This window comes from Borostomias antarcticus, assembly GCF_949987555.1.
Source record: "Borostomias antarcticus genome assembly, chromosome: 8".
Lineage (NCBI taxonomy): Eukaryota > Metazoa > Chordata > Actinopteri > Stomiiformes > Stomiidae > Borostomias > Borostomias antarcticus.
The window spans coordinates 18,357,997-18,479,892 of NC_140241.1; the positions used below are offsets into that span (position 1 = coordinate 18,357,997).

General features: G+C 46.4%; 3 protein-coding genes and 1 pseudogene across 9 annotated transcripts; 3 read left to right on the forward strand and 1 right to left on the reverse strand.

Annotated features, from left to right (window-relative positions):
- Positions 1-36,362: 36,362 nt before the first annotated feature.
- LOC311312531 (autism susceptibility gene 2 protein-like) lies at positions 36,363-88,264 on the forward strand (the record flags this gene model as incomplete). Its single annotated transcript, XM_084442492.1, has 16 exons — positions 36,363-36,656; positions 52,359-52,532; positions 55,279-55,305; positions 57,489-57,518; positions 58,523-58,571; positions 81,799-82,204; positions 83,545-83,801; positions 83,950-84,179; positions 85,182-85,277; positions 85,398-85,454; positions 85,575-85,604; positions 85,691-85,762; positions 86,036-86,162; positions 86,328-86,399; positions 86,586-86,889; positions 87,032-88,264. 16 exons carry the CDS (start codon positions 36,363-36,365, stop codon positions 88,011-88,013), a joined length of 3,207 nt encoding a protein of 1,068 aa, XP_084298618.1. The 3' UTR covers positions 88,014-88,264.
- A 442-nt stretch (positions 88,265-88,706) lies between these two features.
- Positions 88,707-94,258, forward strand: LOC311312740 (BTB/POZ domain-containing adapter for CUL3-mediated RhoA degradation protein 3-like). The gene is made up of 7 exons (XM_084442731.1): positions 88,707-88,734; positions 89,363-89,576; positions 89,724-89,893; positions 92,369-92,455; positions 92,555-92,607; positions 92,745-92,940; positions 93,021-94,258. Exons 1-7 carry the CDS (start codon positions 88,732-88,734, stop codon positions 93,237-93,239), a joined length of 942 nt encoding a protein of 313 aa, XP_084298857.1. The 5' UTR covers positions 88,707-88,731; the 3' UTR covers positions 93,240-94,258.
- Positions 94,259-94,362: 104 nt separating this feature from the next.
- On the reverse strand, positions 94,363-106,692 carry LOC311312413 (unconventional myosin-Ih-like). Of its 6 annotated transcripts, XM_084442356.1 has the most exons (31): positions 106,553-106,692; positions 104,555-104,670; positions 104,238-104,436; positions 104,016-104,096; positions 103,671-103,850; positions 102,260-102,358; positions 101,993-102,106; positions 101,335-101,406; positions 100,837-100,956; positions 100,687-100,754; positions 100,488-100,593; positions 100,237-100,317; positions 99,686-99,777; positions 99,401-99,495; positions 98,904-98,950; positions 98,485-98,565; positions 98,010-98,115; positions 97,738-97,855; positions 97,480-97,593; positions 97,328-97,404; positions 97,119-97,187; positions 96,868-96,952; positions 96,500-96,662; positions 96,245-96,328; positions 96,047-96,140; positions 95,875-95,930; positions 95,539-95,674; positions 95,330-95,400; positions 95,100-95,197; positions 94,904-95,003; positions 94,363-94,820 (listed from the first exon to the last, which is right to left on the reverse strand). In XM_084442356.1, the coding sequence occupies exons 1-31, from the start codon at positions 106,676-106,678 to the stop codon at positions 94,761-94,763; spliced, it is 3,108 nt and encodes a 1,035-aa protein (XP_084298482.1). In that variant the 5' UTR covers positions 106,679-106,692; the 3' UTR covers positions 94,363-94,760. The 6 variants fall into 6 exon arrangements, 1 of the variants encoding a protein (XP_084298482.1); XR_014630570.1 differs by lacking the exons at positions 94,363-94,820; positions 94,904-95,003; positions 95,100-95,197 and having other exon boundaries at positions 95,539-95,669; XR_014630571.1 differs by lacking the exons at positions 94,363-94,820; positions 94,904-95,003; positions 95,100-95,197; positions 95,330-95,400 and having other exon boundaries at positions 95,594-95,669; positions 96,047-96,099.
- Positions 106,693-118,415: 11,723 nt separating this feature from the next.
- Positions 118,416-121,440, forward strand: LOC311312533 (forkhead box protein N4-like; annotated as a pseudogene). Its single transcript has 8 exons — positions 118,416-118,429; positions 118,546-118,709; positions 119,457-119,539; positions 119,768-119,889; positions 120,141-120,237; positions 120,352-120,556; positions 120,674-121,096; positions 121,226-121,440. The product of its transcript is annotated as a forkhead box protein N4-like (transcript).
- Positions 121,441-121,896: the final 456 nt, after the last annotated feature.

The following is a 121,896-nucleotide window of genomic DNA, read 5'->3' on the forward strand; positions in this document are numbered from 1 at the left end:
TCGGGTCAGCTTCATCTTAAGACCTTTGTGATCAAAAGTTATCAAAAAAATTGAGTTTTCACCAAACACCCTTGCCGTGGCGCCCTGCCAAAGTTTGACATTTCGCCATAAAACACGAAGTCCTCATAACTCCTCCATACATTATCCAATTTGTCCGATATATCTCACGCTTCATGACGGTTCTGTCCTGAACACATCTATGTGTCAGTATTGCGTCATACTTATAGCGCCACCTATTGGTGAAACAGGAAGTCCTCATAACTCCTCCATACATTATCCAATTTGTCCGATATATCTCACGCTTCATGACGGTTCTGTCCTGAACACATCTATGTGTCAGTATTGCGTCATACTTATAGCGCCACCTATTGGTGAAACAGGAAGTCCTCATAACTCCTCCATACATTATCCAATTTGTCCGATATATCTCACGCTTCATGACGGTTCTGTCCTGAACACATCTATGTGTCAGTATTGCGTCATACTTATAGCGCCACCTATTGGTGAAACAGGAAGTACTCATAACTCCTCCATACATTATCCAATTTGTCCGATATATCTCACGCTTCATGACGGTTCTGTCCTGAACACATCTATGTGTCAGTATTGCGTCATACTTATAGCGCCACCTATTGGTGAAACAGGAAGTCCTCATAACTCCTCCATACATTATCCAATTTGTCCGATATATCTCACGCTTCATGACGGTTCTGTCCTGAACACATCTATGTGTCAGTATTGCGTCATACTTATAGCGCCACCTATTGGTGAAACAGGAAGTCCTCATAACTCCTCCATACATTATCCAATTTGTCCGATATATCTCACGCTTCATGACGGTTCTGTCCTGAACACATCTATGTGTCAGTATTGCGTCATACTTATAGCGCCACCTATTGGTGAAACAGGAAGTCCTCATAACTCCTCCATACATTATCCAATTTGTCCGATATATCTCACGCTTCATGACGGTTCTGTCCTGAACACATCTATGTGTCAGTATTGCGTCATACTTATAGCGCCACCTATTGGTGAAACAGGAAGTCCTCATAACTCCTCCATACATTATCCAATTTGTCCGATATATCTCACGCTTCATGACGGTTCTGTCCTGAACACATCTATGTGTCAGTATTGCGTCATACTTATAGCGCCACCTATTGGTGAAACAGGAAGTCCTCATAACTCCTCCATACATTATCCAATTTGTCCGATATATCTCACGCTTCATGACGGTTCTGTCCTGAACACATCTATGTGTCAGTATTGCGTCATACTTATAGCGCCACCTATTGGTGAAACAGGAAGTCCTCATAACTCCTCCATACATTATCCAATTTGTCCGATATATCTCACGCTTCATGACGGTTCTGTCCTGAACACATCTATGTGTCAGTATTGCGTCATACTTATAGCGCCACCTATTGGTGAAACAGGAAGTACTCATAACTCCTCCATACATTATCCAATTTGTCCGATATATCTCACGCTTCATGACGGTTCTGTCCTGAACACATCTATGTGTCAGTATTGCATCATACTTATAGCGCCACCTATTGGTGAAACAGGAAGTCCTCATAACTCCTCCATACATTATCCGATTCGTCCGATATATCTCACGCTTCATGACGGTTCTGTCCTGAACACATCTATGTGTCAGTATTGCGTCATACTTATAGCGCCACCTATTGGTTAAACAGGAAGTCCTCATAACTCCTCCATACATTATCCAATTTGTCCGATATATCTCACGCTTCATGACGGTTCTGTCCTGAACACATCTATGTGTCAGTATTGCATCATACTTATAGCGCCACCTATTGGTGAAACAGGAAGTCCTCATAACTCCTCCATACATTATCCAATTTGTCTGATATATCTCACGCTTCATGACGGTTCTGTCCTGAACACATCTATGTGTCAGTATTGCGTCATACTTATAGCGCCACCTATTGGTGAAACAGGAAGTCCTCAGAACTACTGCATACATCATCCGATTTGCACCAAATTGCTGACGCTTCATGAAGGTCACCTTCTGAACGCATCTATGCGTCGGTATTGAGTCACACTTACAGCGCCACCTACTGGTGAAACAGGAAGTACTCATAACTCCTACATACGTTATCCGATTTACTCCAAATTGCTCATGCTTGATGAAGGTCGCATCTTGAACACTTCTGTAAGTCAGTATTGCGTCATACCTACAGCGCCACCTACTGGTGAAACAGGAAGTCCTCATAACTCCTCCATACATTATCCGATTTACTCAAGATGTCTCACGCTTCATCAAGGTACCGTCCTGAACACATCTATGCTTCGGTATTGTCACGCTTAGAGCGCCACCTACTGGTGACAGGAAGTTTCTCTCAGCACAGGACACCGAAATAGCACACCCTTTAACGGCGCCGCACCCCGACACGCGTGGGGTGCGAGGGCCCGCTCACTGCTGCTCGCAGCCCTAGTTAGGGCCCGAGCACTGGCGGTGCGAGGCCCTATTGTATTTCGAAGGATTATTATTATTATTATTATTATTATTCTTCCGAAACAAATGCCTTTTTGGCGGCCTAAACATCGATGAAAACGGATGAAACTTTGCAGATACGTCAGTCCCGGTGAAAAATTTGATAATTCATGGGTGCTGGAAATAGGCGTGGCAAAACGGCTCAAGAGCGCCCCCTGGAAAATTTAAAATTGCGAGCCCCACCTTTCAGTTTGATGTAGGCGAACGAAATTCGGAGGGCATATGTATTTCATCGAGCCACACTTAAATGCCTCTTGGAGCTATACCCAACATGCAACAGGAAGTCCGCCATTTTGCTCTTAATGTGCCATTGTGTCCTTGTTTTGACCATTTCCATGCCTCGTACTTCGACGAACTCCTCCTACAGATTTCATCCGATCAACTTCATATCGGGTCAGCTTCATCTTAAGACCTTTGTGATCAAAAGTTATCAAAAAAATTGAGTTTTCACCAAACACCCTTGCCGTGGCGCCCCGCCAAAGTTTGACATTTCGCCATAAAACACGATGTCCTCATAACTCCTCCATACATTATCGGATTTGTCCGATATATCTCACGCTTCATGACAGTTCTGTCCTGAACACATCTATGTGTCAGTATTGCGTCATACTTATAGCGCCACCTATTGGTGAAACAGTACGTCCTCATAACTCCTCCATACATTATCCAATTTGTCCGATATATCTCACGCTTCATGACGGTTCTGTCCTGAACACATCTATGTGTCAGTATTGTGTCATACTTATAGCGCCACCTATTGGTGAAACAGTACGTCCTCATAACTCCTCCATACATTATCCAATTTGTCCGATATATCTCACGCTTCATGACGGTTCTGTCCTGAACACATCTATGTGTCAGTATTGCGTCATACTTATAGCGCCACCTATTGGTGAAACAGTACGTCCTCATAACTCCTCCATACATTATCCAATTTGTCCGATATATCTCACGCTTCATGACGGTTCTGTCCTGAACACATCTATGTGTCAGTATTGCGTCATACTTATAGCGCCACCTATTGGTGAAACAGTACGTCCTCATAACTCCTCCATACATTATCCAATTTGTCCGATATATCTCACGCTTCATGACGGTTCTGTCCTGAACACATCTATGTGTCAGTATTGTGTCATACTTATAGCGCCACCTATTGGTGAAACAGTACGTCCTCATAACTCCTCCATACATTATCCAATTTGTCCGATATATCTCACGCTTCATGACGGTTCTGTCCTGAACACATCTATGCGTCAGTATTGCGTCATACTTATAGCGCCACCTATTGGTGAAACAGTACGTCCTCATAACTCCTCCATACATTATCCGATTTGTCCGATATGTCTCACGCTTCATGACGGTTCTGTCCTGAACACATCTATATGTCAGTATTGCGTCATACTTATAGCGCCACCTATTGGTGAAACAGTACGTCCTCATAACTCCTCCATACATTATCCAATTTGTCCGATATATCTCACGATTCATGACAGTTCTGTCCTGAACACATCTATGTGTCAGTATTGCGTCATACTTATAGCGCCACCTATTGGTGAAACAAGAAGTCCTCATAACTCCTCCATACATTATCCAATTTGTCCGATATAGCTCACGCTTCATGACGGTTCTGTCCTGAACACATCTATGTGTCAGTATTGCGTCATACGTATAGCGCCACCTATTGGTGAAACAGGAAGTCCTCATAACTCCTGCATACATCATCCGATTTGCACGAAATTGCTGACGCTTCATGAAGGTGGCCTTCTGAACCCATCTATGTGTCGGTATTGAGTCACACTTACAGCGCCACCTACTGGTGAAACAGGAAGTCCTCATAACTCCTACATACGTTATCCGATTTACTCAACATTTCTCACGCTTCATCAAGGTACCGTCCTGAACACATCTATGCGTCGGTATTGAGTCACGCTTAGAGCGCCACCTACTGGTGACAGGAAGTTTCTATCAGTACTGGACACCGAAATAGCACACCCTTTAACGGCGCCACACCCCGACCCGCGTGGGGTGCGAGGGCCCGCTCACTGCTGCTCGCAGCACTAGTTAGGGCCCGAGCACTGGCGGTGCGAGGCCCTATTGAAACTCGAAGGATTATTATTATTCTTCTCCTTCTCCTTTACTCCAAACAAATGCCTTTTAGGCGGCCTGAACATCGATGAAAACGGATGAAACTTTGCAGATACGTCAGTCCCGGTGAAAAATTTGATAATTCATGGGTGACGGAACTGGGCGTGGCAAAACGGCTCAAGAGCGCCCCCTGGAAAATCTAAAATGGCGAGCCCCACCTTTCAGTTTGATTTAGGCGAACGAAATTCGGAGGGCATACGTAGTTCATCGAGACGCACTAAAATGTCTCTTGGAGCTATACCCAACATGCAACAGGAAGGCCGCCATTTTGCTTTTAATGTGCCATTTTGTCCTTGTTTTGACCATTTCCATGCCTCGTACTTCGACGAACTCCTCCTACAGATTTCATCCGATCAACTTCATATCGGGTCAGCTTCATCTTAAGACCTTTGTGATCAAAAGTTATCAAAAAAATTGAGTTTTCACCAAACACCCTTGCCGTGGCGCCCCGCCAAAGTTTGACATTTCGCCATAAAACACGAAGTCCTCATAACTCCTCCATACATTATCCAATTTGTCCGATATATCTCACGCTTCATGACGGTTCTGTCCTGAACACATCTATGTGTCAGTATTGCATCATACTTATAGCGCCACCTATTGGTGAAACAGGAAGTCCTCATAACTCCTCCATACATTATCCAATTCGTCCGATATATCTCACGCTTCATGACGGTTCTGTCCTGAACACATCTATGTGTCAGTATTGCGTCATACTTATAGCGCCACCTATTGGTAAAACAGGAAGTCCTCATAACTCCTCCATACATTATCCGATTTGTCCGATATATCTCACGCTTCATGACGGTTCTGTCCTGAACACATCTTTGTGTCAGTATTGCGTCATACTTATAGCGCCACCTATTGGTGAAGGAGGAAGTCCTCATAACTCCTCCATACATCATACGATTTGCACCAAATTGCTGACGCTTCATGAAGGTCACCTTCTGAACACATCTATGCGTCGGTATTGAGTTACACTTACAGCGCCACCTACTGGTGAAACAGGAAGTACTCATAACTCCTACATACATTATCTGATTTACTCCAAATTGCTCATGCTTGATGAAGGTCGCATCTTGAACACATCTGTAGGTCAGTATTGCGTCATACCTACAGCGCCACCTACTGCTTACAGGAAGTCCTCATAACTCCTACATACTTTGTCCGATTTACACAACATTTCTCACGCTTCATCAAGGTACTGTCCTGAACACATCTATGCGTCGGTATTGAGTCACGCTTAGAGCGCCACCTACTGGTGACAGGAAGTTTCTGTCAGTACTGGACACCGAAATAGCACACCCTTTAACGGCGCCACACCCCGACCTGCGTGGGGTGCGAGGGCCCGCTCACTGCTGCTCGCAGCACTAGTTATTATTATTATTCTCCTTCTACCTTCTTCTTCCAAAACAAATGCCTTTTTGGCGGCCTAAACATCAATGAAAACGGATGAAACTTTGCAGATACGTCAGTCCCGGTGAAAAATTTGATAATTCATGGGTGACCGAAATGGGCGTGGCAAAACGGCTCAAGAGCGCCCCCTGGAAAATTTAAAATGGCGAGCCCCACCTTTCAGTTTGATGTAGGCGAACGAAATTCGGTGGGCTTATGTAGTTCATCGAGACACACTAAAATGTCTCTTGGAGCTATACCCAACATGCAACAGGAAGTCCGCCATTTTGCTTTTAATGTGCCATTTTGTCCTTGTTTTGACCATTTCCATGCCTCGTACTTCAACGAACTCCTCCTAGAGATTTCATCCGATTAACTTCATATCTGGTCAGCTTCATCTTAAGACCTTTCTGATCAAAAGTTATCAAAAAAATTGAGTTTTCACCACACACCCTTGCCGTGGCGCCCCGCTAAAGTTTGACATTTCGCCATAAAACACGAAGTCCTCATAACTCCTCCATACATTATCCGATTTGTCCGATATATCTCACGCTTCATGACGGTTCTGTCGTGAACACATCTATGTGTCAGTATTGCGTCATACTTATAGCGCCACCTATTGGTGAAACAGGAAGTCCTCATAACTCCTACATACATTATCCAATTCGTCCGATATATCTCACGCTTCATGAAGGTTCTGTCCTGAACACATCTATGTGTCAGTATTGCATCATACTTATAGCGCCACCTATTGGTGAAACATGAAGTCCTCATAACTCCTACATACATTATCCAATTTGTCCGATATATCTCACGCTTCATGACGGTTCTGTCCTGAACACATCTTTGTGTCAGTATTGCATCATACTTATAGCGCCACCTATTGGTGAAACAGGAAGTCCTCATAACTCCTACATACATTATCCAATTTGTCCGATATATCTCACGCTTCATGAAGGTTCTGTCCTGAACACATCTATGTGTCAGTATTGCGTCATACTTATAGCGCCACCTATTGGTGAAACACGAAGTCCTCATAACTCCTCCATACATTATCCTAATTGTCTGATATATCTCACGCTTCATGACGGTTCTGTCCTGAACACATCTATGTGTCAGTATTGCGTCATACTTATAGCGCCACCTATTGGTGAAACAGGAAGTCCTCATAACTCCTCCATACATTATCCGATTTGTCCGATTTATCTCACGCTTCATGACGGTTCTGTCCTGAACACATCTATGTGTCAGTATTGCGTCATACTTATAGCGCCACCTATTGGTGAAACAGGAAGTCCTCATAACTCCTCCATACATTATCCGATTTGTCCGATTTATCTCACGCTTCATGACGGTTCTGTCCTGAACACATCTATGTGTCAGTATTGCGTCATACTTATAGCGCCACCTATTGGTGAAACAGGAAGTCCTCATAACTCCTGCATACATCATCCGATTTGCACCAAATTGCTGACGCTTCATGAAGGTCACCTTCTGAACACATCTATGCGTCGGTATTGAGTAACACTTACAGCGCCACCTACTGGTGAAACAGGAAGTACTCATAACTCCTACATACATTATCCGATTTACTCCAAATTGCTCATGCTTGATGAAGGTCGCATCTTGAACACATCTGTAGGTCAGTATTGCGTCATACTTACAGCGCCACCTACTGCTTACAGGAAGTCCTCATAACTCCTACATACTTTGTCCGATTTACACAACATTTCTCACACTTCATCAAGGTACTGTCCTGAACACATCTATGCGTCGGTATTGAGTCACGCTTAGAGCGCCACCTACTGGTGACAGGAAGTTTCTGTCAGTACTGGACACCGAAATAGCACACCCTTTAACGGCGCCACACCCCGACCCGCGTGGGGTGCGAGGGCCCGCTCACTGCTGCTCGCAGCACTAGTTAGGGCCCGAGCACTGGCGGTGCGAGGCCCTATTGAAACTCGAAGGATTATTAGGGCCCGAGCACTGGCGGTGCGAGGCCCTATTGAAATTCGAAGGATTATTATTCTTCTCCTTCTACCTTCTTCTTCTTTACCCCAAACAAATGCCTTTTAGGCGGCCTGAACATCGATGAAAACGGATGAAACTTTGCAGATACGTCAGTCCCGGTGAAAAATTTGATAATTCATGGGTGACGGAAATGGGCGTGGCAAAACGGCTCAAGAGCGCCCCCTGGAAAGTTTAAAATGGCGAGCCCCACCTTCCAGTTTGATGTAGGCGAACGAAATTCGGTGGGCATATGTAGTTCATCGAAACACACTTAAATGTCTCTTGGAGCTATACCCAACATGCAACAGGAAGTCCGCCATTTTGCTCTTAATGTGCCATTTTGTCCTTGTTTTGACCATTTCCATGCCTCGTACTTCGATGAACTCCTCCTACAGATTTCATCCGATCAACTTCATATCGGATCAGCTTCATCTTAAGACCTTTGTGATCAAAAGTTATCAAAAAAATTGAGTTTTCACCAAACACCCTTGCCGTGGCGCCCCGCCAAAGTTTGACATTTCGCCATAAAACACGAAGTCCTCATAACTCCTCCATACATTATCCAATTTGTCCGATATATCTCACGCTTCATGACGGTTCTGTCCTGAACACATCTATGTGTCAGTATTGCGTCATACTTATAGCGCCACCTATTGGTGAAACAGGAAGTCCTCATAACTCCTCCATACATTATCGAATTTGTCCGATATATCTCACGCTTCATGACGGTTCTGTCCTGAACACATCTATGTTTCAGTATTGCGTCATACTTATAGCGCCACCTATTGGTGAAACAGGAAGTCCTCATAACTCCTCCATACATTATCCAATTTGTCCGATATAGCTCACGCTTCATGACGGTTCTGTCCTGAACACATCTATGTGTCAGTATTGCGTCATACGAATAGCGCCACCTATTGGTGAAACAGGAAGTCCTCATAACTCCTGCATACATCATCCGATTTGCACCAAATTGCTGACGCCTCATGAAGGTGGCCTTCTGAACCCATCTATGTGTCGGTATTGAGTCACACTTACAGCGCCACCTACTGGTGAAACAGGAAGTCCTCATAACTCCTACATACGTTATCTGATTTACTCAACATTTCTCACGCTTCATCAAGGTACCGTCCTGTAACATCTATGCTTCGGTATTGAGTCACGCCTAGAGCGCCACCTACTGGTGACAGGAAGTTTCTCAGTACTGCACACCGAAATAGCACAGCCTTTAACGGCGCAGCACCCCGACACGCGTGGGGTGCGAGGGCCCGCTCACTGCTGCTCGCAGCCCTAGTTATTATTATTCTTCTCCTTCTCCTTCTTCTCCTTCTTCTTCTCCCCAAACAAATGCCTTTTTGGCGGCCTTAACATCGATGAAAACGGATGAAACTTTGCACATACGTCAGTCCCGGTAAAAAATTTGATAATTCATGGGTGACGGAAATGGGCGTGGCAAAACGGCTCAAGTGCGCCCCCTGGAAAATTTAAAATGGCGAGCCCCACCTTTCAGTTTGATGTAGTCGAACGAAATTCGGTGGGCATATGTAGTTCATCGAGACACACTAAAATGTCTCTTGGAGCTATACCCAACATGCAACAGGAAGTCCGCCATCTTGCTTTTAATGTGCCATTTTGTCCTTGTTTTGACCATTTCCATGCCTCGTACTTCAACGAACTCCTCCTACAGATTTCATCCGATCAACTTCATATCGGGTCGGCTTCATCTTAAGACCTTTGTGATCAAAAGTTATCAAAAAAATTGAGTTTTCACCACACACCCTTGCCGTGGCGCCCCGCCAAAGTTTGACATTTCGCCATAAAACACGAAGTCCTCATAACTCCTACATACATTATCCAATTTGTCCGATATATCTCATGCTTCATGACGGTTCTGTCCTGTACACATCTATGTTTCAGTATTGCATCATACTTATAGCGCCACCTATTGGTGAAACAGGAAGTCCTCATAACTCCTACATACATTATCCAATTCGTCCGATATATCTCACGCTTCATGAAGGTTCTGTCCTGAACACATCTATGTGTCAGTATTGCGTCATACTTATAGCGCCACCTATTGGTGAAACAGGAAGTCCTCATAACTCCTACATACATTATCCAATTCGTCCGATATATCTCACGCTTCATGAAGGTTCTGTCCTGAACACATCTATGTTTCAGTATTGCATCATACTTATAGCGCCACCTATTGGTGAAACAGGAAGTCCTCATAACTCCTACATACATAATCCAATTCGTCCGATATATTTCACGCTTCATGAAGGTTCTGTCCTGAACACAACTATGTGTCAGTATTGCGTCATACTTATAGCGCCACCTATTGGTGAAACAGGAAGTCCTCATAACTCCTCCATACATTATCCGATTCGTCCGATATATCTCACGCTTCATGACGGTTCTGTCCTGAACACATCTATGTGTCAGTATTGCATCATACTTATAGCGCCACCTATTGGTGAAACAGGAAGTCCTCATAACTCCTACATACATTATCCAATTCGTCCGATATATCTCACGCTTCATGAGGGTTCTGTCCTGTACACATCTATGTTTCAGTATTGCATCATACTTATAGCGCCACCTATTGGTGAAACAGGAAGTCCTCATAACTCCTACATACATTATCCAATTCGTCCGATATATCTCACGCTTCATGAAGGTTCTGTCCTGAACACATCTATGTGTCAGTATTGCGTCATACTTATAGCGCCACCTATTGGTGAAACAGGAAGTCCTCATAACTCCTGCATACATCATCCGATTTGCACCAAATTGCTGACGCTTCATGAAGGTGGCCTTCTGAACCCATCTATGTGTCGGTATTGAGTCACACTTACAGCGCCACCTACTGGTGAAACAGGAAGTCCTCATAACTCCTACATACGTTATCCGATTTACTCAACATTTCTCACGCTTAATCAAGGTACCGTCCTGAACACATCTATGCTTCGGTATTGAGTCACGCCTAGAGCGCCACCTACTGGTGACAGGAAGTTTCTCTCAGTACTGCACACCGAAATAGCACAGCCTTTAACGGCGCCACACCCCGACACGCATGGGGTGCGAGGGCCCGCTCACTGCTGCTCGCAGCCCTAGTTATTATTCTTCTCCTTCTTCTCCCCAAACAAATGCCTTTTTGTCGGCCTTAACATCGATGAAAACGGATGAAACTTTGCACATACGTCAGTCCCGGTAAAAAATTTGATAATTCATGGGTGACGGAAATGGGCGTGGCAAAACGGCTCAAGTGCGCCCCCTGGAAAATTTAAAATGGCGAGCCCCACCTTTCAGTTTGATGTAGTCGAACGAAATTCGGTGGGCATATGTAGTTCATCGAGACACACTAAAATGTCTCTTGGAGCTATACCCAACATGCAACAGGAAGTCCGCCATCTTGCTTTTAATGTGCCATTTTGTCCTTGTTTTGACCATTTCCATGCCTCGTACTTCAACGAACTCCTCCTACAGATTTCATCCGATCAACTTCATATTCGGTCAGCTTCATCTTAAGACCTTTGTGATCAAAAGTTATCAAAAAAATTGAGTTTTCACCAAACACCCTTGCCGTGGCGCCCCGCCAAAGTTTGACATTTCGCCATAAAACACGAAGTCCTCATAACTCCTACATACATTATCCAATTTGTCCGATATATCTCACGCTTCATGACGGTTCTGTCCTGTACACATCTATGTTTCAGTATTGCATCATACTTATAGCGCCACCTATTGGTGAAACAGGAAGTCCTCATAACTCCTACATACATTATCCAATTCGTCCGATATATCTCACGCTTCATGAAGGTTCTGTCCTGAACACATCTATGTGTCAGTATTGCGTCATACTTATAGCGCCACCTATTGGTGAAACAGGAAGTCCTCATAACTCCTACATACATTATCCAATTCGTCCGATATATCTCACGCTTCATGAAGGTTCTGTCCTGAACACATCTATGTGTCAGTATTGCGTCATACTTATAGCGCCACCTATTGGTGAAACAGGAAGTCCTCATAACTCCTACATACATTATCCAATTCGTCCGATATATCTCACGCTTCATGAAGGTTCTGTCCTGAACACATCTATGTGTCAGTATTGCGTCATACTTATAGCGCCACCTATTGGTGAAACAGGAAGTCCTCATAACTCCTACAAACATTATCCAATTTGTCCCATATATCTCACGCTTCATGACGGTTCTGTCCTGAACACATCTATGTTTCAGTATTGCATCATACTTATAGCGCCACCTATTGGTGAAACAGGAAGTCCTCATAACTCCTACATACATTATCCAATTCGTCCGATATAGCTCACGCTTCATGACGGTTCTGTCCTGAACACATCTATGTGTCAGTATTGCGTCATACGAATAGCGCCACCTATTGGTGAAACAGGAAGTCCTCATAACTCCTGCATACATCATCCGATTTGCACCAAATTGCTGACGCTTCATGAAGGTGGCCTTCTGAACCCATCTATTTGTCGGTATTGAGTCACACTTACAGCGCCACCTACTGGTGAAACAGGAAGTCCTCATAACTCCTACATACGTTATCCGATTTACTCAACATTTCTCACGCTTCATCAAGGTACCGTCCTGAACACATCTATGCTTCAGTATTGAGTCACGCCTAGAGCGCCACCTACTGGTGACAGGAAGTTTCTCTCAGTACTGCACACCGAAATAGCACAGCCTTTAACGGCGCAGCACCCCGACACGCGTGGGGTGCGAGGGCCCGCTCACTGCTGCTCGCAGCCCTAGTTAGGGCCCAAGCACTGGTGGTGCGAGGCCCTATTGAAACTCTAAGGATTATTCTCCTTCTTCTTCTCCCCAAACAAATGCCTTTTTGGCGGCCTAAACATCGATGAAAACGGATGAAACTTTGCAGATACATCCGTCCCGGTGAAAATCGGATATTTCATTGGTGACGGAAATGGGCGTGGCAAAACGGCTCAAGAGCGCCCCCTGGAAAGTTTAAAATGGCGAGCCCCACCTTTCAGTTTGATGTAGGCAAACGAAATTCGGTGGGCATATGTATTTCATCGAGCCACACTTAAATGTCTCTTGGAGCTATACCCAACATGCAACAGGAAGTCCGCCATTTTGCTCTTAATGTGCCATTTTGTCCTTGTTTTTACCATTTCCATGCCTCGTACTTCGACGAACTCCTCCTACAGATTTCATCCGATCAACTTCATATTCGGTCAGCTTCATCTTAAGACCCTTGTGATCAAAAGTTATCAAAAAAAAAAGAGTTTTCACCACACACCCTTGCCGTGGCGCCCCGCCAAAGTTTGACATTTCGCCCAAAAACACGAAGTCCTCATAACTCCTCCATACATTATCCAATTTGTCCGATATATCTCACGCTTCATGACGGTTGTGTCCTGAACACATGTATGTGTCAGTATTGCGTCATACTTATAGCGCCACCTATTGGTGAAATAGGAAGTCCTCATAACTCCTCCATACATTATCCAATTTGTCCGATATATCTCACGCTTCATGACGGTTCGGTCCTGAACAGATCTATGTGTCCGTATTGTGTCATACTTATAGCGCCACCTATTGGTGAAACAGGGAGTCCTCATAACTCCTGCATACATCATCCGATTTGCACCAAATTGCTGACGCTTCGTGAAGGTCACCTTCTGAACACTTCTATGCGTCGGTATTGAGTCACACTTACAGCGCCACCTACTGGTGAAACAGGAAGTACTCATAACTCCTACATATGTTATCCGATTTACTCCAAATTGCTCATGCTTGATGAAGGTCACATCTTGAACACTTCTGTAAGTCAGTATTGCATCATACCTACAGCGCCACCTACTGGTGAAACAGGAAGTCCTCATAACTCCTTCATACGTTATCCAATTTACTCAACATTTCTCACGCTTCATCAAGGTACCGTCCTGAAGGCAAGGCAAGGCAAGGCAAGGCAAGGCAAGTTTATTTATATAGCACATTTCAGCCACAGGGCAATTCAAGGTGCTTTACATGAGACATTAAAAGCTGAACACATCTATGCTTCGGTATTGAGTCACGCTTAGAGCGCCACCTACTGGTGACAGAAAGTTTCTCTCAGTACTGCACACCGAAATAGCACACCCTTTAACGGCGCCACACCCCGACACACATGGGGTGCGAGGGCCCGCTCACTGCTGCTCGCAGCCCTAGTTAGGGCCCGAGCACTGGCGGTGCGAGGCCCTATTGAAATTCGAAGGATTATTAGGGCCCGAGCACTGGCGGTGCGAGGCCCTATTGAAACTCGAAGGATTATTATTCTCCTTCTCCTTCTCCTTCTTCTCCTTTACTCCAAACAAATGCCTTTTAGGCGGCCTGAACATCGATGAAAACGGATGAAACTTTGCAGATACGTCAGTCCCGGTGAAAAATTTGATAATTCATGGGTGACGGAAATGGGCGTGGCCAAAACGGCTCAAGAGCGCCCCCTGGAAAATTTAAAATGGCGAGCCCCACCTTTCAGTTTTATGTAGGCGAACGAAATTCGGAGGGCATATGTATTTCATCGAGACACACTAAAATGTCTCTTGGAGCTATACCCAACATGCAACAGGAAGGCCGCCATTTTGCTTTTAATGTGCCATTTTGTCCTTGTTTTGACCATTTCCATGCCTCGTATTTCAACGAACTCCTCCTACAGATTTCATCCGATCAACTTCATATTCGGTCAGCTTCATCTTAAGACCTTTGTGATCAAAAGTTATCAAAAAAATTGAGTTTTCACCAAACACCCTTCCCGTGGCGCCCCGCCAAAGTTTGACATTTCGCCATAAAACACGAAGTCCTCATAACTCCTCCATACATTATCCAATTTGTCCGATATATCTCACGCTTCATGACGGTTCTGTCCTGAACACATCTATGTGTCAGTATTGCGTCATACTTATAGCGCCACCTATTGGTGAAACAGGAAGTCCTCATAACTCCTCCATACATTATCCAATTAGTCCGATATATCTCACGCTTCATGACGGTTCTGTCCTGAACACATCTATGTGTCAGTATTGCGTCATACTTATAGCGCCACCTATTGGTGAAACAGGAAGTCCTCATAACTCCTACATACATCATCCGATTTGCACCAAATTGCTGACGCTTCATGAAGGTGGCCTTCTGAACCCATCTATGTGTCGGTATTGAGTCACACTTACAGCGCCACCTACTGGTGAAACAGGAAGTCCTCATAACTCCTACATACGTTATCCGATTTACTCAACATTTCTCACGCTTCATCAAGGTACCGTCCTGAACACATCTATGCTTCGGTATTGAGTCACACCTAGAGCGCCACCTACTGGTGACAGGAAGTTTCTCTCAATACTGCACACTGAAATAGCACAGCCTTTAACGGCGCAGCACCCCGACACGCGTGGGGTGCGAGGGCCCGCTCACTGCTGCTCGCAGCACTAGTTAGGGCCCGAGCACTGGCGGTGCGAGGCCCTATTGAATTTCGAAGGATTATTAGGGCCCGAGCACTGGCGGTGCGAGGCCCTATTGAAACTCGAAGGATTATTATTATTCTTCTTCTCCTTCTTCTTCTCCTTTACTCCAAACAAATGCCTTTTAGGCGGCCTGAACATCGATGAAAGCGGATGAAACTTTGCAGATACGTCAGTCCCGGTGAAAAATTTGATAATTCATGGGTGACGGAAATGGGCGTGGCAAAACGGCTCAAGAGCGCCCCCTGGAAAGTTTAAGATGGCGAGCCCCACCTTTCAGTTTGATGTAGGCTAACGAAATTCGGTGGGCATATGTATTTCATCGAGCCACACTTAAATGTCTCTTGGAGCTATACCCAACATGCAACAGGAAGTCCGCCATTTTGCTCTTAATGTGCCATTTTGTCCTTGTTTTGACCATTTCCATGCCTCGTACTTCGACGAACTCCTCCTACAGATTTCATCCGATCAACTTCATATCGGGTCAGCTTCATCTTAAGACCTTTGTGATCAAAAGTTATCAAAAAAATTGAGTTTTCACCACACACCTTTGCCGTGGCGCCCTGCCAAATTTTGACATTTCGCCATAAAACACGAAGTCCTCATAACTCCTCCATACATTATCCAATTTGTCCGATATATCTCACGCTTCATGACGGTTCTGTCCTGAACACATCTATGTGTCAGTATTGCGTCATACTTATAGCGCCACCTATTGGTGAAACAGGAAGTCCTCATAACTCCTCCATACATTATCCAATTTGTCCGATATATCTCACGCTTCATGACGGTTCTGTCCTGAACACATCTATGTGTCAGTATTGCGTCATACTTATAGCGCCACCTATTGGTGAAACAGGAAGTCCTCATAACTCCTCCATACATTATCCAATTTGTCCGATATATCTCACGCTTCATGACGGTTCTGTCCTGAACACATCTATGTGTCAGTATTGCGTCATACTTATAGCGCCACCTATTGGTGAAACAGGAAGTACTCATAACTCCTCCATACATTATCCAATTTGTCCGATATATCTCACGCTTCATGACGGTTCTGTCCTGAACACATCTATGTGTCAGTATTGCGTCATACTTATAGCGCCACCTATTGGTGAAACAGGAAGTCCTCATAACTCCTCCATACATTATCCAATTTGTCCGATATATCTCACGCTTCATGACGGTTCTGTCCTGAACACATCTATGTGTCAGTATTGCGTCATACTTATAGCGCCACCTATTGGTGAAACAGGAAGTCCTCATAACTCCGGCATACATCATCCGATTTGCACCAAATTGCTGACGCTTGAGTTTCACCTACTGGTGAAACAGGAAGTACTCATAACTCCTCCATACATTATCCAATTTCTCCGATATATCTCATGCTTCATGATGGTTCTGTCCTGAACACATCTATGTGTCAGTATTGCGTCATACTTATAGCGCCACCTATTGGTGAAACAGGAAGTCCTCATAACTCCTCCATACATTATCCAATTTGTCCTATATAACTCACGCTTCATGACGGTTCTGTCCTGAACACATCTATGTGTCAGTATTGCGTCATACTTATAGCACCACCTATTGGTGAAACAGGAAGTCCTCATAACTCCTCCATACATTATCCAATTTGTCCGATATAGCTCACGCTTCATGACGGTTCTGTCCTGAACACATCTATGTGTCAGTATTGCGTCATATGTATAGCGCCACCTATTGGTGAAACAGGAAGTCCTCATAACTCCTGCATACATCATCCGATTTGCACCAAATTGCTGATGCTTCATGAAGGTGGCCTTCTGAACCCATCTATGTGTCGGTATTGAGTCACACTTACAGCGTCACCTACTGGTGAAACAGGAAGTCCTCATAACTCCTACATACGTTATCCGATTTACTCAACATTTCTCAGGCTTCATCAAGGTACCATCCTGAACACATCTATGCTTCGGTATTGAGTCACGCCTAGAGCGCCACCTACTGGTGACAGGAAGTTTCTCTCAGTACTGCACACCGAAATAGCACACCCTTTAACGGCGCCACACCCCGACCCGCGTGGGGTGCGAGGGCCCGCTCACTGCTGCTCGCAGCACTAGTTAGGGCCCGAGCACTGGCGGTGCGAGGCCCTATTGTATTTCGAAGGATTATTATTCTCCTTATTCTCCTTATTAGGGCCCGAGCACTGGCGGTGCGAGGCCCTATTGAAACTCGAAGGATTATTATTATTCTCCTTCTTCTCCTTCTTTACTCCAAACAAATGCCTTTTAGGCGGCCTGAACATCGATGAAAACGGATGAAACTTTGCAGATACGTCAGTCCCGGTGAAAAATTTGATAATTCATGGGTGACGGAAATGGGCGTGGCAAAACGGCTCAAGAGCGCCCCCTGGAAAGTTTAAAATGGCGAGCCCCACCTTTCAGTTTGATGTAGGCTAACGAAATTCGGTGGGCATATGTATTTCATCGAGCCACACTTAAATGTCTCTTGGAGCTATACCCAACATGCAACAGGAAGTCCGCCATTTTGCTCTTAATGTGCCATTTTGTCCTTGTTTTGACCATTTCCATGCCTCGTACTTCGACGAACTCCTCCTACAGATTTCATCCGATCAACTTCATATCGGGTCATCTTCATCTTAAGCCCTTTGTGATCAAAAGTTATCAAAAAAATTGAGTTTTCACCAAACACCCTTGCCGTGGCGCCCCGCCAAAGTTTGACATTTCGCCATAAAACACGAAGTCCTCATAACTCCTCCATACATTATCCAATTTGTCCGATATATCTCACGCTTCATGACGGTTCTGTCCTGAACACATCTATGTGTCAGTATTGCGTCATACTTATAGCGCCACCTATTGGTGAAACAGGAAGTCCTCATAACTCCTCCATACATTATCCAATTCGTCCGATATAATTAACGCTTCATGAAGGTTCTGTCCTGAACACATCTATGTGTCAGTTTTGCGTCATACTTATAGCGCCACCTATTGGTGAAACAGGAAGTCCTCATAACTCCTCCATACATTATCCGATTTGTCCGATATATCTCACGCTTCATGACGGTTCTGTCCTGAACACATCTATGTGTCAGTATTGCGTCATACTTATAGTGCCACCTATTGGTGAAACAGGAAGTCCTCATAACTCCTCCATACATTATCCGATTTGTCCGATATATCTCACGCTTCATGACGGTTCTGTCCTGAACACATCTATGTGTCAGTATTGCGTCATACTTATAGCGCCACCTATTGGTGAAACAGGAAGTCCTCATAACTCCTCCATAAATTATCCGATTTGTCCGATTTATCTCACGCTTCATGACGGTTCTGTCCTGAACACATCTATGTGTCAGTATTGCGTCATACTTATAGCGCCACCTATTGGTGAAACAGGAAGTCCTCATAACTCCTGCATACATCATCCGATTTGCACCAAATTGCTGACGCTTCATGAAGGTCACCTTCTGAACACATCTATGCGTCGGTATTGAGTTACACTTACAGCGCCACCTACTGGTGAAACAGGAAGAACTCATAACTCCTACATACATTATCCGATTTACTCCAAATTGCTCATGCTTGATGAAGGTCGCATCTTGAACACATCTGTAGGTCAGTATTGCGTCATACCTACAGCGCCACCTACTGCTTACAGGAAGTCCTCATAACTCCTACATACTTTGTCCGATTTACACAACATTTCTCACGCTTCATCAAGGTACTGTCCTGAACACATCTATGCGTCGGTATTGAGTCACGCTTAGAGCGCCACCTACTGGTGACAGGAAGTTTCTGTCAGTACTGGACACCGAAATAGCACACCCTTTAACGGCGCCACACCCCGACCCGCGTGGGGTGCGAGGGCCCGCTCACTGCTGCTCGCAGCACTAGTTCTCCTTATTCTTCTTCTCCCCAAACAAATGCCTTTTTGGCGGCCTAAACATCGATGAAAACGGATGAAACTTTGCAGATACATCAGTCCCGGTGAAAATCGGATATTTCATTGGTGACGGAAATGGGCGTGGCAAAACGGCTCAAGAGCGCCCCCTGGAAAGTTTAAAATGGCGAGCCCCACCTTTCAGTTTGATGTAGGCGAACGAAATTCGGTGGGCATATATATTTCATCGAGCCACACTAAAATGTCTCTTGGAGCTATACCCAACATGCAACAGGAAGTCCGCCATTTTGCTTTTAATGTGCCATTTTGTCCTTGTTTTGACCATTTCCATGCCTCGTACTTCGACGAACTCCTCCTACAGATTTCATCCGATCAACTTCATATCGGGTCAGCTTCATCTTAAGACCTTTGTGATCAAAAGTTATCAAAAAAATTGAGTTTTCACCAAACACCCTTGCCGTGGCGCCCTGCCAAAGTTTGACATTTCGCCATAAAACACGAAGTCCTCATAACTCCTCCATACATTATCCAATTTGTCCGATATATCTCACGCTTCATGACGGTTCTGTCCTGAACACATCTATGTGTCAGTATTGCGTCATACTTATAGCGCCACCTATTGGTGAAACAGGAAGTCCCCATAACTCCTCCATACATTATCGGATTTGTCCGATATATCTCACGCTTCATGACGGTTCTGTCCTGAACACATCTATGTGTCAGTATTGCGTCATACGTATAGCGCCACCTATTGGTTAAACAGGAAGTCCTCATAACTCCTGCATACATCATCCGATTTGCACCAAATTGCTGATGCTTCATGAAGGTGGCCTTCTGAACCCAGCTATGTGTCGGTATTGAGTCACACTTACAGCGCCACCTACTGGTGAAACAGGAAGTCCTCATAACTCCTCCATACATTATCCAATTTGTCCGATATATCTCACGCTTCATGACGGTTCTGTCCTGAACACATCTATGTGTCAGTATTGCATCATACTTAAAGCGCCACCTATTGGTGAAACAGGAAGTCCTCATAACTCCTCCATACATTATCCAATTTGTCCGATATATCTCACGCTTCATGACGGTTCTGTCCTGAACACATCTATGTGTCAGTATTGCGTCATACTTATAGCGCCACCTATTGTTGAAACAGGAAGTCCTCATAACTCCTCCATACATTATCCAATTTGTCCGATATATCTCACGCTTCATGACGGTTCTGTCCTGAACACATCTATGTTTCAGTATTGCGTCATACTTATAGCGCCACCTATTGGTGAAACAGGAAGTCCTCATAACTCCTCCATACATTATCCAATTTGTCCGATATAGGTCACGCTTCATGACGGTTCTGTCCTGAACACATCTATGTGTCAGTATTGCGTCATACGTATAGCGCCACCTATTGGTGAAACAGGAAGTCCTCATAACTCCTGCATACATCATCCGATTTGCACCAAATTGCTGACGCTTCATGAAGGTGGCCTTCTGAACCCATCTATGTGTCGGTATTGATTCACACTTACAGCGCCACCTACTGGTAAAACAGGAAGTCCTCATAACTCCTACATACGTTATCCGATTTACTCAACATTTCTCACGCTTCATCAAGGTAACGTCCTGAACACATCTATGCTTAAGTATTGAGTCACGCCTAGAGCGCCACCTACTGGTGACAGGAAGTTTCTCTCAGTACTGCACACCGAAATAGCACAGCCTTTAACGGTGCAGCACCCCGACACGCGTGGGGTGCGAGGGCCCGCTCACTGCTGCTCGCAGCACTAGTTAGGGCCCGAGCACTGGCGGTGCGAGGCACTATTGAAACTCGAAGGATTATTATTCTCCTTCTCCTTCTTCTCCTTTACTCCAAACAAATGCCTTTTAGGCGGCCTGAACATCGATGAAAACGGATGAAACTTTGCAGATACGTCAGTCCCGGTGAAAAATTTGATAATTCATGGGTGACGGAAATGGGCGTGGCAAAACGGCTCAAGAGCGCCCCCTGGAAAGTTTAAAATGGCGAGCCCCACCTTTCAGTTTGATGTAGGCTAACGAAATTCGGTGGGCATATGTATTTCATCGAGCCACACTTAAATGTCTCTTGGAGCTATACCCAACATGCAACAGGAAGTCCGCCATTTTGCTCTTAATGTGCCATTTTGTCCTTGTTTTGACCATTTCCATGCCTCGTACTTCGACGAACTCCTCCTACAGATTTCATCCGATCAACTTCATATCGGGTCAGCTTCATCTTAAGACCTTTGTGATCAAAAGTTATCAAAAAAATTGAGTTTTCACCAAACACCCTTGCCGTGGCGCCCTGCCAAAGTTTGACATTTCGCCATAAAACACGAAGTCCTCATAACTCCTCCATACATTATCCAATTTGTCCGATATATCTCACGCTTCATGACGGTTCTGTCCTGAACACATCTATGTGTCAGTATTGCGTCATACTTATAGCGCCACCTATTGGTGAAACAGGAAGTCCTCATAACTCCTCCATACATTATCCAATTTGTCCGATATATCTCACGCTTCATGACGGTTCTGTCCTGAACACATCTATGTGTCAGTATTGCGTCATACTTATAGCGCCACCTATTGGTGAAACAGGAAGTCCTCATAACTCCTCCATACATTATCCGATTTGTCCGATATATCACACGCTTCATGACGGTTCTGTCCTGAACACATCTATGTGTCAGTATTGCGTCATACTTATAGCGCCACCTATTGGTGAAACAGGAAGTCCTCATAACTCCTCCATACATTATCCGATTTGTCCGATTTATCTCACGATTCATGACGGTTCTGTCCTGAACACATCTATGTGTCAGTATTGCTTCATACTTATAGTGCCACCTATTGGTGAAACAGGAAGTCCTCATAACTCCTGCATACATCATCCGATTTGCACCAAATTGCTGACGCTTCATGAAGGTCACCTTCTGAACACATCTATGCGTCGGTATTGAGTTACACTTACAGCGCCACCTACTGGTGAAACAGGAAGTACTCATAACTCCTACATACATTATCCGATTTACTCCAAATTGCTCATGCTTGATGAAGGTCACATCTTGAACACATCTGTAGGTCAGTATTGCGTCATACCTACAGCACCACCTACTGCTTACAGGAAGTCCTCATAACTCCTACATACTTTGTCCGATTTACACTACATTTCTCACGCTTCATCAAGGTACTGTCCTGAACACATCTATGCGTCGGTATTGAGTCACGCTTAGAGCGCCACCTACTGGTGACAGGAAGTTTCTGTCAGTACTGGACACCGAAATAGCACACCCTTTAACGGCGCCACACCCCGACCCGCGTGGGGTGCGAGGGCCCGCTCACTGCTGCTCGCAGCACTAGTTATTCTTGTTCTTCTTCTCCCCAAACAAATGCCTTTTTGGCGGCCTAAACATCGATGAAAACGGATGAAACTTTGCAGATACGTCAGTCCCGGTGAAAAATTTGATAATTCATGGGTGCCGGAAATAGGCGTGGCAAAACGGCTCAAGAGCGCCCCCTGGAAAATTTAAAATGGCGAGCCCCACCTTTCAGTTTGATGTAGGCGAACGAAATTCGGAGGGCATATGTATTTCATTGAGCCACACTTAAATGTCTCTTGGAGCTATACCCAACATGCAACAGGAAGTCCGCCATTTTGCTCTTAATGTGCCATTTTGTCCTTGTTTTGACCATTTCCATGCCTCGTACTTCAACGAACTCCTCCTACAGATTTCATCCGATCAACTTCATATCGGGTCAGCTTCATCTTAAGACCTTTGTGATCAAAATTTATCAAAAAAATTGAGTTTTCACCAAACACCCTTGCCGTGGCGCCCCGCCAAAGTTTGACATTTCGCCATAAAACACGATGTCCTCATAACTCCTCCATACATTATCGGATTTGTCCGATATATCTCACGCTTCATGACGGTTCTGTCCTGAACACATCTATGTGTCAGTATTGCGTCATACTTATAGCGCCACCTATTGGTGAAACAGTACGTCCTCATAACTCCTCCATACATTATCCGATTTGTCCGATTTATCTCACGCTTCATGACGGTTCTGTCCTGAACACATCTATGTGTCAGTATTGCGTCATACTTATAGCGCCACCTATTGGTGAAACAGGAAGTCCTCATAACTCCTCCATACATTATCCGATTTGTCCCATATATCTCACGCTTCATGACGGTTCTGTCCTGAACACATCTTTGTGTCAGTATTGCGTCATACTTATAGCGCCACCTATTGGTGAAACAGGAAGTCCTCATAACTCCTACATACATTATCCAATTTGTCCGATATATCTCATGCTTCATGACGGTTCTGTCCTGAACACATCTATGTGTCAGTATTGCATCATACTTATAGCGCCACCTATTGGTGAAACAGGAAGTCCTCATAACTCCTACATACATTATCCAATTTGTCCGATATATCTCACGCTTCATGACGGTTCTGTCCTGAACACATCTTTGTGTCAGTATTGCATCATACTTATAGCGCCACCTATTGGTGAAACAGGAAGTCCTCATAACTCCTCCATACATTATCCAATTTGTCCGATATATCTCACGCTTCATGACGGTTCTGTCCTGAACACATCTATGTGTCAGTATTGCGTCATACTTATAGCGCCACCTATTGGTGAAACAGGAAGTCCTCATAACTCCTCCATACATTATCCGATTTGTCCGATTTATCTCACGCTTCATGACGGTTCTGTCCTGAACACATCTATGTGTCAGTATTGCGTCATACTTATAGCGCCACCTATTGGTGAAACAGGAAGTCCTCATAACTCCTCCATACATTATCCAATTTGTCCCATATATCTCACGCTTCATGACGGTTCTGTCCTGAACACATCTTTGTCAGTATTGCATCATACTTATAGCGCCACCTATTGGTGAAACAGGAAGTCCTCATAACTCCTACATACATTATCCAATTTGTCCGATATATCTCACGCTTCATGACGGTTCTGTCCTGAACACATCTATGTGTCAGTATTGCATCATACTTATAGCGCCACCTATTGGTGAAACAGGAAGTCCTCATAACTCCTACATACATTATCCAATTTGTCCGATATATCTCACGCTTCATGACGGTTCTGTCCTGAACACATCTTTGTGTCAGTATTGCATCATACTTATAGCGCCACCTATTGGTGAAACAGGAAGTCCTCATAACTCCTACATACATTATCCAATTTGTCCGATATATCTCACGCTTCATGACGGTTCTGTCCTGAACACATCTTTGTGTCAGTATTGCATCATACTTATAGCGCCACCTTTTGGTGAAACAGGAAGTCCTCATAACTCCTACATACTTTATCCGATTTGCGCCAATTTGCTGACGATTCATGAAAGTCGCATTCTGAACACATCTATGCGTCGGTATTGAGTCACACTTACAGCGCCACCTACTGGTGAAACAGGAAGTACTCATAACTCCTCCATACATTATCCGATTTGTCCGATATTTCTCACGCTTTATGACGGTTCTGTCCTGAACACATCTATGTTTCAGTATTGCGTCATACTTTTAGCGCCACCTATTGGTGAAACAGGAAGTCCTCAAAACTCCTACATACAGAATCCGATTTGCACCAAATTGCTGATGCTTCATGAAGGTCGCATTCTGAACACATCTATGCATCGGTATTGAGTCACACTTAGAGTGCCACCTACTGGTGAAACAGGAAGTACTCATAACTCCTACATATGTTATCCGATTTACTCCAAATTGCTCATGCTTGATGAAGGTCGCATCTTGAACACTTCTGTAAGTCAGTATTGCGTCATACCTACAGTGCCACCTACTGGTGAAACAGGACGTTCTCATAACTCCTACATATGTTATCCCATTTATTCCAAATTGCTCAGGGTTGATGACGGTCACATCCTGAACACATCTGTGCGTCAGCATTGAGTCATACTTATAGCACCCTCTACTGCTTACAGGAAGTATATACATAACTCCTAAATACATTATCCAATTTACACCAAATTGATCATGCTTCATGAAGGTCACATCCTAAACACATCTATGCATCGGTATTGAGTCACACTTACAGCGCCACCTACTGGTGACAGGAAGTTTCTGTCAGTACTGGACACCGAAATAGCACACCCTTTAACGGCGCCACACCCCGACCCGCGTGGGGTGCGAGGGCCCGCTCACTGCTGCTCGCAGCACTAGTTAGGGCCCGAGCACTGGCGGTGCGAGGCCCTATTGAAACTCGAAGGATTATTAGGGCCCGAGCACTGGCGGTGCGAGGCCCTATTGAAACTCGAAGGATTATTAGGGCCCGAGCACTGGCGGTGCGAGGCCCTATTGAAACTCGAAGGATTATTATTATTCTCCTTATTCTCCTTCTTCTCCTTCTTCTTCCGAAACAAATGCCTTTTTGGCGGCCTAAACATCAATGAAAACGGATGAAACTTTGCAGATACATCAGTCCCGGTGAAAATCGGATATATCATTGGTGACGGAAATGGGCGTGGCAAAACGGCTCAAGAGCGCCCCCTGGAAAGTTTAAAATGGCGAGCCCCACCTTTCAGTTTGATGTAGGCGAACGAAATTCGGTGGGCATATGTATTTCATCGAGCCACACTTAAATGTCTCTTGGAGCTATACCCAACATGCAACAGGAAGGCCGCCATTTTGCTTTTAATGTGCCATTTTGTCCTTGTTTTGACCATTTCCATGCCTCGTACTTCGACGAACTCCTCCTACAGATTTCATCCGATCAACTTCATATCGGGTCAGCTTCATCTTAAGACCTTTGTGATCAAAAGTTATCAAAAAAATTGAGTTTTCACCAAACACCCTTGCCGTGGCGCCCTGCCAAAGTTTGACATTTCGCCATAAAACACGATGTCCTCATAACTTCTCCATACATTATCCGATTTGTCCGATATATCTCACGCTTCATGACGGTTCTGTCCTGAACACATCTATGTGTCAGTATTGCGTCATACTTATAGCGCCACCTATTGGTGAAACAGGAAGTCCTCATAACTCCTCCATACATTATCCAATTTGTCCGATATAGCTCACGCTTCATGACGGTTCTGTCCTGAACACATCTATGTGTCAGTATTGCGTCATACGTATAGCGCCACCTATTGGTGAAACAGGAAGTCCCCATAACTCCTCCATACATTATCGGATTTGTCCGATATATCTCACGCTTCATGACGGTTCTGTCCTGAACACATCTATGTGTCAGTATTGCGTCATACTTATAGCGCCACCTATTGGTGAAACAGGAAGTCCTCATAACTCCTCCATACATTATCCGATTTGTCCGATTTATCTCACGCTTCATGACGGTTCTGTCCTGAACACATCTATGTGTCAGTATTGCGTCATACTTATAGCGCCACCTATTGGTGAAACAGGAAGTCCTCATAACTCCTGCATACATCATCCGATTTGCACCAAATTGCTGACGCTTCATGAAGGTCACCTTCTGAACACATCTATGCGTCGGTATTGAGTTACACTTACAGCGCCACCTACTGGTGAAACAGGAAGTACTCATAACTCCTACATACATTATCCGATTTACTCCAAATTGCTCATGCTTGATGAAGGTCGCATCTTGAACACATCTGTAGGTCAGTATTGCGTCATACCTACAGCGCCACCTACTGCTTACAGGAAGTCCTCATAACTCCTACATACTTTGTCCGATTTACACAACATTTCTCACGCTTCATCAAGGTACTGTCCTGAACACATCTATGCGTCGGTATTGAGTCACGCTTAGAGCGCCACCTACTGGTGACAGGAAGTTTCTGTCAGTACTGGACACCGAAATAGCACACCCTTTAACGGCGCCACACCCCGACCCGCGTGGGGTGCGAGGGCCCGCTCACTGCTGCTCGCAGCACTAGTTATTATTATTCTTCTCCTTCTCCTTCTTCTTCTCCCCAAACAAATGCCTTTTTGGCGGCCTTAACATCGATGAAAACGGATGAAACTTTGCACATACGTCAGTCCCGGTAAAAAATTTGATAATTCATGGGTGACGGAAATGGGCGTGGCAAAACGGCTCAAGTGCGCCCCCTGGAAAATTTAAAATGGCGAGCCCCACCTTTCAGTTTGATGTAGTCGAACGAAATTCGGTGGGCATATGTAGTTCATCGAGACACACTAAAATGTCTCTTGGAGCTATACCCAACAATCAACAGGAAGTCCGCCATCTTGCTTTTAATGTGCCATTTTGTCCTTGTTTTGACCATTTCCATGCCTCGTACTTCAACGAACTCCTCCTACAGATTTCATCCGATCAACTTCATATCGGGTCGGCTTCATCTTAAGACCTTTGTGATCAAAAGTTATCAAAAAAATTGAGTTTTCACCACACACCCTTGCCGTGGCGCCCCGCCAAAGTTTGACATTTCGCCATAAAACACGAAGTCCTCATAACTCCTACATACATTATCCAATTTGTCCGATATATCTCATGCTTCATGACGGTTCTGTCCTGTACACATCTATGTTTCAGTATTGCATCATACTTATAGCGCCACCTATTGGTGAAACAGGAAGTCCTCATAACTCCTACATACATTATCCAATTCGTCCGATATATCTCACGCTTCATGAAGGTTCTGTCCTGAACACATCTATGTGTCAGTATTGCGTCATACTTATAGCGCCACCTATTGGTGAAACAGGAAGTCCTCATAACTCCTACATACATTATCCAATTCGTCCGATATATCTCACGCTTCATGAAGGTTCTGTCCTGAACACATCTATGTTTCAGTATTGCATCATACTTATAGCGCCACCTATTGGTGAAACAGGAAGTCCTCATAACTCCTACATACATAATCCAATTCGTCCGATATATCTCACGCTTCATGAAGGTTCTGTCCTGAACACAACTATGTGTCAGTATTGCGTCATACTTATAGCGCCACCTATTGGTGAAACAGGAAGTCCTCATAACTCCTCCATACATTATCCGATTCGTCCGATATATCTCACGCTTCATGACGGTTCTGTCCTGAACACATCTATGTGTCAGTATTGCATCATACTTATAGCGCCACCTATTGGTGAAACAGGAAGTCCTCATAACTCCTACATACATTATCCAATTCGTCCGATATATCTCACGCTTCATGAGGGTTCTGTCCTGTACACATCTATGTTTCAGTATTGCATCATACTTATAGCGCCACCTATTGGTGAAACAGGAAGTCCTCATAACTCCTACATACATTATCCAATTCGTCCGATATATCTCACGCTTCATGAAGGTTCTGTCCTGAACACATCTATGTGTCAGTATTGCGTCATACTTATAGCGCCACCTATTGGTGAAACAGGAAGTCCTCATAACTCCTCCATACATTATCCAATTCGTCCGATATATCTCACGCTTCATGAAGGTTCTGTCCTGAACACATCTATGTGTCAGTATTGCGTCATACTTATAGCGCCACCTATTGGTGAAACAGGAAGTCCTCATAACTCCTACATACATTATCCAATTCGTCCGATATATCTCACGCTTCATGACGGTTCTGTCCTGAACACATCTATGTGTCAGTATTGCGTCATACGTATAGCGCCACCTATTGGTGAAACAGGAAGTCCCCATAACTCCTCCATACATTATCGGATTTGTCCGATATATCTCACGCTTCATGACGGTTCTGTCCTGAACACATCTATGTGTCAGTATTGCATCATACTTATAGCGCCACCTATTGGTGAAACAGGAAGTCCTCATAACTCCTCCATACATTATCCGATTTGTCCGATTTATCTCACGCTTCATGACGGTTCTGTCCTGAACACATCTATGTGTCAGTATTGCGTCATACTTATAGCGCCACCTATTGGTGAAACAGGAAGTCCTCATAACTCCTGCATACATCATCCGATTTGCACCAAATTGCTGACGCTTCATGAAGGTCACCTTCTGAACACATCTATGCGTCGGTATTGAGTAACACTTACAGCGCCACCTACTGGTGAAACAGGAAGTACTCATAACTCCTACATACATTATCCGATTTACTCCAAATTGCTCATGCTTGATGAAGGTCGCATCTTGAACACATCTGTAGGTCAGTATTGCGTCATACTCATAGCGCCGCCTACAGGTCAACAAGGAAGTCATCATAACTCCTACATACATTGTCCGATTAACTCAACATTTCTCACGCTTCATCAAGGTACCGTCCTGAACACATCTATGCATCGGTATTGAGTCACGCTTAGAGCGCCACCTACTGGTGACAGGAAGTTTCTCTCAGTACTGGACACCGAAATAGCACAGCCTTTAACGGCGCCACACCCCGACACGCGTGGGGTGCGAGGGCCCGCTCAATGCTGCTCGCAGCCCTAGTTATTATTCTTCTCCTTCTTCTCCTTCTTCTTCTCCTTTACTCCAAACAAATGCCTTTTAGGCGGCCTGAACATCGATGAAAACGGATGAAACTTTGCAGATACGTCAGTCCCGGTGAAAAATTTGATAATTCATGGGTGACGGAAATGGGCGTGGCAAAACGGCTCAAGAGCGCCCCCTGGAAAGTTTAAAATGGCGAGCCCCACCTTTCAGTTTGATGTAGGCTAACGAAATTCGGTGGGCATATGTATTTCATCGAGCCACACTTAAATGTCTCTTGGAGCTATACCCAACATGCAACAGGAAGTCCGCCATTTTGATCTTAATGTGCCATTTTGTCCTTGTTTTGACCATTTCCATGCCTCGTACTTCGACGAACTCCTCCTACAGATTTCATCCGATCAACTTCATATCGGGTCATCTTCATCTTAAGCCCTTTGTGATCAAAAGTTATCAAAAAAATTGAGTTTTCACCAAACACCCTTGCCGTGGCGCCCTGCCAAAGTTTGACATTTCGCCATAAAACACGAAGTCCTCATAACTCCTCCATACATTATCCAATTTGTCCGATATATCTCACGCTTCATGACGGTTCTGTCCTGAACACATCTATGTGTCAGTATTGCGTCATACTTATAGCGCCACCTATTGGTGAAACAGGAAGTCCTCATAACTCCTCCATACATTATCCAATTCGTCCGATATATCTCACGCTTCATGAAGGTTCTGTCCTGAACACATCTATGTGTCAGTTTTGCGTCATACTTATAGCGCCACCTATTGGTGAAACAGGAAGTCCTCATAACTCCTACATACATTATCCAATTCGTCCGATATATCTCACGCTTCATGAAGGTTCTGTCGTGAACACATCTATGTGTCAGTATTGCGTCATACTTATAGCGCCACCTATTGGTGAAACAGGAAGTCCTCATAACTACTACATACATTATCCAATTTGTCCGATATATCTCACGCTTCATGACGGTTCTGTCCTGAACACATCTATGTGTCAGTATTGCGTCATACTTATAGCGCCACCTATTGGTGAAACAGGAAGTCCTCATATCTCCTCCATACATTATCCAATTTGTCCGATATATCTCACGCTTCATGACGGTTCTGTCCTGAACACATCTTTGTGTCAGTATTGCATCATACTTATTGCACCACCTATTGGTGAAACAGGAAGTCCTCATAACTCCTGCATACATCATCCGATTTGCACCAAATTGCTGACGCTTCATGAAGGTCACCTTCTGAACACATCTATGCGTCGGTATTGAGTCACACTTACAGTGCCACCTACTGGTGAAACAGGAAGTACTCATAACTCCTACATATGTTATCCGATTTACTCCAAATTGCTCATGCTTGATGAAGGTCGCATCTTGAACACTTCTGTAAGTCAGTATTGCGTCATACCTACAGCGCCACCTACTGGTAAAACAGGAAGTACTCATAACTTTTACATACGTTATCCGATTTACTCAACATTTCTCACGCTTCATCAAGGTACCGTCCTGAACACATCTATGCATCGGTATTGAGTCACGCTTAGAGCGCCACCTACTGGTGATAGGAAGTTTCTCTCAGTACTGGTCACCGAAATAGCACAGCCTTTAACGGCGCCACACCCCGACACGCGTGGGGTGCGAGGGCCCGCTCAATGCTGCTCGCAGCCCTAGTTCTCCTTCTACCTTCTTCCAAAACAAATGCCTTTTTGGCGGCCTAAACATCGATGAAAACAGATGAAACTTTGCAGATACGTCAGTCCCGGTGAAAAATTTGATAATTCATGGGTGACGGAAATGGGCATGGCAAAACGGCTCAAGAGCGCCCCCTGGAAAATTTAAAATGGCGAGCCCCACCTTTCAGTTTGATGTAGGCGAACGAAATTCGGTGGGCATATGTAGTTCATCGAGACACACTAAAATGTCTCTTGGACCTATACCCAACATGCAACAGGAAGTCAGCCATTTTGCTTTTAATGTGCCATTTTGTCCTTGTTTTTACCATTTCCATGCCTCGTACTTCGACGAACTCCTCCTCCAGATTTCATCCGATCAACTTGATATTCGGTCAGCTTCATCTTAAGACCTTTGTGATCAAAATTTACAAAATTTACAAAATGAGTTTTCACCAAACACCCTTGCCGTGGCGCCCCGCCAAAGTTTGACATTTCGCCATAAAACACGAAGTCCTTATAACTCCTCCATACATTATCCAATTTGTCCCATATATCTCACGCTTCATGACGGTTCTGTCCTGAACACATCTATGTGTCAGTATTGCGTCATACTTATAGCGCCACCTATTGGTGAAATAGGAAGTCCTCATAACTCCTCTAAACATTATCCAATTTTTCCGATATATCTGACGCTTCATGACGGTTCTGTCCTGAACACATCTATGTGTCAGTATTGTGTCATACTTATAGCGCCACATATTGGTGAAACAGGAAGTCCTCATAACTCCTGCATACATCATCCGATTTGCACCAAATTGCTGACGCTTCATGAAGGTCACCTTCTGAACACATCTATGCGTCGGTATTGAGTCACACTTACAGCGCCACCTACTGGTGAAACAGGAAGTACTTTATAACTCCTACATATGTTATCCGATTTACTCCAAATTGCTCATGCTTGATGAAGGTCGCATCTTGAACACTTCTGTAAGTCAGTTTTGCGTCATACCTACAGCGCCACCTACTGGTGAAACAGGAAGTCCTCATAACTCCTACATACGTTATCCGATTTACTCAACATTTCTCACGCTTCATCAAGGTACCGTCCTGAACACATCTATGCTTCGGTATTGAGTCACGCTTAGAGCGCCACCTACTGGTGACAGGAAGTTTCTCTCAGTACTGCACACCGAAATAGCACACCCTTTAACGGCGCCACACCCCGACACGCGTGGGGTGCGAGGGCCCGCTCACTGCTGCTCGCAGCCCTAGTTAGTTTTGATCCTGTTTTCTTTCACTTTTGTATCAACTGTGTTTTAATGTATACTGTATTTTTATATTGTCCTGCATGTCTTGTATGTGTGTAACTTTCTGTTGCTGCCTACTCCGAAACAGGTCCCCCTTGAAAATGAGAACCTGGGTCTCAATGGGTTATTTTACCTGTATAAATAAAGGTTAATGGAAATATGAGCCCCGCTCTAACATTGTGAGTTACGTCAACACCACACAAGTATTAAGGTCCTCTAATGTCACATGCTATTTAAACAGTGAAAATGACTCAATGGAGAAACATTGTCTAGGAAACCCAAAACATCAAAGAGCATATCAGGTGGATGCTGTCTGAATACTCTCTCACTCTGATTGGCCGAGAGCATCAGAAGGAGAACATTACATTCCGTTTCCCGCAATAACTACTGTCTGAACTTATCTCATCCTGCTGAATGCCACTGGCCCTATCAATGCCAGACGCTCGCTCTCTCTCTCTCTCTCTCTTAGCCAGATTAACCTCAGAGTCACAGGAGGGCCGACAGCACAGCTGCTGTGCCCAACTTCAGTTAAGCTCTACACAGGCTGAAGAAAGGGGAACTATCAATAAGATATTCATTTGCCCCATTGTTGTACGTAGAAACCAATTTAGAGATAAATTTCAAATAATACAACTTTAGTACTGACTGGTATTATCAAGCTAAAATCTACTGTGAAATTCAAAACTGGACTTTTCAATATTCAAGATTTCCTTTATTGTCATTGTAACATTGCTGGTACAACGAAATAAACACTCACACCTGACGGGGCTCCAATAATAAAATAGAAAAGTAGATAAATAATAAAATAGAAATATATGTAAAGGTACACTAACGCATACACACTCACACCACTATATACAGTATAAATAGCTAAATATTTACATATTGCACAGGTAGATAGTTATTGCACTTGTGTGTTCCACAGTGGATATTGCACTGGGTGTACAGTATTTGCACAAAATGTATGTAGTGGCAGCATGTATATTAAGACATATTTTTCAGTACAGAGTTCAGTTTGGTGATGGCCCTGGGATAGAAAATGTTCAGCAGCCTAGTGGCGTGTTTCATCATAGGCCGACACTCAGGTCATGTTGATGCCGCATGCAATCATCTATGTCCCTTTAAGTGTGAGCAAAGTGCAAAGCTGATGCAGATTTCCTCTACAAGCATAGAGAGTGAAACGCATGTTCTGTCATGCCAATTTGCGTTGACACAATTACAGCAGCTGGGTCACATTGGTTCAGTTCTGGTTTGATATCCTTTCATGCGGGCTCTGAACTGAGCTCCACAGACCGGACACACACCTCCTCAGGGGGACATAAGACCCCTCTATTCCAATAGTGTGCTACTATCTTTTTGCATGCTGAGTGCTTTTGTTCACCACTCATCATGTAGGCTAAAATTAAATCACACAACAGTATAGAAATGTATGGAGCAGGTCTCCCTCCTTTTTGTGGAAGGAAGCAGGAAATGTCACATGAAAGAAATTGGGAAAACTGGAAAAATCAACAATGATAGCCTTGGAATCAGATAAAGCAACTGGGGATAACCCTGTGCTGCCCTCTACTGACACAACTACGCTACGTTTCCTGAATGAGAGTGTTTTGCGTAGAGGAACAAGTGACATTATTTCGGACAGAATATGTCAAGAATTTGGATTGACTAAATTAGACTTGTGTATTCAAAATCTCATAATCTGCCTCCTTTCTGGATCAACCCCTTTTCATCATGAAGAAGAGACTACCAAGCGCTAACAACCATGCTAATGAGAAGCAGTAGGCTACCAAAGCATCCAGTCAATGCAAACAATGCGGCTTTTATATTAGACTCCTACCCATCCTTATACCATTATATCATACCCATAAGCAGTTACTGTATGTATACTGTAATAATAACATTACAAAATTACAATATACTATTTTTGTCCCTCACCAGCAGAGAGCAGCGTCATACAAATGAAAGCTCCTAAATGGGCCAGGTTGCTCTCTGGCCCTTCTGAGCTGTCTTTCTCCTAAATAAAATCTGTAGATTAATTAATGAATTAAGAGCCATATTAGTGTTCCAAGATGTACTACCCCCGTCTTCCTCATAACCAGATAGGTAAATGCTGACGCTTCAATGTTTTTTTTGTCTTATTCAATCGAACATTTGTACCCGGGGGGGAGTAAACCTTCATTGATCAATTTGTTGGTTATATCCAACAGCTTTGGACCTAAATGGAGCACTTAATTAGGGAGTCTAAAAACAGTCTTGAGAGCTTGTAGAAAACTGTTTTCACTGTCAACATGTCAAACCATTTATGGCGGAGGAAACATGGTGGGGTAATAGGCATCCTCACCCTAACCCTAACCCATGAAGAGAAGGTCGACCTAGTCGAAAAGGCAGGTGACATAAAGTATAGATACTCATAACCACTAGACCTGTTTATTAATTGAAAATCAATATTTCTCAAGATTCAAGATCTGTTTATTAAACATATATGTTTCACACATAGGATTTTGACTAGGGTTAAGGCTGTTGCAGACGACATAGGACATGGTGCAGGACAGGACAGTGCAAAGACCTGACAGTGCAAATGCAGAACAAAAACAGTGCAAATACAAAATACAGTTGTGGTGTCTGTGGTTCCATACAGGGCCAGCTATAGCCCATCCAGCCCCTTGTTTCTGTCAAGCCGATGAAATCACACACTTCCGTGCAGAGTTGGCGGAAATACGTCAGTTGTCCAAGCAGTTAGGATCTACTGTACCAACGAAATTATGTAGCTTACAATGTAGGACAAAGTGGGAAGTGGGCTTTAAATGTAACGTAGCACCATTTAGCTAAACGTTCTCTCTAGATCAAGCGTGGCACATGATGTCGAGCCGCGTAATACGGAGTAAAGAATTCGACACTGGACTAAACAGCGACTCGAGGAAAATACGATTCGATCTCTGGATGGGGTTTGCTCATGGATGGTTTAGCAAATAAGTATATTCACAAAGTATCCTAAGGCATTCGTATGCGTCGTGGATTTCTTAGCCTAAAATAGTATAGCCTGCTGTCACAACTAGGCTATTTATCTATTTGACTACTTCAAAGCGTGAGAGCTTTCCGGACATTTTTAAATGTGTTCGGTGTTTTCTCTCATTCGTGCTATTCCATGAATGCAATATAATTGTATTAGGCTACACGAATTGGCCATTTAACGATGAGTCCTAACACTGCCCGACGTGATACGGAGTATATCTTTGTCTGACAGTAGCAGCCGACAACATTGCAACAAAGTTGCAAATAAGCTGCATCAGAATGTACTGCAACAACGTAGCGTTGTCTTGTTATTGTAATTGCTTAGGAATGTTAGTTTTCATATCTTGCGAAAGTAACCTATGATATTTGGGAAGGAAACAAATAGATTAACACAAATTTCTTCCCCTCAACGCCGCCCGATCTTACGTTGCGTGTTGTGTTGAATTGTCGAATCCCCATCAGTTCAGAGACAGAACATGGATGGGAAAATAAAGCGCAGTCGGAGGTCAAGATCGCAGAGAGACCGCGTGCGGAGGAGAGATGCGATTCATAATAACGTCCAAAATCGAAGTGTCTCATCTGGATCCGAGCGTGGGCAAAGCCCGTTAAGGAATAAGGCCCTGCGGAATTATGGAAAATATACAAACTCGCATCATGACCGACCCCCACGCCCCCCTCGTAAGAAGCGACGTGGGTCCGTGTGTCAGGAGGACGAGGACGTCATTGATGGATTTGCAATTTTCAGTTTTCTTAGTCTGGATAATTTAGAGGTGAGTAGGCTCACAGTCTTCCGTAATTTGATGTGGTCAATGTTGACGCACTGTAGGCAGTTACATGGATAGGCTGCCATAACATCCTCACAACATGCCACACTTTTGTGCTGTGATGCACTTAAATATCCTATATGGACTACAGGCATAGCTAACACATAATTGCTTACCATGTAAAGTAAGTAAAGTAAGTAGCTTTGATAGGGGAGCCCATCTCCCGAAGCCTTAGCATGTGGCAGCTTGCTGTACAAGTGCACCCCCTGGACATGACGCTAGTCCACCCCCTGGACATGACGCTAATGCACCCCCTGGACATGACGCTAGTGCAACCCCTGGACATGACGCTAATACACCCCCTGGACATGACGCTAGTCCACCCCATGGACATGACGCTAATGCACCCCCTGGACATGACGCTAGTGCACCCCCTGGACATGACGCTAATACACCCCCTGGACAAGTACACCCCCTGGACATGACGCTAGTCCACCCCCTGGACATGACGCTAATGCACCCCCTGGACATGACGCTAGTGCACCCCCTGGACATGACGCTAATACACCCCCTGGACAAGTACACCCCCTGGACATGACGCTAGTCCACCCCCTGGACAAGTACACCCCCTGGACATGACGCTAATACACCCTCTGGGCAAGTACACCCCCTGGACATGACGCTTATACACCCCCTGGACATGACGCTAATACACCCCCTGGACAAGTACACCCCCTGGACATGACGCTAGTCCACGGACATGACGCTAGTATGTAACAGGGACTTACCCCCAATCCAACCCATGATGCTGAGTGCCAAGCAGGGTGGCATTGGATACCATTTTTATAGTCTTTGGTATGACTCGGCCGGGGAACGAACTCACGACCTCCCAGTCTCAGGGCAGACACTCTTACCACAAGACCACAACAACTATTTATCTATTCTACTGATGGCCATGTCTCTTTCATGAAGTATAAAGCCCATGTTTACTGCTAATAGTATTAGCCAATAGATGTAAACATTTTCCAGGAGCTTGCTAGATCGTCTCGTTGAGAGAGGTTAGGGAAGAATTTTTACAGCTCACCTAATTCGGCCCCTGGGGGAACTGTTTATTTGCTTCCCTCTGGAAAATGAGTTGTAGGATCTATGTCCATCCCCCTTTGCTCTCTGTAAAGCGCATGGTGTTGCCTCTGTGTATAAAATGTGCTATACAAATAAAGTTTGATTTGATTTGAAGGCATGCATTCACTAAGGGGAATTAGCTTATTATCAGATTGTTAAATTTTTATGATAATCTGGTTCTTTCTAATTCATACACTTATTGAATTTGTGGGATGAAAGGCAGACTGACCCTCATGCATCTGTGCTTCAAGATCTTATAAAGACAGAGGGTTGGTGCTCTTTTGAAAGAGGGTTACATTTTTAAAGGAGCTGCTTTTGCACTCGGTCTGAAATGCCCCCAAGTGAAATGAGGCTGTGACCCACTGTGCCTCCTCCTCTATCACCTGTCCTATGGGCTCCAGTATGTTCTGAAAAGGGTTGTGAAAGAATCTTGAAAGCCATACAGTATGAAGTTTTGCGATTCAAACAAAGCTGACTTGAAATGCCAAGAACTGTTGTTTTTCTCTCAATTCCTCTCAACAGATGGTGACTAATTATAGAGATGTGAATGGGTTAGTGACCCTTGAGTGAAAGATAACATGCTGTATTGAGACAAGTGAGTCATAGTGCGATAGTGGGAGGTAAGAGGCCCGGATCCAGACATCAATACCACAGCAAGTGGATGCTCTTTCTGAGATGAGGCTTTAAAAGGCAGACCTATGTGGAAAGAGAAACTAGGGAAGTTCATTGTAGGTCAACATGACAGCCCACCAGTGGTTTGGGGGTGGTGGTGGTGGAGGTGTTGGTGGGGCTGGTGGTGGGGATGGTGGTGGTAGTGGTGGTGATGGTGTTGGTGGAGGTGTTGGTGGTGGTGGTGGTGGTAGTGGTGGGGTTGGTGGTGGGGGTGATGGTGGTAGTGGTGGTGGTGTTGGTGGAGGTGTGGATAGTTAGATTGTTCAGATCAGTGCCTCGCTTCATAGAGGTGGAAGTCATGAAGGAATTTCTGAGCTGTGTGACTTCACAATGCTGTCTACTGTAAGGAGGCACATTAATTACAGTAAACCCAGCCACTGATTCCAGCTAATACCACTCTACTGTTATTGTAAAAAATTACAAAGCAAATACTAGATTATCATGCCGTTTTCTGAGGCATGCCTGACACAAGCACAAGAGCAACAATCAGGCCCAAAGCATTAAGGTTCTAAGTTGACTTAATAACTTTATTACCCAGCTTACGTGCGTCAGGCTTTGTCATCATGGCGGGGACATGAGCCTCTGATGGCTGTAGCATTATGTATAAACCTGTGAGATGCTTGGATGTTATCCAGGAACTTTCCTTGCTGCTCACTCTCCCGGAGAGAGCCTCTCGGCCCCCTCCTTTCATGATGACTGAGCTCCAGGATTTCACTGGCTAACATGTCTAATGCTAAATCTAGGATAAGTCCCTTGTGAAGCAAGCTGTCACTGTTAACTGGTATTCACTATCCCAGCGCAGGGTTGAGATCCCTCTCCCCCTCTCAGCAGGAGCTTCAACACCTTGACTGCATGAATAAACGCATGTTTGATGTGTGACTCTCCAGCCTGACAGGCATGTCACACACTCCCAGATGCGATGTCACATAGCTGACTAAACGCCACTCGTGTGTGAGAAGCTACTTGTTCTGTTTCGGAGCATAATTTGCCCACTGCTCTATCATCTCTGATCCTTTAAATACTATTCTAAGGTAACATAGATAATAGAGCAGGATATGTTCTTCCATTTACAGTAGACTACACTAAATAGCAGTGGCCTGTTCAGTGAGCCTGAACCCAACTCTAGTGTTGATCCTCCTGGCAATCAGGGATTTACCTCTGTGATCAAAAGTCCCTAGTTGTGTGTGTCTCCTCTTGTCCTATGGGTTAGGGTTATGGGTTAGGGTTAGGGTCTGCAACAACAGCGCTTCTTCTGTCAAAGGATAATGGTCCATTAATGGCGGCATGATAGCCTCAGGTAATCCTGATAGTGTTACATTTCACCCTGCTGACTAGCCTCAGATAATCCTAATTGTGTTACATTTCACCCTGCTGACTGCACTTCCTCAAACTGTAAAACTTGCACAGTAGTGTGTGTGTGTGTGTGTGTGTTTTGTGTGTGTATGTGTCTGTCTGCCTGTCTGTCTGTGTGTGTCCACAGACCCTGGGCCCACAGCCCAGCAGGCAGTGAGACAGGAAGCAGACGTCTCTGGACTCTCCCCTGTCATAAACCCCCGTGTGATTTCTTACTCTTTGTTCCGAAGCTTGTCTACTACTGCTGTAAATAAACTATCAGTCGCCCCAAACGGCATCCACCTGACACAGAATACCACAATGTCTTTTACTGTTGACAGCCGGTTGTACGTAGAAGTGAATGTGGTGTGAGTGAGGACTGTGTGTGACCTCAATCCAGTGGCTTAATAATGACTGTTGGCCCCATTTTCTTGGATACCATTTAGCCTATCTGCCGTATATGGTGCAGCTCCAATTTTAGAGTTCCAATTTAGTCGGTGGAGCAAACCCCCCTCTCTCTCTTTTTCTCTCTCTTTCTGTCTCTCTTCCTTTCTCTCTGTAGTCTCTCTCTCTCCCTCTCTCCCTTTCTTAGTAGATGGGATGAGGGTAACCAAAACTTTTATTTTGCTATCCATGCGTATCTGGTCTATTCCAAAGGCATACAATAAATGACCCCAGATGTAATGCCAGGATGCCACAGTTAACTGACTCCATAAGGGAAAGACCTCATTAGATACTGATAGTCGATAATCTGATTGTCTTTGTAGCTGACAGGAGGGCGATGTAGAAGCATTAATCAAGCTGCCTTACCAGCCGTTGTCAAGGATAGCCTGTCCGCGCTGTGTTGTTACACTCCTTTGCTATTGTCTGTCTGTGTTGCGGAACATTACGCTGTAATCAAGCTGTAGCCATATGGCCCCTAAAGTGAGATGAGGTAAATAAGATTGAATATGGTCCATCCGTAATGTTGGGCAACGTGAAACTCTTGCCAGTGTCACATGGCTGTGATTCAGCTTTTGTCAGGAGGTTGATCGTTATCGACAGCTTCTCTCCTCGTCTGATTTATCTGGGAGCTGCTTCAGTGTGACATTCCCACAGTGCAATGTGCTGCAGGCAGATGCTGTACTGAGTTGACAAGCATAAGCTTTTAGGGTTAGGATCCTAACTCTAGCTTTTAGGGTTAGGGTTAGGATCCTAACCCTAGCTTATAGGGTTGGGGTTAGGATCCTAACCCTAGCTTATAGGGTTGGGGTTAGCTGATAAGCATGTGGTCAGACAGAAGACTGATGCGGACTGATGACCCAACTGTACCTCAAACCCACGCCATGCTCTGGGAATTGTTGGGTTCAGGGTTGAACATACAGCTTTGTAAGCTCACACAGAGAAGGGGGGGGTATAGATTAGATTGATGTCACAGGTATGCGAGAAATGGAGCCTATCATGCTTAACCAGTCCTTGTCCACATCTCCAGCCACCAGAAGTCATCGGTGGAATCCAGGATGGCAGTGATAAGGGGCCGATTCAGATGTTTCACACACAGTACTGATTCTGACTGTCCTGAACTGCCTGACAGTGACCGCCATGTGTAGAAAGTGGATGATGCCTGTGTAGAGCTACAGCCTTGCCCCCCCCAGGCATATAGCTGTTTAACAGCTACGTAGTGTTATCTGTTATCTATGGACCTGAAGCTTTACACACAGATTAGGATTCCAACATGAACCTAATGGAGTTGTCATGTTCTATCAGATTAGCAGGGTGCATGACCAGTGTATAAATTAGATATCACTCTTCATTTCAGGTGTCTTTAAATCCGTAAAGTAGCCGCAACTCAAATCATTACTTTGGTAATGTCCATTAATGGATGGACACCTCTCGTCTGATGAAGTTACCTCTCGTCTGATTAAATTACCTTAGGCTTGTAACACTGTAAGAGAGCAGTGTCTCCTCACGGGGTTAATGCTTGTCTGTAGCAGTGTGTGGTCAGGTGTTAATGCTTGTCTGTAGCAGTGTGTGGTCAGGTGTTAATGCTTGTCTGTAGCCATAGGCGATTTTACGCTCTGAGAGTAGGGGGGGCAACATTTTGACGTGAGAAAAAAAACAAACAGTTCTGCCGTCCCATCCCGTCTATTTACAAAGAATACCAGTTGTGAACAGTATGCTAATAAGAAATCCGTATGACAATTCAATATGCACAACGCATCAAACTTCATCTAGACACCACGAGCATGTCAATATGACTTTATGACCGAGCACTAGGCCATACCCAACATCACAACATCAAACTGCAACTGCCTGCTGGTGCTAGCTTCCTCGCCGATGGTGATGTTGCTAGTGCTAGTGCTAGTGCTAGTGCTAGTGCTAGTGCTAGTGCTAGTGCTAGTGCTAGCTTCGATAGCCTCTGGAGCACTTCTGCATGCGATTGCACCTGCTGCGCTGTCATTTCGAGTGGTAGCTTCTTCATTAGCATTGCCAGATTTTATTTTATTTTATGAAGAAGTGGTAAATTGTTTTTATAGCTCTTTTTGCCATTATGAGCAGGTTGGCTAGTTGTAGCTTGTTGAGCACTGAGCAGTACAGTCAGATCTCATTTTTTTCGATGGACGAGTTGTGCCATTAGTGGATTATGAATATATATATTTTTAAAGGTAGCCTAGTTTAAGTAATAAATACACTTTTAAAATTAATGATGATCTAACACAAACTGGTACAAACCACAATTATGTATTTAATAATTGTGTTAATTAGTAAAAAAAAAATAAAAAAAATAAAAAAATGTTTTTAAGAATCTGAGCAGAGTTGGGCTTTCCAATCAGGGGGGGCACTTGCCCCCCCTGCCCCCCCTATAAAATCGCCAATGTCTGTAGCAGTGTGTGGTCAGGGGTTAATGCTTGTCTGTAGCAGTGTGTGGTCAGGTGTTAATGCTTGTCTGTAGCAATGTGTGGTCAGGTGTTAATGCTTGTCTGTAGCAGTGTGTGGTCAGGTGTTAATGCTTGTTTGTAGCGGTGTGTGGTGTGATCGTATTTTAACTGATCTAGTCAAAAAGAATTTACCAAGATTCGCTCAAAAGGTTAAGTCTGGTTTATTGTGAAAAACATACGAGCGCAAGGACTTCCTGAACAACGAGTGGTTAGTCAGCGAAGTGAATTCCAAGCTTGTCATGCCCAGTCTTATATTCAAGCAAAACACAGGTACGGCGCTTTGAGGATGTGATTGGCTAACTCATTGCACGTCATGAAATGGCAGGCGTGGCCAAGAGTACAGACATGTGACAAACAAAGAAAACAAAAGGTCTGAGCCAGGACGGGGAAGACGAAGGTGTGGCCCTTCTGACTTAAACAAAGAGATGAGGAAGAGCGAGGCAGAGGAGGTGTTTATAATTACAAAAGGGAGAGTTGAGGTGTTTACAATTACAAAAAGGGAGATTGAAACTAGAGGTTGCAGGGGACTTGATGAATACTTGGGGGGAGGTGATGAATTACAAGAGAAGTGAGAGGACAAAGGTTTAAGGTGTTTGGATGTAAATTCCTGAACAATCCCCCATTTGTGCCTGAACAGGTACACAAAAATAAAATATAAAATCCAAACACAGTGTAAACAGTCAGCTATGCTATAGATGTGGAAAGGAAATAATCTCTCCACTAGGTGGAGCAAAACATTTTTTTTTTTTTTATTATTTTCTTTCCACGTGCAAAATCACGCACCAAAACCCCTTGTTTCAGAAATTTGACAGGAAACAAGATAAAAAAAGATGACATGATTATATACTATTTATAGTCTAAGAGTGGACAACCATTCACCAAAAAACTTGATTTAACAAGGCAAAAAAAATTAATGGTTACCAGTGTAAGAAGGGCAAAAAACCTCTTGGTCAATTTAGAGGAAAAACCCAAACTTATTTATCAACTCATGTTTCAACCATTGTAACTCTTGTAAACAAATATGATATTTTTCAGATTATTTCAAAGTTCATTTACTCTTGTTGTGAATAATCGCATGTGATGTCCTATGGAACATATCTTCCATGTGTGCGTCTCTGAATGTTTAATGTAGGTTCCAGTGTGTGCGATTAGAGGTGCAGTCATTGCTGTTGAGATTGTCCATGTTGTCATACCACAACCACAAGAAGGAGGTGACCGGCAAGGTCAGTCTCCGATTTCTCATCAGAGGAGAGGAGAGTGTGGCGGTGACTGTCAAGGTCACTCTTGTTCACAGTGTATATCCAACAGTCATTTAGGTGACACTTCTCTTTTGGGCAATAGAATGTCATTGGGGAATGCAAGGCGTCTTCTCTTCTAGATCGCAACTTCAATGTCGCGTTGTGTGAATCAGTTATGTTCAATGTTAGTTGCAGTGTGTGTAGGTGTGTGTGCGTGTGTGGTGCATCTTGTGAGGTCATGGCTGTGGAGTTTCTCCATGTTGCCATCATAACGATCATGAGAAGGAGGTGACCAGCAAGGTCATTTTTCCTCCGATTCCTCGTCAGAGGAGAGGACAGTTGTGGCAGCTCATAGCTTTGGCCTCTGAGCCCTCTGGTTCAGCTGCATCCTTGATCTCCTGGTGTTGGCGATCCCCTGGTGGACCGTCCTCTGCTGCTTGGACCCGTCGGCAATGGCTTGCATGGATCCACAAAGTCCTCTCAGATCGCTGTCTGCGTGGTGAGTAGAACCTGGTACGGCCCGAGCCACCTCGGCGAGTTCCAGCTCCTTCGTCTGTGGTCGTGGACCAGGACCCAATCCCCAGGAGAGATGTGATGCAGGAACCCCTCCTTAGCCTCAGGAATGGCGGTCCTCACTCTGTTGAAGACATCTTTTAGAATGTTATTCAGTGCAAGACAATATTGTATCATATCATCTTCACATGACATGAGACTAATCTTATTTTGGGGAAAACGGTGTGTTAGTCATTTTCATAGGTCGACCAGTAAGGACTTCATATGGAGCCAGCCCTGTGGTCTGGTGCGGTCTCCCTCTCATGTACATGAGTGCCAGAGGTAGAACTTTCATCCATGACAGACCTGTCTCTGCCATCAGCTTGGTGAGCTTTACTTTCAGAGTTTGATTAGCTCTCTCCACTATTCCAGCACTTGCTGGATGATAGCTACAATGCGTTCTAAGGTCAATCTGTAGGCTATTGCAGATTTCCTGAATGACACTATTTACAAAATGGCTCCCTCGATCTGAAGAGAGTTTGGTTGGCAGGCCCCATCTTGGAATGATCTCTCTCAGGAGACTCTTTGCCACTGACAACGCTGAGGCATGCCTGCAAGGAAATACCTCAGTCCATTTGGAGAAAACATCAGTTAACACTAGGCAATATTTGTACCCCTGGCATGGAGAGAGTTCAATAAAATCCATCATAACATGTTCCCATGGCCCACTTGGCCGGGGATATGTTGACAGTTCCATTTTTATCCCTTTTCCAATATTGTTTTGCATGCATATGATGCATTTAGCACAGTTTTGTTCTGCAAAAACCATGAAACTTGGTGCATACCAATACCTGTTAACATCCTCCGCCACCCCTGTTTTTGAAACATGATCTGGCCCGTGGGCTAGTTTGAAAGCATAATGAAAACATGAACGAGGTAGTACAGGTTTGTCATTAGGCCCTAGATACAGGTTAGTTTGGTGGTGGAATGTGCACTTATTCCTCCATTTCTTTTTCTCCGCAGGTGGAGCAGATGCTTGTAGGTCAGAAATGTCTGCCAGGGACAGTGGAGGAATCTTGTCAGGGTCTGTGGATGGTACAGAGAGCATAGAAAGCACAGGGGAGGAAGCAGAGACAGCCGCAGCTTTTGCAGCGAGCTCTCGGAGGGTGAGGAGGGAGTCCCTGTCCTGGTTCAGCAGGGTGAAGGTGCGGTGGGACACGGTGTCCGTGTGGACGCCACACAGCCAGGGCGCCAGCAGCACGTACAGGCTCTTGAATTGAACCCGGTCCATCCCTGTACTGCTCCACGTAGGGTCGGCCCGGGTCGTGCTGCTGGAGGGCTACCTCGTCGCTCCCGCTCCCCCAGTACAGGCTGATGAAGTGCTCCATCTGTGGATCCACAGATGAGAGAGACAACAGAGACAAAACAGAAGAGCAAAAGGAGAGTCCTCTGGTCTCCCTGTTCCCCTCCTTGGTCAGGAACGGTTATCAGCAGTCTGTTGGAGATACTCAGAAACATGGTTAAGCGCAAGCTCCTGCTTTGGGGAAAAAATGTTGTTATTCAGTCAGGAAAACTTAAACAGGGTGTCTGTTCAAGTGTCATTTAGAGCCAGTCTGCAGTAGCCTACAGTGACATCAGGGGCAGTGTTAGAATGACTTTAACACGCCCAGTCCCCAGTCATGATCAAGGCAATTGGATTTGGCTCTAGAATTTCTCTCGCGATTTTATGAAAATAAAATAAAATAACCACATTCTCGTCTCAACAAAACAACACCCCCTAAGGGTGAAACCAAAATTTCCTGAAGTCAGGATAAAAAATAGAGATGGGGCAAAGAAAAATGACACTAAAATGAACTGGCTTCATTTACAATTAACTAATCAAAAAAAATCCATCAAAGCTTCATTTGTATAGCTAAAATTTGTATATCTAAAACCTCCCTCTTCTGCATTTGAGGACAGAGTATTGGGCCCCGCTTCGGACAAAATGGTCTCTTCCCTGTTTCATACTTATCTGTCGCTCACAGTGAGTCGGTGACATGGCGTTGGCCTTGCATCTCCCGAACCCCAGATCGCCCATCTGTAGGGAAACAGGCCAGTAACCTCCATCTCCACCTCCGGTCCTGTGCCCGTCTCCTGGTTCGGCATTCACCCATCACTCCCGGAACGACAGTTGTCTGTAAAAAAACACTCAGAAAAAACACTCAGGCCTGATGAATGTGCCTCAAACTATAAACATGAGATATTTAACAAAAACATTAAACATATACAATAACCAAATAATCACACAGCAGCAAAGCAAATCGGGGGCCAGAGAGATAGCCCCATCGAAAGAGAACAGCCCTCAGCGCTGTCTCATATCCTCTTTCCATGCTGGACCAAGAATGACCCTCAAGTCATTCGTGACTCCACACAGTTCATAGCTTCATGCTGGCGAGGGGCAACCACTCCTTGGTAGCCCACACAATGCACTCCAGGAAAATCTGAAAACATCAACACAGAACTTCACAGAAACAGAACATCCTTACGTCCTCAGCTACATCTGTCTTCTTCTGTTTATTTACCTTAAAAAATATCTCTCTATCTTGGCTAGTTAAAATCTCCCTTATGGGTTGTTCAAGGGAACTCCAGCAGGTGGCGCTCGACCCCAAATTTGAGGCTCTTCCTTTTCATTCAGCTTGCGGTAACTGTGACACCGTTCAATCCAGTGGCCATACTGACCACAATGGAAGCATGAATCATCTCTATCTTCACTTCGATTATACCTTTTTCCTCGCCTAACCCTACCAGAACGCTTCCTATTGTTTCTCTGTCGCCACTGTGGTCGTTATTGGTTCCACCTCGCACCATCAGTTTGATTGTCCAGCTGTTGTAACTGAGCATCTTGTAATCTGGCTGCACCTAGCTTCATTTCTTTCAACTCCCTCTTTTCAATGTGATCACGAAGACGCTCCGCATAGCGGAAATGATCAACAACTTCTTCGAGAGAAGTCGATTCCCAGGTGTGGCACATCAACCTAACTTGGTCGGACAAAGAGGAGAGAGAGTTATTCATCAATTGTTGTTTCAAAATCTTTTTATAATCGGCGTTCGCTTTGTCCATGCCACTGTGTGCGGCGAAAACTGATTCTAGTCGTTCCCAAAATTTCTCGAACTGTTGATCGGAATTTTGTTTGCAATATGTGATACGGTCCCAATCCATCTTTTTAGGGAATCGAGTTTTGATTCTGTTCAACAGCGCAGTGTTTTGGTCAGAAAAATCGGCATGATTAAAAGGCAATGTAATGTCAAACGGATGTTTCACATCCACCCATTTTAGCCCAAGGCATTGTCTCATGATCATGGCGATTTCCTCTGCGTGAGGCTCATACATACGAACTAAACTGTTAAAAAGATTTTCAAACTCGTCAATGTCTTTGGTTGGATCGGGCAAGGTTTTAGCTATTTCACGTAGTTCATCAGAGCACCAGGGTCTATAAACCGTAATCTCTGGAGTCCAGGCCGCATAACCAGCTGCATAATTTATTTGTGAAGGGCGAGGAACAGGGTTTGGGCAGCGTATCAGAGGCGCGTGTATTTGCGGTCCCTCCAGACTATCTCTAGCCATTTGCAGTTGTTCCAAATTAAACTTAGCCTCAGATATAGCTCTAGCCAATTCTTCCTTATACCTCGTAGAAAGGGGCGAAATGAGAGAAGGGGCGTGGCTAATGGCGGGAGCATGAAAATGGGGAAGAACAACAGCCTGGTTGGGTGTGAGCACGGAGCAACGAGTCGAGGGGGGGGGGGAATCTAATTTTAAATCAGAGTTATTCTGCTGGGGAAATGGCGGAGAGACTGTTTGCGGAACCTCCTTATCTTTCCTTCCTGACCTAAAAACCCGCTCTCGTGCTACTCTCTCCCAAATCTTAAAAACAGACCAGTCTATAGAATTAACAGGCTTTTCCCTTAACCTAGACATCTCAACCACCTCTAGCTGAGCCCGAATCTTAGAATTTAACACTAAAATGTCAGATGGGGATGTAAGGAATCGAAAATGCTTTAGCGCATAACGAAATCTGCCAACAAACGCTCGCAGAATAATGCTTCAGCGCAACAATCTCATCAGGCTAGACAAGTTTAGCAGTAGAATCCTGTGACATCCTCTAGCCATATGTTAGTAGCCGGTGTTACAGGGACACCTAGTGGTGCTCCCAAAATGTTGCATGTATGACCCGGATGTTGTCTTTGGCAGCGCGGGGAATTCAGTTTAATAAAGGCTATACTGCGAAAATCCCTAATAAACACGACGCAGCCTAAAACCCCAAAACAGCAATGAAAGGAAACCTTATAGTTAACTCACGGCGGGAAAGAATACAATTTCGAAAGAAACAAAGACACATTAAATTCGCTTAGTACTCACCCAGTCAGGAAGTTCTTTGTTCTCTGGCTCAATGGCGGATCACCGGGACAGTTGTTTTCCTGCGTCTCCCAGACAACCAGCTAGCCTACTGGAAAAGTATACAAAATACTTACGATATAAAGCAAGAGCCGAAGCTCAAAAATGCCACTGAGCCGGCGAAAATAGCGCTAGACAAACAAAGACAACACACGACAAAAACAGACACTCCGGAGATTAGCTGGTAATCGCACTCACTGCGAACTTCAACCCATTTGGAAATCGCACTCACTGCGAACTTCAACCCTGTGGGAATCGCACTATCTGCGAACTTCAACCCTGTGGAAATCGCACTATCTGCGAACTTCAATAGGTTCCCTTCTGTGCTAATTCTGGAACATCGAGCTAAAGCAACCCAAAACGTTATCCTAGAAGTGCACTCTCACTTCTTAACTACAGCCGAGCCGACAAACAATCTAAACTGTAGTCTACATCAACTGTAAGGGAGCGAGTCCCAAACCCAAAATTACACCTCTTCTGAAGGGAACCCCCGGTAGCCTAAACAAGGACGAAGTCAGAGAACAATGCAATATCACCAATCCTAAACTGCCATTGTTAAAAACAACGCCTTTCGCCACCACCTTCCCCGGGGAGTTTTGCTTTCAACAATACGCCAGACCATCACAATCCGAAACTAAAACAAGGCAAATACAACTCAGAACCATAAGAGGGTTCGTTTAAACGTACCTGTGAGCTTCAAGAATCCAGTGGAAGAACTGAGGAAATAATCTCGGCGTGCGCTCTGGCGCAAGAGAGAAGATTGATTTTCCAACGCCCACTATAATGGACCGACACGTCTGCCGATCAGTTCATCCACTGGAATCCCGAAGCAACACGCAGGCAGTTCTCCCATTACCATCCGCGTCGCCAACTGTGATCGTATTTTAACTGATCTAGTCAAAAATAATTTACCAAGATTCGCTCAAAAGGTTAAGTCTGGTTTATTGTGAAAAACATACGAGCGCAAGGACTTCCTGAACAACGAGTGGTTAGTCAGCGAAGTGAATTCCAAGCTTGTCATGCCCAGTCTTATATTCAAGCAAAACACAGGTACGGCGCTTTGAGGATGTGATTGGCTAACTCATTGCACGTCATGAAATGGCAGGCGTGGCCAAGAGTACAGACATGTGACAAACAAAGAAAACAAAAGGTCTGAGCCAGGACGGGGAAGACGAAGGTGTGGCCCTTCTGACTTAAACAAAGAGATGAGGAAGAGCGAGGCAGAGGAGGTGTTTATAATTACAAAAGGGAGAGTTGAGGTGTTTACAATTACAAAAAGGGAGATTGAAACTAGAGGTTGCAGGGGACTTGATGAATACTTGGGGGGAGGTGATGAATTACAAGAGAAGTGAGAGGACAAAGGTTTAAGGTGTTTGGATGTAAATTCCTGAACAGTGGTCAGGTGTTTAGGTTCATTAGAGCTAGCCCAGGCTAAGGCAGCACTTACTGTGCTATTAGCCGATTGCGCGGCCTCCCTAACCCCGAAGCCTAACCCTGCACTCCAACCCACGCAAATAGGATTTGAATAACATCACATAACATCCCCGTCTGGTGAGAGCTGATAGGTCTGTCTGGTGAGAGCTGATAGGTCTGTCTGGTGAGAGCTGATAGGTCTGTCTGGTGAGAGCTGAAAGGTCTGTCTGGTGAGAGCTGAGAGCTGATAGGTCTGCCTGGTGAGAGCTGATTGGCCCGGCTGACTGGCTGGGAGCTCAAGGCTGCTGAGAGGGAGAGCGAGCGGAGGTATGACAGGTGTGACAGTTGAACTTGATTTGTAGCCTCTGCTACCCCTGTGTAAGCCTTTGTCAGACCATTAACCAAGGGATTTACCTGGCTGTCAATATCAGATATACGGTCTCATTTGCAAGGCTCAACACTCACAGAACACCACACAAACTCAAACTATCCTGAATCATGCTGGATGGACCCATGCTGACAAACCCAAGAAGAGATTTAGGCTCTTTCAACCTAGCTGAAGGCCTAATGCATGTTTTCTACTGGTGTACTGTAGCCATAGACGGCCTTTGTTATGTTTCACCCGTTTCAACAGAAATGGGCCCCGCCCTCGCTAGGGCCCCTGACTATAATTCGATAGTCACCCCTTTCCTCTCACTAAGAACATGACTAACGGTGTCAAAAATATGAACTAGTCAATTCTCAAACTAAAGCAAATACACATAATTAAAAATAATCTCTATAAGCAATTATTTGGGGTTAAATAATCCTACCAGGCCAAAAGTGCATGAATAACAAGAAAAATAACAGAAAAACACATTTCAAACATCAAAAACATCTTGTGTGATCTGAATTACAGTTCAAATAATTAGTTTGATCTAAATGAGTAATAACAAAGCATGCCTTAATTAAAAGAAATCACACTATTGAGAATATGGGTCAATGGTCATTGAATATGGGTCTTTTATTTTATAAATTGTTTTCTTCTTATAATTGCTCTTGAAACGAGCCCCCAGACGGCTCTGTCTGTCACAACTCTCTGTAGCAACAGATGTGGAGATTGGGTGCTAAATCAGAGCAAAGCTAGCAGCCATTCTTTTGGTCAGTGCAGTTTGGTGAGAGTCTGGGGAGGAGAAACAGAATGAGACATAATTTACCCCACGCTGCCAGTATTTCAGCTGCACCATGAATATTAATATCACTATGGCAATGGTTGTGGAGATTAGCTGCAGGTATCCCTGAAATGGTTTGGTTTTCAGAGAAAGTGGAAGCTGGAGGGATCATCACGCTTAGCAGGGAACATTCACACGTGTTAGTGACATGTGATTAGTTGTGCTTATAGCAAACAGGAGGCTAGATCACCACAAAGCCACATGAGACCGGGTATACTGTGCTGCAGAGGCATCTGTCAAGATCACCTGTGATAATGTTTTGCTAATGCAATGTTTGACTTCCGCTGTGCATGATGGCGTGTGTAACACCTAACCCTAACCCCCCCCCCCCAGACCAGAACAGGCCAGACCAGACCAGACCGAGGGCTAATCCCAGACCAGACCAGACCAGACCAGGCCAGACCAGACCAGACCAGACCGGACCAGACCAGACCAGACCAGACCAGACTGAGGGCTAACCCCAGACCAGACCAGGCCAGACCAGACCAGACCAGACCAGACCGAGGGCTAACCCCAGACCAGGCCAGACCAGACCAGACCGGGGGTTAACCCCAGACCAGGCCAGACCAGACCGGGGTTTAACTCCAGACCCCACAGCCTGACAATAGGCAGCAGCTGTCTGCCCATACTCAGTCTCAGGGGCTGCCTCAAAGGATATGACCTGAATACACGCCCAGCTCTGCCCCTGAGCGCCGCAGGCTTCTGCTCTGTTCAGCGCTCTTTCTCCTCAGGATTTGTGTTTGTATTGATTTTGTGGAACATGTTTAAAGGTCCCGGAGCATTTGCCATTTTGACACAGCTTCTCCCCCCGGTCTCCTAGGGTCTCTCTTCTCGCCTGCTTTAGTTCTTAAATTCTGTCTTTTCTTGCTTTCCTTCAGCTGGCTTTAAGGAAGAGGACGAAGAGCCTGAGGTCCCAGGACGGGAAGGACAAGTGGGAGAGACAGAGGACTGAGAGGGCCCTGTTCCCTGTCAATGGAGCTGACGTTGAACCAGAACAGGAGGTGGAGAAGGAGCAGGGGAAGCTGAAAACCCACTCAAAGAAGAGCCAGCAGGTACATCAGCGCTGACGGGGAGTGTTGTCGCTAGGGGGAGTGAAATGGGGGTGGGTGTGACTTTTAAGTTGTTCTGTTGTTGGAGAACTGGTTGTGAGAACTGCTGGAACAACACTTTGGGTTCTCTGGAGATCTCTCTCTTTCTCCACCTTCCATTTTAAATAGTTTTTATGGTTCATAACATTGACTTACTCCCCTGTTGCAGTTTTAACACACCGTCTCTCTCAGGTGTTAATTTTCAACACCAGTGAGTCAATGAGCTCTTTTTATCAGTTGTTTCAAAGCTTCCCATCCTCTGTGTGTGATTGCCTTACTCAAGGCTGTCTGCGGTACAGGAAGTTCGGAGGGAGCTGCACAGGAAATGAGGGCCAATAAAGCGCTGTGATGAGATGAGATGAGATGCTTTGTGGGGAGCTTCCTGCTCAAAGCAGGATGTGTGTGTGTGTGTGTGTGTGTCTGTGTGCGTGCGTGTGTGTGTGTGTGTGCGTGCGTGTGTGTGTTTTACAGAGAGCAACATACACAGACTTGGCTCCATTTCAGTCTTCATCACCTTCCCCTTTGGTGTCCAAATTTTTGAAATGAATTTTGTCGACGTGTCAGAATTGATCCATATTTTAGTTAAATTACACAATATTGCAGTAAATTAAGCTTTTGAAGCTACGCAATTGAATTTATAGGAAGTTACTAGATGTTCTATTTAACATTGCGTGAGAGGTAGGGAGGTATAGCGGCCGGCTGGGGATCACAAGGTCCCCAGTTCGATCCCAGCTTCCGGCAGTGTGCCTAAGTGTCCTTGAGCAAGACACTGAACCCCACAATCGCTCATGTACGGCACGTTGGCGCAGTATCTAGTATTGTCACCTCACAGCAAGAAGGTCTCTGGGTCTTTCTGTGCAGAGTTTGCATGTTCTCTCTGTGTTCACAAGGGTTTCCTCCCAAAGAACCCAATACGAAAAACATGCAGAAGAACAGATGCTCTTCAGTCCGGTCCCTGACCAGGACCTGGACTGAGCACTTTGACTTGGTCCCCGGGCGCCATGAACGATGGCTGCCCACTGCTTCTGGCTGCCCCTGGAGGAGGACAGCTGGGATGGGAGAAATGCAGGGAACAATTTCCACCGGTGACACATGAAAAATTGCCGTGTGCCGTGTTGCTGCTCACTGTGTGCAGGTTTGTGTCACGTGTGGCTGAATAAAGACCCCCACTCGGGTCCTGTCATTTATTTATTTTTTATAAATTGCTAACAAATAGCTTCTCATAGTATACCAAGTGTTGTTTGTTTCATAAGTACAACTCCATTGTAATGCTTACTGTAAGTTAAACTCCATTGTAAGGCTCAGGCCCTTCTCATAGAAACCACAGATTCCATGAACAAATCAATCAAGAGGAGTTTAACTGACTCATCAGGATAAGTGTGGCATTGTTTTGTGCCGAGTGCATCTTGATATGATAAGACAGGAGAATATATTGAGTGTCCTGGGTAACAGTCTGTATGAAGGCTGAGTCATAAAAGCAACCCTACACTGCTTTGTAGGAAGTATTATAAACAACACTGCCCCCCCCCCCCCTTCCCCATCCAGGAGGATAAGAACCTAGTAAATGTAACAGCATATTCACTGGTCGTGGCACATCAAGTCATACGACTTTTAAATGATAAGACTCATAAGTCATGAGACTTTTAATCACTTTACAGTCATTTTGAAATAATGTGTTCATTATGCAAGTTATATAAAGATAGCCATACACACACACACACACAAATAGAAATCTAACTTCCTGTCTTGGATTAACACAAATGACAGCTTCCCTATTTTTCTGTCAAGGTAGTGAAGTGCTCGCCCCCTGATGCTCTGGGACGAGGGTTGAGAGCACCTAACCCAGATCAGTACCCCATCATCATCCTGTCCTCCTGTGTGCACTGCCAACACACATGAAGTCAATATGACTTCTCTCTCTGTTCTATCCTGAAACTATCTCCTGCAGCCCATAATCAACATCTGGATGAGAACAACATTCATTTACTGCAGGGATTTCTCATTATAGGTCTCGACCTCTCAGGAAAAGTTTGTCTGACCGCATGTGCATTTGGGATTTAGCACTCAATGCAATATATATATATCACTATATATACACACAATATATATATATATATATATATATATATATATATATATATATATATCATATAATCATGTTGACTTGAGTGAACAGAGCGATCCAGCTGGTCCTCAGAGGATGGAGGGTCCTGGTGCTGTCAGGGTTAGGGTCAGGGTTAGGGTTAGGGTTAGGGTTAGGGTTAGGAGTCTCTGGAGTCTGGACAGGACCTCTAGGTTTGGAGCAGATGTCCTCTCTGATGTGCAGCTGTGCTCTCCTTGTGAATCTCTGATCCCGCAACGCCCTCTGCTGGGTGGAATGAACTATTTTAACTGCAGTGAGGCTCTGGATTGATACATAGTTGTGGACAGGGGCGGACTGGCCATCGGGGTGGCCTGGCGCTCCAACTGGCCTGGCCCGAGGTGAATGGCCTGCCCCCCCCCTCCCGGCAACAAATCGCGCAGCACCCAGCAGGGTTAGGGTTAGGGTTAGGCACCACAGCGAGGTAGCACAGTTAAACACTGCCTATATTCTACACAGCTCTCAATTCAATGAGGAAGATTCATGGTATAGTACATATCCTATACATACCATACCTACCACATTTGAGGGGAATAAAAACACTTAACTTCTGTCCTCTTCTTTCCACAGAGCTCATTCTCTGGACGGGGATATTCGGTGAGTGACCTCATTTCCCTCTGGTAGAAGTGCCGTCCCTGTGCTCAGGTGTTTACAAGTAGATTGATTATATTACAGGTTTTTATTCATATTGAGCAGGTGTCAAAAGTCCGCTTAGCTCAACTGACCGTTATTTAGTGAATTGTGGTTTTTATCTGACAACAGTGACCAGGGTGGAAGCGTTAGGAAATGGTAAATGGACTGCACTTATATAGCGCTTTTCCACCTTAGCGGCACTCAAAGCGCTTTACAATGGCCTCTCATTCACTCATACACACACACATTCACACACCAATGGCAGTAGCTGCCATGCAAGGTGCTAACCTGCTTATTGGGAGCAATTTGGGGTTAGGTGTCTTGCTCAAGGACACTTCGACATGTGGACAGTCGGAACCACTGACCCTTCGATCACTGAACGACCCGCTCTACCAACTGAGCTACAACCGCCCCACAGGGTTGGGGAGGTTAATAAGAGAGGTTCAGTATGTTCAGTCTGTACTGACTCACTGATTATAGTGGCTCACGGCTCTCTGGCCAGTCTGCTCCAGCAGGATTAACGTCACACAGCGGTTAAAGAAACGACAGTCACTAAATTAGTATAAATGGGGTGACAGACTTAATGCGTGTTAAAGGAGAATGTTCTTTTTCGACAACCTGGACCTTATTTACGGCGTATTATAAGACGTTTGACTCATTGAGATAACTTTGGTGTTATTCGGAGGCCTGTAGAAGAAATTTAAAATCCACCGCGAGCCAAGTATATCCATGTAATGGCGGCAGACGGGGCAGCGAGAATGCAGCTTCTAAAAAATGTATTTTCTGCCGCGAAACGGTTGTTTTCATCAATCTGTTTTTATGAATCGCTAGTTGTGCTTCCCTAAAGCGAGGGCTTGTTGTGGTTTTCGAATATGTGGTCTTTAGCCTCTGTAATATGATCTTTAGAAATGTCTTTAGAAACAAATAAAGCTTCCCCACTTGCTGCAGCACGCATGCGCACAGCGCGCAGACTGGCTATTCTCCGTTACGTCTGTAGGCTACACTCACGGCTCACATTCTCTACGCTACGATCGGCTTGTTGGTGCCTGGAATATTGTGTGCAATATGCCTGAATATTTATCCAATTTTGAGGATATAGAAGATGACTTAGAATATGATGGAAGCCGATCGTAGCGTAGAGAATGTGAGCCGCGAGAGTAGCCTATAGGCGGAGAATAGCCAGTCGTCCTGGAGCAATTGGGAAGCTTTATTTGTTTCTAAAGACGTTTCTAAAGATCATATTACAGAGGCTAAAGACCACATATTTGAAAACCACAACAAGCCCTCGCTTTAGGGAAGCACAACTATCGATTCATAAAAACAGATTGATGAAAACAACCGTTTCGTGGCAGAAAATAATTTTTTTAGAAGCTGCATTCTCAGTGCCATTACATGGATATACTTGGCTCGCGCTGGATTTTAAATTTCTTCTACAGGCCTCCGAATTACACCAAATTTATCTCCGTGAGTCAAACGTCTTATAATATGCCGTTGTCGAAAAAGAAAATTCTCCTTTAATGTCCTTCTCTCCCGCTGTCTCTCTCTCTCCCTCTCTCTCTCTCTTTCTCAGTCTCACTCTCTCTCCCGCTGTCTTTCTCTCTCCCTCTCTCTCTCTTTCTCAGTCTCACTCTCTCTCCCACTGTCTCTCTCTCTCCCTCTCTCTCTCTCTTTCTCAGTCTCACTCTCTCTACCGCTGTCTCTCTCTCCCTCTCTCTCTCTCTTTCTCAGTCTCACTCTCTCTACCGCTGTCTCTCTCTCTCTCTCTGTCTCACTCTCTCTACCGCTCTCTCTCTCTCTCTCTCTCTTTCTCTCTCTCTCTTTCTCAGTCTCACTCTCTACCACTCACAGTCCGCCCCTCTCTCTCTCTCTCTTCTCTCTCTCACCCTGTTATAACTGTTACTAGATCAATGATTACACATGCTAATGATAACTTATACTACTCACAATGCTAGCAGCCACTCATAAGTGGAGGGAACTGTCAAACTGCCTCTCTGGCTTCCGATAGGATTTCAAATAAGCTTAGGTTTGACACGTATGTCTTGTTGAAATGTCTGGTTTAAATATTTGTTATAGTTGAATCCATATGGATGGATTTGACATAATGTTTGAGGGGATTATCCATATGTTTTATCTGTCATCTCCCACAGTGTGACAGTGAAAGTGGCATTGATGACAAGGTAAGACAGCTTCTAGCAGCTCATGGTTCATATCCTTCTCTGGAACTTAGGGTCAGATAAGGTTGTTCTTCATAAAGCTCTACATCGTTATAGCTGCATGTTCAGTTTGTGAATAGGACTCATCACAACAGCAAGTTCTTTGCTTGTGAACTATCCAAGAAAATCATCCCCTCTGAATGTTAAATGTGGTCATGCTCTGACCATAAGCCCCAGTCAGACCAGGAGAGACATTCTGACCATAAGCCCCAGTCAGACCAGGAGAGACATTCTGACCATAAGCCCCAGTCAGACCAGGAGAGACTACTAACTGGCAAGGCTACACTGTAGAGAGACAGTGTGGGGGGGGGCAGGTAGCAGTCAAGGCTGTGGTCAAGGCTGTGGTGGGTCTGTGGTGGTCTGTGGTCCAGGCTGTAGCGGGTCTGTAGGGGTCTGTGGTGGGTCTGTGGTGGGTCTGTGATGGGTCTGTGGTGGGTCTGTGGGGGTCTGTGATGGGTCTGTGGTGGGTCTGTGGTGGGTCTGTGGGGGTCAGTGATGGGTCTGTGGGGGTCTGTGATGGGTCTATGGGGGGCTGTGTGTCTATTCTTGTGGTTTGATAGCTTTTAGACAGACAGTGAACAAAGAGTTGAGAGAGAACATCAGTCCACATGAACCTGACGTGTGGGTCTGGCAGGACCTCGGTTCACTGCAGGGTTAGGGTTAGGGTTAGAGGGTTAGGGTTAGGGTTAGGGTTAGGTTCCACATGAACCTGACGTGTGGGTCTGGCAGGACCTCGGTTCACTAAAGGACATGACACACAGGTTGCTATGCAATCAGAAATACTGTTAAACTGTACTGTAGGTACCATTGGGATGTGACTTATGTAAATTGGTGCTATAACATATAGTGCTATACCATATTCAGTGTTTCAGGTAATATCCCATCAACACATACTAAGGACTTTAAGAAATGATAGAAACCACAAGTAACACTTTGATCGGTCTTTCTCTTCTGTTCTCTTTTTCTAGGTCTCAGGGGTCGAGTCAGACAAGCTCTTCACGTTCAGGATAAAGACTGGTAAGAAGGATATTATGCAATTTCCCCCTGGGGATCAGTAAAGTACCCATGACTACCTATTATATACAGTAGGAAGGCGAAGAAAGTACCTACTGTACTACTACCTATTATAATTCCATGGTGTACCATCCACTCTTCGGTAGAGTATAACAGATGCTACTCCTTTATGGGTAGTGAACATAAAAATGCTTTGTTACTTTATTCCCTTAATATCTAAAAAAAAATACATAAATAATATATAAAAAATATAATTATTACGGTTGTTATGGCTGAAGATGTTACCAATAAAATGTGAACGAAAAGATCGCCAAGGCAACATCTGGTGTGTGGTTTTCTTACTTTGCTGAGGTGGTTCCTTTAGGGGCAGTTGAATTATTCATGCCATCTTCAAAACCACCACACCAGGGCTATGTGGTCACATTTCACCTCATTTGGCCTTTAAAACCACCACTAATGCGTACACACACACACACACACACACACACACAGACACACACACACAGACAGACAGTCGAAAGACTGGCTTAATCCTACTGGCGGTGGGAATCTTTTAAAGCTAAGCCAGAGGTTTATTATGCGTTGTGAAAGCGAATAGGTCTGTTTAATTCCTCCCATCCTCAGGAGCTGCTTGTGGTCGGTCATGTGAAAGGATGTTTGCTGTTTACTTTGGGAGTCTCTCATAGCCCTTTTCCACCAAAGTAACTCTGGTTCGTGAACCGGTTCAGTTTAGAATTCTTGGAACCATCTAGGGAACGGGCCCGCGTTTCGACCAGTTTTGAGCGGAACCGTTGTACGTCATTAGCTTGGAGATATAGGCATGTGTAAAGTTGTTTAGGTGGTGTGTCACAAAAGTGGCTTGCATATGAGGCGGAGTGGTACTCTACTGTTAGTTGTTTCGACAACGCCACTCTCACGTATAGGGGTGAGAGGCCCTCAAGCGAGCAGACTATAACTAAAGCTGGGTTCCCTACATATGTCCTGTCCAATTAAATGAACTACAGCAGAGGCAGTGGTAGAAAAAGTATAAATACAATGGTTTATTTAATCAACAGGTCTCTACGGCATACAAACAGACATCACACAATATAAAAATAGACATTTGATAAGAAAAAGAATAAACGCTATGGGCGGGGCAGGACGTAATTGGGACTGCGCGTATGGTTGTTGGGTGAACTCCTAACCTGGGAGGGGCATGCTATATCACACGTGCGTTAAGGAGGTCATACGTGGGTAAAGATAATAAATCACACCAAATTGTATGGATAGCACACATCACACATCACACATAACTGAAAATCACACCAAACGTTTTAGGCTAACCCCATAACAAACACACTCACTGCAAACCAACACATGTCACCAGGTTAGCAAGCCAGGCCTAACCAATACGCTGCATAAAGGCTAGGCGCCAAACTAATACACTCAAAACAAGTCTTTGTAACCAAACAAAACTTAATGGCCCTAACATCTATGGGAAAAACAGTGGCAGTCGCTGGACACTACCTGTGGCCAGAGATTAGTATTAGTTACAGTTCACAAGCAACACAGTTCAAAGTGTATTTTAATTAACCTACCTAACAAAACGTACCAAGAGCTGCTGGGTTTAAAACCCGGTTTCTTCAACGCTTGCCCACAGTTACCAGGAAGTTGAGGAAACCGCTGCTACATATGATAAAAACATTAGTCAACCAAAAGTAAAATGAAAAGAAGATGGCTAGTGCCAGCGTAATGATAGATAAGCCTACCTTAGTAGCACTGGGCTAATGCCTAACACATCAATCAGATCAAACACTCCGCAGACAATTTCCTCCCGCACTGCTCACAGCACCGAACAAGGACTAGCACAAGCCTGTTAGCAAACGCTACCTTGAATTATCGCGGGGCTTGAGGTGGAAGGAAGTGGCACTCAATAGGCTGCCTAAAAACTCCTGGGTCCTAAAGCTACCCGGCTACACTCATCCCCACTGTGAAAGGTCACCGTCCCGGTGACAGGACTAGTACTACTACCTATTGTAGCCTAAAGCCAAGGTCGAAATACTGCTCGGATGGCTTGGTTGGACACTGATTGGGCTGCAGCCCCCAACTGCTCCACGGACAATCCTTGCGTCCCAACTACTGAGCGAGGTAGGTTGAATGGGTTTGCATGTTGGCCTGCTGTACCTCTAGGCGTGCAGCGCAAAGTTTGTCCAGAGGTTCCAACTGACAATAAGGCAGTAGCTGGTTGCTGGTCAGCCAGTAGTTGTCCTTCCGTCACAGGACGGCCAACTGCACGTGCATTTGTAGTTGTACTGGATGGTCCTGGTTGTAGCTCTTCGGACTCTAGAGCATTCTCGTGTTGTCGGAGGTTTTGTGGGGCCTGCGTGACAGGGGGGGCTCGGTTACATGGTGGTAACGGCTCTAACTGGAGTACACCTCCAAACTCACTGTCGTCCCCATCCTGGCTGTCGCCCTCTGTTGGCAGGCCTCGTGCACACTCGGCTGGAGGAGAGACAACTACAAGTGCTGGGGGTTCTCGAATAGCCGCGGTTGGGAGTACTCTTAACTCTGAATGGTGGATGTTCTTCTCTTGCCCTGGGGGGCCATTGGCAGGGCGGATCTTATATACGGCTCCATTCTCATCCCTATTTCTCACCACTTTGTAGACTGTGGAATCCCAAGAGTCTTGAATTTTGTGACGTCCTTGGACATGGCTCCTCTTGTAGACGAGCGTACCTGGTTCCAGGATAGTAGTCACATTAGGCGGGTTCTGGCGCCCACGGCGCTCTGCTACTGCCTCCAGTCGCTCTCTGGCGTGCTTGTAAACAGGGTTCAGGCGGTGCTGGTGTTCGCCAATCCAATCTCCCATAGAAACTGAATTGGTGTCTTCCTCTGTGGTCCCCAGGAGGAAATCGATAGGCAGCTGAGCCTTCTGGCCAAACATCAGCTCGTATGGGGAGTGGCCTGTGGATTGATGCTCCGTATTGTACGCGAACAGGACTTGAGGTAGGTACAAGGGCCATTTCTTCTTTTTCTCTGGGGGCAGGGTTCTCAGCAAATCATGTAGCGTGCGATTGAATCGCTCACATTGTCCGTTTCCTTCTGGCCTGTATGGAGTACTGCGGCTCTTTTCAATGCCATACAATTGGCAGAGGCGTTTTAACAGGTCCCCCTCAAAATTCCTGCCCTGATCTGAATGGATCCGCTTGGGGACCCGTAGGTGTAAAACCCCCTCTCCGTCAATATTCGGGCTACCGTACTGGCTCTCTGATCAGTCGTGGGATATGCTTGGGTGAATTTTGAGAACACGTCCGTCACCACCAGCACATTCTCTCGGCCATCGCTAGCCTTTTCCAGTAGTGTAAAATCTATAGCAATGATCTCCAGGGGCCTCGAGGCAGTGAGGTTGCCCATAAATGTTCTTGCTCGGGGTTGGACAGCTTTAGAGACTACACATCGACTGCACTCGTGGCAATATTTTTCAATGTCCTGCCACATGCGGGGCCAATAACATCTTTCACGCACCAGACTCGTCGTTCGTTCTGCCCCCTGGTGGCCATGGTTGTCATCGAGGCTACTCAACACTTCTTCCCTCAAACAGAGAGGCAGTAAGAGCTGCAGCACCTCCCTGCCCTCACCCGGTTGGATTATTCGGCGGTACAGGACGTCATCTTTTTCCCTGATCTTAGCCCATTGGCCCACTAAGTGCCGAAACTCTGCACCTTCCCTACTCCGTTGTTCTTTGGAGGGCATTCTCCTGCTCCTCCAGTATTGCAGAAAGGGCCCAATGACAGGGTCCGCAGCTTGCAGCGCTTTTAAGTCTGCCTTTTGGCGGGTGGGGAGGGCATCAATCACACTGCTAAACGCGGTCACAGGAAGACTAGTCATAGGCTGTGGGTGTCTCTGCCTGACCTCTTGTGGTATGGAGATACCTGCAGCTACTGCATCGATGGAGTCTTGGGCATTCTGCCTTGAGAGTGCATCCGCATTTCGATTAGAGGGTCCAGGGCGATACTTGATCTCGAAATCGAACAGGGCAAGCTCTGATGCCCAACGCTGCTCTACCACTCCCAACTTCGCAATGCACAAGTAACTGAGAGGATTGTTGTCTGTATAGACAGTGAATTTCCCTCCGAGCAGATATTCTCTGAATTTGTCTGTGACAGCCCAGTTAAGGGCGAGGAACTCCAACTTCCTGGAGCTGTAATTCGACATGTTTCTCTCCGTAGGCCTTAAGCCTCGGCTGGCATACGCAATGGGCCTTCGCTGCCCTTCTTGCTCCTGGGACAAGACTGCCCCCAAGCCAGCATAGCTGGCATCAATTTCCAACACAAAAGGCTTAGAAAAGTCTGCATACCCGAGAACAGGAGCACTAACCAGGAGCTCTCTCAACCCCGTGAAACTTTGCTAACATTCTTCGCTCCACCGCCCTTCCAAGGTCTTCCTGCCCCCAGTTTTTGGCTTCTTTCTACTGCCTTCAAGCTCTGCCACCAGTTGGTGTAATGGGGCAGCGTACTGCGCAAACCGTTCCACAAAGCGCCGATAATAGGAGGCAAAGCCTAAGAAGGAACGCAGTTCAGCAGTAGTGGTAGGACGCTTCCATTTAGCTACCACTTTGATCTTATCTGGGTCGGTTGCTACTCCTGAGGCAGAGATTACATGGCCTAAATACTTAACCTCCTGCTGAAAGAAGTGACACTTCTTCAACTTGAGTTTTAGGCTGTGCTCTTGGAGGCGCGCCAGGACAAGTTCTAGCCTTTTCAGATGTTCTTGGAAGGAAGAGGAAAAAATGATGATATCATCAAGATATAGTAGGAGGGTTTGCAAACTCTGATCTCCGAATATGCGCTCCATCAGTCTTTGAAAGGTGCTGGGAGCATTACAAAGTCCAAAGGGCATTCGGTTGAACTCAAACAACCCAAAGGGTGTGCAAAAAGCAGTCTTAGCCTTGTCTTTCTCCGCCACAGGGACTTGGTTATAACCACTGGCCAGGTCTAGAGTACTGAACCAGCGAGCACTGGTCAAGGCGTCCAAGGACTCTTCGATCCGTGGCAAGGGATATGCGTCTTTTCGGGTCTTTGCATTCAACTGCCGGTAGTCCACGCACAGCCGTATATCGCCATCTTTCTTCTGCACGATCACGATGGGAGAAGAGTAGGGGCTACAGCTTGGTCGAACTACCTCCCTTTCTAATAGCTCATATATGTGAGCTTTGGCCTGATCATACTGGGTTGGGATTAGGCGTCGATAATGCTGCCTAATAGGAACTTCATCCAATAAAGGTATTTCATGCTCCACTAACGTAGTACAGCCTATGTCCCAATCCCCTTGACTGAACACCCCCCAATACTTTTCTAGCAGAGCCCTACTCTCCTGCTCTTGCTCAGAAGTCAAGGTGGGCCAGGAAAAAGCTGAAGAGTCAAATGGGGAAACGGTGGATGCCCGCTGTGATTGAACAACAGCTATTTGGCCCTGGACCCCACCTTCCTGAATGGTGATAGAACTTCCTACTTGCTTCAACTGAACTACATGGAGCTCACCTAAAACAGTGTGGGGTTGAAGCCACACATCCTGCACACTTACATTTACAACAGGTAAGGTGACCTGACCCTTGTGAACTGCAAGTAAAGCCTTTGAAATGAGTAAACCTGCAGGAAGTTGACCTTCCCCAAACAAGGGCTCTAAGAACACAGAGGGGAGGGAGGCTCGAGATACCTGAGGACAAGCCGTGGTGATGAATTTTAAAGAACCTGCAGGGATGCACATAGCTGGACCTTGGAGCTGGACCTTGGACCTTGACCTTACCAATACAACCTCTCTCTAATAATGTGTCCATGCTATGGCATTCGGAAAGTGCTTGTTCCCAATTAGGGCTCACAGTTTGTGCAAAACGAGGGTCAAAAACAGAACCATGATGGCCAAACAATTCATGATAGCAGCTGCAGATTATGTTCATCCCGAGTAAACCAGGCACTTTACATTTTTGTGGTTGAAAAAATGAATCTGGGGAATCTTTTACTACTAAAACACCCATTTTGGGTAGGGTCTTACCCAACACATTAACATCCAGCTCTAGATAACCAACATAGGGAATTTCCAAGCCATTAGCTGCTTTTAGCTGCAACCAACTGCATTGCTGCAGCTGCTCTACCCCCTGTGACTGGAAATACTGCTTAAAAAAACCCTTGGTGATAGTAGTGTAGCCAGTGCCACCTTGTGGCTGCGGGTAGCAGCCCCTAAAGACATAAATGAGCGATAGGCAGCCACAGAAAAATAGCGAATAGTTCCGGCCGAGAGGAAAGGGCAGGTGCACACCCTTGTTACGCTCATGGCGGAAATGTTTGCCGAAGCTGTTCTACGGCGTCGTTGTGGAGTCTGTTTGACGCCTGATTAGGATTGGTATTGTACCGTTGAGTCCAGCATAGCAGGAAGCTACAGATTCCTTCTGCTGCTCTTACTGTTGAGTCCCTTATGATAGCATTAAAGGTTATTTTTCTGGTATAATGTATTCTAGTCCGCCTGGCATCTGTGGCTGGTATTGAGGCAAAATATCTGGGGTTGCCTCTGTGGGCGGACTAGTTTATTTTCTTTATTTGTGTTGTTTGTTTTTGTGTTGTTAGTCGCCACTTCCCCCAGAGCCGTAGGCCTACAGGGTGAGCTGTGCGTGAGGAGAGCTGGATGGCTGGATAGACGCAAGAGAATCCTGACACTGTGTGTGTGTGCATACTAGCCTTTGTGGCATCTGATTATCAGCGTGTTTTGTTCCAGTGTGGATTGCTCATGTGTGACAAGTGTGAAACAGTTTGGAGTGGTGTGCGGTGAACTAAATGGTAAATTTCTCTTGTTATACCCAGTCAGAAGGTCCCCTCGGCCTGTATCCTCAATAAACCTTGGCACTTTATTAAATATTGTTCATCTTGCTCTTTTTTTACTGTGCGGCGCAAGTTGAGGCTTGCTACATTTGGCGTTGTCGACAGGGATACATACAGATTTTTTTTCTTCTCTTTTTTTATGTGCCAAGGTGAGTTGAGTATAGAGTAGCCTAATAATATGGTGGGAAGTGGTTGATATTGATTGTGAATAATTTGAATGTGGAAAGGGACAGTAAGAGCAGTGGGGGGATTGGTGGGACGGCTGTAGAGTGTATCCAAGTGTCTTGTCTTCTGCTCAAGCCTATTCTACAGGCAAAGACAATGGCAGAGCCCACACGCGAAGTAATGGAGGAACGCATTTGTGAACTGGAAAAACAACTACAGAGACTGCAACCTACACCTGGGACTTCCAATACTGAGGTTGTGTCCTCTTCGGCTGGAGCTGAGAGAAGGGAGGTGGTTTATGTCCAACAGGACCGTAACGTACCTAAATTCTCAGGGAAGTTGGACAAGCCAGACTCTCTCACAGTAGAAGAATGGATTGATGAAATGAAACATTTTGTTGTTAATAAACCGATAAGTGAAAAAGAGAAGGCTCATATAGTGTATAATCATCTAGAGGGTGCAGCTCGCATTGAGATAAAGTTTCTGCCCTCAGAGGCCAAAGAGTGTGTGAAAGCCATATTTGATGTGTTGAGGGAAGTTTATGGTTGTTTACATTCCCATGTGTCCCTACAACGTAGGTTCTTTAATTGTAAGCAACAAGAAGGGGAGTCCCTCCTTGATTATTCACATGCGTTAATGGATTTGATGGATCAGATTGTAAAAACTGATGAGCAGGCTAATGCTAAATCACAGAAAGATCTGCGTGATCAATTCTGTGATGGAGTGAGAGACATCAGTCTACGTACCAGGCTACAGGATTTAGTGCAACTAAACCCCCGATGGACCATCCGTGAGGCCAGAAAAGAGGCTATTCACTGGACGGCTCAGTGTGAGAGTCAACCTTTCAAACATAAGTACAGCCACCCCCGTCCAGTGTCTAGTGAGGTCCAGGCTCAATCAGCTGGTACAGCCTCAGGTGTAAGCCAGTCTGAGTATGCAGAACTAAAAGCTCTAATGCAAGCGCAGCTAGAGTTGGTGACTAAAGCGCTAGGGCCCTTAAAAGGAAATCCCAGCAGTAACTCACTTTCTAGAACCAAGAGAACCCCAGGCAGTAAACCTGTGTGTTTTAGGTGTGACCAGGTAGGTCACATAGCACGTTACTGCCCCAATCCAGTCCCTCCTAGGCAGACACAGGTAGTCCGAGAAGAGGAAGGGGTCCAATCGCAGACATCTATGCCTTCGGAAAACTAGAGTCTTCCAGCATGCAGAGCCACATGCTGGAAGGAAGGTTGTTAGGCTCGGACTCAAGTAACCTGTCTAAACTTGTGGGTAACTGTCCAGTAGTAGAAGTTACCATGGGAGGAGTGAAAGTGAAGTGTTTATTAGATACAGGGTCTATGGTCACGACCATAACTGAGAGTTGCTTTAATAATCATTTTGCAAATGTGCTCAAGGGTTCTTTACAAGACTGTGGGTGGTTGGGGCTCAAGGCAGCCAATGGTTTAGACATCCCTTATCTGGGTTACCTTGAATTGGACATTACTATTATGGGGAAAAGTATGCCACACCGGGGTGTTCTTGTTGTTAATGATTCAGCTGATCTTCATATGAAGAACCAGAAAACTGTTACCCCTGGTGTGTTGGGGATGAATGTGATCACTGGTTTTTATCATGAATTGTTTGAACAGCATGACCCTAATCTCTTTGAAGCCCCCTCCATGCAGTCTGCTGCCCCGGGATGGAGACAACCCCTTAGACATTGCCAGATGGCTCAGGCTGTAGCAAATCCATCCGAAGCCCACAAAGTCAGGGTACAGGGTAAGACTCCGATTTGTGTTGCAGCTGGCACATTAACCCTGGTTCCTGTCACCTGCCCAAAAGTTCCTTCACAAAAACAGGTTGAATTTTTGGTAGAACCACTAGGGTTTGATGAGGGTGTTCTTCCGGATGGGCTGCTAATTTCCCCTGCCCTAGTGTTAGCAGAAAGAGGAGTAGCTTACATTCCAGTCACCAACGTACATCACTCTGATGTCTGGTTAACCCCTCGTAGGGTCATGGCAACAGTACAGGTTGTAGACTTGGTGGTCAAAAGTGATCCTCAAGTAGAAATTCTGGTAGATGAGGATTCTCAAGAGTGTACAGCCTATGTGTCTTCTCAAATAGCGAACCCTTGTGGGAATTTAGACTTTGACACCCTTCCTTTGGGGGGTCTGAGTAGCATGGAGCAGCTCCAAGCCAAAGCCCTTCTATTAAAATACAGCTCATTGTTTGCTAAGAGTGAGACTGATGTTGGGTGTACTAATTTGATCACACATGAGATTCCCCTCCTAGATGAGGCCCCAGTGCGCCAGCCTTACCGCCGTATCCCTCCTTCCCAGTATGAGATAGTTAGAGCCCATATAAAATAGCTATTGGAAAGCCAAATAATTAGGGAAAGTAGTAGTCCCTACTCATCCCCCATTGTACTGGTGCAGAAGAAAGACGGAGGTATTAGGATGTGCGTTGACTATCGGCAACTAAATGCAAGAACCAGAAAGGATGCTTATCCCTTGCCAAGAATTGAAGAGTCCCTGGATGCTCTCACCGGGGCTAAGTGGTTCAGTACCATTGATTTGGCCAGTGGGTATAGCCAAGTAAAGATGGCAGAAAAAGACAAAGCAAAGACTGCATTCTGTACACCCTTTGGCTTGTTTGAGTTTAACCGTATGCCCTTTGGATTATGTAATGCTCCCAGTACATTTCAACGTCTCATGGAGCGCATGTTTGGAGACTGTCGTTATCAGTCTGTGCTGTTGTACTTGGATGATGTTATTGTGTTCTCAAATTCAGTACGACAGCACCTGGAGAGATTGGAAGAGGTATTCTCCAGATTACAGCAGCAGGGGCTGAAGATTAAACTCTCTTAGTGTCAGTTCTTTCAGAAACGAGTGAAGTATCTGGGTCATGTTGTCTCCCCTGAAGGCGTTGCCACTGATCCAGATAAAGTGGCGGCTGTGAGAGAGTGGAAGACCCCGACCAACCTAGCAGAGGTCCGATCATTTCTAAGATTTTCTAGTTATTATCGGCGATTTATTGCAGGCTTTGCCAAAATGGCTGCCCCGCTTCATCGGGTGGTGGCCCAGCTAAGCACTCCCGGTAGGAAGGGAAAGACTCCTAAGAAACCACTGATGTCCGCCTGGACCCCAGAGTGTGAGACATGTTTTCACCAGCTTAGGGAAGCATTAATTTCAGCGCCTGTGTTGGCATATGCAGATTTTCAGAAACCATTTGTGTTAGAAATTGATGCAAGCCATGGAGGTCTAGGGGCAGTGCTCTCCCAAGAGCAGGGAGGGAAACTCAGACCTGTAGCTTTTGCTAGTAGAGGGCTTAAACCTACTGAGAGGAACATGGATAATTATAGCTCTATGAAGCTTGAGTTCCTTGCCCTTAAGTGGGCTGTTACAGAAAAGTTTAGAGAGCACTTGTTAGGGGTCCCCTGTACGGTATACACTGATAACAACCCCCTATGTCACCTAAACATAGCAAAACTGGGTGCCCTGGAGCAGCGGTGGGCCTCCCAGCTGGCCTCCTTTAACCTCACTTTGAAGTACCGTCCAGGATCTAGGAATGGGAATGCGGATGCCCTATCCCGACAGTATGTGGAACCAAGGGTGTCAGAGGAGGAGATGCCCAGTGGAGATGAAGAACAGGCGGGGAAGGATCTGGGTACTCAGTGCGAAATCTCTGCTTTCCCGGGCTGTTCGCAGGCGGACTTGACCAAATTGCAGAGGTTAGATGCAGTCATTGGGCCACTCCTGACTCATTGGAAGAGTGCGCGGGCCCCAGAACCTTCAGAGAGAGAGCACTTGAGTGGGGAGACAAGGGAGCTTATTCGCCAGTGGGGGCGCTTGGAGGAGAGGGAGTCTGTGCTCTACAGACGAATCTATGCCCCTGATGGAGGTAAGGAGATTAACCAACTCCTATTGCCCCAGTGTCTCAAAGAAAACATCTTATCTCTCCACGACCACCATGGGCACCCAGGGGTAGAACGCACCTTACAACTGGTACGGGCCCGCTGCTATTGGCCAAACATGTCCAAAGATGTGGAGAAGTGGTGTCGGGACTGTGAAAGGTGCATTTTAGCTAAGGCAGTGCAGCCGAAGGTTAAACCGTTCATGGGTAGTCTTCATGCTTCTCACCCCCATGAAGTCTTAGCCATAGATTTCACTGTACTGGAGCCTGCTACGGATGGAAGGGAGAATGTTCTTGTAATAACGGACGTGTTTTCTAAATATACACAGGCTATCCCCACTAAGGACCAGAGAGCCAGCACAGTGGCAGAAACACTGGTGAGACACTGGTTCCACCTCTTTGGCCCCCCCTGCCGGATCCACTCTGATCAAGGCCGGAATTTTGAGAGCAACTTGATTCAACAACTGTGCAAGATATACAACATCCAGAAGAGTCGCACCACACCATACCACCCGCAGGGTAACGGTCAGTGTGAACGGTTCAACCGCACCCTGCATGACCTCCTCCGCACACTGCCTCCTAATCAGAAAAGACGGTGGCCTCGCCATCTTTCACAGGTGACCTATGCATATAATACCACTGTCCATCAGTCTACTGGCATGACCCCGTACTATCTGATGTTTGGGCGGGAGCCTCGTCTGCCTGTTGATTTTTTGATAGGAATAGGTGAGGAGGATGCTGGTGTGGGCACTGTGGAGGAGTGGATGCGGGAGCATTGTGAGTCCTTGGAGGGAGCGTATGATTACGTGAGGCAGCGGCTGGCTGCGAGAAGACAACAGCGAGATCAGAGGTATCTGGGGCGGGTAAATGATCCAGTACTCCACGAAGGTGATCTTGTTTACACCAGAAATCACTCTGTGAAAGGACGTAACAAGATTCAGGATGCTTGGGACCCCACGTTATATCGGGTGGTGCGACGACCACAGGAACAGGGGGTGGTCTATTCCATTGCCCCTGTTCACCAGGAGGGGCCAGTGCGGCAAGTCCATCGCACCGAGTTGAGGAGAGTGCCAGCTGGTGCCACACGGGATGGAGAAAGGGGGTCTGATGCCAGACTACCATGGGATCAGGGGAATGAAGAGGATGTGGAGTCGGATGATGAGTTGGTGCCCACAGGAGTATTGATCTACGAGCGCCAAGAGGGAGATGACTGGGGCAATGGAGCTGATGCTGGTTACTCAGAGGAACTAAGGCAGGAAACCCCAGAGCCAGAGACCGAGGTTGTAGTGGGGGCTGAGGTGGATGGTGCTTCTGAATCCGACCTTGAAGAATCATCTATGGGGGAGGGTCCTCGAAGGTCAAGCAGAAAAACAGCAGGCCAACATTTTAATCCCTTCCGATTACCTCAACCAGTGAAGGCTAACCATAAGTCACAAGGGCAGGACAGTTAGGTGGTTGAAACATTGTGTATGACACCGTGTCTACTGGATTATTTGATATTTTCTTTGTTTTATTTCAGTACATCGTCGGGGCGCCGATGCACTTGGAGGGGGAGGAATGTAGCCAGTGCCACCTTGTGGCTGCGGGTAGCAGCCCCTAAAGACATAAATGAGCGATAGGCAGCCACAGAAAAATAGCGAATAGTTCCGGCCGAGAGGAAAGGGCAGGTGCACACCCTTGTTACGCTCATGGCGGAAATGTTTGCCGAAGCTGTTCTACGGCGTCGTTGTGGAGTCTGTTTGACGCCTGATTAGGATTGGTATTGTACCGTTGAGTCCAGCATAGCAGGAAGCTACAGATTCCTTCTGCTGCTCTTACTGTTGAGTCCCTTATGATAGCATTAATGGTTATTTTTCTGGTATAATGTATTGTAGTCCGCCTGGCATCTGTGGCTGGTATTGAGGCAAAATATCTGGGGTTGCCTCTGTGGGCGGACTAGTTTATTTTCTTTATTTGTGTTGTTTGTTTTTGTGTTGTTAGTCGCCACTTCCCCCAGAGCCGTAGGCCTACAGGGTGAGCTGTGCGTGAGGAGAGCTGGATGGCTGGATAGACGCAAGAGAATCCTGACACTGTGTGTGTGTGCATACTAGCCTTTGTGGCATCTGATTATCAGCGTGTTTTGTTCCAGTGTGGATTGCTCACGTGTGACAAGTGTGAAACAGTTTGGAGTGGTGTGCGGTGAACTAAATGGTAAATTTCTCTTGTTATACCCAGTCAGAAGGTCCCCTCGGCCTGTATCCTCAATAAACCTTGGCACTTTATTAAATATTGTTCATCTTGCTCTTTTTTTACTGTGCGGCGCAAGTTGAGGCTTGCTACAGTAGTAACCATGGACCCCGTGTCTAATAAGCAAGGGACTACAACGTCCCCCATACCAACTTCCACTATAGGACAACTCCCTATGAGCTGAGATGGGTGTTCAGATGAAATACGGTTGGAGCACAAAAGACCCCCTTCTGATGCCTGGCTCCCTACACCAGAAGGCGCTAGTTTTCCGACGGCTGCATAGCACTAGAAGCTATTCCTGTGGTTTGGCTCCCACTGAATGTTCTGGGGCCTGCCCTATTGGCTGAACCTAAGTGGGGATTTAAATCAACTGAACAGAACCTGGCAATATGACCACCTTGGTTACAACGGGAACAGATTGGTTTACCGTCAGGTTGAAACCTATATGGCCTAGCAGGGGCCCTCCCTCTGTCACTGTGCCCAGAGGCGCCCAATTGCTTCAAAATGGCATCGAGCTGTAATGTTTGCTGACGTAAAACCTCTTTCACCTCAGCAATCTCACCATTAGGTTTGATAGCAATAACGTTAGTGTCTGCCTCACAATTGCTCACATAGGCATCACAAGAGTGTGCCCGAGCCCTCTGTTTATTCACAAGTTTACCCCGATCAACCCAACTAAGGGCTACACGACGAGCCTCCATGAAAGACAGTATAGGAGAAGCCACAATCTTATCTTTTAAATGTCTACGGAGCATGTCATCACGCAGGTGTTCTACAAACTGGTCACGTAAAGTGCGGTCAGAGTTAGGAACCAACCCCTCAGGACTCTTACGAGTAGCAATGTCCATAATAGACTTGAGTGCATGAGAATACTCCCTAACAGATTCTCCTTCTTTCTGTGTACGTAAATAAAACTGCTGTTGTACAAGAACATACACCTGTGAACATGCATAGTTTTCCAAAAGAATGTCGAACACTTTATCTGGGGTGTCCCTGTCTGCAACAGAGTGAAATTTCATTTCAGCTTTTGCTTCCCCATCTAAATGATCAAACAAAAACAGAGCCTGCTTAGCTGGGGGCATGCGTCTAACTGATAGACACCTACGAGCTTCCTCAATCCAATCCTCAACAGACATCAAGTCACAAGAAATTTTGCCAGAAAATCTAGGGCATTTACGCTCTCTAGGCACAAAAACATAACGCTCAGGTACAGATTGTGGAGGAACAGCGGCTGGCGTCCCACTGCTAGATGGGCCGGAACCTTCCCCCTGAGAGCCATTGTTAGAGGCAGGTTGGTCTCTCAAGCGGCTGTTTTCAGCTTGAAGCTGTCGTACCTGTTCGATGAGAGCTTGCAACTGTTCCTGCATATTGTCCTCCGACATGGCAAACAGTCTTTCTTTCAAGAGTCCAGTAGAGTAGTCCTGATGTCCACTTGATGTCCGTCGCCGAGGTCCACACCAAGGCTGTCCAGGGGATGATGAGACCCTAGATGACCACCACTGTTTTTCCCACTAAACTATGTGCCACTAAATGAATGTTACAACAAATAAGGGCCACCAAAGAAGAAAACTAAATACCATAGGACACACAATGAAAGAAAACCCTACCACAGCCTCTGTGATCCTGCACGACAACGCCATATGAGGCGGATTGGTACTCTACTGTTAGTTGTTTCGACAACGCCACTCTCACGTATAGGGGTGAGAGGCCCTCAAGCGAGCAGACTATAACTAAAGCTGGGTTCCCTACATATGTCCTGTCCAATTAAATGAACTACAGCAGAGGCAGTGGTAGAAAAAGTATAAGTACAATGGTTTATTTAATCAACAGGTCTCTACGGCATACAAACAGACATCACACAATATAAAAATAGACATTTGATAAGAAAAAGAATAAACGCTATGGGCGGGGGCAGGACGTAATTGGGACTGCGCGTATGGTTGTTGGGTGAACTCCTAACCTGGGAGGGGCATGCTATATCACACGTGCGTTAAGGAGGTCATACGTGGGTAAAGATAATAAATCACACCAAATTGTATGGATAGCACACATCACACATCACACATAACTGAAAATCACACCAAACGTTTTAGGCTAACCCCATAACAAACACACTCACTGCAAACCAACACATGTCACCAGGTTAGCAAGCCAGGCCTAACCAATACGCTGCATAAAGGCTAGGCGCCAAACTAATACACTCAAAACAAGTCTTTGTAACAAAACAAAACTTAATGGCCCTAACATCTATGGGAAAAACAGTGGCAGTCGCTGGACACTACCTGTGGCCAGAGATTAGTATTAGTTACAGTTCACAAGCAACACAGTTCAAAGTGTATTTTAATTAACCTACCTAACAAAACGTACCAAGAGCTGCTGGGTTTAAAACCCGGTTTGTTCAACGCTTGCCCACAGTCACCAGGAAGTTGAGGAAACCGCTGCTACATATGATTAGTCAAAAACATTAGTCAACCAAAAGTCAAATGAAAAGAAGATGGCTAGTGCCAGCATAATGATAGATAAGCCTACCTTAGTAGCACTGGGCTAATGCCTAACACATCAATCAGATCAAACACTCCACAGACAATTTCCTCCCGCACTGCTCACAGCACCGAACGATGGTTACGTATTGTAACCCTAGTTCTATGAGTGGAGCGGAGCCCCACAGGGCTAGCTCCTATTGGCTAGCGAAACCCAGCTAGCTACATTGACTGAAGAAAAAAACATACACGCACCTGTGTCCAAGCAAGTCCGGTGCACCACTGTATAAGCGGGCTACGCCCGCACATCTGCTCCTAACCGTAATTTTCAGCGAGCAGACTGCGGGGTCAGCAAGTCTGTTCCCTGTGGGGCTCCGCTCCACTCATAGAACTAGGGTTACAATACGTAACCATCGTTCTATTTCGTGGAGCTCCGCCACACAGGGCTAGCTCCTATTGGCATAAGCGGAGCTACACGACCGCACCATACACTCTTGCTGGCCCCAGTAAGGGAAAAACCAGTCAGGACACAAGCCAGGGCTCCAAGGCGAGACCATACTAACAGTTGATCCGACCCAAGCACTGGCCCCACCCCGCCACACTCAGTCTATCACAGCCGAGGGCAAGGAGAGGTACGTGGGGCGAGAGCTGGACCAAAGCGGTTACTCCGTAACAAGCCCGTCCCAGCCTCACTCATAAACAGGAGCGGAACGTCACTAGACGGGCCTGTTCCTACCTTAGCTGAACCGGTGAGACCTGAGTGAGTCACGTCTGCTTTCCTAGCAGGAAAAGACCCCGCGGCTCGAACCGGTTCTCCAGTGGCGGCGAGACCTGCCGTGGTCCATTCTGACTCTTTCACAGAAGACCCGGTGACTCGAGCCGAACACCTACATGAAACATCCCGTCTAACGCTGGCTCGCACCGGCGGCTGTGTTTAGCACAGATGACGCCACAGAGACAGAGGACATGGATAAAAGGTAATAACGGACAAAAGGAGATGGGGACGACCAAGTCGCCGCCGCACAGATGTCCTCCACTGACACACCATTGAACAGGGCAACTGACGTGGCCACACCCCTTGTGGAGTGTGCCCGAACAGCACCAGGCAGAGGACGACCCGCAGTCACGTAAGACTGGGCAATGCCCTCACAGATCCAATGGGAGAGACGCTGTTTCGACAACGGAGAACCCACCTTCCCTGGGCCGTGGCAAACCAACAACTGGGGGGTGGTGCGGACCGCAGCCTTGCGCTGGACGTAACACGCCAACGCACGCACAGGACACAACAAATGCAGGCGGGCCTCTTCCTCGCTCGCATGAGGTGGAGGATGGAAGGCTCCCAGCTCCAAATCCTGTGCTCTATAGGCGCCCCGGACCACCTTCGGAACGAAAGATGGATCCGTGCGCAACACAGCTTTGCTCCCATCACCCGTGATGAGAAAAACTGTCAACGCCCTCAGATCACTGACCCGCTTGCCCGACGTCAGAGCAAGGAGCAGCGCGGTCTTAATCGATAGCCACTTGAGAGATATCCGCTCCATTGGTTCGAACGGCGCTTTACATAGCGCATCCAGAACCAAGAGCAAATCCCAAGGCGGCGCCGCAGCCTTACGCACAGGGCGAAGACGGCGCGTGCCGGCCAGGAAGCGTTTAACCAGGGGATGCCCGAAAAACGTAGTTTTGGTGAACCCCTCATGGCATGCGGAAATAGCACACGCATACACCTTGATAGTGGATGCTGCCAAACCGCCACCATGTTCCATCAGGTGCTGAAGGAATTCCAAAATCGCCTCGACCGAGCATGACTCGGGAGCGAAGTCCCTTTCCTCACACCAACGCGCAAAAGCAGCCCATTTGCCAGAGTAAACCAAGGCAGTGGAAGCCGCGCGCGCGCTCTGAATTGTACAGATCACGGCCGGAGAGAGTCCCCTATCAGACAATCTCCGCCGTTCAAGAGCCAGGCCACCAGCGGCCGTCCCAAGACCGGAGGTGCGCAAATTGAGCCCTCCGCCTGGGACAGAGCGTTCGGCCAATGAGGGATGTGCCACGGTTCTACAGTAGTCATGGCCATCACTTCTGCATACCATCTCGGCCAGTGGCGGTCCGGCTCTATCAGTATTACCGATGCACCCTCTGACCGCACCCTGGCCAACAATGGTAAAATCAGCCCCATCGGCGGGAAAGCATACAGCAGCGCCCCCGGCCAGGGGGCATGCGCGAACGCATCCACGCCCAGCGGAGGCTGGTCCTGCTGTCTTAGAGAGAACCAGAGGGGACACTTCGCATTCTCTCTCGAAGCAAAGAGATCCACCCCTGCTCTGCCGAACCGGGTCCAGAGCTGAGCCACTATCTGAGGATGTAGGCTCCACTCGTCCGGGTGAGGCCCGCCCCGAGACATCAGGTCCGCCCCGACGTTCAGACGGCCGGCAATGTGCCGCGCTGTCAGTGACCGGAGATTGACATGAGCCCATCGCCACAGCGTTACCGCCAGACGGTGAAGCGCTGGCGAGCGGACTCCCCCTTGTCGGTTGATGTAAGCTACTGTGGTCTGGTTGTCTGACCGCACCAGCACATCGCGCCCCTGTACCAGGTGTACAAAGTGGCGCAATGCCAGTAGCACCGTCTCCAACTCCAGGAGGTTGATGTGGCGCCGTTCTCCAACGGCCCACAAACCACCTACGGCCTGGGACAGACATGTACCACCCCAGCCGCTTAGAGACGCGTCTGTGAAGACAGCGACGTGAGCCGACACCCTGCCGATTGGAATACCGTGCGCTATTACGCGCCGGTCCCTCCAATAGTCGAGGTCTGCTGACAACGACCCCGGCATCCGCACAAGGCGCCATCTGTGCCTCACAGGGTCCAGACGAAGCCGCGCGAACCATCTCTGCACGCACCTCATGTGAAGAAGGCCCAGTGACACTACCACATGGGCGGCTGCCATGAGACCCAGAAGGCGCATGATCGACAGAACCGCGATCTTTCGAGAAGGACGGCAAACACTGAGACTCTCCTCCAGTGTTTCCCTCCTTAAATCGGATAGCCGTGCTCTCATGGCGCTCGTGTCCAGATTGATACCTAAGTAAACAATCTGACGGGCCGGCCACAGAGCACTCTTCTCCCAGTTGACTGCAAACCCCAGGTCGGTGAGATGCCTCACCACCGTGGCGGTATACATCAGAGCCAACAAAGGCGACGGAGCCAGTACCAGCAGGTCGTCCAGGTACGCCGGGATCCTGATGCCCTGCCGGCGCAGTGGCCTCAACGCCGCCTCCACACAATTGGAGAAGGTTCTGGGGGCGAGCGCATATCCAAACGGGAGTCTGGTATATTCGTACACCACACCCAGGTAGGCGAAACGCAAAAACTTCCGATGCCGATGAGCTATCGGTATGTGGAAGTAAGCGTCCTTGAGGTCTATGCTGGTGCAAAAATCGCCGGGAGGAATGCCTCCAGCATTTGTCGCACCGTAAGCATATGGAACTTCAGATTCGCCACCGTTTTGTTGAAAAGGCGGAGGTCCAAAATTGGCCTCACGCCCCCCGTCTTCTTTGGCACGAGGAAGTAGCGGGAATAAAATCCCTCGTCCCTCTGGTCTGACGGGACCACAGTTACCGCTCCCTTCGCCATCAGTTCTGCAATCTCTGCTGACAGAGCGGCAGCCTGAGCGGGACGCGGTATCACTGTCTCCACTACGCCCGTGAAGGGCGGTGGGGGGCAACAAAACTGAATGAGATACCCTTCCCGTAGAACACGCTGCAACCAGCTGTCCAGGAGACATCTCTCCTGCCAGACTGTGAAGCGGTTGGAAAGAGGTTGCGCCGGAGATCGCGGGAACAGATCGAGGAACCTGCCATAGTTCAATTTGGCCCTGACCGCCACCGGACAGCTGAGAAACTCTGCTGTCCTGGCCCAAGGCGGGCCACCCTCGAAAGGGAGATGAAAAATCCCCATTGGGAGTTCCATGTCCCTGAACAGCGCGAAGATGAATGGCATTCCTGTCAAGAAGCACTTCATTCACAAAAAGAGGAAGTGAGTCGACACCGTCCGCATTGCTAACAAGCCGCCGTTGCTCATCCCATTGAGAGAAAACGGCGGAGTGATGCAATGCGGGAAGCCCCGCCTTCTCATTTGCATGATCTGTCAAGGTGCCGTCTTTCGCAGACCGACTAGACGGGACATGAGAGGCGGGCAGTGATTTCGCGCCAACATCACACAAAGCGGCTAGGCGAAAACCATGCGACTGGTGCACGTTGTGAGATGAAGTGTGGATATCAGACACCATAGGCCTGCTCCTTTTAGCTAAAGGCCGAGCGTTGGTATCACACACACTGACGGAGCGACGCCTCGGCTGCTCATGAAAATAGCTAGCCGAGGCAGTAAACATGGAAGTATTCTCACTGACCGGTGAGCTTGAAAACTCTACCTGTCGAACACACAGGGAGAGGCTCGAACACTCGGCCCGAATGAACGAACGCCGTCTGGGGGTCTAGCGCATCTTTTTCGCCGCTAAACCCCGCCAGCGGTCGGTCCCGAGAAAACTCCGAACAGGGCAGTACAGCCATAGCACTTGGCCTGGGCGCACACATCCCCTCTGTTAAAAACCCAAACGGTCTGTTTAGAACAGGGGCGGCGAGACCTGCCGTGGTCAAATCTGACTTTCTCACAGAGGACCCGGCGGCTCTAGCCGAATATATTACATTCGCTGAACTGGCGAGAGCTGCGCACGTCACGTCTGCTCTCTTTGCAGGAAAAGACGCTGCGGCGAGACCTGCCATGGTCAATTCCGACTTTTTCACGGAAGACCCGGTGGCTCTAGCCGAATACATCACATCAGCTGAGCCGGCAAGCCCCGCGTGAGTCACGTCTGCTTTAGCAGGGAAAGACTCCGCGGCTCGAGCCGGTCTTCCAGCTGCGGCAAGACCTGCCGTGGTCAATTCTGACTCTTTCACAGAAGACCCAGCGGCTCTAGCCGAGAACATTACAGTAGCTGAAACAGGTTGTTTAGCCTTGTGTGTTCGCCGGCGCTTGCTCCCAGTCGCGGCAGCATCAGCCGGAGCACGCGGACGTGCCGGCACACTGCGCTCCCCGGAGCAGCGAGGTGGCGAGCGAGGAGGAGCCGGTCCTGCTCCTGGCTGCGACACTGCTCCAGGATGTTAGACACAGCCGCCCCAAACAACCCCTCCCTACTGACCGGTGAGTTGAGGAGGACACCCTTGCTTTCCTCGCGCAGACGAGTCAGGGAGAGCCATAGGTGGCGCTGCTGCACCACCGACGTGGCCATCACTCCACCCAGACAGGAGGCGGAGATTCTCACAAGCTGAGCAACGGCTCCGGCGGCTTCGGCCATCTCCGCTCTCCTGTCTTCATCCATAGAGGGGGGGGGTTTGCTCCGTAGCTAGCTGGCCGATGTAAATGGCCAGCATAGCAATGGAGGAGGAGGCAGCCACGGCCTGCGCGGCCAGAGAAAAACTTTTGTCGGCCAAGGACAGGGTTGTCTTGTCCTTGACGTCCGGCATGAGAGGCTTCGTGGCCAAGCCCCAGGCGGAGGAACCAGGCACCAGGACCGCTGCAATGTCGGGTTCCAGAGGAGGAGAGCCGATAGCTGCTACGTCAGTCCAGCCGGTTACCCTCGTAGCTCTGCTGAACTGGCGAAGCGGACCTCTGATGGCCAACGGCCGCTCCCATTCAGCCTCGACGAACGCCTCCAGGTCAGGCATAGCCGGCAGGAGACGAGGAGCAGGCTGAGAGGGACGCCCGTAGCAGACGGAGCTCCACAGTGGGAGCCCCGTAGTCGCAGCAGCCTCCGGGACGGAGATACCGAGGTGATGCGCGGCTCTCTCCAGCAGCCGGGGCAGGTCGCAATCGAAGGAACCCTGCCCCGGGAAGGAGGCGCCACTAGCCGTAGTGGCTTCTGACGCAGAGAGACCCTCGTCTGCCTCGGAGAGCTCTTCCTCATGATCCGTAGGCGCGAGGGAGGTAATCGGGGCCGCCGGTTGTTGCGGGGGCGCGCCGATGTCCTCGCCGACCAGCTGGACCAGACCTTCAGTCTCCAGCGGCGGCAGAGCGAAGAAATGTGCCCGGAGCATCCTCTCCATGGGGTCCAGGAGGGCGCAGATCTCGCAGGCGGGGGACGGAGCCAGACCCGCTCTGGCGTGCTGCGGCCCCAGACAGCGGAAGCAGAGGTGGTGTCCCACGTCGCTGTAGCGGGAGCCGCAGACACAGAAACGATCCGGCGGATCAATCGGCGCCGGCAGGGGGTCATCTAAGGACGCCGCCAGCTCCGCTTGGGTCCGCTGAGTAGACATTCTTATCTTCTTTCAGTATCAATGCGAGCTGAAAATTTTGAAGGAGCAGATGTGCGGGCGTAGCCCGCTTGTACAGTGGTGCACCGGACTTGGTTGGACACAGGTGCGTGTATGTTTTTTTCTTCAGTCAATGTAGCTAGCTGGGTTTCGCTAGCCAATAGGAGCTAGCCCTGTGGGGCGGAGCTCCACGAAATAGAACAAGGACTAGCACAAGCCTGTTAGCAAACGCTACCTTGAATTATCGCGGGGCTTGAGGTGGAAGGAAGTGGCACTCAATAGGCTGCCTAAAAACTCCTGGGTCCTAAAGCTACCCGGCTACACATATTCTATTTCATTATAATTGTAGTAGGTCGTCTTCACACTATTGTTTAAGGGATTGTCAATTATATAATTTGTATAAAGTCAGTTGGATGGCTGGTTATTCAGATAGTTGGCACTTAGCATAGAGAGAATGAGATCATTCACACTTGGGAGCCTTATTCCCGGCGCACATTTACACATAGCTGAAGCGGTCGCTTACCACTCTTATCATCGAGTAACATGTGTTGACAGCAAATCTATAGACCACGGCCACGATATCGTCACAGTTCGCGCTGAAAAACCTTTTTTTGTGCCGGTTCAGAACCAACTCTGGGGTTCCCGAACTCATTTATTTTTGGTTGAAATGATCGGAACCGTTCAAAATTTCGCGAACCGGCACCGAACCAGTTCCTTCTTGGTGGAAAAGGGCTATCATTGAGTCTGCTGAAAGCCATCTGGACTTCAGACTGCTGAAAACACACCACTCTCTCTCCAAGTCCCCCTGCTTTTGTCAAAGATAAAAGACCACTAGAGGCTTAGACTAGCATTATGTAGGCAGAAAATAGGCTGTTTCTTAAATTCCAATTATAATTTTCTCAATCACCACTTTCACTGGTGCTTAAGGAGAGTTAGTGCTGTAGCTGATGATCTTTTATCCCTTAATAGTTTCCTAAAATGCTCATCTATGATATTAATCTGTAGATATACTGTCGTGTTAATTATGGTCTGGCACTAAAGGACATTGCATGCTGTAATCAAACAATAATAAAGATAAGTGACTATTTAATGAAGTGTTGATGTCACTTTCAAGTTAATTTTAGATAATAGTTTATGATTTTATGGTAATCTCTTCTTTCTCTCTCTCTCCCTCTCTCACTCCCTCTCTCTCCCTCTCTCTCTCTCTCCCTCTCTTTCTCTCCCTCTCTCTCTCCCTCCCTCTCTCTCTCTCTCTCTCTCTCTCTCTCTCTCTCTCTCTCTCTCTCTCTCCCTCCCTCTCTTCCTCTCTCAGTGTCCCCAGTCCCTGCAGCTGACCAGGAGGGGGCAGCAGAGGTGTGCAGTGGAGGCAGAGTGTCCGGTCTGCAGCGCAGCCAAGAGCAGAGCAGCTACGCACCGTTGTCTCTGCCTGCGTCTAGCACCGCCCCTCCACCCCGGCCTGCGTCTGGCCCCGCCCCCCCAGCCCGGCCTGCGTCTGGCCCCGCCCCTCCACCCCGGCCTGCAGGCTGCCCCGCCCCCCTAGCCGCTCCCATCAGCACTCAAACCACTCCCCAACCACCTGTGTGTGTCAAGAAGGAGAGGTCTTCCCCTCACATGCCCACCACACCCAATCTGCGAGGCCTGGCCCAGGTCAAGAGAGAAGCTCAGGTCACATGTTCACATCCTCCGGTCCGTTCCCTGGACCCCGGCCTCCACCGCAGGTAGGGCCTCATCTGCTCATCCTCTGGCTCTCACAGTAGTGGTTCTTCTTCTTCGTGTCTGGCCATCTTCTATATCACGTCTTTCCAGTGGTTGGCGCAGGCGAGCGCAGCGGCCTTTGTTTGGGCCAGGTCATCTCCAGTACATTGTGGAGCGTAGCTACATCTCATGATGTGTTTCTTGGTTTGAGGTTCACACACACACACACGCATCAGAAGGTGTTAGTTTCTATTTCTTCATGGATGCCTTGCAGCGTCCTTCGCCGACCTGCAGATGGTTCAGTGTTTTCCAGGCAGTCCCAGGTTGGTCATGGCCAGTAGCGAGACGTTCGTCTGGGATGATGCCTCTCTCTGTCCACCGTATTGCTGCCCAGGCTGGTCCACTGGTTGTGCCACTCAGTAATCCTGGCAGCGGGAGGCGTGGTCTCCAGTTCTTCAGTGGCGTCCAAGAAGCTGCTCCTGGAGCTGAGCCGGTTCTGGGGGGCGGAGTGTTCCTGGAGCTGAGCCGGTTCTGGGGGAGTGTTCGTGGAGCTGAGCCGGTTCTGGGGGAGTGTTCGTGGAGCTGAGCCGGTTCTGGGGGAGTGTTCATGGAGCTGAGCCGGTTCTGAGGGGCGGAGAGTGTTCATGGAGCTGAGCCGGTTCTAGGGGAGTGTTCATGGAGCTGAGCCGGTTCTGAGGGGCGGAGTGTTCCTGGAGCTGAGCCGGTTCTGGGGGAGTGTTCATGGAGCTGAGCCGGTTCTGGGGGAGTGTTCATGGAGCTGAGCCGGTTCTGGGGGAGTGTTCCTGGAGCTGAGCCGGTTCTGGGGGAGTGTTCATGGAGCTGAGCCGGTTCTGGGGGAGTGTTCATGGAGTGAATGCCGGTTGTCATTGGCCTGCTTTGTGCGCTGGGCTTTGGCGATGACTGCTCTGCGGTACAGTAGCGGTGTGTGACTAGGACTGGCTATTGGAACCCACAATATGCTACATATCACAATACATGGGTAACGATATGATTGTATCACAATACAATACATATTGCAATACTCACTATTGAAAATACAACTCCACCCCCCACTTCAACTCCCCCCCCACTTCAAGGTGATCCTGAGGGCAGAGGACATTTAAGGACATTTTCAATCCGCTTTAAACAAGAATAATGTATCGATGATTAAATTCTATCCTTAATTTTGTATATCTTTATTCCATGTCTTGTTCTGTGAATTTACTTTGTGCTTTTTTTATGTATCGATACAAAGGGCTGGAAAATCGATACAGTATTGTGGAAAGAAATATTTATGAATTTTTTTTTTTTTTGCACAGTAGACTCTGTGTCCAGGTGCTAAGTCTCTCTCCTGTCCCTGCAGTCATGGCAGCAGCAGCATCAAAGGTTCCAAGAGACACCCCCAGTCCCCCCACCAGGGACACCACTGCTCTCCGTCTCCCGCCCACCACGGACACCACTCCCCCCCCCACCCCGCCCTGCCACTGTCCATCTCCCAGCTGCCTGGCCCCCACTACTTCCTGCCAGGCCAGAGCCAGCGCCGGCCGGCCATGTTTGCCAGTCCTCTGTCTCTCCCAACCAACAGCATCGTAGGACACCCCGCTAGGACCGGCTACTCTGGTAAGAAGCATGCCTAGGGTTAACAAGCAAGGGTTAGGGTTAGTTAGAGTTAGGGTTAGGGTTAGGGGTTAAGAGTGTTGTGAATGAGAATGAGCAGCTGTGGGGCTAGGGTTGACCTCTTTGACCTCTCTCCTCTCTCCACCATCAGAGCATGACCTCCTTCGCCAGGAGCTGAACAAACGGTACCTGGCACAGAGTGGAGAGAGGGGGGCGGGCCCAGAGAGGGGGGCGGGGCCAGGCCCTCAGTTCCATCAACACACGCACCAGCACCAACATCAGCACCAACACACACACCAGCACACCTTCACCCCCTTTTCCCCCTGTGGACCCCCTGCTGGCCTCCTGGGCACGCCCTCTGCCCTCACCATGGGCCGGACGGTAAGTACCAGTGAGATCATCTCCCTAATTAATCACCTTATGAAAACGCGCCTTCAGTGAGAAGAATGTTTCGGACTGTCTGAGAATTTTGTTTGGGAACTAGAGGTTACATTGTGTCTCATGTTTAGCTTCAGGCCTCTGAGACCTACAGTAGATAAAAGTTTTACTTCTGTGTGTTTCCTAAATGTCTCTCTCTAGGTTGTCCTGTTAAGATATTATAATACTCGATTATAATATCTCAACATGCCAGAAATATCATGTCTGCTTCTTAAAAGACACATATTAGCTTTCAGTCTACTGAAGCTGTTTCCACCCTCAAGGGGACATGTTGAAGGTTTCAAGGAGGGTTAGGGTTCATGGAGAGAAAAACCAGTGAAGTGGCAGGTCCGCTCAGCTGAGCCAAGGCTGTGTAGATGGATCTCATGGCTATTTTGACACTCAAAGCCCTGCTGTCAGTCTAAATGACTCTGGTGCAGGATAAGGAAAGAACTCATTGGGGTCCTTTTCATGGTGGGTAGTTGGTCATGGGCGCTTGTGAAGGCATAGGGTCGACTCTGATCAGGGCTGTCTGAAGTGTGAACCCACATCTGTTGAACTGAGAGGAGAACAGTACACTGCTGGTTTGAACGTTTGTGAGGAACTGGACTTGCAGGATCACTCGATCTATGACATAAGCGTACTCTTACAGCTGGAAAAGTACCCAGTCAAGCTGGAAAAGCCCCTGTTCAAATGTGCTGCATGTCAGCTCACTGCTTGGTTTGGTCTCGGTTCAGAACTGTCACTCTTTACACCTCAGTTTCTCTCATGTCACGTCACGCCCTCTGCCCCTTCATTCCTCCGGGCGTCCTGGTCCTTTTTTTGTACCGTTAAGCGTGCCGTACTTTACTCAGCACTGCTGCCCCTGTCTGAGCTTCCGAGCATCATGTGATGTTCTTCTCTGAGTGAGCAGAGTGTTTGACCTGTCGTATTGTAACTGGTTAACCTGTGTGTGGTCTTGCCCAGTTCCTCCCCTCCTACCCCCCAGCGATGCCCGGCCTGCCGGCCCTGCTGCCCCACTCAGGACCCTTCAGCTCTCTGCAAGGAGCCTTCCAGCCCAAGGTCCTCACCACTCCTCCCCTCACTGTGTGTCTGCTGTTCCTCCCTCATTGTCCAACATTTACCGCATTCCACACAGCAGCTGTAGCATTGTGAACACATGGTCTCGTATCTCTCCCTCAGGCGAACCCTCTGGATGTGGCGACACGGCCAGGAGAGACCCCTCGCTCTCTCCCCAGGGTAGGGCTTCCCCCCACAATAGAAAACTCTACCTAGTACCTGGATGTGGTGGCTTTACATAGATTTGTTGAAGCAGCGCTATATGTGCATACATTCATCTCTCTCCCTCTTTTTTCACAGATAGCTGATCCATTCAGAGAATCGTCCAGGGTAAGGTATTTAGTGTTCATACTCTAGTCCTAACTGTCTAGTGTCTACCAGTACTAGAATGTTTCTCCTGTCCTATGATCTTACAGAAGGCTGGGAAGTGGTGTGCAATGCATTCTCAGATAGCCTGGAAAATTCATCAGCACCAACAAAGGATGAGGGTAATTCTGTTACACTGGATGTTTCCCCATCCTTCTGTCAATTGATAATTCCATATTCTCTATTGAGTTTTTCACTCGTCATCCCTTCTGCCTCACGCCCCGCCCCTTCCTTCTGCCTCATGCCCTGCCCCCTCACCCTGCCTCACGCCCCGCCCCCTCACCCTGCCTTGCGCCCCGCCCCCTCACCCTGCCTCACGCCCCACCCTCTCACCCTGCCTCATGCCCCGCCCCTTACTCTGCCTCACGCCCCGCCCCCTCACCCTGCCTCTACAGCACATGCGTGTGGATCCTCATCAGCTGAACACCAAGCTGGACCTGTTCAGCCGCCCTGCCGGGCCAGGTCTCCCCCCGGGGCTGCCGTTCTCTCATGACCCCACCCGACCCCTGCTGTCCTCCTCAGGTTAGTCCGCCTGCACAGCAGATGAGACACAGCTTTGATTATCTAAATGCACTAATGAATACTGTATGGTTTCTGTGTGGCTCAAAAAATCCATGAACCAGAGAATTGAACTAGACTAATCCACTACTGTACTACTCACTCACGGCTGTGCTGTTTACCCCACAGGTCATTTGCCTGCATCATCATTCAGTGGCCCCTATCACCACCCTCACTATCTGTCTACAAGCCACCTTCCTGGTATGTTTTATGGCCAACTAAGGAGGAGCTTACGTAGTCTGTCAGTGAAAACCCAACCATGCACACCCGTACAAATGTCAGCCTTTCATCTCCTAGGACAAAGATGTACAGTGTTTTCTGTTGTCAAGGCAATGCCTCTAGAAAACGGCAATTATTAACTAATGCTTTTCCTGTGATATTCCACAGACCCATTCAGTAGGCCAGGTAACTATAGAGGCCATGTCAACATGGCGGGCAATGCATTTGGGGGCTTGGGGGCATCTTCAAGTAGCCCTTTTTGTGGCAGGCAAGGCCACGGGTTTCCAGGCTTTGGAGGTCCCCTTCAGGAAGGCTGGAACCGCCTGCATCGAACCCCGCCCTCCTTCCCTACCCCCCCACCACTGTCCAGGCCTGCAGACGCTGGCAAGCCCACCGTCCTGAACACCGCCAGGGAAAGGGATGCCAACAAACAGGATTTCACAGCTACCAAGGAGGTGTCTGACAGAGACAGGTCAGTTACATTCTCAACAGTTACATCCTTAACATTTCACCTAAGAAGGCTTTCAGATAATGTTGTTTGTGTGTATCTTGTTTTATCTTTGTCTGTCTCTCTATCTATATTCAAGGTAAAATATGTCCCCTTTTTTCCATAGGACTTCCCAGGAGAGAGCCCCATGGCCTGCCCATTCATCTCCCAGCAGTTATCAGATCAGCAGTCTGATTGGTGGCCTTGGCTCAAAGAGGAACAGTCCAGATCACGGCCCTGAAAGAGAGGGGATTTTACTGGGAAGAGTCCAGATAAAGCAGAGCTCCTCTCCTGGGCCAGAGATGCCAGACAGGGGCCCCTCTGACCCCGCAGCAGCCAGGATCCTGTCAACAAACCAGGCCCTGTGGCCCCTGAGAGGCCCTGTGGATATAAAGCAGGAACGCAGAGATGAATCAGAGCTGGCAGGAACATGGAACAGGACCCACTCACCCCCCTCAGGCTCCGCCCACCCCCACTCCCAAGCTCTGCAACCCTCGAGGCTCAACACCTTCCCTCCCACAGGCATGTTTCAGGGCAGCCACCTACCTCACTCTCTGCCCCTCTCCATGGGTCCCCTGCACCCGGTCAGTAGTCTGAGTGCCCCGGAGAGATCCCGTGTTCAGCCCTTCATGGGAGTCAGTCCACTGGCTGCAAGTCGAGAGCGTGCGACCTCCCACCTCTCGACCCCATGGGAGCCCCTACGAGCCCCCTACAGAGGACTCTACCAGCAGAGCCAGCAACGACACAACTTTGACTCTGTGAGGGGCCACAGGCAGCGGGACCAGTACCCTCAACCCCACATACAGGACAGGCACCGACAGGCAGAGGAGAGGGCAAGGCTGCACCAGCTCCAGGGCTCTCCCATGGAGGGCCACCTAGCCCACACACCCACCTTCATGTCCTCTCTGGGTGGGGTAATGTACCCACGGCTCAGCCCCTCTGCACCACACAGTGGCCACCTGAACAGGACGCCCCCCGCTGCCACCCTGAGTGCTCCGCCCCCTCTAGTGCCCATGGCCATCCCCAGGAAGACCACGCCCACTCACAGCACCTCGAGCTCTGCGGACCTCGCCCCAGTCTGCACGCCCAAGGAGGTGCAGGCGCAGTAGGAACATGACATGGGCTTAGAGATTAGAGATGAGGACTTGACCATTTCATGTACATACACACATGACCTGATGAAATGCTCTGGTTAAAAGCTAACTAGAATTAGCAAAATTTGTAGAACAGAAAAATAGCAAGTTAAAGTACTGTAGTAGTTCAGCATTGAACCTGTTGAATAAGTAGTTACTAAAATGTTTAATGTTATTATAAATTGTTATTTCATAGTAATATATGATGTTTTATGTTTATAAGATTTATATGCCCTGTATGTGTACATAAGTAGATTTTATGAATTTGTAAATGTTGATGCTGTTGAAAGTAACACATTTTATTTCTGTGTATGTTTGCACATATGGTTTATTATTTATCTAGTAGAAAATAAAATGTTATCTCCATCATACTTTCTTAATTTAATGTAACACATATTGGTAATGATGATAACTTATAACGTAAGTCATTTGTTTATAAAGAATGTCTATTTAAAGAAACTTGAGTTTTATTGGTAGCCTACGATATTCTATTGTTACTTTATCCGTTATGCTGGTTTGGCATGAGCTCTGTTATGGTAAAGTTGTATAAGTAGTGTAATCGAAGAGATTTTAGATTGACACGAGCATTCTTTCATCCTAACGTCATGGCCTGCTCAATCCGGAAGTCGCCCTCCTATGGGTTCTTGCGGTTCTTGCCAACTGTGTTATTCAAGGCTGACTGACCAAGGGTTCTATGGTAAGTAGCTAGCTAGCTATTCTAGCTAGCAAGCTAACAACATGACATTGCTTATATGTAGTAGCTAGCCATTGAGCTTGGGACCACACGTTTTATATAGCTAGCTACATATTTACTGTCCCTGTATAGCCTGTTTTGTGGTGAATCAATATGTCTAGCTATATATATATATATATATATATATATATATATATATATATGTGTGTGTATACACAACGTACGTCAACTAGTAAACGAGCTAGCCTAGCTAGTTAGCTAGCTAATGTGTTGCTTCCTTGCTCTATAGGGGGTGACGTACATGCCAATCAGCAGGCATTGTGTGCGCAGAACTACTGAACTTTTAGCTAGCTAGCTACTTTAAGAGTAGAATGTCTTAATTATTTTTTTTCTAACTTTTTCTACCTGGCTAACGTTGCGTCAACGTACCCATCTAGACAAGCAAGCTAGCTCCGTTAGTCAACGAGTTAAATTCAGCTAGCGCTAGCTAGCTAACTATCTGTATTAGCTAGCTAGCTAACTATCTGTATTAGCTAGCTAGCTTGGTGACTAGATGGCTACTTGTCGTATGTCATGTTTCGACTGATGTCATGGCAACTGTGACATTGATGTGCTCACTGTTACTATTCAGGAAGAGATGTCAGGAGTGAGTGCGGTGAGCTCGGCGGTGCCAGCGGCTACAACCCGCACCGCCTCGTTCAAAGGTTCCTGTCCTAGCTCCAAATATGTGAAGCTGAATGTGGGTGGTGCACTCTACTACACCACCATGCAGACCCTCACCAAACAGGACACCATGCTTAAGGCCATGTTCAGCGGCAGGATGGAAGTGCTCACAGACAGTGAAGGTATTGATGACTGCAGTCTCTATTCAACTAAACCATGCCCAAAGTCTTGATGCTTTCTTGAGCTGCAGTCCCAAATCATTCCTAAAGCCGATTTGCAACTCCTAAAGCCCAGTCAGTGATCTCTTCTCTCTGGCATCTCTCATCCAGGCTGGATCCTCATTGACCGGTGTGGGAAGCACTTTGGCACCATCCTGAACTACCTGCGTGACGGAGCCGTTCCACTGCCAGATATCAGGAGGGAGGTGGAGGAGCTCCTGGCGGAGGCCAAGTACTACCTGGTGCAGGGGCTGGCGGACGAGTGCCACGCTGCCCTACAGGTGGGACAACATGACATTCATGTACAGCATAGGTTAGAGTATAATACAGAGAGAGAATATACAGTGCATAAAATATTACAGTACAATACAGTATGCATAACCTATAGAATATGTATAAATGTTTAATTTTATACATACATACACTATATTGCCAAAAGTATTTGTTCATCTGCCTTTACACGCATATGAATTTAAGTGACATCCCATTCTTAATCCATAGGGTTTAATATGACGTTGACCCACCCTTTGCAGCTATAACAGCTTCAACTCTTCTGGGAAGGCTTTCCACAAAGTTTAGGAGTGTGTTTATGGGATTTTTTTACCATTCTTCCAGAAGCGCATTTGTGAGGTCAGACACTGATGTTGGACGAGAAGGCCTGGCTTGCAGTCTCCGCTGTAATTCATCCCAAAGGTGTTCTATCGGGTTGAGGTCAGGACTCTGTGCAGGCCAGTCAAGTTCTTCCACACCAAACTCGCTCATCCATGTCTTTATGGACCTTGCTTTGTGCACTGGTGCGCAGTCATGTTGGAACAGGAAGGGGCCATCCCCAAACTGTTCCCACAAAGTTGGGAGCATGGAATTGTCCAGAATAACTTGGTATGCTGAAGCATTCAGAGTTATTTCACTGGAACTAAGGAGCCAAGCCCAGCTCATGAAAAACAACCCCACACCATAATCACCCCTCCACCAAACTTCACACTTGGCACTAGGGTTGGGCGATGTGTGCTGAAATATGACATCACGATGTGGCCATCCAAACATCGCGATGGACGATGATATCGTCATTTTATGGAAATAATAATAATAATAAAAAAAAAACGAAAAAAAAAAAAAGTAAAACATGTTTTATAGGCCTATTACGTATCCCGGGTAGGCTATTGTAGAATCAGGCTTCACATTAACTGGCTACATGACGCAGTCACTTTATATGAAATAACTTATATTTAATTTAGAGAGAAAATGCAAGTCTACAATAGCCTACCCGGGATACGTAATACGCCTATAAAACATGTTTTACTTTTTTTTCGAACAAATATGATATTGACGCCACCATGGCTATCTTGCACAAATCAGCACTGCTTGATCCAAGATACCGAGGGGAACACATGCAGCCACCCGAGCTGAACCACGTCAAGACCGAGCTGGTTGCAGAGATGGTAGCAACAACGACCCGTGCAGAGCGCCCAACAGTCAGTCCCACCACGCAGGAAGATCAGTCCAGCGCTGCTGCTCCTAAGGAGAGCAGAAGCTCGCTGGGCAGTCTTCTAGGGGAAAAAAACTAACCAGCTACGCGCACTGCTGCTGAAATCGCAGAGGTAGAGATCACAGCCTACTTGCTGGAAGAGACAATTGACGGAGATGACATCCAACGATGTTTGCCTATGCCCTTCCACTACATTGTTTATGTGTCATAATTTAACAGATTAGAATTTATACAGCTAAACAAACGTGCACTCCGTGTCCGTGCGTAAAATGTTCCATGAGCGCACGGGCTGTTGAACTACATCAAATTGAGATGTTTGTTAAGCTATAGATACATTCTAATGTTACATTTTATGACACATAGGCCTAGAATTAGTAGATTACGACTCAAATTAGTTAATCTAATTATTTACAATGTTTAAAGAAGCAGAAATAACTCCGGTATAGGCGTCGACTCGCACCATATGCCTCTCGCTCAGTTTGCTGTCCAAATTCTTCACGAAGGACACAATAACTGTGGGAAACGTATTAAATGGTCTTCATTAATGTAGGCCTACACATATATAATACCCAACTGTTCCATTAACGTAGGCCTACACATATATAATACCCAACTGTTCCATTTTCACAGCTCAAGTGTTTAAAAAGCGCCGATGTGACGATGGTTCTCAACCATCGTATTTTTCTATCAACCATTGGCGATGGACGATGATATCGTCCATCGGCCCAACCCTACTTGGCACAATGCAGTCAGACAAGTACCGTTGGCGACCTCTGCGCACTATGTGCCTCAGCATCCGCTGACCCCGCTCTGTCATCTGTTGGATGGGTGAGTGAATAATTGTGGCAATATAGTGTACATACATACATGCATGCATGCACGCACACATGCCCAACACTTAGGTACTCGGGCACTGCTCTAGAGTCTGATGGAGCAGCTCCCCCCGTCTGGAAAGGCGTCTCCAGGTCTTTTATGTGCCCTGGCTTGGGCTCACCCTGTCAGTGCCCTGGCTTGGGCTCACCCTGTCAGTGCCCTGGCTTGGGCTCACCCTGTCAGTGCCCTGGCTTGGGCTCACCCTGTCAGTGCCCTGGCTTGGGCTCACCCTCTCAGTGCCCTGGCTTGGGCTCACCCTGTCAGTGCCCTGGCTTGGGCTCACCCTCTCAGTGCCCTGGCTTGGGCTCACACTGTCAGTGCCTGGTCCATCGGCCACCGTGTTTACGATGCCTTGTTGAACCAGTGGTTTCCCTTCCTGTTCTCCCTCTGCTTTCAGAACAAAGATGCCTATGAGCCCTTCTGCAAAGTGCCCCTGGTCACCTCCTCCAAGGAGGAGCAAAGACTCATCACCAACTCCAACAAGGTACGATGGCTGCCATGGTGATGTGGGCTTAGAGTAGGGGATAGAAACAAACACATCCCTTTTTCCTTCAGCACTAATAACTCATCTTATATTTTGCAGCCGACAGTGAAGCTGTTGTACAACAGGAGCAACAACAAGTACTCTTATACCAGGTGAATAGAACTAATGTGAAACATTCAGCTGACTAGTCAGATTTCACCTTTCTTTTGAAAAGTAGTCTGAGGTACATGTTTATGAGTGATTTGTAGGATGGTAACAAATGAGACCCTGTACCATTACTCTCCCACAGCAACTCTGATGATAACATGCTGAAGAATATTGAGTTGTTTGACAAGCTCTCCCTGCGCTTCAATGGTCGCGTGCTCTTCATCAAAGATGTGATCGGGGACGAGATCTGCTGCTGGTCTTTCTACGGGCAGGGCCGCAAAATCGCCGAGGTGTGCTGCACCTCCATCGTCTACGCTACAGAGAAAAAGCAGACTAAGGTACCCCGGTCTCTAGAAACAAGCTAGAGTTAGAAACTTTGAACAGCATAGTTTAGTTAACATGTTGCTCCTTCCCCCAGGTGGAGTTCCCAGAGGCCCGGATCTATGAGGAGACCCTCAACATCCTCCTGTATGAGTCTCAGGATGGCCGTGGTCCAGACAACGCCCTGCTGGAGGCCACGGGGGGCGCTGCGGGACGCTCCAACCACCTGGACGAGGACGAGGAACGGGAACGCATTGAGAGAATCCGCCGCATCCACATCAAACGCCCAGATGACCGCACTCACCACCATCAGTAGCCCCACCTGCCTTCTGTTACAGAGTCTGTTACCACCGCCACCACAGGTGTTACCCATCACTGTTACCAGAGAGAGCATATGAGAACACTACACCCTTCCAATGATCTCACTCTCAGAACATTGGTCACCTGTCATTATTAGCTACTGTAGATACAGCTGAAGCTAGTGGGCTATTCTGAGTATGAGGAGAGCTTCCTACAGTAGGTGCACATTATGTCCTAAGTAGTGCCACATCAGTGTTGATATTTCCAGGTGCTTCTCTTAGGGGCTAGTGATTTATCAGTGGTCCAAGAATACTTCTCTGCTCCTGTCTTGTCATCATGGATACATAGTTTGTCTGTTTGATTCATCATGTTGCCTTTGCCCATGAGATTGTGCCTTATATATTTCTGTTCAAGTGATACTTACTTACCTATCTTGACACTACACAATGCTCTAAAGAATTAGGCTTTGCCACAGAGATATATTGTATCAATTGTATTTCAATAATTGCACATACACTGTAAAGATACATAATCCTACATAAAATACCACTGTTTTTAGATATTTTCTATATTCAAATTATATTCATAGTATGTATGAGTGAAATATGTAATCTGTGTTATAGCTTTGCACTTGATACTTCAATGACACCAGCAGGTCAAACCATGGGTCAACTTAAGTGCTTATATTTTGTGTATGTGCTGATTTTGTCCAGCAGAGGGTGCTATGCACCCAGATAGATTCCAAACTATTCAAGACGAGTGTCCTGTGAAACGAGTGCACACTGTATTCTAGTGACACAGAGAAATTATATTTTGTCATATTTACATTGGGTTTTTTAAATCCAGGTTAACCCTAACCTGAAATAAGGTGGTCTTTTCAGTTAGATTGCTGAATACTGTCACAGGCATTACAAAATCCCATCACGAATGAAGATGAATGGATCTAGTATTTGGGAACCAAACATGCAAAGAAAAAATACCTCTCTCCAAGTAGACTTTAAAGAACTGTAAACAATCATTTCACATCTAGAACTGTCTTTTGCACTGTATTTAAAACTTTTTCTAGAAATAAAGATTTTATGAGTACATTGTTACATTTCATCTTTATTGTGAACATGGTAACACATTCTTGTTCTTGATAGAGTATAAAAATTGACACATAAGGCTTTAGAATTGCAGTGTTTGAACCACTTGTATATGGCTAATATATATCAAATGAAACCTTAGTTACATCTAGTGAAAAAATAGCAAAAATAAAATCACCATTTACAAATGACCTGTAATATGGTAACAGCATAGCCTCATATCTAACTATTGTATCTGCATTTGATTTACAGCTCAACAGAATTGTCATAAAATTAGGGTATGAGTAATATTTCCTAAGGGACTTTGTCAAGAGAATTGTATTCTTCATAATTAATTTTGAAATGTCAGTCTATGCTATGCGAATGAGCCCAACTCTAACCCTAACCCCACACTAGAGTTGTTCATCCTTCAAAGAGAAGAGGATGCGGGTGTCATGGTGTCTTTTTCCCGCTCATCTCCTCATCAGAGTGCTCATCATTTTCACTTGGCTCTTGCTGATTGTTGTTGATTCCTTATAAATATAAGAGAAGATCTATAATTTCGGCCCATGCTGGTAAAGAATTAACAAGAGATTTCCTCCAGGCTCATACTCACCACCATCAGATGGCCGTTCTTGGCTCTGTACACCATGGCCTCCTGACCACTCTTGAAGTCAACAACCCCCTCTCTGCCTGGCTGGATGTCAAACCTTACACTGTGAAAGAGCCCATCAAGAGCAGGATTACCTTCCTGTTATTGATTGAGCTTAGTTGTTGTTATTTTTCCAGTTTCCACTTAAATTAGGATTTACCTTCCCTGAACTACTTTGATGCAGTTCTGCTTGTGAGCCACTACTGACAGCTTAGTCAAGGCCTCAAACAGGTAGTCACACTGCAAGACCAGGTCGCCCTGAGCAGAAAGAAAAGTATATTTCAACCTGAAGGATATTTAGGGAGGTTTGTGTTCCACCTCTAAACCAACGCCCAGACATTCCTGTTCTAGGAAGCAGTCAGGGCCACGTCAAGCTTGTTGCGAACCAACCTTTTGCTTGATATCCTCACATGTGACATGGAGGATCAGGAAGTTGTCACTCAGATTGCTGACCGACACACCTACGAATCCAGATAAAGATTGTTCAGATAAGTAAAACAGTAATTACTTATGTGAGCAGAACCCATAAAGGATCACACACTCACACTGCTAAACCCAGTCAGGCTCATAACACACTCCTTCGTTTGATTCCTCCTCACCTTTGAGAAAGTTGTACTCGACCCGCTGTTTGATCTTGGCCTCCTCCACCAGGTAGGCTGCTGTCTGGGTGAAGATGAGCTGCCGGAAGCGAGGCCTGAAGCCGTTCCTGTCATACTTCACCACGGGAACGCTGTACTGTGTGATGGAGGGAGACGAGGAGGACGAGATGAGAACCGGAGGGGATGAGGGAGGCCAGATGGGACCCCTGACCCCTATCCAGCCAGATGTACAGTAGCCAAATGGGACCCTATCCAGCCAGATGTACAGTAGCCAAATGGGACCCTATCCAGCCATAGGTACAGTAGCCAATTCAAATCATTTAATTGTTGGTTAACCTTGATGCGTTCCGGACGAATCATCTGCAACACTCTGATGTTGATGTCCTCCTCACCTGAACAAAAGAACAGTGCTACTTGTCACACGACACACTGATCATCATACAGTAGTTAGTTCATACTGGTACCTCTGTGTTGTATCGTAAAAAGCCAGTTGTATTTCAAGTCCTACTTATCCTGGTGTCCAGGAATGGTCTGCACACACTCTGAGGGTAGTTCTCCTTTCTTCCTTTGAACATGGAACTGGTCAGTCCTTTCGCCTGAAGCTAGAGATTGGACATATCATACTGTATACTATATACAGTCCTTTATTCACCCTAACCAATGAGATGTATAGAGATTACTGGCAGTTGAGAATACTGGTTCATACCTGCTCCTTCCTCTGAGGTGTGAGCGCCCGTACGTACGTCCGAACCATGAGGCGAGTGAACAGTTTCCTCAGCAGCTCAGAGGCCTGCAAGCACAAAGAGAACCAAGTCCAGCCGGCTGGTCACGCTGGACACCAGCTCTGAGCTGTGCTCATAAGGCAGGATGCTCATAAGGCAGGATGCTCATAAGGCAGGATGCTCATAAGGTAGGATGTACAGAAGGGTGAATAGAACAAGTGGTCTCCATGGAGACTCACCTCCTGCATGATAGGGGGCGGGGTCAGCCAGGTGTTTTTGTCCAGGACCGTTTGGGGTAGATTGTCCTTGAGCCTTGTGAGGTAGTTCTGCCTGACAAATGCCAGGTATTCTGTGTTGTCAGTGCAGGCTGGACGATTTCTGGTCATGAAGCCTTTGATGAACCTGTAAAATATGAGTGAAAATACCATGATATAGAGTCCAGGGATAGTTTCATGATATAGAGTCCAGAGATAGTTTCATGATATAGAGTCCAGGGATAGTTTCATGATATAGAGTCTAGGGATAGTTTCATGATATTGAGTCCAGGGATAGTTTCATGTTGGTCTGGATCATATTCGGTCACATTAATGTTCAGTGTCTCTCTCACTTCTTAATAACCTTGACAGCCCAGCACCTCTTCTCACGCTCTTTCCTGGCCTTCAGACCTCTCCAGCAGCTCTCAATCTTAGTGGCTAACAAGACAAAAAGCAATGAAGAGACATTTTATTTTGAGATTAAACAGTATATCATTTGGGATTATAACGGACCTAATAAGGTCCCGCTGGGTGGGCAGCTCTTACCTGCCTCTCTCTGCCTCTGGTGGTTAGGGTTAGGGTTAACCCTAACCCTAGCTCTTACCTGCCTCTCTCTGCCTCTGGTAGTTCCCATGAGTCCTGTAGCCTTTGTACTTTGCCTGGATCCTTGTTGCTGCAACATAAAAGTCACACAAACATCAAACATCATCATAACATCTCTAATGAAAGAAGTATATCTCTACAGTTCTAGACATGGTTCTAACCAGTTGTAAACTGGCTGTATATTTACTAATATCCTAGCTGTGTACCCACCCAACTCATGCTTGCAGATCTCAAAGGCATCTTCAGTGGCAAACAGAGTTTTGGGATGGCGTATGAAGATTTTCGTCCTTTATGTGAAAGACAAGCGGTAAGAGACAGCCTGCTACTTTACCCCACAGCCATGCGCTCTGGTTCCAGCTCACCTGCCCATCTTGTACTCATTAGGCTTGTAGCCCAGGTGTTTGACCAGCTGCTCCACCCCCTTCGCAGCTGACCCTTTCCAGTTAGGCCAGGTGTCTGGACACAGCGGCTTGTACCTGACAGGAGGAACATGCTTTCAACTGCTCTTCTCTGAGTGTCCCCCACTCCTAGAATTGTCCAAATTCAGTGAGTGGAGAACATATTGCTGAGTGCAGTATGGAGTAGAGCGGTTTGCCTCTCAGCATGGATTGAAGAGTTACCTCTGGAGGAAGATGTCGTATCTCCGGCGGTAAGCGAAGCCGGCGCGTCTGACCCTCAGGTGCTCCATCAGGCCCAGGTACTTCACCTGGTGCCTCACCAACACATCGTCAAAGCGCCCTGCAGGAGGGGTGCGGCTCTGTGAGGTCAAGAGGCCTGCAGACTGTGTGTGTGTGTGGGTGGGTGTGTGTGTGTGTGTGTGTGTGTGTGTGTGTGTGTGTGTGTGTGTGTGCGCGCATGGTGCTGGATAATCAGTAGGATAATAAGGCCTCACCAGGTTGTTTGCCTTCGTTGGGCTTGATGCAGCGAACATACCAGGGCTCTTTAGCCATGAGGATCTCAGTCAGGCTGGCCAGGCTGCCCTTAAACTGAGTGATCACCTGAGGGGTCAGAACAACAGGATACTACAGGCAGCAGAGAGAACAACAGGATACTACAGGCAGCAGAGAGAACAACAGGATACTACAGGCAGCAGAGAGGGCCGGTTCAACAACACAACAGTGAGGGTTAGGGTTAAGAACACACAACAGTGAGGGTTAGGGTTAAGAACACACACCAGTGAGGGTTAGGGTTAAGAACACACAACAGTGAGGGTTAGGGTTAAGAACACACAACAGTGAGGGTTAGGGTTAAGAACACACAACAGTGAGGGTTAGGGTTAAGAACACAACAGTGAGGGTTAGGGTTAAGAACACACAACAGTGAGGGTTAGGGTTAAGCCCATGTGTCATCAGAGAATCTGTATTTACTGTTTCAGGTCTCCTCTTGCTGTCCGGTTCGGTGGTTGGGAAGCAGTGTTTAATGATGGCATTCTTAGACTGCCGCATCACCTGAGGGCAACACAATACCACAATCAACACACTCACAAGACTGGACATGAACCCACCTACCAACACCGCTGTATCATATAGTCTAAGCCCAGCTAAGACTTACACACTTCTTGCACAGTGCAAGATTATGAACAGAGATCCTGTGCCTTTTCAAAGGGAAGTGGGAGATGAATGAAACTAGAATGGTTCTTAGCAGTCCTGGTTCTCAGCAGTCCTGTCAGTCTCTTCCAAAGCAATGCAGAACAACCGGCTCCTCTATAATTCACAGGTGTGCTTGACAATCAATAATATAGTAGTTGGCCAGGAAGCAGGTGAGCCCTGGATAGTGACACACTCACCTCCTTAATGTTCCTGTACAGGAGATCATTATTCTTGTCCAAGAATCCTGGAAGAGGAGATGAGAGAGGTTCTCAGTAATGAAGAGAGAGAGTGTCAGCACTGAGACAACGTGATGAGAATCAGATCCCGAGAGAGAGAAAGAAAGAGAGAGAAAAAGAGAAAGAGAGGGAGAGAGAAAGAGAGAGAGAGAAAGAGAGAGAGAAAGAGAGAGAGAGAGAGAGAAAGAGAGAGAGAGAAAGAGAGAGAGAGAGAGAGAGAGAGAGAGAGAGAGAGAAAAAGAGAGAGAGAGAGAGAGAGAGAGAAAGAGAGAGAAAGAAATAGAAGGAGAGAGAGAAAGAGAGAGAGAGAAAGAGAGAGAGAAAGAGAGAGAGAGAGAGAGAGAGAAAGAGAGAGAGAGAGAAAGAGAGAAAGAGAGAGAGAGAAAGAGAGAAAGAGAGAGAGAGAGAGAAGGGGGCTGAGTGTTTGGGAGTATCACATCAGGGAAACCCTCTCTCACCAGACACACAGTATGTGACCTCCCCTGCGTAGTGCAGCAGGCGGAAGTCTCCCCGGTCCAGAGTTTTCCTGGTCTTCTGGTCAGCCAGCTTGTGTCTGCAGGATAGGGTTAGGGTTAACCCTAGGGTTAGGGTTAGGGTTAACCCTAGGACACAGAGACAGAGAGAACGGGATGCTCCCCTTGGCCTTCTGAGTGCATCTGAGGGTAAACTCAGTCTTATAGGGTTAGGGTTAAACGTATCATATCTATGGGTCAGAAGCGTCCGATCAGTATGGGGGAGCTCACGTGACAAAATGGGGGTGACCGGCCATCTTCTCCTCCAGCTTTTCCAGGAAGGTGAGATCTGTCGCCCCTCCCGGACGTAAACACTCTTCATCCTTGTTGAAAGAAGAAAGAGAGATGATTACAACCCACACCAGTACATTGTGTATCTGTTTTCTGTATCTTGTTAGTTTATCTGCATATTTCTGTCTGCCTGTCTAACTGGCCCCATTAAGTCTGATCTCTACTCACTAGTACTGCCTGTCTAACTGGCCCCATTAAGTCTGATCTCTACTCACTAATACTGCCTGTCTAACTGGCCCCATTAAGTCTGATCTTTACTCACTAGTACTGCCTGTCTAACTGGCCCCATTAAGTCTGACCTCTACTCACTAGTACTGCCTCTAACTGGCCCCATTAAGTCTGACCTCTACTCACTAGTACTGCCTGTCTAACTGGCCCCATTATGTCTGATCTCTACTCACTAGTACTGCCTCTCTGTCCCCATTAAGTCTGACCTCTACTCACTAGTACTGCCTGTCTAACTGGCCCCATTAAGTGTGATATCTACTCACTAGTACTGAGATGATGCCTCTGTGTTTCTCCTCCACCAGGTCACAGATGATCTTGTTGTTGAAGTATGGCACTGGTTCCCACTGAAAACCATTAACACAGGCTTCCATGATGCCTTCTGTGGCCTGAGAGGTATTGTGATCCATTTAAATGTTTGTAAGTCTTCTTGCATGTCATCTTTACCCTCAACCCACTCGAATAAACAACAATATGTCCCAGTCCAAACAGATCTGAGGGGAAAGAGACTATTTACTTCTATTCCCTCCATCTCGTACTCGTCTTGCTCTGACTTCAGCGTCAGTTGGATGAAGAGCTGCTGGAGTTTCTCGTTGCAGTAGTTGATGCAAAATTGCTCAAAACTGAAACACATGAAAAACAATCAGCATGCAGCATCATCTCAGACACTGACACTCACTGTCCAGGAGTGGACCACTGTGTCTGTCTGTCCTCACCTGTTCACAAGGAAAACTTCAAACCCATAGATGTCCAGCAGACCAATCACGGTCTTTCTAGAGGCATCCTATGAAGACCAAAAAAGCAGTATTTTTTAAATCTTTTTTTTTTTTTTTTTCATCCTCCGTATTGTTTTATTTGACTTTCACCTTGTTAGCGAGAGACTCGTTAATCTTGTTAACCAGCCAGGAGAAGGTTCGGCCATAGATGGCTTTGGCGAGGGCGTCCCTGGCGTACACCGCATGCTCCACACTGAAGGGACTGAGCACCTAGCCAGCACATCAGCACAGGAGCAAAAGGGAGGTTAAAGCTCGTGTGTTATAATGAAAACCATCATTCATAGATAGATAGATAGATAGATAGATAGATAGATAGATAGATAGATAGATAGATAGATAGATAGATAGATAGATAGATAGATAGATATGGGCGATTGATATGGGCGATTGGGCGTTTCCGCAGTGAGAAAGTACAGCATACTGTAGGCTGGAATAAGAATATACATAGCAGCGAATATACATAATAGAGAACAAAGAATATACATACAGTTTGCGTAAAATACACAATCCATCCATCCATCCATCCATCCATCCATCCATCCATCCACAACCCTCATGAAGGAGGAGCTCTTCCATCAGCTCACTCACCTCCTCTGCTTTGGCCTCGATCTTCCTGTGGGTCAGGCCCTTCTCCAGCACCGGGGCAGGAATACCCAGCAGCTACACAGCAGAGAAACAATCAATCACAACCTCAAATACATCTAAACACAGCAGAGAAACAACCAATCACAACCTCAAATACATCGAAACACAGCAGAGAAACAACCAATCACAACCTCAAATACATCTTAACACAGCAGAGAAACAATCAATCACAACCTCAAATACATCTCTAAACACAGCAGAGAAACAACCAATCACAACCTCAAATACATCTAAACACAGCAGAGAAAAATCAATCACAACCTCAAATACATCTCTAAACACAGCAGAGAAACAACCAATCACAACCTCAAATACATCTAAACACAGCAGAGAAACAACCAATCACACAGCCTCAAATACATCTCTAAACACAGCAGAGAAACAACCAATCACACAACCTCAAATACAACTATACACAGCAGAGAAACAATCAATCACAGCCTCAAATACATCTAAACACAGCAGAGAAACAACCAATCACACAACCTCAAATACCATCCAACACCTCCACTGAACAGGGTGTCATAAGGGGACGTTTTTGGGCAGTTCTCTGGATGTTATCTGTTTCAGAGTAGACTGCAATAACGGCTGTAAGTCTCACCTTTGACAGCCAATGTATCTCTGGACTGTTGTTCAAAGCAGCATATCCTCTGTAATCTGCCCCAAACTTGACATTTCCCAGGTGAAGGACGCTAGCGATGATTGCAAACAGGTGCTGCATCACAAACCACAGAGAATGGAGTCAAGAGTGACCCAGGAAATCTTTCTGTGTAATTCTGTACCATCTGTGCATTGGATTATCCTGTCCATTTCTCAGCATTTGAGATGTGCTGTAGCAGTAGTTGGGAGAGGAGAGACTGGGCCTCACCTCTATGTTGCTCTCACTGAACTCTATGACATTCAGAGCTTTCCGTACTATCTTCCAGTCTGTCTTGTCATTGATGGAGCTTACTTTGGCACAATCCCCCTAGTGGAAAATAGGAATGGAACAGGTCAGAGAAGAGCAATCAGTAATGGTCTATGTGCGGTTCTGTGAGAACAAAGTATTGCCGATGCGCTGTTTCTCACCTGTACCAGGTAACTGTAGCTGTTTCTCACCTAACCCTAACCCTGTACCAGGTAACTGTAGGTGTTTCTCACCTGTACCAGGTAACTGTAGTTGTTTCTCACCTAACCCTAACCCTGTACCAGGTAACTGTAGCTGTTTCTCACCTAACCCTAACCCTGTATCAGGTAACTGTAGCTGTTTCTCACCTGTACCAAGTAACTGTAGCTGTTTCTCACCTGTACCAGGTAGCTGTAGCTGTTTCTCACCTGTACCAGGTAACTGTAGCGGTTTCTCACCTGTGCCAGGTAAGTGTAGCTGTTTCTAGCCTGTACCAGGTAACTGTAACCGTTTCTTACCTGTACCAGGTAAGTGTAGCTGTTTCTCACCTGTACCAGGTAAGTGTAGCTGTTTCTCACCTGTACCAGGTACAGTAAGTGGAGCTGTTTCTCACCTGTACCAGGTAACTGTAGCTGTTTCTCACCTGTACCAGGTAACTGTAGCTGTTTCTAGCCTGTACCAGGTAAGTGTAGCTGTTTCTCACCTGTACCAGGTAAGTGTAGTTGTTTCTCACCTGTACCAGGTAAGTGTAGCTGTTTCTCACCTGTACCAGGTACGTGTAGCGGTTTCTCACCTGTACCAGGTAGCTGCAGCTGTTTCTCACCTGTACCAGGTAAGTGTATCTGTTTCTCACCTGTACCAGGTAAGTGTAGCTGTTTCTCACCTGTACCAGGTAAGTGTAGCTTTTTCTCACCTGTACCAGCTACGTGTAGCGGTTTCTCACCTGTACCAGGTAGCTGTAGCTGTTTCTAGCCTGTACCAGGTAAGTGTAGCTGTTTCTCACCTGTACCAGGTAAGTGTAGCTGTTTCTCACCTGTACCAGGTAAGTGTAGTTGTTTGTCACCTGTACCAGGTAAGTGTAGCTGTTTCTCACCTGTACCAGGTACGTGTAGCGGTTTCTCACCTGTACCAGGTAGCTGCATCTGTTTCTCACCTGTACCAGGTAAGTGTAGCTGTTTCTCACCTGTACCAGGTAAGTGTAGCTGTTTCTCACCTGTACCAGGTAAGTGTAGCTGTTTCTCACCTGTACCAGGTACGTGTAGCGGTTTCTCACCTGTACCAGGTAGCTGTAGCTGTTTCTCACCTGTACCAGGTAAGTGTAGCTGTTTCTCACCTGTACCAGGTAACTGTAGCTGTTTCTCACCTGTACCAGGTAGCTGTAGCTGTTTCTCACCTGTACCAGGTAGCTGTAGTGCTGACAGTTCCTCTCCAGGCCCAGCCAGCGCAGCAGGTCCTCCTCTCCGCCCTCCACCAGCTGGTAGAAGATGTGGAAGTTCCTCTCTCCATGGTTCTGGTGCACCACCCTGGACTTCTCCAGCAGATAACTCAGGATGTGGCCTCCAACAGCGCCCCCCTGAGGGGAGAAGGGCCATGCGTGACAGACAATCACATGTTCACTCAGTGACGGCCTGGGCGGAGTGCATACTCACTGTATTTGAAGCCTTTTCTGGCTTTCTGTGTCCTCAAAGTGTTTTAGTGGTGATACATGATTTGCTGAAGATTTTTTAGTTTAACTCACCTTGTGGTCAAACTGGATGTCCATGTACTTCCCAAAGCGGCTTGAGTTGTCATTCTTCAGTGTTTTGGCATTACCAAAAGCCTGCAGACGAGCAGGAGACTTTGCATGAGAGTTTAATGTTAATGAAGCAACAGCTATAAAGAACAGGTCTTCTATAGGCTCTCTGCTTCAACACACAGAACTCTAAACCTTTGCAAATGTGTTTATTTCACTGGTATTGACCTCGAGCACCGGGTTGGAGAGCAGAAGCCGGTCTCGGACGATGTCCAGGAGCTTGGTGCTGGGGCAGCTGACGGCGTAGAACTGCAGGATCTTCTTGGAGGCTTCGGTCTTCCCCGCGCCGCTCTCCCCTGAGATCAGGATGAAGTGGTTGTTGAACTCAGACTGCATGGTGCGATACACATTGTCCGCCAGGGCGTAGCTGGAAGGGAAACATTCTGTTCTTCACTAATGCCGTTCATACATTGTGGATACAGAACAGGATGATTTAGCTAATATACATCCACTCAATACATTTTATACATAAAGAACACGCTTACATGTGTGGTGGAAGCTCAAAAAAGTTGACGCCCATGTATACGTCCATTTGCTTCTTGGTGTAGATGTCCAGCTCCTTGTAGGGGTTGACTGAAACTAGGAGCGTTCCAATGTAGGTCTGTGGGAAACAGAACGGTTTTCTGTCACCTTATGAGGAATAAGAATAATACATTTCTTCCGAGAAGAGCTGATAGAATAAAATAGTAATGAAAAATCTGTCTGCCATGCTCCGCTGGGTTCAGAGGGAATATACTGTACAACCACTGGCTGGCACCTCACAGAAACCTGAGCCCCTCAAACTGCCCATTCTGCAGATGTGCAGGAGAGAGTACAGTAGAGCGATAGCTGCTGTTTCAGTGCCAGTTCCAGCGAAAGAGAACCTGTAGTCCTCAGTTCTAGCGAGAGAGAACCTGTAGTCCTCAGTTCTAGCGAGAGAGAACCTGTAGTCCTCAGTTCTAGCGAGAGAGAACCTGTAGTCCTCAGTTCTAGCAAGAGAGAACCTGTAGTCCTCAGTTCTAGTGAGAGAGAACCTGTATTCCTCAGTTCTAGCGAGAGAGAACCTGTAGTCCTTAGCTGTGTTGAGTTCAGGTCAAAAGGCAAGGCAAGGCAAGGCAAGTTTATTTATATAGCACATTTCAGCCACAGGGCAATTCAAGGTGCTTTACATGAGACATTAAAAGCATTAAAACAAAAAGCAAGACATTATAGACATTTAAAACAAAAGGCAGGACACATTAAAAGCATTAAAACAAAAAGCAAGTCATTATAGACATTTAAACAAAAAGCAGGACAAATAGAATACAGGAATAAAAGTTACAGTGCAGTATACTGATAAACATAGCTCCTCTTAGAAAGCAGTGGCAAAAAGAAAAGTCTTCAGGCTTGTTTTAAAAGAACCAAGAGTTGCAGCAGACCTGCAGTTTTCTGGAAGTTTGTTCCAGATATGTGGAGCATAAAAACTGAATGCTGCTTCTCCATGTTTTGTTTTAACTCTGGGGACAGAAAGCAGACCTGTGCCAGACGACCTGAGGGGTCTGGATGGTTCATAGCATATGAGCAGATCAGAAATATATTTTGGCCCTAGACCATTCAGTGCTTTATAAACCAACAGCAGTATTTTAAAGTCAATTCTTTGACAGACAGGAAGCCAGTGTAAAGACCTTAGTACTGGTGTGATATGCTCCACTTTCTTAGTCTTAGTGAGGACTCGAGCAGCAGCGTTCTGAATCAGCTGCAGCTGTCTGATCGATTTTTTAGAGAGACCTGTATACATGCCGTTACAGTAGTCGAGTCTACTGAAGATAAACGCATGGACAAGTTTTTCCAAATCCTTCTGGGACATAAATCCTTTGATCCTTGATATATTCTTCAGGTGATAGTAGGCTGACTTTGTAATTGACTTAATGTGGCTGTTGAAATTCAGGTCTGAGTCCATGACTACACCAAGATTTCTGGCTTCGTTTGTGGTTTTTAGCATTACTGATTGAAGTTGAGCACTGACTTTTAATCGTTCTTCTTTGGCTCCAAAGACAATTACTTCAGTTTTATTTTTGTTTAGTTGGAGAAAGTTCTGGCACATCCAATCATTGATTTGTTGAATGCACTTACTCAGCGCTTGTATGGGATTATAGTCTCCTGGTGATATAGTGATATAAATTTGTGTGTCATCTGCATAGCTATGGTAACATATTTTGTTGTTTTCCATAATTTGAGTTAGTGGGAGCATGTAAATGTTGAACAGAAGAGGCCCCAGGATGGAGCCTTGGGGAACTCCACAGGTCATTTTTGTCAGCTCAGATTTGTAATTGCCTATAGACACAAAATAATCCCTGTCCTTTAAGTAGGATTCAAACCAATCTAACACTGTACCAGAAATTCCCAACCAATTTTCCAGTCGGCCTAGTAGTATGTTGTGGTCTACCGTGTCGAACGCAGCGCTGAAGGTGTGTGGCAGAGAGCTGGAGCTGGATGATACCTTTGTGGTGAGGAAGACAACTCACATAAATGAGGTTTTCGTGGAAGCGCTTCCTCAAGTTGTCCAGGAAGGCACTCTCACTGGTGTAGGCATCCAGCAAGACAAAGTCCTGGATGCCAACGCGGTCTCGGGCTGTCAGAGAACCCTCCATGTTCCTCAGGATCCGGTTACACCGCTCCTCCAGGCTCTGTCACCGGACAAACCAGAGGACAGGATCAACAACAACAAGACAATAATACTGACCCAGCTTGATGCAAACATGAGACGACCCGATAACGCCATACAGCTCCAACAGCAAAAGCTGCAGTATGATTTTCAAAGTGAATGTGTAGTGAAACTGTACATTTGTTTTCTTCCCCACAGGCTGACATGGACATGACTGCAGTAAGAAGAGGACCGTCTCAGCCTGATGACCTGCTGCATGTTGTTGTTCCTTTGTGTCCTGTTTCCGTCTAACTTATCACATTCTGTAACGAATGTCACCACTAACATATGCACATAACACACACACATACACAAACTGTACACACACCCACACACACACACACACGCACACACAGACACACACACACACCATCGCCCCCCAAACAACTAATTTCCTCCCAAATGTGTCCTCGTGGTGTTTCTGGCGCTCCGTTCCCTTCCAGTCAGTGGCCGGTGGCCTTGGGCACTTCCTCTCAGCACATGACAGATCTGAGTTCAGCCATCTATATCTAATCTGCTGCTTCCAGACTCCTCAAAGAGCAATCAGTCGCTTGTCACCTATATCAGTAGAGGATACAGGTTAGAGGCCTCCCCCCCCCCCCCGCAGGCCTGGCCCCTCCCACCCCCCCCTGCAGGCCCCTCCCACCCCCCCCTGCAGGCCCCCCCCCCCCCCCAGCCCTCCCCCTTCCGTCCTGCTCCTGTCATACCAGCCTGGAAACACAGCAGACCCACCCAGCTATTCACTGCCCTTCAGTGCTCTAGTCTCACAGTAGCTGAATGGTGGGAATAGTGGCATGAAAGAAACAGCTCAACAAATCAATCATCGTTACAATAACACCTGTTCCTGCTCATTTACCGTGTACAGTGTCCTTATTGCTCCTAGGGATATGCCTGGTGACATCATCAGTCATCACTACCACACCTTAGTGAGAACACCATGACTGGTCCTGCTCCCCGTCTGTCCCAAACCCCTGTGGGTCCAAGTTCTCCTAACTGGCACTCACAACTCAAGCTCAACATCAATAAGCTTTCCAAACAAGCATAGTTCCTTAAAGCAGAACACAGTGTAAGGTATGTGTTCACACAGTAGAGTTCAAAGTGATACATGAGTCTATGTCTAAATATTCCCTACCTGAAGAGCAGTGTTCCTCTGTCTCAGTCTGTGAGCTCCAATCCTATGTTGCTCTGAACATCTGGGCTTATTTAAGGGGAACGACAGGATGACCGGAAACACTGACATATTGCCCACAGCATTTCCACCAATAGGAAGCCATCAATAATATAGAGAGTGGGCGACAAAGGAAGCATAAGTGATAGTAAGTTGTGTGTGTGTGTGTGTGTGTGTGTGTGTGCGTGCGTGCGTGCGTGCGTGCGTGCATGAGTGCGTGCGTGCGTGTGTGCGTGTGTGAAGGGAGGGAGTCGTCTCTCTACTTATGAAATTTCATATTGATGACAATAACTGGACTCGAGAAGACAATAAGTCTTTATTGTCATGCAGCACTACACACCAACACACACATGCAATGGGCAACACATTGGAACACACACACACACACACATGCATCAGGGTCGCCGATTAAATATTTATCTGCTCTTAACCCATCCCGTCGTCCTTCCCCCGAGGGAAGCTGGGAGCGACAGTAGGCAGCGTGCAGGGGACACACCTGCTGCTGTCCGTCTTCGCCAGGGACGGACAGCGTTAGGGATCTGTTCTTCTGCATGTTTTTCTTATTCGGTTCTTGGGAGGAAACCCTTGAGAACACGGGGAGAACATGCAAACTCCAAACAGAAAGGCCTGGGGACCTTCTCGCTGTGAGGCGACAGTGCTAGGTACTAGGTACACTGATTGCAGTATATCTCTGTCTGTAACCAAATGACCCCTTTCCAGTCCTATTCAGCAAAAACAAACCATGGACTGGAGTCTTTTCAGGGGAAACTGGACTATTTTCAGCCGAAGTCACAGGAAACCACTACAGTAGTTCCAGTTATAGGGTGGAAGATGGGCCAAGGGCACAGAAGGCAATTCATCACTGCTTTTATTGTTACTATCTTGCTTTCCTGATGCCATGTCCCCAGGGAAGCGCTGAGGGACCTGTTTTCGACACACTAAACACAAAGGCGTTCCCACACACACACACACACACACACACACACACACACACACACACACACACACACACAAACACATTCTGGTACTGGTGTCCTTACAAAGAAACACTAATCCAACCATGCTTCGGTCTGACTGACCACAAGTTTGTATTATTAATTACAAGTGAAAGAGGAAAGCAGAGGAGGGAAAACATTTTGAAGAGCAGCCATTAAAGCCTTTTGAGACATAGAAAAACTATTCAACTCAACTATTTGACTCAGTGAATCTCAAAAGTAACAGGGTTGATTTTGTCCTCCATCTTTATGCTACTTTTACATTTCAGGTGAACAATATCACTGAAGATGCCTCATCTGAAATGATGGAGCCATTCTGAGAATAGAAAGGGTGATAGTGAATAACAGAACAATAGGTCTGAGGAGCCAGGCTGCGTGTTAGGGTTAGGGTTAGGACCCCTGGACCTTGGCCCATGTGGTTCAGGGCTGCGTGTTAGGGTTAGGACCCCTGGACCTTGGCCCATGTGGTTCAGGGCTGCGTGTTAGGGTTAGGGTTAGGACCCCTGGACCTTGGCCCATGTGGTTCAGTGTGGGCGTGCTGGAGGCTACAGCGCAGGCAGAGACTATGAGCACACAGGTAATCTGATCTGAGGACACTTGGCTGATGAGAAGATAACACCAACCCACAATGAGATGGGCAATCAGGCTGAATCACACGCTCCAGAGACACAGCATCGGACCACAGGTGATTCTTAATGTGATCTAGGAAACAGCGCCATCTAATGGAAGCTGAAAGCGAGAGAGGAGAGGACCTTCTGAGAAAAGGTTGGTGGAAGTGGAGAGAGGCGAGGCCAGGAATGTGAGATGATGGAGGAGAGACGGTGAGCAGAGAGACAAACTGATAGCAGGATGGATGTGCTGAGTGAAGAGACACTATACAAAAGGTGGAAAATAAGCAACTAGACACCTAAATTTGATGGCAGGCCTAAAAGCAGAACAGGAAAGTCTATCTGACCAGGCGGCCATCACCCAAGAGGCCACTCCATTGTCCCAGTCTCTCCAGACGGTTCAGGATCCTGTTACTCCGTCACAAAGTGGCCCGAGGTTCCTGAAAGAGAACTGACTGACACCACGCATCGCCCCGGGCAACACATGTAGGGGGCTCCAGGTGTCTCGAGAAACCTGAGTGCCACAAGCCCTTCACAGTAATAGGAACACCTCTTTACAGGATCTAAACAACACCAAAACAACTGGATTCATTCCAAACACTAGAAAGCAAAATGCAGATTAAATGAAAAGCCTGACTTGTATTGACTTTGTGTAATCCTTTCTCTTAAAGTGGAAGGAATTTTTTTTTCTGATTAACAAGCAAGGGATCAAAGCATCTTTTAACATGCAATAAAGGCAAGTTTCATAGATGCTGTGTGGTAAAATGAAGGAAGATATACACCAGAGTACACACACACGCACACAAACACACATTGCGTCATTACCTCATTAATCTCCAAAGTCGAATGAGTCATGGCGGAATCAAATCTCGTACTGGACCAGATAAATCCGAACAATATTCAACTCTAGTCCCCAGGTGCGCAGTAGTACGAACTCTAGTCCCCAGATAGGCAGTAGAAGGAACTCTAGTCCCCAGGTGCGCAGTAGAGGGGGGCCGTCATCCAGGGGGCTGCTCATCCAAGGGGCTGCTCATCCAGACCGTTCTCTTATCCAGAGCCTCAGCCTCCGTCTGCCTCACGTCCTCTCACTCTCACAAACCCGGCCCAGATCTGGACTGATACTTCCTGCCGGAGCAGAGCTCCTGTCCGGTCCTTAATGAGCAGTAATGAGCTACCTGGCTCTGGAAGCCCTGAGGGGTTAATCATTCATGAGGTCCAGACAGCAAGTCTAGCACTTCACCTCTGTCTGTGTGTGTGTGTGTGTGTGTGTGTGTGTGTGTGTGTGTGTGTGTGTGTGTGTGTGTGTGTGTGCGTGCGTAGGTGCGTGTGTGCTCGTGTGTGTTTGTGCCAGCACAGGTATGTAACACAAGGATGTAGAAACTCTATCCTGCCAGGCCCCCTCCTCATCCTCCTGCTGCTCCTCGCACACATTTACAGCACAGGTATTCTGTTACTGATCTTTGATTAGCCAGATACATTTCTAATTACAAACTAAAGCCCAAAGCCCGTTTATACAATAAACCTATGGGTCCGCTGACCAAGACAATTCAACCGGACAGCCTGGTATGCTGTACTACTTATACTCCTTTTAGTAAACAAATTAAGGCGATAATTACAAAATCCTCTTTCATTCTCTCTGCTGATGATGTTGGTCAAAGCCTGTTTTCCAACTCTCCCCGCTTTATTAATTCCAGAGATGAAACACCCTTGACAGGCTGGTACATCAGACGCCTGCAGAACAAGGAAACAAAATGGACGCCTGAATGTTTCTTCCCGTCGCCAGTGTGTTGGTGAGCCACAATACCAGGAAAGAATTCAAGATAAAACAGTTCATCACATGTCACTCCACCAATGTCATTAACAGTATTAACAGTACTGTATCTCCTCTCATGTCCCTGTGGCCTACAGTACGTGGGCAAAACCATTCCCCGACTGAGAGTTGGTATTAATATAGAAGCTCTGTCTGCAGAGACATTTACAGGAAGATAAACATCCCGTCTCTACACTGATTCTGTGGCATTGACAAAATCAACCCCAATCGCAGATACACTGATCTACAATCCAAACTACTTCAATGCGAAAGCAGATGGATTTTTTTGTTGAAAACAGAGCATCCTGCTGGCCTTAACGGAACTCTTAACCTGAGATGTTTCCTTTAGCCGTGGCTGCATGCATCTGCACGTACCAGCCCCCCCCCCCACCCTCTATAGTGTTTACTTTTCATTTTATGTATTCTATTTATTTTTCTGCCATATTTGCCCACTATTGCAGTTATGTGGTTTCCTCTCTATATCATGACACTGCGTGTGTACATTCTGAACACATTTCATTTGTTGACAACATTGGTCTGTCCATGGTGGCCCTTCTGTGTTGTATCCCATCAACAAGTCTCACTAGCTGATAGGCTAGGGTTAGGGCTATTGTCTCTGTTCCAGCTGATAGGCTAGGGTTAGGGCTATTGACTCTGTTCCAGCACTGCTCAGTGCTCCAGCTGCCCCATCTTGTTAATTGTTTACCAGGGACATTCTCGCTCTGCTGCCTGATCGTCTTTAGCTGAAGAGCTGCACCTGTTTGAGATGTCGATGTCCTAATTATTGTTGTAAAACCTTCACTGCAAGCAGTAGCACTGATGATAGTCAAGCAGTAGCACTGACCATAGTCAAGTGACTGAAACGTTTGCTCTTCTGTCCTTTTATTTTGACACCTTAGCACTTTTTTCACTTTTACACCATGGCATGAATGTTTCTGCTCTGATGTCCTGAATAAAACCATTTTCTTTGCCAGATCTCAGCCTCATGAAGCTTCTTTGGATGGCTTGTTAGCTCCAAATACTTTTTGGTGTGCGGGTGTCCTTTGCCCCAATTGTGAAACTTTACCCCAGATACCAACGCACAACACAAACTGTTCATGCATCTGCCTGGAGTCACTGGCTGGAGTTCATCTGATTTTGCTAATTATAAACTACTCATCAATACCAGGTTCTGTCAGGTCTGTTTGGGAGGAAAGTATTGTCCTTTCTTCTTAAAGTTACTGTCAACACGATGCTTTGATGAACAGTGCACACAGTCCTTTTCCAGCTGTCCTCTGGCGAGACCATGGCCATCCTAGTGGTTCATGTATCATGTCATCCTAGTGGTTCATGTATCACATGCTACTGCCATCCTAGTGGTTCATGTATCATGTGCTGAAGTGCTTTCATGCTACTGAAGCCACTCTGGCCATCATCTGCCCGTTTGATGGATTTGATCAAACTATGTAAATAATGATTCATCATTAATCAAGTGGACTTCAATTGAAAGGGCAACAAAGAAACTTTCTCACAACTATACTGTAGGTTTAGTCATCATCATATCGTATTTCACAAGTTTATAAACGTGTAGTGGAATTTCTAAGAGTTATATTGGTTAAGCAGACTAGTGATAATAACCATAATTATTGAAATGGTTATAGAGAAAGAGAGTTAATATGATGTGGTTATGTGATAGTGAGGAGAGATATGGTGATTCTCTGGTCTCCAGTGTGTGTGAGACGGGGTCTATAGTATATTGATCTTAAATAGTCAGTTACCAATTAACATTGACATCTTTCATCATTAGTTAAATAAAAAAATGAGTGGAAATGTTTTGGCGCTCATCCCTGGCCTCGAGCTGTGTGAAACGATGGAAGAGTTGGCGAGCGTGTGGGCAGCATAACACTGCCCTATCATTCAATCTGTTTAAAATTTAAAGTTGAGCATCATGCTCAACAATCCTGCAAGGGTTAAGAAAGGCATCTTGCATTTCCACCTCACTGATTAAGAGAAGCGATCAGGGGACTTTCACAAATGTAGGCACACTGGATAAAACCATTACGTCTGCAAAGCACTATGTAAATACTGTATGTTAATGCCAAGCCTCAATTGCCCATCATAAGGTACAGTAACATTAGAATGACTCCCACCACCACATGCATTGACTTCACTGTCTTTCCACAGACTCAGTACGAGGCAAAAGTGTGCTGTATGTTAATATAGAAATCATTTGAGCCAGTTATCTTATTCTTTCTCTCTAACTTAGAAACCCATGAGGTTCCTACCCTGCCAACCAGCAGTGAGGTCCCTACCCTGTAAACCAGCAGTGAGGTCCCTACCCTGCAAACCAGCAGTGAGGTCCCTACCCTGTAAACCAGCAGTGAGGTCCCTACCCTGTAAACCAGCAGTGAGGTCCCTACCCTGCAAACCAGCAGTGAGGTTCCTACCCTGTAAACCAGCAGTGAGGTCCCTACCATGCAAACCAGCAGTGAGGTTCCTACCCTGTAAACCAGCAGTGAGGTCCCTACCCTGTAAACCAGCAGTGAGGTTCCTACCCTGTAAACCAGCAGTGAGGTTCCTACCCTGCAGACCAGCAGTGAGGTCCCTACCCTGCAAACCAGCAGTGAGGTTCCTACCCTGTAAACCAGCAGTGAGGTTCCTACCCTGCAAACCAGCAGTGAGGTCCCTACCCTGCAAACCAGCAGTGAGGTTCCTACCCTGTAAACCAGCAGTGAGGTCCCTACCATGCAGACCAGCAGTGAGGTCCCTACCCTGTAAACCAGCAGTGAGGTCCCTACCCTGCAAACCAGCAGTGAGGTCCCTACCCTGCAAACCAGCAGTGAGGTTCCTACCCTGTAAACCAGCAGTGAGGTCCCTACCATGCAGACCAGCAGTGAGGTCCCTACCATGCAGACCAGCAGTAAGGTCCCTACCATGCAGACCAGCAGTGAGGTCCCTACCATGCAGACCAGCAGTGAGGTCCCTACCCTGCCAACCAGCAGTGAGGTCCCTGCCCTGCCAACCAGCAGTGAGGTAGAGGTAGAGGCATTCCTGAGTCATCAGTGTGATGATACTTCTCTAGTGAAGCATTAGAAGTCAATATCATCTTTATCATCAATCCTCTCTGCTCTAGTGCTGTTCTGTCACTCGGCAAATGGAGCCATTGAATATCACACAGTAACATTCTATTTTCTGATTTGCTTTTTCATAATTGTTCTCATTTTAGTTGTTTTCTATACATTTTGGAGTGTTATCTATTAAATGTGATCTATAAATAAAGTTGGATTGGATCTCAATGAGTCAAAAAAAACTCCATCCAATACACTCCCCAGTTTTGCCTCCGCCACCCACCTTCGCCACCTTCTACAACAGGAGGGCAGAGGCCAGTGTAACGTATCACAGTCAAATTAATATTCTAAGGCTCAATTAGTCCCAAACAAGTTAACATTCCACTAATCCTTTATTTACAAGAGCAAATGGATAGCTAAGGGCAGGCAGGACTTTGAAGGTCAAGATCAGCTAAGTGGCTAGAGTATCTCAGCCATGCAATCCAGTAGCCTAAGCAAACACCTTTCGGCAGGATGCTTCTGTATGGGCGATCTCAAGAAACAGGTCATAGTATATCGAGTATAAGAATCATAACACTATCAGTCATCTGTGAGTTATAGCCAATTGTACAGTATTTGTCTGACTGAGGCAAAATAGGTCACATACAGAATGACTCCTACAGTCTACTATAATATGCAATCCATAATAATTAATGGTATATTACTGTTACCTACATTGCTTTATCTGGATGTCTGTATAATATACAATCCATATGGATCCATATACAAAAATAATTAGCCAATCTGAAATACAATGGAATTACAAATCAATGAGGAAAACCTACCTTTGAGTACATGTACATCTTGTTATTCTGTGAGCAAAGAATTCTGGTTAAGTACTGGTGGGTCCGGTCCAATACTATCTGGAACTGGTATGGTGAGGACAGACAGGCAGGTCAGAAGTGGGAGCTTGGTGAGTGAGTGGGGGCAGTTCTACTAGCACTGAGTTACAGTATCAGGACACAGCTCCTTACCTATATAGCACCTGGATTTATGGACATCCCATAATGCAATAGCCTAGCTGCGGAAACAGTGTCACGATGTCCTGATTTTCCTTCGGTGGCCTCATTCCCTGATGCGCTTTGCAGAGTGCAGCAGACAGAATGCCTCTAGCAGATCCAGACTCAAATCCCTGATGTGAGAAGATGTCTGAAGACTCTAGTCTTCAGAGTGAAAAGACACACATTGCTTTAGTGAGATTAATTCATAGTAAAATGTAAACTCAAAAGATTTGCACTATAATTAATACATGTATAATAATATAATCCTACTGAAAATGTCTGCACTTGTTGAGGAGATAAATACTGAATAATGTATCATTTCAAACCAGGAGCTTCTTCTCAAACCGGGAGCTTCTTCTCAAACCAGGACCTTCTTCTCAAACCAGGACCTTCTTCTCAAACCAGGACCTTCTTCTCAAAAGGCTATGGAGAAAATAATGATGAGGGGAGCTAAGAGGAAAAACCTAAAGCAGGGAGTTGCTGGTACCTTTCTCAGCAAAACAGTGGGATGCTGGGATTGATAGTCTCCAAGACAAATGTAATGGATTATGTTATATTGATTAGGTAGGTAGGTAGGTAGGTGAGTAGGTAGGTAGGTAGTTAGGCAGGCAGGCAGGCAGGCTATTGGAAATTACTATTCTTGCAGCGGCTAGGCTATAAGAAAAATACAAGAAGAGCAGTGAAACTAATAGGCCTAATAAAAAAAGAAAAATATATATTGGTTATATAGGCTATAACGGTAGGCTCTACAGTATATACAAATGTAGCAATTTATGTAAACAGTATAAAGTTGCCTAGAGTGCCTAGTGCAAACAAGCCAACTAGCTAGTTGTGCAAGATCATCCAGATAGAGATAGGTGGGTCGGTAGGTAGCCTACTGTCATGTCCAAGAGCATAGCACAACTCAGGTCCATTTTGTCCAGACAGGAGATTAACTGAACAATCATTAGGTCTCACTACATGTGCCGTGTGGCGGTGCTTTATTCCCAAATGCTGCAAGGCCATGTACTGTTATTGTGCGTCACACCTCGCGCGCCTCCACAGCCACTTTCCCCGCTACATCTGTTAAACAGATGAAGCAGTCAAATTTCTAACTGTTATTTAAACGGCCGCAGTCGTTGTCTGTTGAACTTCGAGGCCACCAAGAAAGGCTGATGATACGCTATTTCATGTAGGATTAGCTTGCTCGCTGGCATTCTTTTGTGGTCCATAGCTCAACGGAGATACAGGCAGCAAACTGAAATAGATAGCCTAATTTTGAAATCAGGTGATGATAGCGAGTCTGCGCTAGCCAATTTCCAGAATGGCTCGGAGAAATCGTCATCATCAGGATTTCAGGTAAAGTAAGGCTACGCACGATCTGTAGGCCTAGTTATAATAATATAGTCTAATAATAAATAATAGCCAGACCCACTCATTTTAACACGCAGGGCGCAGACCATGGGACACCGGTCGACAATCTGTTTCTACAGTGACATTCATTAGCCTTAACCGCCTTTCTGGCTAGTTAAAAGAGTAGACTATGCTAAAAGAGTCTGGCTAGTTTAAGCATTTTAGCCTACTTTTTTCTGATTAGATGTGTATTACTCTATAAATTACCCTAAAATTATTTAAGCAAAACTTTGAATTAATATTTGCTGCAGGGGCGATGTGTGATGCACCCTCCTCTTCTTTCTTCTCACCCCACCTCTCTCTCTCTCTCTCTCTCTCTCTCTCTCGCGCGCGCGCACACACACAGCCTAAGTTACACTCTCTTTGAGCATTAATAATTAATTTATGCTATATTATTGAGTCTGAATGGATGTCCCTGCATGCTTTAAACTCAATTTATTTGGGCAAAGTCTTTCGGGGATATCTTGTTGGTAGCTAGGCCTATCTTTGTGTTTCGGTGCTTATTTCTCAGTGCACTTGTCCTGGTTTTGTCCCATGCAACGCTGTTTCCGTGTTCACATAGCGACCCTTTTGTTGACGGAAATGCAGGGATTTATGAGATGATGATGGCAGAGGAAAGCTAAACAGCCTGAACCAGGCATTTTGTGACCCTGGTACATTGATGTTTCCCTCCAACTGGTCAGTGATTCTTATAATTCTGCATTCTGTGTTTTTATGCAGTGAAGATGTAGTGAAATAAGCTATAGGCTACAGTCTGACCTGTTATTATGGATTGTTTCAACTCTTAATTCACTCTCAAATGTAGGCCTACTATTCAATTACATTAACATACTGTCTGAGAAAAACTGCTACGGTGGCTACATCATTTTCTAAATGTTATCTGGACTAGCCTACTGTATTTTTATTATTTGAAATGATGTCTTGTTTTATTCATTGTTGTTGAAGGTACACTATTCACATGGAAACCACTCTAATACAGAGGTATTAGCCTAGTTTAGATTTAGTATTTAGCAAAGAACTATAGTTATAGCTCATTCTGGTTCATCAACAAGCCAATGAACACACTCATCTCCTAGACCTGGTCCAGGGCGATATCTATACAGATAACGCCCTGTTACTCTCAATGCAATTTGCCTATGAAAGCGCTTCATCGGCCCGGTCGTCCGAGTCTACAGACAAAACCGTTTCGTTACTCACCAAAGTAAACACATCGTTGGAAAGATGAAAGCCTCTCAACACCATTTAAGATGTAATGCATCATCCCCGACATGGGCGGCAGCAGTGAGTAGGCTAAACAAAGCGGAGAGCGCCGATTTGCCGGTAGAAGAAGACAGTCGATGCGCTGTGGATATAAAACATTTAAGTGTACAAATTTGCCTTTTATTTGAAAGGTGGGGGACTACAAACTGTAGCGATTTAGGAGAAAAGGCTTTCATCTTTCCAACGATGTGTTTACTTTGGTGAGTAACGAAACGGTTTTGTCTGTAGACTCGGACGACCGGGCCGATGAAGCGCTTTCATAGGCACATTTTTATTGAGAGTAACAGGGCGTTATCCGTAGGATATCGCCCTGGACCAGGTCTAACTCATCTCCTAGCAACAGTTTGTTTATCATGTGGCCAAAATGGAAATTCTCTGGTACAGTAGCTGCTTGTGGGAGGAGCTTAAGCTCAAAGACTGGGCCTGTGATTGTTCTTTACCTATAGAGTGAAGTAGATTCCAGTAGATTCTAACCGACTCCATGCACGCGTCAGGTTGTTCTTCTCAGAATCGTCCCAGCAGTGTGAGGAGCTGCCGGGGGACCTGCCGTCTCTGTCCTGGCTCACCACTGTAGATGTCTCCAGACTGCAGCAGAGGGCTAACAGCAGACTGACCTCCATCACAGGACCCCAGTGCAGCACACTAGAACCGCACAAAGGTGAGAGGCCACTCAAAGAGATAACATACTATTGCAGAATACATACTGTACACACACATGCAAATATATATGTATGTATATATATATATCAGTGGCGGCTGGTGACTCAATAAACTGAGGAGGACAGGAGGAAGAGAGGCTAACCGCCCATGGGCGCCGGGGGGCACTTTCCCTCAGTCAGTTATTATTTGAAATATCAGCTTTAAAATGGATTTACAGTCAATTTTAGCATATGAAAAACTGAATAACACTTTATTTAACTACATACAGCATTTATTTATCATATTCATGATAAAATATTACAAAACAACAATAAAACATTGTAAGCAATAGTTGTTGTAATGGATTGTACTCAAATTCATATATTTATATTTGAATCCCTCTCTCCTCTCCAAAAACTGAGGAGGACTGTCCTCCCCTACCTCAATGGATGAGCCTCCTCTGATATATATATATATATATATATACACACACACACACACACACACACACACATACACACCTTACACCCAGAAATACCTTGATTTTTATTTCTATAGATGACAGGATGAGCATGAATACAACACAAGGACATGACACCATGACATGTCCTTATGGAGACATGCAGAACCATCACACTGGAATGAACTCCCACAACACTCAAACTGGAGACGTAAAGGCATCAGTATAATCAGTTTAATTAGGGTTTTTTAGATGTAATTTCACTATTAGGTTGTTACCAAGCTCCCCCTGTCTTTCAGATGACAGAATACCCAGGATCCCAGTCTTCCTCAGACACCTATCATCTCCCACACCAGCATGTCTTCAGCCCAGCTCAGACAGGGCAAAAGGTACCCATAACCCTAACCCTAACCGAGGACCTAGCTGCCACCATGCCAATGGATAACACCCATTCAGACTGGATATTGGTTTCAGTGCCGACTTCCATCGCTGTTTTTCTTAAATGCAATCTACTAATAAACTATGTTTTGATTTATTCTGTAAAGCACTGTGTGCTACATTTGCTTGTATGAACATACATGCTATATAAATATATAATGTGACGTCCTTTTCCCCAGTGCTCCTCCACCACATTCTACAAGAGTCACTCTAACCAGAGCCTGTTTGATCAGCAGCACCATGTCTTCACCCCCTATAGCAACCACACCAAGGCCTTCCCCAAGCCCACCTACTCCTACAGGTAAACTTTCACTACTCTTGCTGATATTCATGAATATCTAAAAACTGACTGAACTTCTGAAGTTATCACAAGGATTGAGACAGTGTTTATGGATGATGTGTGTTGTTATTGAGACAGTCTTTATAGATCATGTGTGTTGTTATTGAGACAGTCTTTATGGATTATGTGTGTTGTTATTGAGACAGTCTTTATGGATGATGTGTGTTGTTATTGGACAGTCTTTATTGATGATGTGTGTTGCTATTGGACAGTTGCTTGATCGCCATGGCTCTGAAGAACAGCCGGACAGGCAGTCTCCCTGTCAGTGAGATCTACAGGTTCATGAAGGAAAACTTCCCTTACTTTAAGGTAAGGAGGATGGGGAGGCTTTCTACTGAGAGGTGGAGCAATATGCTGTTCAATGCTTGCCTTCCGTTCAATCTCAGGAGTTTTACCCACATACTCTATGGTCCTCCTGCACAGACAGCGCCTGAAGGCTGGAATAACTCTGTGAGGCACAACTTGTCCATGAACAAGTGCTTTCAGAAGGTGGAGATCAAGCAAGGCAGCTCTCGCAAGGGCTGTCTCTGGTCCCTCGACCCTGCCAAGATAGACAAGATGGAGGAGGAGATGCAGAAGTGGTAACGCAAAGACCTGTCTGCCATCCGTACCAGCATGGCCAACCCAGGTAGGACACTGGAAGAGAGGAGGAGGGAGAAGCCATCGCAACACATGATATTCAGTACGACTCCAACCTAATGTATTTGTGACCTGTTGTACAACTGACCGTACTCTTGTGTCTCAGATGAGCTGGACAAGCTGATAACAGACCGGCCAGAGGGCGGCCAGAGGAGGTCGTGCTGGGACCCCAGGATGGCCTGTCTCCCCAGCGCTCCTCCAGGCTCAGGGCACAGGCAGCCTCTAACTGGAACCTCCCTCCACCTGCAGGCCCAGTCTGGCCTGGAGCCCAGCTCCCCTGTTCCTGCCCAGACCCCCCCTCTCTCCCACAGCCCCCTAGCCTACCAGAACCCCTACCGGGTCACCCACAGCCCCCTAGCCCACCAGAACCCCTACCGGGTCACCCACAGCCCCTTAGCCCACCAGAACCCCTACCGGGTCACCCACAGCCCCTTAGCCCACCAGAACCCCTACCGGGTCACCCACAGTCTGCACTCCCACTATCCTGATCTCACGGTGGAGGTGGACACCAGCCTCATAGAGTTTGCAGGTGCTTGTTTGAGGATAGGAGGGCTCCTATGTTTGTAATGGAAATAGTTTAGCTATTTAACTCCTATCATATTGTGTGGATCATTACCACTCTGTGTTGAATCTGATGGTAAAGTCTGTGTTTTCTCAGGTGGCCTGTGGGAGGAGATGAGTGAAGAGGGTTACAACCTGGAAACGGTGGGCATCTTTAACCCCTCCCCACTGTGTCTGTCTAACTGTGAGCTGACCGTCTCCAGCCTGGCAGCAGACCTCTACACCACCTACACAACCCTGGACTCAGCCACAGCTGTCACCTCCCAGTACATTACTACACAAGACAAGGGCAAGCTCATGGCCCTGCTTTGACTTCAGGGGCATTCTGATGCTGTGTTATTCAGATGATTGGCATTTTATATGTATTTTAGCCACTGCAAACATTCAATAACACTTAATGTGATAATAGACTGTGTACTGTATATTACTGTACAGCAATACCACAATAAAATGTAGCACACAGTAACAGAATCAGAAATCGTTTATTGCCATACAGTTTTACAACATGCTAGGAATTTGCTTTCCGGCGAGGTGCATAACATTTAGATGGGATCAGGATGACGCCCTGCAGTTTTTCCCTGTCCTTGGCTGTAGCAGCGGGGTACCAGATGGTGAAGGAGAAGGTGAGGATGGACTCAATGATGGAGGTGTAATCAAATCAAATTTATTTATAAAGCACGTTTAAAACAGCAATCGACCAAAGTGCTGTACAAAGGTGGGTCCTTGGTAAAAACATCTCTCAACAAAACAAGGAAATTACAGCAAACA

Bases quoted from the DNA above. Each gene is read 5' to 3' on its own strand.
- LOC311312413 (XM_084442356.1), bottom strand. From the start codon at position 106,678: ATGGAGGGTTCTCTGACAGCCCGAGACCGCGTTGGCATCCAGGACTTT. The intron at 98,566-98,903 runs GTGAGTGTGTCA...TGTTGCCCTCAG, and splicing joins TGTACAGGAACATTAAGGAG to GTGATGCGGCAGTCTAAGAA. The intron at 97,594-97,737 runs GTAACTCTTCAA...TCCTCCTGTCAG, and splicing joins TACGACATCTTCCTCCAGAG to GTACAAGCCGCTGTGTCCAG.
- LOC311312740 (XM_084442731.1), top strand. The intron at 89,894-92,368 runs GTGGGACAACAT...CTCTGCTTTCAG, and splicing joins AGTGCCACGCTGCCCTACAG to AACAAAGATGCCTATGAGCC. The intron at 92,456-92,554 runs GTACGATGGCTG...TATATTTTGCAG, and splicing joins TCATCACCAACTCCAACAAG to CCGACAGTGAAGCTGTTGTA.